This window comes from Oncorhynchus clarkii, chromosome 27 (assembly GCF_045791955.1).
Source record: "Oncorhynchus clarkii lewisi isolate Uvic-CL-2024 chromosome 27, UVic_Ocla_1.0, whole genome shotgun sequence".
Taxonomy (NCBI): domain Eukaryota; kingdom Metazoa; phylum Chordata; class Actinopteri; order Salmoniformes; family Salmonidae; genus Oncorhynchus; species Oncorhynchus clarkii.
This window is the reverse complement of record NC_092173.1, coordinates 40,135,852-40,280,030: the sequence shown is the minus strand read 5'-3', so window position 1 is coordinate 40,280,030 and position 144,179 is coordinate 40,135,852. Positions and strand designations below refer to the sequence as shown.

The following is a 144,179-nucleotide window of genomic DNA, read 5'->3' as shown; positions in this document are numbered from 1 at the left end:
TATATATAGTCATCTAGATAACTAGGTTGTTATGGTAACCCTGTTCTACTATATATATAGTCATCTAGATAACTAGGGTTTTAACGTTATGGTAACCCTGTTCTACTATATATATAGTCATCTAGATAACTAGGGTTTTAACGTTATGGTAACCCTGTTCTACTATATATATAGTCATCTAGATAACTAGGGTTTTAACGTTATGGTAACCCTGTTCTACTATATATAGTCATCTAGATAACTAGGGTGTTATGGTAACCCTGTTCTACTATATATAGTCATCTAGATAACTAGGTTGTTATGGTAACCCTGTTCTACTATATATAGTCATCTAGATAACTAGGGTTTTAACGTTATGGTAACCCTGTTCTACTATATATATAGTCATCTAGATAACTAGGGTTTTAACGTTATGGTAACCCTGTTCTACTATATATATAGTCATCTAGATAACTAGGGTTTTAACGTTATGGTAACCCTGTTCTACTATATATATAGTCATCTAGATAACTAGGGTTTTAACGTTATGGTAACCCTGTTCTACTATATATAGTCATCTAGATAACTAGGTTGTTATGGTAACCCTGTTCTACTCTATATAGTCATCTAGATAACTAGGGTGTTATGGTAACCCTGTTCTACTATATATAGTCATCTAGATAACTAGGGTTTTAACGTTATGGTAACCCTGTTCTACTATATATATAGTCATCTAGATAACTAGGGTGTTATGGTAACCCTGTTCTACTATATATAGTCATCTAGATAACTAGGTTGTTATGGTAACCCTGTTCTACTATATATAGTCATCTAGATAACTAGGGTTTTAACGTTATGGTAACCCTGTTCTACTATATATAGTCATCTAGATAACTAGGGTTTTAACGTTATGGTAACCCTGTTCTACTATATATAGTCATCTAGGTAACTAGGGTTTTAACATTATGGTAACCCTGTTCTACTAGATAAAGTCATCTAGATAACTAGGTTGTTATGGTAACCCTGTTCTACTATATATAGTCATCTAGATAACTAGGTTGTTATGGTAACCCTGTTATACTATATATAGTCATCTAGATAACTAGGGTTTTAACGTTATGGTAACCCTGTTCTACTATATATAGTCATCTAGATAACTAGGTTGTTATGGTAACCCTGTTCTACTATATATAGTCATCTAGATAACTAGGGTTTTAACGTTATGGTAACCCTGTTCTACTATATATAGTCATCTAGATAACTAGGTTGTTATGGTAACCCTGTTCTACTATATATAGTCATCTAGATAACTAGGGTTTTAACGTTATGGTAACCCTGTTCTACTATATATATAGTCATCTAGATAACTAGGGTTTTAACGTTATGGTAACCCTGTTCTACTATATATAGTCATCTAGATAACTAGGTTGTTATGGTAATCCTGTTCTACTATATATAGTCATCTAGATAACTAGGGTGTTATGGTAACCCTGTTCTACTAGATAAAGTCATCTAGATAACAAGGTTGTTATGGTAACCCTGTTCTACTATATATAGTCATCTAGATAACTAGGGTTTTAACGTTATGGTAACCCTGTTCTACTATATATATAGTCATCTAGATAACTAGGGTTTTAACGTTATGGTAACCCTGTTCTACTATATATAGTCATCTAGATAACTAGGTTGTTATGGTAATCCTGTTCTACTATATATAGTCATCTAGATAACTAGGTTGTTATGGTAACCCTGTTATACTATATATAGTCATCTAGATAACTAGGTTGTTATGGTAACCCTGTTCTACTATATATATAGTCATCTAGATAACTAGGGTTTTAACGTTATGGTAACCCTGTTCTACTATATATATAGTCATCTAGATAACTAGGGTTTTAACGTTATGGTAACCCTGTTCTACTATATATATAGTCATCTAGATAACTAGGGTTTTAACGTTATGGTAACCCTGTTCTACTATATATAGTCATCTAGATAACTAGGGTGTTATGGTAACCCTGTTCTACTATATATAGTCATCTAGATAACTAGGTTGTTATGGTAACCCTGTTCTACTATATATAGTCATCTAGATAACTAGGGTTTTAACGTTATGGTAACCCTGTTCTACTATATATATAGTCATCTAGATAACTAGGGTTTTAACGTTATGGTAACCCTGTTCTACTATATATATAGTCATCTAGATAACTAGGGTTTTAACGTTATGGTAACCCTGTTCTACTATATATATAGTCATCTAGATAACTAGGGTTTTAACGTTATGGTAACCCTGTTCTACTATATATAGTCATCTAGATAACTAGGTTGTTATGGTAACCCTGTTCTACTCTATATAGTCATCTAGATAACTAGGGTGTTATGGTAACCCTGTTCTACTATATATAGTCATCTAGATAACTAGGGTTTTAACGTTATGGTAACCCTGTTCTACTATATATATAGTCATCTAGATAACTAGGGTGTTATGGTAACCCTGTTCTACTATATATAGTCATCTAGATAACTAGGTTGTTATGGTAACCCTGTTCTACTATATATAGTCATCTAGATAACTAGGGTTTTAACGTTATGGTAACCCTGTTCTACTATATATAGTCATCTAGATAACTAGGGTTTTAACGTTATGGTAACCCTGTTCTACTATATATAGTCATCTAGGTAACTAGGGTTTTAACATTATGGTAACCCTGTTCTACTAGATAAAGTCATCTAGATAACTAGGTTGTTATGGTAACCCTGTTCTACTATATATAGTCATCTAGATAACTAGGTTGTTATGGTAACCCTGTTATACTATATATAGTCATCTAGATAACTAGGGTTTTAACGTTATGGTAACCCTGTTCTACTATATATAGTCATCTAGATAACTAGGTTGTTATGGTAACCCTGTTCTACTATATATAGTCATCTAGATAACTAGGGTTTTAACGTTATGGTAACCCTGTTCTACTATATATAGTCATCTAGATAACTAGGTTGTTATGGTAACCCTGTTCTACTATATATAGTCATCTAGATAACTAGGGTTTTAACGTTATGGTAACCCTGTTCTACTATATATATAGTCATCTAGATAACTAGGGTTTTAACGTTATGGTAACCCTGTTCTACTATATATAGTCATCTAGATAACTAGGTTGTTATGGTAATCCTGTTCTACTATATATAGTCATCTAGATAACTAGGTTGTTATGGTAACCCTGTTCTACTATATATAGTCATCTAGATAACTAGGGTTTTAACGTTATGGTAACCCTGTTCTACTATATATAGTCATCTAGATAACTAGGTTGTTATGGTAATCCTGTTCTACTATATATAGTCATCTAGATAACTAGGTTGTTATGGTAACCCTGTTCTACTATATATAGTCATCTAGATAACTAGGTTGTTATGGTAACCCTGTTCTACTATATATAGTCATCTAGATAACTAGGTTGTTATGGTCACCCTGTTCTACTATATATAGTCATCTAGATAACTAGGGTGTTATGGTAACCCTGTTCTACTAGATAAAGTCATCTAGATAACTAGGTTGTTATGGTAACCCTGTTCTACTATATATAGTCATCTAGATAACTAGGGTTTTAACGTTATGGTAACCCTGTTCTACTATATATATAGTCATCTAGATAACTAGGGTTTTAACGTTATGGTAACCCTGTTCTACTATATATAGTCATCTAGATAACTAGGTTGTTATGGTAACCCTGTTCTACTATATATAGTCATCTAGATAACTAGGTTGTTATGGTAACCCTGTTCTACTATATATAGTCATCTAGATAACTAGGGTTTTAACGTTATGGTAACCCTGTTCTACTATATATAGTCATCTAGATAACTAGGGTTTTAACGTTATGGTAACCCTGTTCTACTATATATAGTCATCTAGATAACTAGGGTTTTAACGTTATGGTAACCCTGTTCTACTATATATAGTCATCTAGATAACTAGGGTGTTATGGTAACCCTGTTCTACTATATATATAGTCATCTAGATAACTAGGGTTTTAACGTTATGGTAACCCTGTTCTACTATATATAGTCATCTAGATAACTAGGGTTTTAACGTTATGGTAATCCTGTTCTACTATATATAGTCATCTAGATAACTAGGTTGTTATGGTAACCCTGTTCTACTATATATATAGTCATCTAGATAACTAGGGTTTTAACGTTATGGTAACCCTGTTCTACTATATATAGTCATCTAGATAACTAGGGTTTTAACGTTATGGTAACCCTGTTCTACTATATATATAGTCATCTAGATAACTAGGTTGTTATGGTAACCCTGTTCTACTATATATATAGTCATCTAGATAACTAGGGTGTTATGGTAACCCTGTTCTACTATATATATAGTCATCTAGATAACTAGGGTTTTAACGTTATGGTAACCCTGTTCTACTATATATAGTCATCTAGATAACTGGGTTGTTATGGTAACCCTGTTCTACTATATATAGTAATCTAGATTACTAGGGTTTTAACGTTATGGTAACACTGTTCTACTATATATAGTCATCTAGATAACTAGGTTGTTATGGTAACCCTGTTCTACTATATATAGTCATCTAGATAACTAGGTTGTTATGGTAACCCTGTTCTACTATATATAGTCATCTAGATAACTAGGTTGTTATGGTAACCCTGTTCTACTATATATAGTCATCTAGATAACTAGGTTGTTATGGTAATCCTGTTCTACTATATATAGTCATCTAGATAACTAGGTTGTTATGGTAACACTGTTCTACTATATATAGTCATATAGATAACTAGGTTGTTATGGTAACCCTGTTCTACTATATATAGTCATCTAGATAACTAGGTTGTTATGGTAATCCTGTTCTACTATATATAGTCATCTAGATAACTAGGTTGTTATGGTAACCCTGTTCTACTATATATAGTCATCTAGATAACTAGGTTGTTATGGTAACCCTGTTCTACTATATATAGTCATCTAGATAACTAGGTTGTTATGGTAATCCTGTTCTACTATATATAGTCATCTAGATAACTAGGTTGTTATGGTAACCCTGTTCTACTGTGTATTGTAACCCTGTTCTACTATATATAGTCATCTAGATAACTAGGGTTTTAACGTTATGGTAATCCTGTTCTACTATATATATAGTCATCTAGATAACTAGGGTTTTAACATTATGGTAATCCTGTTCTACTATATATAGTCATCTAGATAACTAGGGTTTTAACGTTATGGTAACCCTGTTCTACTATATATAGTCATCTAGATAACTAGGGTTTTAACGTTATGGTAACCCTGTTCTACTATATATAGTCATCTAGATAACTAGGTTGTTATGGTAACCCTGTTCTACTATATATAGTCATCTAGATAACTAGGGTTTTAACGTTATGGTAACCCTGTTCTACTATATATAGTCATCTAGATAACTAGGTTGTTATGGTAACCCTGTTCTACTATATATAGTCATCTAGATAACTAGGGTTTTAACGTTATGGTAACCCTGTTCTACTATATATAGTCATCTAGATAACTAGGGTTTTAACGTTATGGTCACCCTGTTCTACTATATATAGTCATCTAGATAACTAGGGTGTTATGGTAACCCTGTTCTACTATATATAGTCATCTAGATAACTAGGTTGTTATGGTAACCCTGTTCTACTATATATAGTCATCTAGATAACTAGGTTGTTATGGTAACCCTGTTCTACTATATATAGTCATCTAGATAACTAGGTTGTTATTTTTGGTCAATAATCCATCAGTAACACGAGTAAGTGTTTGTGTATGTTTGAGATGAAGGAAGTGAGGAATAGAGAGATATCAGAGAGAGAGAGAGAATAGAGAGAGATAGCAGTATGTAGAGAAAGACGGACTTCCCGTCAGATCATATCATAGATGAAACACAGTGAAGGTGATCCACCTCTCCATTCCCGGTCTGTATAGCTCCTGGGAGAAAGTGTGAGAAACATAGATGGAGAACAGAGAGATAGATAGAGAGGGAGAGAAGGGGGGGGGGCAAGGTAAAGATGAGGAGAGATGAAAAGATTATATAAGATCCTTAAGTGCTTCAGACACTCGCACACATCCAATGCTGTGGTGACAGCTGAGGCCGACTGCAGAATACCTAATGCAGACATTACAAAGAGAGAGAGAGGGGGAGGGAAGGGAGACGGGGAAGAGAGAGAGGGGGAGGGAAGGGAGACGGGGAAGAGAGAGAGGGGGAGGGAAGGGAGACGAGGAAGAGAGAGGGGGGGAGGGAAGGGAGACGGGGAAGAGAGAGAGGCATAAAACTGCGGTGGGCAGCAGGAACAGGAGAAGAAAGGAGAGGGAGAGAGAAGTAAGTGGAAAAAGAGATACAGCGTCATTAAAATCACTCTCTCTCTCACTCTCTCACTCGCTCATTCTCATATTTCAATTGGACCATGAAATAGAAAAAGATTCTAATCTTAGATAGATGACTCAAATGCTTTATATTCATACATAAATATTCGTACATACACACTTCAGCATGTGCACATACACACAGCTAAAAGGGCACTGCAACTCATCACACTCAGTAGAGATGACTCGCCCATAAAATATTAACCTCTACAGCCACTCTCCCTGAGAGAGAGAGAGAGAGAGAGAGAAAGAGAGAGAGAGAGAGAGAGAAAAGGGTAGGAGAGAGAGGGTGGGGAGAGAGAGAGAGAGAGAGAGAGAGAGAGAGAGAAAATCGAGAGAGATGGTTTATAAAAAGGAAGACATACACTACCGTTCAACAGTTTGGGGTCACTTAGAAATGTCCTTGTTTTTGAAAGAAAAGCACTTTTTTTGTCAATTAAAATAACATAAAATAGATCAGAAATACAGTGTAGACATTGTTAATGTTGAAAATGACTGTTGTAGTTGGAAACGACTGATTTTTAATGGAATATCTACATAGGCGTACAGAGACCCATTATCAGCAACCATCACTCCTGTGTTCCAATGGCACGTTGTGTTAACTAATCCAAGTTTAGCATTTTAAAAGGCTAATTTACCATTAGAAAACCCTTTTGAAATTATGTTAGCACAGCTGAAAATCGTTGTCCTGATTAAAGAAGCAATAAAACTGGCCTTCTTTAGACTAGTATCTGGGGCATCAGCATTTGTGGGTTCGATTACAGGTTCAAAATGGCTAGAACAAAGATCTTTCTTCTGAAACTCGTTAGTCTTATTCTTGTTCTGAGAAATTAAGGCTATTCCATGCGAGAAATTGCCATGAAACTGAAGATCTCGTACAACGCTGTATACTACTACTTTCACAGAACAGCGCAAACTGGCTCTAACCAGAATAGAAAGAGGAGTGGGAGGCCCCGGTGCACAACTGAGCAAGAGGACAAGTACATTAGAGTGTCTAGTTTGAGAAACAGACGCCTCACAAGTCCTCAACTGGCAGCTTCATGAAATAGTACCCGCAAAACACTAGTCTCAAAGTCAACAGGGAATAGGCGACTCCAGGATGCTGGCCTTCTCTCATCTTTCTCACTCTCTGCCTAGAAGGCCAGCATCCCGGAGTCGCATCTTCACTGTTGATGTAGAGACTGTTGTTTTGCGGTTACTATTTAATGAAGCTGCCAGTTCAGGACTTGTGAGGCGTCTGTTTGTCAAACTAGAGTGGAGGGGAGACTACTAATCATCTAAACAGGGAGGGAGTGAGGCTAGATACAAATTACACTCAGAGTCAATGAGAAGCAGAGAGATAGAAAGATGAGAGACTGAGGGAGGGTAACTCAGGTTTTAACTCCTCCTGAGCCCGACAGAGTGACTGAGACAGAGAGAGAGAGAGTGAGAGAGAGAGAGGGAGAGGGAGAGAGAGAGAGAGAGAGAGAGAGAGAGAGAGATGATGCAGAAAAGCAGATGAGACAGGAAGTAGATTGTTGTGTTATTCAGTGCTTTACACTCACCTAACCTAGTATGAACAGAAGTAATAAACAGCTGGGTAAAGTAAAGTTGAATTATTTGTTAGTTGTGCTGTGATCCCGCTGCTACCTCATGGAGTCAGGAGAGCTGACTGAAGGGTCATGGAGTCAGGAGAGCTGACTGGAGAGCAATGGAGTCAGGAGAGCTGACTGAAGAGTAATGGAGTCAGGAGAGCTGACTGAAGGGTCATGGAGTCAGGAGAGCTGACTGAAGAGTAATGGAGTCAGGAGAGCTGACTGAAGAGTAATGGAGTCAGGAGAGCTGACTGAAGAGTAATGGAGTCAGGAGAGCTGACTGAAGAGTAATAGAGTCGGGAGAGCTGACTGAAGTGTCATGGCGTCAGGAGAGCTGACTGAAGGGTCATGGCGTCAGGAGAGCTCACTGAAGGGTCATGGCGTCAGGAGAGCTGACTGAAGGATCAGTGGGCCTCAGGTAGCATGAGGAATGTTGAACATAGAATCCCAAAACACCAGGGAAGAAAATGTACATGGATCAAACATGTATTTCAATGAACTTCACAGTGTTTGTGTGCATTTGTGTGCGTGCCCAATAGATGTCCAGTCTTTTAGACCATAGATATCCAGTCTTCTAGACCATAGACGTCCAGTCTTCTAGATCATAGATGTCCAGTCTTTTAGACAATAGATGTCCAGTCTTCTAGATCATCGATGTCCAGTCTTCTAGACCATAGATGTCCAGTCTTTTAGACCATAGATATCCAGTCTTCTAGATCATAGATGTCCAGTCTTCTAGATCATAGACGTCCAGTCTTCTAGATCATAGATGTCCAGTCTTCTAGATCATAGATGTCCAGTCTTCTAGACCATAGATGTCCAGTCTTCTAGACCATAGAGGTCCAGTCTTCTAGACCATAGAGGTCCAGTCTTCTAGATCATAGATGTCGTCTTCTAGATCAGAGATGTCCAGTCTTCTAGATCATAGATGTCCAGTCTTCTAGACCACAGATGTCCAGTCTTCTAGACCACAGATGTCCAGTCTTCTAGATCATAGATGTCCAGTTTTCTAGATCATAGATGTCCAGTCTTTTAGACAATAGAGGTCCAGTCTTCTAGATCATAGATGTCCAGTCTTCTAGATCATAGATGTCCAGTCTTTTAGACAATAGAGGTCCAGTCTTCTAGAATATCTATATTGTTTGGAGAGGATTAAAAACATTTTTGTATGCCTGAGCAATGACTCCAAACACATACTGATACTTATGAACAAACACACAATCGTTCAGCAATTGAATACCCCGGGAACATGTTAAGGCATACAATGGTAACATGGCATGCAATATTCTGCTTTTGTTCTGTGCAATATTATATTTCTCAGCTGTCTGTGTCTGAGCCAAGAGGAAATGTAAATTGTATATACCAGTAGGTTCTGGGAAAAGGGTGGGAGAAACGATCTGGTAGGGAGATTTGAACAAGGTGACAATGTCTGTGTGAGCCAGGAGAACATTTTCTGGTAGCTTCTGGGAAAATGGTTGGAATGTCCCAGGAACAAACAGAGATTGATTTGCACAATTCTTATTGTTTTTTAAATGGTGTCTTTCACTCCTTTGTGACTGTATAATATATAATATATCCTGAAAACAGCCATGAGTTGTAATTACTGCTTCAGCTCACATGAGTTGAACTGTTGATTACTGCTTCAGCTTATATTTTGGTAATTATACTGTATGTCTAATAAGACTATTGTCTTACTTTCAGACCTGGATTCATATATATGTATATTTAATATTTATGTATATGTATATTTAATATTTATGTATATGTATATTTAATACTTATGTATATGTATATTTAATACTTATGTATATGTATATTTAATACTTATGTATATGTATATTTAATATTTATGTATATGTATATTTAATACTTATGCATATGTATATTTAATATTTATGTATATGTATATTTAATACTTATGTATATGTATATTTAATACTTATGTATATGTATATTTAATATTTATGTATATGTATATTTAATATTTATTTATATGTATATTTAATATTTATGTATATGTATATTTAATATTTATGTATATGTATATTTAATACTTATGTATATGTATATTTAATATTTATGTATATGTATATATAATACTTATGTATATTTAATACTTATGTATATGTATATTTAATATTTATGTATATGTATATTTAATATTTATGTATATGTATATTTAATATTTATGTATATGTATATTTAATACTTATAATTTGTGTATTTGAGTTTTTCTTATAATGTGGTGCCAAATCAAATTCCTCTATTAGAAGTATTTGAAAGTATAAATAGCCTACTATACTCATTTTCAAATACATTAATCTCAAATCACCCAAACAGACCTGTGTTCAAATACATTATCTCAAATAACCCAATCAGACCTGTGTTCAAATACATTATCTCAAATAACCCAACAGACCTAGGTCAACAGACCTCAAACACATTATCTCAAATAACCCAATCAGACCTGTGTTCAAATACATTATCTCAAATAATCCCATGTATTTGATCCCAGGTCTGTTTGTGTGCAATTGCATCGTCTGTGGATCTAGTTCAGTAAATGTTCATATTTCGATATTTGTTTCCTGACCTTGAAAGCAGTCAATGGACAAGGAGCGACTGCAATCCACACTTTGATTTTTGTTAAACTAGCCAATGCAAACATTTAGCAACATTAGCATTTGGGGATCAAGTCAATCTCAAAGACTCTTCCTAGAACTGGCCACCCAGCCAAAGTGAGCAATCGATTTCAACAAAGTACTGAGTAAAGGTTCTGAATACTTATGGAAATATGATTTATTTTAAATACATTTTTTTTAAATTCTAAAAACCTGTTTTTGTTTTGCGATTATAGGGTATTGTGTGTAGATTGATGAAGACATTTTTTTATTAGTACATTTTAGAATAAGGCTGTAACTTAACAAAATGTGGATAAAAGTCAAGAGATCAGAATACTTTCACTGGAACTGAATATTTTCATGTTCAAACTATGGTATTAATGAGACAATTGTCAACATCAAGGGATGCATGGATGAAAATCTTTGTCAGTCAAGCCCCTAAATGTCTTTGAATATCGGTTTCCAACAATGAATTTCTTCATGCTGCAACTCATCTGACTGCAACAGTGACACTTTTGGTAAATATTTTTCTAAACCCTCATTGAACTCCATGGTGCTTTCATGAGTTGTACAAGTTTCAACTGATCCTTACATGAGTTGTCTTGTTGTTTCTTAATGATCCCCAGCCTATTGCACCAACGTATTGCTAGTTACTATTCTAAAACTGATTAGAGCTCTACGTTAAACAATAATAAACTTAGCCGATTGCCTTGCGGTACACCACACTCAAATGAATTTGCATGAGAGAGACTTCCATTAACGAAAACCTTCTGTGTTCTATTAGAAACTTAACTCTCAATCCATGATAAGACAGAGGATGTAAATCCACCTACGTTTTTTCAGCAATATGTTAAGATCAATGACATCAAAAGCTGCACTGAGGTCTAACAAAACATCTCCCACAATCTTCTTACTATCATTTTTTTTTACTAGCAATTTACTAGCAATTCCAACAACAACTGCTGCTCCCCAGGCGCTGATGACGTAGATGTTGATTAAGGCAGCCTCCCACACCTCTCTGATTCAGAGGGGTTGGGTTAAATGTGGAAGACCCATTTTGGTTGAATGAATTCTGTTGTAAAACTGACTAGGTGTCCCCCTTCCCCAGATGATGACGATTGTGATCAGGTTGTGACATGCCAGGGAGTCAAAGATCGCTCTCTTGACGACACAGGTTTATGTTTGCCTGTGTTTATGCTACAATAAAGTTATTGTAATTGTTATAACTATTAATCATAAGTGAATTATCATATTAATTCATATTGTATTATTTTTTTATATATTATTGGTCATGTTGCTATATTTTCAACATAGTGACAGCTAGTAATGGTCGGTATTTGATTCTTCGAGAGGAGTCTATGTGGTTCCGATTCTGACTCCGGTTCTGACTCTGGTTCTGACTCCGGTTCTGACTCCAGCTCTGATTCCAGCTCTGACTCCAGCTCTGACTCCAGCTCTGACTCTGGTTCTGACTCCAACTCTGACTCTGGTTGTGACTGGTTCTGACTCTGGTTTTGACTCTGGTTGTGACTCTGGTTCTGACTCTGGTTCTGACTCCAACTCTGACTCTGGTTGTGACTGGTTCTGACTCTGGTTCTGACTCCGGTTCTGACTCCAACTCTGACTCTGGTTGTGACTCTGGTTCTGACTCCAACTCTGACTCTGGTTCTGACTCCAACTCTGACTCTGGTTCTGACTCCAACTCTGACTCTGGTTGTGACTCTGGTTCTGACTCCAACTCTGACTCTGGTTCTGACTCCAACTCTGACTCTGGTTCTGACTTGTTCTGACTATGGTTCTGACTCCAGCTATGTGTCCTGCTGTGGGGGAAGTCTCTGCAACAGAAACAGGATTGGCTATATGGGGACCTGCTTCTGTGTTGTCAAAAGTGTAAACACATTTTCACTCCCAGGCCCACTAGAGTACTGTGGGATCTGTTACTTGATGGTGTTGGTAGTGAACAGAAACTCTTCTGGAAATGTTGCAATGGATTTATTAAACTTGTTAATGAATTTGTTAATAAAGCCAATTTACTGTGTGTGTGTGTGTGTGTGTGTGTGTGTGTGTGTGTGTGTGTGTGTGTGTGTGTGTGTGTGTGTGTGTGTGTGTGTGTGTGTGTGTGTGTGTGTGTGTGTGTGTGTGCGTGCGTGTGTGCGTGCGTGCGTGTGCGCGCGTGTGTGACATATCATTATCTAATAATAGCTGTGTCAGTCATAGCTGTGTTACTTATCAAATGTACAATTGTTAAGGCTTCTAGGAGTAGTGGGTGGAGGAGTCAGGCGCAGAGAGCAGGTTTAGTTCCGAACGTGGATCTTTATTCCAAAGACAGTGAAAACGGACATGCCAAACAGAAGGGCGCATGAAATAACCCGTCCAAACAAACAGGACTAAACTGTCCGGAAAAATAGAATCCACAAATAATCCAACACCATGAACAGAAAACAATCCCGCACAGTAGCCGGCGGGCCTAGTGCCCTTAAATAGCCCACAAACTAAGCTAAAGTCAAAACAGGTGTCACCAATCAGACCAAACTAACAGAAACAAAAAAGGGAATCGATGGCAGCTAGAAGGCCGGCGACGACGTCCACCGAGCGCCGCCCGAACAGGAAGAGGCACCATCTTCGGCGGGATTCGTGACAACAATAGGTTTTGTGTGATCTTGTTGGGATGTATTGTGAAATCTAAACAGGCTGCAAAGTATAGAAACAACTTGGCTGACTTGCTTAAACAAATGTGGTTTCTACTGACAATTGAGATGTACAAACTATGGCGCAAGGGGACGACGAGCAGATAAGAGGAAATCAGTCATTTCAAAAGTGCTGAACAAACAGTTATATTGACTACGTCCGTCCTAGCTTGCTCATTAATGTCTTAATTGAAATTACAGATTGTCTCTTATCTGCTCGTCGTCCCCTCGTGCCATAGTTTGTACATCTCAATTGTCAGTAGAAACCACATTTGTGGTTAACCCTAAACTCACTAGAAATATAATTTGACCTTTTGGGGACCAACAAAATGTCCCCAGTTGGTCCAAATTTTTTGGGGTTTACAATTCTGACGTCAGAATAGATGTACAAGAGTAGTTAAACACGTCCACACACGCTGATATTTATTTAATAGGTGTACATGTACAGTGCTTTCAGAAAGTATTCACACCCCTTGATTTATTCCACGTAATTTTGTGTTACAGCCTGAATTAAAAATGGATTAAATCTTTTTTTTTAAATACCCCATAATGACAAAGTGAACACATGTTTTTAGAAATGTTTGCAAATGTATTGAAAATTAAACACAGAACTGTTTCATTTACATAAAAAGCACATTTGGGAGCAATTACAGCTGTACGTTTTTCTGGGTAAGTCTCTAAGAGCTTTCCACAACTGGATACTGCAACATTTGCCCATTATTCTTTAAAATAAAAATCTTCAAGCTCTATCAAATTGATTGTTGATCATTGATAAACAACCATTTTCAGGTCTTGCCATAGATTTCCAAGTAGATTTAAGTCAAAACTGTAAATAGGCCACTAATGAACATTCAATGTCTTCTTCATAAGCAATTAGAGTATAGATTTGCCCTTGTGTTTTAGGTTATTGTCCTGCTGAAAGGTGGAATTAATCTCCCAGTGTCTGGTGTAAAGCAGACTGAACCAGGTTTTCATCTAGGATTTTGCCTGTGCTTACGTAGCTCCATTCCATTTCTTTTTTTATCCTGAAAAACTCCTCAGTCCGATTACAAACGATTATGAGCATACGCACAACATGATGCAGCCGCCATTATGCTTGCAAATATAGAGAGTGGATTTTCCCAAAAAGAGAACACTTTGTATTCAGGACCAAAAGTTAAATTGCTTTTCCACATTTTGCCACACCTTAGTTTTCTCCTATCACAGCCATTAAACTCTATAACTGTTTTAAAGTCACCATTGGCTTCATGGTGAAATCCTTGAGCGGTTTCCTTTCTCTCTGGCAACTGAGTTAGGGAAGACGCTTGCATCTTTGTAGTGACTGAGTGTATTGATACACCATCCAAAGTGTGGTGAATAACTTCAACATGCTCAAAGGGATATTCGATGTCTGCTTATTTAAAAAAAAAAAAATTTTTACCATCTACCAATAGATCCACTTCTTTGGGAGGCAATGGAAAACCTCTCTGGTCTTTGTGGTTGAATTTGTGTTTGAAATTCATTGCTCGACTGAGGGACCTTACAGATAATCAATCGCATGTGTAGGGTAATCAATCATTCCAAAATCAGTCCATGCAACAGATTATGTGACTTGTTAAGCAAATGTTTACTTCTGAACTTATTTAGGCTTGACATAACAAAGGGCTTGAATACTTATTGACTCAGCTTTTCATTTTTATTCATTTGTAAACATTTCTAAAAACATCATTCCACTTTGATATTATGTGTAGGCCAATGACAAAACATCGCAATTGAATTCATTTTAAATCCAACACAACAAAATGTGGATAAAGTCAAGGGGTGTGAATACTTTCTGGAGGCCCTGTAAATGACGATGAGTGGTGAGATCATTCGATCTCTCTTAAGACAGGTTTAAATCTAACGAGAAACCTGTCACTGCAAATTACCCATACTTAGAGCTTCACTGTGTGTGTGTGTCTTGCTTATTTGAGCTTTCATGTGAGATTGCATCAGCCCAGCCTCCTCCCCTCCACATCCTCTCTATTCCAGAATAATATCAAGAGGAAAACCAAGAGCACAGAGGTACACCCTTAAGTAGGGGATCACACACTGTTCACAAAAGATAAAGCACTCTAACACAGTCCTACTGTCTCTGTCTCTGTCTCACACACGCGCGCACGCACACGCACACACACACACAGAGGCTTACAGGCTCCTGGAGACAGGGCTCAGGAAGTGTGTAAGTTCTGAGTGTGTATGCTTTCTCTCTGTGGCTGTTTTATACTCTGACATTTAACGCTTCAACTATTCATTTCAGATCATCTCAATGTTACTGCAGCTCTGTGGCAGTAGCGCCGTGTGTGTGTGTGTGTGTATATGCATGCAAATATGTATCAGTGTGTAAATGTAACTTTGTGTGTGTCAGGATGACCGTAGATGTCCAGTCTTTTAGACCATAGGATGTCTGTATGTAGTATGTAGAGGGTAAAAACACACTCAATGTCTGAACAATGACTCGTACTGAAACACAATGTATTCCAGAAATTCAATTTGAACCTGTTTGTGACTTGGCCAGTGAGTTAAGAACAAATTCTTATTTACAATGACAGCCTACCAGGGAACAGTGGGTTTACTGCATTGTTCAGGGGACGGCCGACAGGGGAACAGTGGGTTTACTGCATTGTTCAGGGGACGGCCGACAGGGGAACAGTGGGTTTACTGCATTGTTTTGTATAAGAGCTTTTTATTTTGTCAGCTCTGGGATTTGATCCAGCAACCATTTTTGGTTACTGGCCCAACGCTCTAACCACTAGGCTACCTGCCACCCCCTCTAACCACTAGGCTACCTGCCACCCCCTCTAAACAATAGGCTACCTGCCAACCCCTCTACCCACTAGGCTACCTGCCACCCCCTCTAAACACTAGGCTACCTGCCACCCCCTCTAAACACTAGGCTACCTGCCACCCCAAATGTCAAGACGCCCAAATATATGCTTGTCAGGCAATATTCAGCTTTTATTATGTGTCATATGATATTTCTCAGCTTGAGTGTGAAACTTTTATATCATCGTTTTCTACTGAAGGTACTGTAAGGTTATATATCTCATTAAGTGGGAGAAAATATCTGATAAGTAGACTTTAACAGTAATTTTGCGTGACCCAGAAGGAAAGGTACATCTGACATAGCAGCATGTTCTAGGAAAATGGAACAAACATATATCATATTGCAGGTCACGTTGCCATCTTGTTTTTCGATCTTTTGAGGTTGTAGAGTACAATCTGTTCTTAAAACAGAGTTGTACTGTTCATCAGTGCTTCAGCTCAGAATGAAACACACCGTTACAGTCTTACTGTTCTTTCTGCTGCTCCGCTGGTAATATATTACACACCTTTGATTTTGCTAGTTATTTGTTAAATAAGACTATTGGGTTACTTTGTTTGAATGTTTCTTGTAGCCGTCTCTTTTTCAGAAGCTCATGGTCTGCGGTGCATCACCTGTAAAGATCCAGCAGACCCCACCTGCTCAGAACCAATCCTGGAGACCTGCAGTGCATCACCTGTAAAGATCCAGCAGATCCCACCTGCTCAGAACCAACCCTGGAGACCTGCAGTGCATCACCTGTAAAGATCCAGCAGATCCCACCTGCTCAGAACCAACCCTGGAGACCTGCAGTGCATCACCTGTAAAGATCCAGCAGATCCCACCTGCTCAGAACCAACCCTGGAGACCTGCGGTGCATCACCTGTAAAGATCCAGCAGATCCCACCTGCTCAGAACCAATCCTGGAGACCTGCAGTGCATCACCTGTAAATATCCAGCAGATCCCACCTGCTCAGAATCAACCCTGGAGACCTGCGGTGCATCACCTGTAAAGATCCAGCAGATCCCACCTGCTCAGAACCAACCCTGGAGACCTGCAGTGCATCACCTGTAAAGATCCAGCAGATCCCACCTGCTCAGAACCAACCCTGGAGACCTGCAGTGCATCACCTGTAAAGATCCAGCAGATCCCACCTGCTCAGAACCAACCCTGGAGACCTGCAGTGCATCACCTGTAAAGATCCAGCAGATCCCACCTGCTCAGAACCAACCCTGGAGACCTGCAGTGTTCCACAAACACCAGCAGTTCTCTGCAATCGTCCGGTAATATGAAAACCTCTCGGACTGCAATTGACTACTTTCATTCATCATTTACATTGTACATTTGAATGAACATACAATGTAGTATTATTATTGTCATATGTTTAGTTAAAACTCTCAAAATCTGTGACTGGAATTGTTTTCATTAATTATGTTCGCAGTTTATTTATTTGATTTATTAGGATCCTCGTCATTACCGATGCCATGGTGACAGCTAGTCTTACTAGGTCCGACACATAACAAAAAATACACTACAGAAAGAAAAGAGACTTTAAAATGTACAGTACATTTAAAAACATGATCATGTCGTGTGTGTTCGTGTGCATGTATCGGTTACACATACTGTACATGTCAGTAAATGCACACAACAAACAGGTCACATGGGGGAGAGGCATTGTGTGCTGTGTGTTGCTTTATGTGTTTTTTGAAACCAGGTTTGCTGTTCACTTGCGCTATATGAGATGGAAGGGAGTTCCATGCACCCGTGGCTCTGTATAATACTGTACGTTTCCTTGAATTTGTTCTGGACCTGGGAACTGTGAAAAGACCCCTGGTGGCATGTCTGGTGGGGTAAGTGTATTCTGGACCTGGGAACTGTGAAAAGACCCCTGGTGGCATGTCTGGTGGGGTAAGTGTGTTCTGGACCTGGGGACTGTGAAAAGACCCCTGGTGGCATGTCTGGTGGGGTAAGTGTGTTCTGGACCTGGGAACTGTGAAAAGACCCCTGGTGGCATGTCTGGTGGGGTAAGTGTATTCTGGACCTGGGAACTGTGAAAAGACCCCTGGTGTCATGTCTGGTTTGGGTAAGTGTGTTTCGGACCTGGGGACTGTGAAAAGACCCCTGGTGGCATGTCTGGTGGGGTAAGTGTGTTCTGGACCTGGGAACTGTGAAAAGACCCCTGGTGGCATGTCTGGTGGGGTAAGTGTATTCTGGACCTGGGAACTGTGAAAAGACCCCTGGTGGCATGTCTGGTGGGGTAAGTGTGTTCTGGACCTGGGAACTGTGAAAAGACCCCTGGTGGCATGTCTGGTGGGGTAAGTGTGTTCTGGACCTGGGGACTGTGAAAAGACCCCTGGTGTCATGTCTGGTGGGGTAAGTGTGTTCCGGACCTGGGGACTGTGAAAAGACCCCTGGTGGCATGTCTGGTGGGGTAAGTGTGTGTGTCAGTGCTGTGTGTAAGTTGACTATGCAAACAATTTGGAATTTCCGACACATTGTTTCTTTTAAAAACAAGAATTGACGCAGTCAGTCTTTCCTCAACTCTCAGCCAAGAGAGACTGGCTTGCATAGTATTTATATCAGCCCTCTGATTACAATGAAGAGCAAGAGGTGCCACTCTGTGCTGCAGCTTAACTAGGTCTCTCCTTGCAGCACTGGACCACACGACTGGACAATAATCAAGATAAGATAAAACTAGAGCCTGCAGGACTGGACCACATGACTGGACAATAATCAAGATTAGATACAACTAGAGCCTGCAGAACTGGACCACACGACTGGACAATAATCATGATAAGATAAAACTAGAGCCTGCAGGACTGGACCACATGACTGGACAATAATCAAGATTAGATAAAACTAGAGCCTGCAGGACTGGACCACACGACTGGACAATAATCATGATAAGATAAAACTAGAGCCTGCAGGACTGGACCACATGACTGGACAATAATCAAGATTAGATAAAACTAGAGCCTGCAGGACTGGACCACATGACTGGACAATAATCAAGATTAGATACAACTAGAGCCTGCAGGACTGGACCACATGACTGGACAATAATCAAGATTAGATACAACTAGAGCCTGCAGGACTGGACCACACGACTGGACAATAATCAAGATAAGATAAAACTAGAGCCTGCAGGACTGGACCACATGACTGGACAATAATCAAGATTAGATACAACTAGAGCCTGCAGGACTGGACCACATGACTGGACAATAATCAAGATAAGATAAAACTAGAGCCTGCAGGACTGGACCACATGACTGGACAATAATCAAGATAAGATAAAACTAGAGCCTGCAGGACTGGACCACATGACTGGACAATAATCAAGATAAGATAAAACTAGAGCCTGCAGGACTGGACCACATGACTGGACAATAATCATGATAAGATAAAACTAGAGCCTGCAGGACTGGACCACATGACTGGACAATAATCAAGATGAGATAAAACTAGAGCCTGCAGGACTGGACCACATGACTGGACAATAATCATGATAAGATAAAACTAGAGCCTGCAGGACTGGACCACATGACTGGACAATAATCAAGATGAGATAAAACTAGAACCTGCAGAACTTGCTTTGTGGACTGTGGTGTCAAAAAAAGCAGAGCATCTCTTTATTACGGACAGACCTCTCCCCTTCAGTTATGATGCCCAATTTCTGTAATAAGTGGGTATTTTAAGTACTATCTGATTAAAACATGATTATGATTCATTTGATTTTTTTTTTACCTTTCAGGTTCAAACTCAAGTATCACTGAGAGGATCGTGAAGGGATGCATGGACGACAGTCGTTGTCAGTCAAGCCCCAAAATGTCTTTGAATATCAGTTTCCACAAATTCACTTCTTCATGCTGCAACAGTGACACTTTCTCTGGTAAATGTTCTTCTGTACTTTGAACTTCATTGTTCATTGTTGAATTAGATGTATTTAATGATCCTTACATGACTTATCCTGTTGTTTATTCAGGCGACCCCCACAATGGACTTCAGTGTGTTTCTTGCACTGAACCAGAAGATGACGTTTGTGTTCAGCTTGTGACCTGTCAGGGAGATCAAGATCACTGTCTTAACGACACAGGTACAGTACGTGCACAGCATTTGTGTTTGCCTGTATTCATGCTTTACTTTTAGTCCATGTAATTATTACTTACAATTATAATCAATCTTAAGTTTATTTGAATTATCTGTGTATTATTCATATTTTCTTATTTTTGATAATATTTTTAATGTTGCAATATTGTCTCCATAGTGACAGCAAGTAATGGTCGGTCTGTGACTCTCCGAGGCGGTGTCTCCGGGAATCTGTGTGACTCCGGTTCTAACTCTGGTTCTGTGTCCTACTGTGAGGGAAGTCTCTGTGACAGAAACAGTGCTATGAACATGGACAATGCTATGAATGACAACCAGTCTGTAGCACTTACAGTCCTCACTCTGCTTGTTGGGCTAACAACCACAGCACTTCTAATGACAACAGGATGCATTAGTTGGATAGTATTATATTGCAGTCTTGGTGGAAAAATCTAAACAATTGGACTAAAAAGTAGGGTAGTTGTATAGGCACATCTATGGACACAATGTGTAAATCAGCACTTGAATTTCATTTTAAAAAAAAGGTGATATATAAAAAAACATGTGTGTCTTGTTTATTTGAGCTTTGAAGTGAGATTGCATCAGTCCAGCCTCCTCCCCTGTGGCTGAAGCGTCGTGTGTGCGCATCTGAGAGAGAGCGAGAGAGAGAGAGAGAAAGAAATAGTTCTGATAGAATGATCTATGAAGAGCTGCTATGTATAGATGGCCCAACTTCCCTCCAATTGAGTGAGTGTACATGTGTCTGTTTGGGGCTTCTGTATGTTTATTGTATTTAACCAGGCAAGTGAGTTAAGAACAAATTCATATTTATAATGCCGGCCTACCAAAAGGCAAAAGGCCTCCTACGGGGACGGGGGCTGGGATTAAAAAAAATAAAAACAATATAAATAAGAACACACATTTCTGTACTGAGTCTTCATATCGGGGTGGCAGGTAGCCTAGTGGTTAGAGCGTTGGACAAATAACCGAAAGGTTGCAAGATCAAATCCCTGAGCTGACAAGGTTGTTGTTCTGCCCCTGAACAAGGCAGTTAACCCACTGTTCCTAGGCTGGCATTGAAAATAAAAATTTGTTCTTAACTGACTTGCCTAGTTAAAGAAAGGTTAGAAAAAAAATAATTGAATGTGTGTCTGGGCCTTCTGTGTTTGTATGCAATCAATCTGTCTCTGTACTGAGTCTTCATATTGAATGTGTACATGTGAGAAAGAAAGGAGAAGGCTGAGTGGTCTTTGACAGGGTTTTTTCTCCTGCACACAACATATTTTTTTGTCTTAAATTCGTTAGCCTGAATGGTTAACAGTACTACTCCTAGTAGGAGTGGGAACTATGGATGAGATTATTCAATGAAGTGTTTGTTGTCATTCAACGAGAGACTACTAGTTTTCATTCACATTTTTTCACTTGAGAATTACTGCACCAAACATCTTAGTTAGATGTACAATTACGCGACAAAGACCTCCTCAGCAAAAACATCAAAATGTATTACAGATTTCTTGATTTTATACATTTTTCTTAGATTAATTCGTCCTATTTTTTGAAGAAGTGTTCCTTGGAATGTTGTAGGCTACAGTAGCTCAAGAGGAACAAACAACAATTATATTGACCTGGACACACAGTGCCTTCAGAAAGTATTCAGACCCCTTGACTTTTTCCACATTTTGTTACTTTACAGCCTTATTCTAAAATTGTATAATAAAAAAATACAAAAATCCATCAATGTGCACACAACACCCCATAACAACAAAGAAAAGAAATAGTACAAGATAAAAACCATTTTTGCTTATTCAGACCCTTTTCTCTGTACTTTGTTGAAGCACCTTTGGCAGTGATTACAGCATCAAGTCTTCTTGGGTATGATGCAACAAGCTTGGCACACCTGTATTTGTGGAGTTTCTCCCATTCTTCTCTGCAGATCCTCTCAAGCTCTGTCAGGATGGATGGGGAGTGTTGCCGCACAGCTATTTTCAGGTCTCTCCAGAGATGTTTGATCGGGTCCAAGTCTGGGCTTTGGCTGGGCCACTCAAGGACATTCAGAGACAATCCTACGTTGTTTTGGCTGTGTGATTAGGGTTGTTGTACTTCACCCCAGTCGGAGGTCCTGAGCACTCTGGAGCAGGTTGTCATCAAGGATCTCTGTACTTTGCTCCTTTCTTCTTTGCCTCGATCCTGACTAGTGTCCCAGTCCCTGCCGCTAAAAAACATCCCCACAGCATGATGCTGCCACCACCTTGCTTCATCGTAGGGATGGTGCCAGGTTTCCTCTAGATGTGACGCTTGACATTTAGGCCAAAGAATCTTGTTCCTCATGGTCTGAGAATCTTTAGGTACCTTTTGGAAAACTCCAAGCGGGCTGCCATGTGCTTTTTACTGAGGAGTGGCCACTCTACCATAAACACCTGATTGGTGGAGTGTTGCAGAAATGGTTTTCCTTCTGGAAGGTTCTCCCATCTCCACAGAGAAACTGTAAAGCTCTGTAAGAGTTACCATCGGGTTCTTGGTAACCTCCCTGACCAATGACCTTCTCCCCTGATTGCTCAGTTTGGCCTGGCAGCCAGATCTAGGAAGAGTCTTGGTGGTTCCAAATTTCCACTGTGTTCTTGGGGACCTTCAATGCTGCAGAAATGTTTTGGTACCATTCTCCAGATCAGTGCCTCAACACAATCCTGTCTTGAGCTTGGTTTTTGCTCTGACATGCACTTTCAACTGGGGGACCTTATATAGACAGGTGTGTGCCTTTATAAATCTATCAATTGAATTTACCACAGGTGGACTCCAATCAAGTTGTAGAAACATCAAGGATGATCAATGGAAAAAGGATGCACCTGAGCTCAATTTTGAGTCACATAGTAAAGGGTCTGAATACTTAGGTAAATAAGGTATTTCTGTTTATTACTTTTAATATGTTTGCTCAAATTTCTAAAAACTGTTTTTGGTTTGTCAGTATGGGATATTGTGTGTAGATTGCTGAGGATTTTTATTTATTTAATACATTTTGCAATAAGGCTGTAACGTAACAAAATGTGGAAAAAGTCAACGGGGTCTGAATACTTTCCAAAGGCACTGTATGTATGTGGAAGCAGACTTAACAAATGTAGTGTGGCACTCCAAGGGGACACTCAGAATGACGCATCAGCACTCTACTTCCTGGTTAACACTGAGGACCTGTTACCATGGATACACTGATTGAAGGTCACCGTGGGTGACTGCATGAGAAAGAGCACACACACGCACAAACCCTAGCGGTTACAGTGTTGTGCCAGTTACCAAAAGGTTGCATGTTCGAATCTCCGAGCCCAAAAAAGTGAAAAATCTGTCGATGTGCCCTTGAGCAAATCACTTAACACTAACTGCTCTGAGATAGACCCTGGCCGTGACCCTAGTCTCCGAGGGTATCTTAGGGAGAGAGGATAAGGTAAAACCAAATATCCAATTCACACTTGTGTATTAATACACACTTGATGAGAGGTGCCACTAGAGGGACCTGTTGGACTGCTGCTTCAAACCTGTGACATGCTTTTACAGAGGTTAAAAAATATCTTTCAAATCAAAATGTTATTTGTCGCATGCACCAAATATGAAGTGTATACTTACTGTGAAGTGCTTGCTTACGAGCCCTTCCCAATGATGCAGAGTTTAAAATAGTAACACAAGAGGAATAAAATACACTAGAATGGAGCTGTATACAGGGAGCACCAGATCAATGTGGAGCTATATACAGGGAGTACCAGTACCAGATCAATCTGAAGCTATATACATGGAGTACCAGTACCAGATCAATGTGGAGCTATATACAGGGAGTACCAGTAACAGATCAATGTGGACCTATATACATGGAGTACCAGTACCAGATCAATCTGAAGCTATATACAGGAAGTACCAGTACCAGATCAATGTGGAGCTATATACAGGAAGTACCAGTACCAGATCAATGTGGAGCTATATACAGGGTGTACCAGTACCATATCAATGTGGAGCTATTTACAGGGTGTACCAGTACCAGATCAATGTCAAGCTATATACAGGGAGTCCCAGATCAATATAGAGCTATATACAGTGAGTACCAGTCTGAGGTCCTGAGTGCTCTGGAGCAGGTTTTCATCAAGGATCTCTCTGTACTTTGCTCCGTTCATCTTTTCCTCCATCCTGACTAGTCTCCAGTCCATGCCTCTGAAAATCATTCCCACAGCATGATGCTGCCACCACCATGCTTCACCGTAGGGATGGTGCCTGGTTTCCACCAGACGTGACGCTTGGCATTCAGGCCAAAGAGTTCAATCTTGGTTTCATCAGACCAGAGAATCTTGTTCCTCATGGTCAGAGTACTTTAGGTGCCTTTTGGCAAACTCCAAGCTTGCTGTCATGTCCCTTTTTCTGAGAAGTGGCTTCCGTCTGGCCACTCCACCATAAAGGCCTGTTTGGTGGAGTGCTGCAGAGAATTTTGTTCTTCTGGAATTTTGTTCTCCAGAGGAACTCTGGAGCTCTGTCATTGTGACTATTGGGTTCTTGGTCACCTCCCCGACCAAGGCCCTTCTCCCCTTATTTCTCAGTTTGAACGAGTCTTGGTGGTTCCAAACTTCTTCCATTTAAGAATGATGGAGGACACTGTGTTCTTGGGGACCTTCAATGCTGCAGAAATGTTTTGGTACCCCTTTCCCCAGATCTGTGCCTCGACAAAATCCTGTCTCAGAGCTCTAAGGACAATTCCTTTGACCTCATGACTTGGTTTTTGCTCTGATATACACTGTCAACTGGGGGACCTCATATAGACAGGTGTGTGTCTTTCCAAATCATGTCCAATTATTTGAAGTTATCACAGGTGAAATCCAATCAAGTTGTAGAAACATCTCAAGGATGATCAATGGAGACAGGATGCACCTGAGCTCAATTTAGAGTCTCATAGCAAAGGATCTGAATACTTATTTACCTAAGGTATTTCTGTTTATTACCTTTAATACAATTGCAAACATTTCTAAACACCTGTTTCTGCTTTGTCATTATGGGGTATTGTGTGTAGATTGACGAAGATAAAAAGGTATTTAATTCATTTTAGAATAAGGCTGTAATGTAACAAAATGTGGAAAAAGTTAAGGGGTCTGAATACTTTCTGAATGCACTGTATAGTATTGTGGATGTACATAGAGCCAGTGCAAGATGGGGTCAGTGCAGATAGTTCATTCTTTTTCTATTTAGCAATCTTATAGCTTGAGGGGTAGAAGCTGTCTCAGAGCCTGTTGGTGTGAAAGTCGATGCTCTGGTACCGTTTACCGAACTGTAGCAGAGTGAACAGTCTGTGGCCTGGGTGGCTTCAGACTTTGCAATTTTTTTCAGACCTTCCTCTGACATCGCCTAATACAAAGTTTCTGGATGGTAGGGAGCTCGGCCGCAGTGATGTACAAGGCCATCCGCAACTAACCCCTGTAGCTCTTTGTGATCGAGGGCGGTGCATTTGCCATACCAAGCGGGGACGCAGTCAGTCAAGATGCTCTCGATGGTGCAGCTGTAGATATGTTGAAGGATCCGAGGGCCCATGACAAATCTTTTCAGCCTCCTGAGAGGGAAGAGGGCCTGCCCTCTTCACGACTGTACGGGTGTGTGTGAACCGTGTTAAGTTCTTAGTGATGTGGACACCAAGGAACTAGAAGAACTCGACCCGCTTCACTCCAGCCCCGTAGATGTGAACGGGGGCGTGCTCTCTTTCTCCTGTAGTCCACGATCAGCTCCTTGGTCTTATTGACGTTGAGGGAGAGACTGAGGGAGTTAATAACTTCCCGTTGGACTGGTGTTTCAACCCCATGACTTGCTGTTACACAGAGGTTAATAAATGTCCTGGAGCCAAAGTGAAATGTAGCCAAGGCCTATCATTTAGATACACAGTCTAGATCATAATCACTTCTTGAATTTTGGCAACGGGATACTGCATTTTCCCTTATGCTCACTTACGGTGAGTAGCAAAAACATTGAAGAACCTTAAACTCAGTGATGATGAATGCTACATGAGGAATTTCCAGATGAACCTCTAAAGCTGGTGTTGGTATTTGGTATTTATTAGGAATCTCAATGATCGCTGTAAAAGCATCAGCTACTCTTCCTGGGGTCCACATGAAACATGACCCATAACATAATAAATAGCACAGAACATTATTAGTCAAGAGCTGAAATACATACATTTAAAATGACACACATAGTTCACATTATCAGTAAATTCACACAATATCTATGTCTTATACATTATGTCTTATACAAATTACAATACAAGATATATAAAATGGCTGTGTCTCTGGGTTGGGGGACCCTTCATTAACAACGGTGGCTGTTAGCTAGATACTGTAGCCTACCGTTTCCTCAAAGTATTGAGTGCCGAACCCATATTAGCAATTCCCTTTAGGATCATCACTGATCACCATAATGGATCCCTGCTGCGCCACCCTGCTTAATGGAATCCATTACCATGAGAAGAAAAGGGAAAAAATTGAATGGAAACAACAAAACAAAGTCCCGAACGCTTGACCTGGAAGAAGACACAACAGAATTAAAGATCCCTATAAGGGAACCCCCCCAAGACACTACCATGTCAATTCTGTCCTACCTGCCCAATAATAGGATTCTATTATGAGAAACTAGACACGGAACCCTTTTTTGATGCAGAATCAATAAGGGGTGGAAAAGAGGACAGGAGGAGAGAATAAAGATTTTAGGGACCATCTGTTGAGCTCACGATGTGGTGTGTGTGTGTGAGAGAGTGTGAAAGAGTGAGAGAGATGTAGTATCCTTTGTTTGTGTGTGTATATATATGCTGTCTCTCCTCTTTAATGAGCAGTCAGGAAATTAATAATTAGCACACATGTGCACCTGGCGCTGTCCTTCTCCTCAGGGTGTATCACTCACTCCCCCACTGTAATTATTCTGGTGTACACAAACACAAACAGTAGCTAGCGCACACGCTGGGTGAGTCCCTGTCACAACACAGCTGACTGCTAATCTAGTCTACTTAACACTGCTACTGACTCCTGCAGGTACACAGCAGCCATTTAGTACTTACAATAGGTTACAGTCACAGGAGAAAAATGAGAACCATGAACTGAAAACCCCAGTCCCTCTGAAAATAATGAAAAAGCATCAGCAAGGTTTGGACTTTATTAAGTCAGTCCAAAGTAAACTCAGATCCAGAATCAGCAGAGGAGATTATCTGACTAACATGTTGTGATCCACACGTTGCCTCCCCAGGAAGCTTTTTAAAAGCCATTTTAGACCAATGGACTACTATTACTGGGAGTCCTGTCCAAAAACACACGCAGTTGGGGAAGAATTGAGTTACTCTGCTAAAAAGAGTTTAACTGTATGTTCAAAAGAATGAATCAAAACAATTTTTTTTGACTGTGTCTTGAAACTTCAATTCAGACAAGGTTCAATATTTCATGTTTGACCCCATTTAGAATTCTGGCCAGGTTAGATAATGTTTCCACAGGAAGAATCTCAAATTAAATGATTCTCGACAGGACGTGTTGTTTGGAAAGAAAATACATTGCTGTAGTTTCACTTTAGTGCACTAGAGGGCAGTGGTTTTACATGGGACAAGGGTCCATTAATATAGAGGGCAGTGGTTTTACACGGGACAAGGGTCCATGAATATAGAGGGCAGTGGTTTTACATGGGACAAGGGTCCATTAATATAGAGGGCAGTGGTTTTACACGGGACAAGGGTCCATGCATATAGAGGGCAGTGGTTTTACATGGGACAAGGCTCCATGAATATAGAGGGCAGTGGTTTTACATGGGACAAGGGTCCATTAATATAGAGGGCAGTGTTTTTACATGGGACAAGGGTCCATTAATATAGAGGGCAGTGTTTTTACATGGGACAAGGGTCCATTAATATAGAGGGCAGTGTTTTTACATGGGACAAGGCTCCATGCATATAGAGGGCAGTGGTTTTACATGGGACAAGGGTCCATGCATATAGAGGGCAGTGTTTTTACATGGGACAAGGCTCCATGCATATAGAGGGCAGTGGTTTTACATGGGACAAGGCTCCATGAATATAGAGGGCAGTGGTTTTACACGGGACAAGGGTCCATGAATATAGAGGGCAGTGGTTTTACACGGGACAAGGCTCCATGAATATAGAGGGCAGTGGTTTACATGGGACAAGGCTCCATGCATATAGAGGGCAGAGGTTTACATGGGACAAGGCTCCATGCATATAGAGGGCAGTGGTTTTACATGGGACAAGGGTCCATGCATATAGAGGGCAGTGGTTTTACATGGGACAAGGCTCCATGCATATAGAGGGCAGTGGTTTTACATGGGACAAGGCTCCATGAATATAGAGGGCAGTGTTTTTACATGGGACAAGGCTCCATGAATATAGAGGGCAGTGGTTTTAAATGGGACAAGGGTCCATGAATATAGAGGGCAGTGGTTTTACATGGGACAAGGCTCCATGCATATAGAGGGCAGTGGTTTTACATGGGACAAGGCTCCATGCATATAGAGGGCAGTGGTTTTACATGGGACAAGGCTCCATGCATATAGAGGGCAGTGGTTTTACATGGGACAAGGGTCCATGCATATAGAGGGCAGTGGTTTTACATGGGACAAGGCTCCATGAATATAGAGGGCAGTGGTTTTAAATGGGACAAGGGTCCATGAATATAGTGATTTTATCTCTGGCAATGATTCAGTTTATCAATCCCACTCCATCTATTTATCTCTGTAGTCTCTCGCTCTCCATCCATCTTTCACAGAGAGAGAGAGAGAGGAGACTGAGACAGAACACCATAGAGAGGAATGTGGGGGGGTCAGTTTCTCAGCAGGAGAGTAACAAAGCCTCAAATGACTGCAGATGTACTTCTCTCTCAGGGAACTGTGGCGGGAAGGAAACCACAAACAAACAACCACTTCAGATTTGGATAGAGATCTTTCCTATGACATGTTACAAAGTGCTCTGCAGAAACCTAGAACTAGAGCCCCCAGAGGAGTCAATGGGAGGGAAGGACTCCTTTGTATGGCAGAAACTCAGAGAGGAACCAGATCAAACAACCTATGATTCACAGTGATGACTGTCAGTACCAGGGGCCGGGTGACATTGGTGTTGAATCACATTTATTTTCTATGAGGAAATGAACTGAAGTGAGCAGCTGGTTCTGTGTCATATCTAATTAGAATCATGACCATCATTTAAATGGAAACAGAGCTTGGGAATTTTTACAGACAGTCAACATTGTAATGTCCCTTTATACGTCATCAGCAAACCACAGGCACACACACACACACACACACACACACACGAGCAACAATCCAACGTTTATCCATAAAAGCCCAATTTCAAAGGTTAAGTTAAGGCATTAGTTCCAAATGGATAAGGTAAGGGTTCATGTTTGGGACAGGGTTAAAACCCCCAAAATCAAATACGAGTGCCTAGCACTGAGATTGAACAGCTGATCCTCAGAACCGGCTTACACCCATCACCTACACATATTTACAACACCCTAGCAAGCCGCAAGACAACTTGATGTTAAGAGCGCTCACTGTTGCTCCTAGTGGCTGGTTTCTACGTCATCTCCCGACTTCCTGGATACCTGGACGGATGTCGAATTTGACCTTGGACCTTGAGCAACCTGGCTGTTCACTCATCAAATGCACCCCGTGCCTCCCTTTCAGGTATGCACACACACACAGAAACATTTTAACCTCAGGTCATGTCTTTATCCAGACAGAGGGCAGTGGGTTTGTTTTGTCCCTTTGTGTTTTATCGGTGTTAGAGTGGCTGGTGGTCTGTGCCAGGGATAAAGCACACTCTCTGAGAGGAATGTCAAGCGGTCGTGACAGATGAAGACTATCAGAGTACATTCCCCTGGGTCCAGACCAACACACACACACACACCCACACACACACACACACACACACACACACACACACACACACCCTCCAATGCAATAACACCTATATGACAGTATTATAGTGATGAATCAAGTACAGAAAAGAGTGTACCTGAACAACGGTCAAATCAATTTGAGTAACGTCATTGTGTATTCAACGCAGTTTTACGTCATCAAGCAACAAATCAACCTGCCTCTAGCAACTTACCCTGAAAATTAGTAGCCAACACTGCAACTAACTCTTATTCCTGCCTCTAGGCAAAAATATACCCCCTACTCCAAATGAGTTCTGCTTTAATCCTATCATAAGAGTAAAACCAAACGTTCCAATTTTCTCTACTCCAAAATTTTAACGTATCATGTACATATTTATTATAACATTTCGATGGGCACAACTATAACGTAATTGTCTCTTCGTTATTATTTATAATTCATTAGATTTAGGGAACTGTCTCTTTTAGGATTCAGCATTTTAAAAATCGACTCCATTCCCAATACGTTATTCCAGAGGGCCATTTAGGCAAGACAGCGTATTCCAACGATATCGCCCCTCTATTATTTAGCATGGATTGGTCTTTCAATTTAACCTAAACAATCTATTAAGAAAAAATGCAATTCATCCCTTCCTTCTATCAATTTGAACCAAACAATTAAAACGTTATTAAACGCTATTAAAACGTTCAGTTTATATCTTATACAAACACTAGCGGCCGTGTTTCCAGGCAAACCATAGAAATAGTTGAATTACAATTAAAAACTCCGGCTTTAGTCCGAGCATTTACCGGGAACTCAGGTCTCAAGCTTAGAAGGCAGCTATTTAACCACCATCACTATTGGAATGAAGGAGCCTCCCCGCCAACAACCCTGTTATTATCATTGTCTGTAGTCGCAAACTCCGGCACCGAGACAATTCCCAGAAAATAGTCCTAATTTAAAGTCCAAGCTTTTCCCCAGCGAGGGGGGGGGGGGGTGTCTCTCTCAAAACCCTGCTGTTTCCCTTGACTACCTACACCTTTCTTTTGACTGTCTATGCACTTCTCTTGACTTTCTCCCTTTCTCTACCTCTATTCACTCTCTCAATAAGTTTGCTAAATCCTGTCCTAGTTCGGTTAAATCTTTCCTGACTTTCCCTAGAGTAGCAATAATTATTAGATTCCTGTCTGTCCGCTCTCTCTCTCTGCTCTCTATCTACAGCCCACTGTAAAACTACCTCTGCCCCCTGTCCTGGGTTTCCCCTCTTCCATTTACAGCCACCCAATCCTTTTTCTGTCTCATCTTCTTCTATGTGTGTGTTATTTTCTACCGCTATCCAATTACTATAGTTATGTTCTACAGTATATTTTTACAATCTAGGTGTATATATTTCTATGATCTATGTATGTGCTGTTTACCGTTACCTAGTTACTATAGTTGCACTCCTGCCTAACTATGTGTGTGTCTCTTTAATGCTTACAATCTACGTGTATGGAATTCTATATGCGTTTCTCCTTTCTAGAAACGTTATCTATAGCGTTGACTGTTGATCGGACATTAGATCTCACTTGCACAACTATAAGCTATTACCCAGGGGCTATACATTCCTAGTTAACCTCGGGTTGTTTTAGAGGGCTTTTAAAGTACCCAAATATCTTGTATCTCACTCCGCTACATTAGGTTTCCCTCTCCTCCTTTTTTGGATATTATTTCAGTATTGAATAGGTGAAGTTATCCTGTTCGCATAGAATTACCTTCCTTTCTCACCAAGCCTAGTTTATATCCTCACCTGTTTTAATATATCTACTGCTACTTTTCATAGTCAGACTACTTCCCATATACAGATAGACTACTTAGGTTAGGACTTTATTTAGGTATGTCTTTTGAATTGATGGCTATCCTATTTGTACAAAATGACCGTCCTATCTAACAACACCTACTATATCCCACCCTTAATAACCCTTTGGCTTGCAAGGCAAGGATCTATTAATATATTTTATTTATGGTAGTGCACCTTACCTCAGGTCATTTCGGACCTGCCACGTTATCGATATTGGTTTACAAGTAACCCCTTGTATATTGGTCATGCAAAACCCCGTAAATCTGTTTGGAATAGCGAAGCTCCTATTATTGATAAATTCTAAACATTTTAGAACATCAAACCAAAGATAACTGAAATCATTCCCCCCAAATTCGAGAATAAAGACTACGGACCTTGTCGCAGACTGGGAAAAGCAATGTTGGGGTGTATACCGGCCTGTTAAGGAGCCCCAATGTCAGGGGACAGGACTTTGTTTTACGGGACCACAGCCCACCCGTGCACGGTTCTCGGCTTGTTACCTTCAGATGACAGGGACAGATATTTAGATCCGGCTTCGAAGGACCAATTGTTAGAGGAATTTAATTCCTATATGTTCATTAACCAATTCAATTGTAACAAAGCAAAACACTTTGTCCGTTTCTAAGAATTTGTAAAGTTCTTATTTGCATAAAATAGACAAAGATCAGTCAGAAAATTACTCAGTAGCGTTTATTCCCGAGAGCTCTGAACATAAAACCATGTACATTGGTTTATATACACCTCACATTTTGTCATAAATGTCCCTCCTCCTCTGAGATACAAAATAGTTCACAAGCCTTCTCACATTGTCTGCCACCTGTTAAACAATCTACAACAAGCCCAAGGTCTCTCCCCTCCCTGGGTAGGGACAGAATGTCCTGTAAGGAACACAGTATTCCGGCCGGTCTGAAGAAAGCTCCATTCGTTTCTAACAAGGAAGAGAAAGTCCTTGTTCTAATTCTTGACTAAAACTACACACCTTATATTCAGTATTATGATTATAATAAGATTCATAGATTCATATAGTAACAGAGTAGTATTCTGTTTAGTTATAATTCTAAGCTAAATGTATATGTATATATAATTTAGTCATTATTCATAAAAATCCCATAACAAACGTCCCAACAGCAAGTAGGAAAAGAGTTTCCAGGCTGGGCAGGGCCTGGAAACTAACCATTATACTCTCTCCAACTCAGCACACAAACCAAACAACAAAGGCAACCAATACTGGGCCTATCAAACTCAAACATAAAAAATATGCAAACCAAACACGTACAGAATTTAACACTACCTCCACGTTCTCCCAAACTGTAAAGGCAGATTTCCTCTTCGTCTGAAGAGGAGTAAGGATCGGACCAAGACGCGGCGTGGTAAGTGTTCATGACGATTTATTAAAAGCGAACTGAACACTGAAATACAAAACAATAAACGATGTGATGAAACCCGAAACAGTACCGTGTGGCGACAAACACTCACACGGAAACAAACACCCACCAACCAACAGTGAAACCCAGGCTACCTAAGTATGATTCTCAATCAGCGACAACCAATGACACCTGCCTCTGATTGAGAACCATACTAGTCTGAACACAAAAACCAACATAGAAAGACAAACATAGACCCACCCCAACTCACGCCCTGACCATACTAAAACAAAGAATAAAATAACAGAACTATGGTCAGAACGTGACACAAACCAATACATTCAAAGATCCCGGATGAGCTCCCACTTGTCACAAACCGGCTCAAAGCCCGTAACAAAAAGGGAGACAAGGTGGAGATAAGGAGTAACAAAATATATATTTATTAAATAAAGTAAACTAAATACAATATACAATGGTGTGTGTAATCAGTAATCAGTAGTGTAAGTGAGTGTTTTGCATGCATGAATGTGATAATGCAGGGTGTTGAAAGGTGCCAAAGCAAACAACCAAAGGCCTCCATGATACACAACAAAATCTGTAACGGTGTCTGCATGGAGAGAGTCTCCCTCATGAATGGGAAAGTGGTGTATTTATCCTGGGACACACCGGGCCCAGGTGTTTCCCATGTAGCTGACGACCCTCCCAACTCCGCCCACCGGCATCCTAATAAGGAAACAAGAACAAAGAGAGAATACGGCAGACAGAGTGGGCGGGTCGTCACACCCGTAATAACAATGCACAGGACGAGACCCGTAATAACAATGCACGGGACGAGACCCGTAATAACAATGCACGGGAAGAGACCCGTAATAACAATGCACGGGACGAGACCCGTAATAACAATACACAGGAAGAGACCCGTAATAACAATACACAGGAAGAGACCCGTGATAACAATGCACGGGAAGAGACCCGTAATAACAAGACACAGGAAGAGACCCGTAATAACAATGCACAGGAAGAGACCCGTAATAACAATACACAGGAAGAGACCCGTAATAACAATGCACAGGAAGAGACCCGTAATAACAATACACGGGAAGAGACCCGTAATAACAATGCACGGGAAGAGACCCGTAATAACAATACACAGGAAGAGACCCGTAATAACAATACACAGGAAGAGACCCGTAATAACAATGCACAGGAAGAGACCCGTAATAACAATACACGGAAAGAGACCCGTAATAACAATGCACGGGACGAGACCCGTAATAACAATACACGGGAAGAGACCCGTAATAACAATGCACTGGAAGAGACCCGTAATAACAATGCACAGGAAGAGACCCGTAATAACAATGCACGGGAAGAGACCCGTAATAACAATGCACGGGAAGAGACCCATAATAACAATACACGGGACGAGACCCGTAATAACAATGCACGGGAAGAGACCCGTAATAACAATACACGGGAAGAGACCCGTAATAACAATGCACAGGAAGAGAACCGTAATAACAATACACAGGAAGAGACCCGTAATAACAATGCACAGGAAGAGACCCGTAATAACAATACACAGGAAGAGACCCGTAATAACAATGCACAGGAAGATACCCGTAATAACAATGCACAGGAAGAGACCCGTAATAACAATACACGGGAAGAGACCCGTAATAACAATGCACGGGAAGAGACCCGTAATAACAATACACAGGAAGAGACCCGTAATAACAATGCACGGGAAGAGACCCGTAATAACAATGCACAGGAAGAGACCCGTAATAACAATGCACAGGAAGGGACCCGTAATAACAATGCACGGGACGAGACCCGTAATAACAATGCACAGGAAGAGACCCGTAATAACAATACACGGGACGAGACCCATAATAACAATGCACAGGAAGAGACCCGTAATAACAATACACAGGAAGAGACCCGTAATAACAATGCACGGGACGAGACCCGTAATAACAATGCACAGGAAGAGACACGTAATAACAATACACGGGACGAGACCCATAATAACAATGCACAAAACATGCAGCTCGAAAGTCAAAACAACAACACATGTACTCACAGGACCAACGGACATTGAAACAATTAAACCAACCAAGACAATGGGGAGCAGAGGGCACATATATACAATTACTAATCAGGGGAAATGGGAACCAGGAGTGCTTAATTAGACAGTTCAGTCAAGCCTAGAAGGTTGGTGAAGTAGAACCGCACGGAATGAGCAGCAGTACAGGGGAATCCATGACACAAAAATAAAAAAAATACCATTGGAAGTTATTCAAACTGAGCCAAATACTGCTACAAAACAACATATGTCATGTGGGAACAATTAGAACGAGATAATCGGTTCAGTTTCAAAATAAAAAGTCTAACACATACACAAACCAAGGTTGTTCCATTTTAATTCTTGTCAGTTCAATAGATTGGAACATGGAATTTCTCCATAGAGAAATGGATTCACAGAATTGATTGGAAATTACATTCCCCAGCTAACAAACACATAACTCCTATCTGTTGCCCAACTATCTACTAGCTACTGTATCTCTCCCTTAGTCTGAGATCAAAGGTAGTCTGAAAGAAAATTGAAAACCTCCAGCTGTTAGGTAAATCAGCTTGACCTTAACAAACTCCAGCTGTTAGGTAAATCAGCTTGACCTCAACAACCTCCAGCTGTTAGGTAAATCAGCTTGACCTCAACAACCTCCAGCTGTTAGGTAAATCAGCTTGACCTCAACAACCCAAGGTACCCAAGCAATGCAGGTGTAGAAGCACGGTGGCTAGGAAAAACTCCCTAGAAAGGCCAAAACCTAGGTAGAAACCTAGAGAAGAACCAGGCTATGAGGGGTGGCCAGTCCTCTTCTGGCTGTGCCGGGTGGAGATTATAACAGAACATGGCCAAGATGTTCAAATGTTCATAAATGACCAGCATGGTCAAATAATAATAATCACAGTAGTTGTCGAGGGTGCAGCAAGTCAGCACCTCAGGAGTAAATGTCAGTTGGCTTTTCATAGCCGATCATTAAGAGTATCTCTACCACTCCTGCTGTCTCTAGAGAGTTGAAAACAGCAGGTCTGGGACAGGTAGCACGTCGGTGAACAGGTCAGGATTCCATAGCCGCATGCAGAACAGTTGAAACTGGAGCAGCAGCACGGCCAGGTGGACTGGGGACAGCAAGGAGTCATCATGCCAGGTCCTGTGGCATGGTCCTAGGGCTCAGGTCCTCCGAGAGAAAGAGAGAAAGAGAGAATTAGAGAGAGCATACTTAAATTCACACAGGACAACGGATAAGACAGGAGAAGTACTCCAGATATAACAAACTGACCCTAGTCCCCCGACACATAAACTACTGCAGCATAAATACTGGAGGCTGAGACAGGATGGGTCAGGAGACACTGTGGCCCCATCCGATGATGGGTCATGATAGGACTGTGCCAGCTGAGGAGGGTACAGAGGTGGCACTGCCAACATGGGAGAGAAATGTGTGTGTTTGCATGCGTGTATTAGTATGTGTGTTTGTGTGTGACAGTATGACAGCATCTAGCACACAGCTTCCTTTGGGATGGATTTTAAGTATGTGACACCTGCATTGTCAAACATCTCAATCCAAAATCATTGTTCCCCCTTTTTGCTCCACTCTTCTGGGAAGGCTTTCCACTAGATGATGGAACATTGCTGCTATAACAGCCTCCACTTTTCTGGGAAGGCTTTCCACTAGATGTTGGAACATTGCTGCTATAACAGCCTCCACTCTTCTGGGAAGGCTTTCCACTAGATGTTGGAACATTGCTGCTATAACAGCCTCCACTCTTCTGGGAAGGCTTTCCACTAGATGATGGAACATTGCTGCTATAACAGCCACTCTTCTGGGAAGGCTTTCCGCTAGATGATGGAACATTGCTGCTTGGACTTGCTTCCATTCAGCCACAGGAGCATTATTGAGGTTGGGCAGTGATATTGGGGGATTAGGCATGGCTCACAGTCAGCCTTCCAATTGATCCCAAAGGCATGTTGATCTTAGGCATGCGTGTGGCTGCTCAGCCATGGAAACCCATTTCCTAAAGCTCCCGACTAACAGTTTTTGTGTTGACGTTGCTTCCATAGGCAGTTTGGAACTCTGTGGTGAGTGTTGCAACTGAAGACAGATGATTTTTATGCCCTACACGCTTCAGAACTCTACAGTCCTGTTCTGTGAGCTTGTGTGGCCTACCACTTCGTGGCTGAGCCTTTGTCGGTCCTAGATGTTTATACTTCACAATAACAGCACTTACGGTTGACCGGGGCAGCTCGAGCAGGGTAAAAATTTGACGAACTGACTTGTTGGAAAAGTGGCATCCTATGATGGTGCCATGTTGAAAGTCACTGAGCTCTTCCGTAAGGCAGTTATAATGTTTGTCTACGGAGATTGCATGGCTGTGTGCTTGATTTTATAGACCTGTCAGCGAAGGGTGTGGCTGAAATAGCCAAACCACTAATTTGAAGGTGTGTTCACATACTTGTGTATATATAGTGTATATATAATCTTTTGTTGCAGAAAGGCATTCTTCATTTTTATTTTTACCCCTTTTTCTCTTCAAGTTGTAGTTACTGTCTTGTCCCATACGGACTCGGTAGAAGCGAAGGTCAAGGGCCATGTGTCCTCCGAAACATGACCCTGCCAAGCCGCACTGCTTATTGACACACTGCTCGCTTAACACGGAGGCCAGCCGTACCAATGTGTCGGAGGAAACACCGTACACCTGGCAACCGTGTCAGCATGCATGAACCCTGCACGCCACAGGATTCGCTAGCTCGCGATGGGACAAGAACATCCCTGCCGGCCAAACCCTCCCCTAACCCGGACGACGCTGGGTCAATTGTGCACTGTCTCATGGGGTCTCCCCGGTTGCGGACAGCTGTGACACAGCCCGGTCTGTAGTGACGCTTCAAGCACTACGATGCAGTGCCTTAGACCGCTGCGCCACTTGGGAGGCCCTAGAAACGGCTTCTTGTACATGTAAACTTTCTGATGCCTTAATTGCAAACTTATATGGGATTTGTAAATATGAATAAAACATGTATCATAAACTGACCCAATGGGCACACGCTGGTTGAATCAACATTGTTTCCAGGTCCTTTCAATGAAATTGAACCAATGTGGAACAGACATTGAATTGATGTCTGTGTCCAGTGGGTAAGGAGAAAGCCCTGAGCTATTTAGATCTGTGATTGGCTGAGATAATGGAGGAGGCTACTTTCAGGAGGACAATGCCCCGCTTTTACATGTGAATTCTTAAAGAGATGGGTGGGGTTAAGGTTTAAAAGGGTGTGAATGATGCTGAATGGGCATAAACAAAGAAGAGCTAGAGACGCCAGAGAGACTCCAGAAAGTTTAAAAATAATTAAAGGGCATTTCCTCCCACTTGTCTACAAAGTGGGATAACAAGTTGATCAAATGTCAAAGAAGCACAAACTTTCCCATGTTTCCCCCAACTGCAGCCATTCTGGAAAATGTGTTATAAACAAACCTTCCTGAATTCGATCACACATATTCCCGGAGGAAATCAAACAAAACAAGCAAACAGTCGAGGAGGACTAACCACAATAAGTAATGCAATATGCTCACAATGACTCCAACTATTTTAAAAGGCTACAGGATGTGGATTCATATGCATGCTATTATTATGGGATATATTTAATGTGAAATCCATCAAATTGTTATCTACGCAATCTCCTGTAAAATTCTACTAAACCACTTTGCACAGACGCTAATTCAACCTAGCATGATGCTGCCACCACCATGCTTCATCATAGGGATGGTGCCAGTTTCCATTTTTCAGGCCATAGCGTTCAATCTTAGTTTCATCAGACCAGAGAATATTTTTTCTCATGGTCTGAGAGTCTTTAGGTGCCTTTTGGCAAACTCCAAGCTGGCTTTCATGTGCCTTTTACTGAGGAGGGGCTTCCGTCTGGCCACTTTAACATAAAGGCCTGATTGGTGGAGTGTTGCAGAAATGGTTGTCCTTCTGGAAGTTTCTCCCATCTCCACAGAGAAACTCTAGAGCTCTGTAAGAGTGACCATTGGGTTCTTGGTCACCTGCCTGACCAAGGCCCTTCTCTCCCGATTGCTCATTTTGGCCGGGCGGCCAGATCTAGAATGAGTCCTGGTGGTTCCAAACTTCTTCCATATAAGAATGATGGAGGCCACTGTGTTTTTGGGGACCTTCAATGCTGCAAAATGCCAGAAATGCCAGAAATGACACAATTCTGTCTCAGACTTCTACGGACAATTCCTTTGACCTCATAGCTTGGATTTTGTTATTATTATTATTGGTTATTACAAAAAACATTATGTGGAATTGTGACCAAGTGATTGTTGATAACATCCTCAATCAATTTTTCTGTTAATTCTCTGCTTCCTGTCTCAAAATCATCCAGACACTCATTCATATTCTGTTTCTGAGTGTGTGTGTGTGTGTATGTGTGTGTGTGTGTGTGTGTGTGTGTGTGTGTGTGTGTGCGTGCGTGCGTGCGTGCGTGCGTGCGTGTGTGTGTGTGTGTCTGTCTCCCCATGTGTGCACTTACCTAATGCTTGATCACACGTTATATTGCACCTTATGTCACTTATATTGTCTTCATCCTCAATGATGACAAGAATGAGCAAGAAACAGCAATATCAGCATTATTCCTACACTATACAGTAAATAAAACAGACAACATGTCATGAAAACCATCATGTTCTAGGTTATTACATTCTCTATTACCCCAGAAGAACACTACCGCTCTTCCTATTGTCTATGTCAGGGCTCTCCAGCACTGTTCCTGCAGAACTACCATCCTGGAGTTATAACCTACAGGATGATAGCTCTGCAGGAACAGTGTTGGAGTTATAACCTACAGGATGATAGCTCTGCAGGAACAGTGTTGGAGTTATAACCTACAGGATGGTAGCTCTGCAGGAACAGTGTTGGAGTTATAACCTACAGGATGATAGCTCTGCAGGAACAGTGTTGGAGTTATAACCTACAGGATGATAGCTCTGCAGGAACAGTGTTGGAGTTATAACCTACAGGATGATAGCTCTGCAGGAACAGTGTTGGAGTTATAACCTACAGGATGATAGCTCTGCAGGAACAGTGTTGGAGTTATAACCTACAGGATGGTAGCTCTGCAGGAACAGTGTTGGAGTTATAACCTACAGGATGGTAGCTCTGCAGGAACAGTGTTGGAGTTATAACCTACAGGATGATAGCTCTGCAGGAACAGTGTTGGAGTTATAACCTACAGGATGATAGCTCTGCAGGAACAGTGTTGGAGTTATAACCTACAGGATGGTAGCTCTGCAGGAACAGTGTTGGAGTTATAACCTACAGGATGGTAGCTCTGCAGGAACAGTGTTGGAGTTATAACCTACAGGATGATAGCTCTGCAGGAACAGTGTTGGAGTTATAATATTATTTAGTTAATCAACCAGCTGATTATTAGAATCAGGTGTGCTAGATTAGCATTGGAGTGAAAGCGTACGGGATGGTAGCTCCCCAGGAACTAGGTTGGAGAGCAGTATCGAAGTCCCCCCCCCCAAAAAAAGCCATATTGCAACCTATGTGTTGTGATAATAGTGTTGTTTCTCTATAATCTGTTAATTCATATGCCTCGACACTGTGATATATAGGCCCAAGGCCGAGACAATAAGAAGACACAGTGGCAGAATAAATTCAACCACACCTTTGTTTCATCAAAACCAGAGAGCAAAAACTGTCAGGTAAGGTCCACAAAAAATATTGCATGTAACAAACAGTTACATGACCTACAGCCAAACAAGGTAATGTTTCCAACATTTTTGGACTACTTAACAATTATTGATGTAGAACCACGGAGAGTCGCTAGCCTAACTCCCTTTCATGGGAAATGATGCGCCAGACCAGCTAGTTAACATTAGCATATTACGTCTAGCTTCATGTTGAACTTCCATCCTCTCAGGCCAGGGGCACAATGTATGAATAGCCACCGGAGGACAACGAAACAACGAGATGCAACAAAACATTTTCGTTGGTAAATGTCGTTTGGCTTCTGATGTGATTGGTCTGAAGCCAAATCCAAACTGACTTACCTTGACACCTTTTTTTGGTGCGTCAGAACCATTGACAGTTGAGCTCACCCAGTTTAGCTCAACGGTGGTTGGCTACTATTTTATATTATTTGGGGAGAAATGTATGTTTAAAAACAATATATATTGGTCAATTTTAGGGGGAAGCCTGGCTTTCCTTGGCATCCATGAATACACGTCACTGGTTGGAGACCCCTGCCCTGTCTCAATGCCTCGTCTTCTATTTCCCACTGTTTTCTGCTCTCTGCTTTGGCCCAGAAACCCCATCTCTCTGTTTTCTCCTCTCTGATTTGGCCCAGAAACCCCATCTCTCTGTTTTCTCCTCTCTGCTTTGGCCCAGAAACCCCATCTCTCCGTGTTCTCCTCTCTGCTTTGGCCCAGAAACCCCATCTCTCCGTGTTCTCCTCTCTACTTTGGAACAGAAACCCCATGTCTGTTTTCTCCTCTCTGCTTTGGCCCAGAAATCCCATTTCTCCGTTTTCTCCTCCCTTCTCCATGACAGGAGGAGCTTAGTGTTTATTAAATCCCTCACTCTGAGTGACAGCTGAGCCTCTTCTCTGATGCTCAAGTGTGTGTGTGTGAGTGTGTGTGTGAGTGTGAGTGAGTGTGTGTATGTGAGTGTGTGTGTGTGTGAGTGTGTGTGTGTGTGAGTGTGTGAGTGTGAGTGTGTGTGTGTGTGTGTGCATTTGTGAATGTTTCTCATCACTGCTTGTCCCCGCCTCTTAGCAGAAAGATCCAGAAAATGATAAAAGGATGTTGGGAGTGAACTTCTTAAAAGGACGCAGTGACCTTATTAAAAAGCACTTAAAAATACAGCTTTTTATCCTGCGTCTTTTGAAGAGACACACCTTCATAGATTTGCTACAGTGGTTGGGGCTACGGTTTGTATTAAGCCTTGTTTCACCATCTAAACAGTCTGAGAACATGGCCATCTCATTCAAAGCAAGAGCCTGGGTGAGAGTAACAGGTGAGAGGAGAGGGGTTGACTGAGCCTATGCATACAACTACAGAGTAATCTAGGAATTTGTAGTTATTTATAAAATGGATCCATAAATTGTGTAATTTGTCAGTGACCTATCCCTTTAAGGGAGTAGGGAAATTGTTGAGGGGGGGCGATTATAGCGTCAAAAAGGTATTGGAGCAGGGCTTTCTACAGACAGGATTTCAATTTGATCAGTCTTTTGTTGCCGTGAATTTTCCCAAACCACTGGAAATGTAGATGAGCCTGGTGATTTACATAAATTCACTGAAAACCCACACTAACATACTGTTACATTGATGATATTGCACTTTTCATGTAGCCTTACATTTGGCCAACTAACAGCCTAACATTATGGACTAAACTTGCAAATTATTTTGCTGTGACAATGTATATAAAAAAAGGCAATCGTGAAAATGTGACATAAACTCACCTTCCTGCATTCAGTCACATACACAGAGTGTACAAAACATTAGAAAACACTTTCCATGACATACACTGACCCGGTGAGTCAAGGTGAAAGCTATGATCCCTTATTGATGTCACTTGTTATATCCACTTCAATCAGTGTAGATGAAGGAGGAGGAGAAGGATGTTTAAAGACTTGAGACAATTGAGACATGGATTGTGTATGAGGGTGAATGGGCAAGACAAAATATTGAAGTGCTTTTGAAGAGGGTATGGTAGTAGGTGCCAGGCGCACCGGTTTGTGTCAAGAACTGCAACGCTGCTGGGTTTTTCCTGCTCAATAGTTTCCCTTGTGTAATGACTAATGCAAAGCGTGACCACAGATCCCTCGCAATGACTCCAAACTATTTCAAAAGCCCACATGATGTGGATTCATATGTATGCTATTATTGTGTAATACATTTCATCTAAAATGCAACAAATTGTTATGATGAAATAATGGAACATTTAATCTATGCAATCCCATGGATTTAAATATCAGAACTCAATGTTTTATCATGTGTACTGGAGTGAGAGGGTGGGTGTGTGAAGGCCGGTATAATCCTGCTCGTTTGCGACATCTACTGGCCAGGAGAGAGGATGGCCCAGAATGGGTAAGGGCCTAATACACACGCACCTGTATATAATTAACTTGGAGGTTTGGCTGTTGCTGTTTTAACCTGGCTTTGGCTGGATTAGAGTTTTGGGTCTGGAGCAGCAAGAGCTGACATGCAGAGCCCTCCTAACACTGGGAGGGTTATTGAACCCAACTGGACAGGAACCAGTAAGGACAAGCCTTTTGATTTTTTGTTTTCTTTTTTTCCCTAGATACCGAGTTGTCAGGTGGCAGAGAGGGACCGGAAGACCGTTGTAAAAAGGCTCAAAGACAGCTAGGTTTTGGGGTAATTGTTACCCAGCGCTGTGGCACATTCTGTTGTCTCTTTTATTCTGAGTCGTTTCCCTGGATGGCCATGTTGGTCTACGCTTGTGTTACTTCACACTCTCCTCAGTTAATGGCCAGCCGGATCCGCGCTGACCGCTACAGATGCAATCTACCACACTGGAATGTTTTCACTCACACAGGCATATGATGTCAGTAGGCTATTTGAAAATAAAGATGATTCTTTCGTTAGCACACTAGGAGTACTTGTGACCAATTGATTGTTGAAAACATCCTCAATAAATTGTTCTGCTTATTCTCTGCTTCCCGGGAAACGAATAAATACGCATTTTGATGTCATAGATTTAGCCCGTGGTAACTTGTGGAATATCCACCTGCTTAAATGCAGTTTTAACCAATTAGCATTCAGGATTAGACCCATTGTATAATTGATAATAAAGAACAATAACTACAAAAACATTGTGGAATTGTAACCAATTGATTACATCCTTAATCAATTATTCTGCTTGTTCTCGGCTTCCTGTCTCAAAATCATCCAGACATAAAGTCATATTCTGTTTCTGACCGTGTGTGTGTGTGTGTGGGTCTGTCTCCCCATGTGTGCACTTACCTCGTGCTTTATCACACGTTTTATTGCACCTTATGTCACTTATATTGTCTTCATCCTCAATGATGACAAGAATGAGCAAGAAACAGCAATATCAGCCTTATTCCTTCACAATACAGAAAACTGACAACATATCATGAAAACCATAATTTCCTAGGTTATTACAATCTCTATTACCCAAGAAGAACACTCCCTCTCTTTCCTATTCTCTATGTCAATTACTCTTCGTATATTTCCCTCTGTTTGTTTCCTCTCTGCTTTGGCCCAGAAACCCCGTGTCTCATTTCCTCCTCTCTGCTTTGGCCCAGAAATGCCTGTCTCCATTTTCTCCTCTCTGCTCTGGCCCAGAAAACCCATGTTGTTTTCTCCTCTCTGATTTGACCCAAAAACCCCATGTCTCTGCTTTCTCCTCTCTGATTTGGCCCAGAAACCCCTTGTCTCCATTTTCTCCTCTCTGCTTTGGCCCAGAAACCCCATGTCTCCGTTTTCTCCTCTCTGCTTTGGCCCAGAAACCCCATCTCTCCGTTTTCTCCTCTCTGCTTTGGCCCAGAAACCCCTTGTCTCTGTTTTCTCCTCTCTGCTTTGGCCCAGAAACCCCATCTCTCCGTTTTCTCCTCTCTGCTTTGGCCCAGAAACCCCATCTCTCCGTTTTCTCCTCTCTGCTTTGGCCCAGAAACCCCTTGTCTCCGTTTTCTCCTCTCTGCTTTGGCTCAGAAACCCCATCTCTCCATTTTCTCCTCTCTGCTTTGGCCCAGAAACCCCTTGTCTCCATTTTCTCCTCTCTGCTTTGGCCCAGAAATCCCATTTCTCAGTTTTCTCCTCTGCTCCATGACAGGAGGAGCTTAGTGTTTAAACCCCTCACTCTGAGTGACAGCTGAGCCTCTCCTCTGCTTTTCTGGTGTGTGTGTGTGTGTGTGTGTGTGTGTGTGTGTGTGTGTGTGTGTGTGTGTGTGTGTGTGTGTGTGTGTGTGTGTGTGTGTGTGTGTGTGTGTGTGTGAGAATGTTTCTCATCACTGCTCGCCATGCCTGATAGCAGAATAATTCCTGAAAGATTCAGAAAAGGATAAAAGGATGTTGAGAGTGAACTAAAAGGACATGGTGACCTTGAAAAGTCCTGCGTCTTTTGAAGAGACACACCTCCATATAGTTGCTACAGTGGTTGGGTATACAGGTTTTGTATTTCAGGCTAAACAGCCTGAGAACATAGTCATCTCATTAAAACAAATGGTCTGGTTTAGAGCTTCAGGGGAGAGGAGAGGGATTGACTGAGCCAACACTCCACGGTTAAGTTTAGGCATTAATTTCTAGTGGTTAAAGTAAGGTGTATGGTTTGGGAAACACATCTAAATGAATGTCAAGCACTGGGATTGAACCCACAATCCTTGGAGACCCTAGTGGATGGTATTGACGGCACCTCCTGACGTCTTGGACAAACGTCTAACACTGGAGAGAGAGAGAGTCTCTCTGGCAGAAATAGTTAGAAAATAACAGAATGAGAGTGTGAGAGAGACAGAAAGCCGGGGGAGAAGAGAATACAGTCTACATCTTATGGACGGTATGTTGTAAGACTGGCTCTGATGATCAAATTCCTAACTTGAGATGGACAATTCGCATTTTCATTAAATCATATCGGGATATTTGAACAACATGTTTTGAGTTGTTCTGCAGATCTCAAGTTAAGACTTGGCCCAGAGTGAGCTGTGTTTGGAGTTTTTGGACTGACATCAGCACAGACCTGGGATAAGATTATACTCCCCATATCATAACTTTAATCATTAGTTAGAGAAAAACAAAGTTGACCTTAGACCAGTGTCTGGGGCCTACGTCATGTGAATCATAAAACATCACCCAAAGTAACATAAAATATAGTTACATTTCAAACATAAGAGTCCTAATTCTCCTTAATGCCCTAAATGACCAACAGTGGAGTGCTCATTTCCTCTGTCAGTTCACTCCATATGTTTCCAAATTCTCTTCCTTCCTCTCCCGTCAACACCCTCAGCCAGGTGACTCTAAGAATACCCCTCCTTCTTCTCAGACTCACGTCTAGACTTTCACCCAGGTGACTGAGAATACTCTTCCTTCTTCTCAGACTCAAGTCTAGACTTTCACCCAGGTGACTGAGAATACTCTTCCTTCCTCTCAGACTCACGTCTAAACTCTCACCCAGGTGACTGAGAATACTCTTCCTTCCTCTCAGACTCACGTCTAAACTCTCACCCAGGTGACTGAGAATACTCTTCCTTCCTCTCAGACTCACGTCTAAACTCTCACCCAGGTGACTGAGAATACTCTTCCTTCCTCTCAGACTCACGTCTAAACTCTCACCCAGGTGACTGAGAATACTCTTCCTTCCTCTCAGACTCACGTCTAAACTCTCACCCAGGTGACTGAGAATACTCTTCCTTCCTCTCAGACTCACATCTAGACTCTCACCCAGATGACCCTGAGAATACTCTTCCTTCCTCTCAGACTCACGTCTAGACCCTCACCCAGATCACCCATATCACCCCGAGACCTCACTTGTTTACTAAGTTAATCGGTGTGGCATGACCCTTTAGTGAACTCTGGGGATGGTCATATACTATATGGATCATTAGGCCTTTAATCTCTATATACTATACCTCTCTAAAGTAAGATAACTTACAGAACTGTATTAAAATGTTCATTGCATGGATCATTTAGCCATTTGATTTAGAATTGTAGACCCCTTTCATGTATAAACATATATATGTATATGCAAAGAGGGGCGGCAGGGTAACCTAGTGGTTAGAGCGTTGGACTAGTAACTGGAAGGTTGCAAGTTCAAACCCCCAAGCTGACAAGGTACAAATCTGTCGTTCTGCCCCTGAACAGGCAGTTAACCCACTGTTCCTAGGCCGTCATTGAAAATAAGAATTTGTTCTTAACTGACTTGCCTAGTTAAATAAAGGTAAAAAAAGATATATATACCTCTAGCTTAAACTGGCAGATTGTTTGTTATGTTATGCATCAGATTTTTAACTGGGTATTAGTTAGTGGGTTCTACAAACATGAACTGTTGCTACAAAATCACCAATGCTTCCTGTCTCTCTGTCATGTTGTCTACTCACAATGTGTTTCCATATCTAATCATTTCACGAAAACACAACAGAGCTGATCAGTGTTATCAAGAAGTGGACATGTTTTCAAGTACACACAGCAGGGAATGTTACAGGCATTGGTATGGCTCAAACTGGTCTTCTGCAGTATAACCTGTCTCTGTCACACTGAAAGGAACGTAGGATGACATCATCAGTCTGATAAGGTCTGTATGCATCAATGGCTCATCATAGTATGAGGGTCATCTCCTGTATGGGTTTGGGTTAGTCTGTATGCATCAGAGGGTCATAGTATGAGGGTCACCTCCTTTATGAGAAAGAGTCTATGAATGAGGACATGGCCACAGAGGAACAGCTGAGGAACACAGGGTCATTCCATATGCGTTGCTATACAGGAGAGACTGATGGGGTCATTCCACGCTTGTGATTACATGTTTTGCTATGCAGGAGAGAATGATGGGTGATCACTTTCCTTTATTGAGGAAAAATGTATTACTATAATCAAGTTTCCATCCAACCTTTTAATGCGAGTAAAGTATGTTGGATAAAAAGGCCTGATGGAGTGTTTTAATAAATAAACGCAACATAAAACAAGAGACACGAACAACGCACAAACTAAACACTGGAACAGAAACAATAACACCTGGGGAAGGAACCAGAGTGACAGATAAAGAGAAGGTAATCAGGGAAGTGATGGAGTTCAGGGGAGTCTGATGACAGGTGCGCGTAACGATGGTGACAGGTGCGCGTAACGATGGTGACAGGTGCGCGTAACGATGGTGACAGGTGCGTGTAATGATGGTGACAGGTGCGTGTAATGATGGTGACAGGTGTGTGAAACGATGGTGACAGGTGCACGTAACGATGGTGACAGGTGTGTGAAATGATGGTGACAGGTGTGTGAAACGATGGTGACAGGTGCACGTAACGATGGTGACAGGTGTGCGCCATAATGAGCAGCCTGGTGACCTAGAGACCGGAGAGGGAACACAGGTGACAGTACCCCCTCCCCGACGTGCGGCTCCGGCCGCAGGACACTGACCAAAAGATGATCCCGGGGATCAGGAGCAGACACCCCTGCTGATGCACGGGAACCTGTCGCCGGCTGGGACAAGGGAACCTGACAGATGGCTGAGGCACGTGATCCTCTGACGAGCCAGTGGAAGCAGGGGAGCCTGGTGATCTGGTGAAGGCATGAAAGACCGAAGAGACTGCTGAGGCAGGGGAGCCTGATGACCTGGTGAAGGCATGAAAGCCCGAAGAGACGGCTGAGGCAGGGGAGCCTGGTGACCTGGTGAAGGCATGAAAGCCCGAAGAGACTGCAGAGGCAGGGGAGCCTGATGACCTGGTGAAGGCATGAAAGCCTGAAGAGACGGCTGAGTCAGGGGAGCCTGGTGATCTGGTGAAGGCATGAAAGCCCGAAGAGCCTGCTGAGGCAGGGGAGCCTGGTGACCTGGTGAAGGCATGAAAGCCTGTAGTGGCTCCCGGACCCGAAGTCATTCCACCTGACACACACACACACACTGATGCTTCCCTTAGGTGAGGCGTTATTCTGTAATGATGTGCGCTGAGAGTCAGGAAGCAAGTTCAGGGAGTGAGTGTTTTAATAAATAAACAACATAAAACAAGAAACATGAACAACGCACAAACTAAACACTGGAACAGAAACAATAATGTCTGGGGAAGGAACCAAGGGAGTGACATACATGGTGCGCAGGTGTGCGCCATAACGAGCAGCCTGGTGACCTAGAGACTGGAGAGGAAGCACAAGTGACAAGAACATTCCAAATGTCGACAAAACAAAATAAACTAAACAAAGGTGGGATCTTTTTGTGTGAAATGAATTAGCGAGAAATCTCTTTGGAAAAATTGCTTTTATGCGCAAATATTCATATAATAACCATAACATCGAAGTAAACTTGGAGTTACGGGATGTCATGATGTGTGGTCCTCCCACTACAACTCGTTGGGAAAGCATGCAGTTTATAGCACTTTGTGACATCGGCTTTATAAATACATTTGGATTTGATTTGAAATTAGGCTACAGATAAGATATGACGGACTTCCACTCTGCTGGCCATACAGGACTAATAAAGGTACATTTTTTGTCATGAATTATGTTTGAAATGATGATTCATCATTTGTTGCTGTGGTAACTGCAGCACCGGTACTTCGTGCCTATGTATATAATGCAACAACTTTGACCAATTTAACTTTTTGTTCCGGTACATTGGAATTGAACTTCAAAAGGTAACTTTTTCAGCACTGCGTCATCACACACAGACATTTTATCTGAAACAAGTCAATTTGATGGAAACAACATCTCTGGTGGGTAAATGCTCATATTGTTTTTATGCAGATTGTAGAATATTCACATGAAAATCTGTTTGCCAATTGGATAGAAACCTAGTTTATGAAGGTGATATGTGGTTGTCTCACATAGATATCTGTAAGCTCTGGATAAGAGTGTCTGCTACTGTAAATAACTAACATGAAAATCTGTTTGCCAATTGGATGGAATCTAGTTTATGAAGGTGATATGTGGTTGTCTCACCTAGATATCTGTAAGCTCTGGATAAGAGCGTCTGCTACTGTAAATAACTAACATGAAGATCTGTCCATTGGATGGAAACCTAGTTTATGAAGGTGATGTGTGATTGTCTCACCTAGATATGGATGGAAACCTGGTTTATGAAGGTGATATGTGATTGTCTCACCTAGATATGGATGGAAACCACATATCACCTTAATAAACTAGGTTTCCATCCATATCTAGGTGAGACAACCACATATCACCTTCATAAACTAGGTTTCCATCCATATCTAGGTGAGACAACCACATATCACCTTCATAAACTAGGTCTCCATCCATATCTAGGTGAGACAACCACATATCACCTTAATAAACTAGGTTTCCATCCATATCTAGGTGAGACAACCACATATCACCTTCATAAACTAGGTCTCCATCCATATCTAGGTGAGACAACCACATATCACCTTCATAAACTAGGTTTCCATCCATATCTAGGTGAGACAATCACATATCACCTTAATAAACTAGGTTTCCATCCATATCTAGGTGAGACAACCACATATCACCTTAATAAACTAGGTTTCCATCCATATCTAGGTGAGACAACCACATATCACCTTAATAAACTAGGTTTCCATCCATATCTAGGTGAGACAACCACATATCACCTTAATAAACTAGGTTTCCATCCATATCTAGGTGAGACAATCACATATCACCTTCATAAACTAGGTTTCCATCCATATCTAGGTGAGACAACCACATATCACCTTAATAAACTAGGTTTCCATCCATATCTAGGTGAGACAACCACATATCACCTTAATAAACTAGGTTTCCATCCATATCTAGGTGAGACAACCACATATCACCTTAATAAACTAGGTTTCCATCCATATCTAGGTGAGACAACCACATATCACCTTAATAAACTAGGTTTCCATCCATATCTAGGTGAGACAACCACATATCACCTTCATAAACTAGGTCTCCATCCATATCTAGGTGAGACAACCACATATCACCTTAATAAACTAGGTTTCCATCCATATCTAGGTGAGACAATCACATATCACCTTAATAAACTAGGTTTCCATCCATATCTAGGTGAGACAACCACATATCACCTTCATAAACTAGGTCTCCATCCATATCTAGGTGAGACAACCACATATCACCTTAATAAACTAGGTTTCCATCCATATCTAGGTGAGACAATCACATATCACCTTAATAAACTAGGTTTCCATCCATATCTAGGTGAGACAATCACATATCACCTTCATAAACTAGGTCTCCATCCATATCTAGGTGAGACAACCACATATCACCTTCATAAACTAGGTTTCCATCCAATTGGCAACATATTTTCATGCGGAATATTCAAACATCTGCAAAAAGAAAGTAATACACATTTTTCCACCAGTGATACGTTTCCCCCAGAAGGACTTGTTGCCGATAAAAGTCAGAGCACACAACGTGCACTTTTTCATTTAATTTTCATGTACTGAATAACAATGTAATGTTCAATGTGTTTCTACTTAGTTTTGTCCAAAACTGTTGAGTTAAATAGCATTGCACCACTCTGGTCTTGGTACGTGAACCCTAGCCAACGGCTCCAAGATACAGTGCTGGTAGGATGTGTGGGTAGGTTGGTCTACATGGCGAGATTATTATGGAAAATCATATTTTTATTTGTTAAACGGCAGTCAAGCATCGATCATCATGTCACCAGAATAAGACCTTTAACATTTATTGGAAAGGAACGTCAAGCTCATACAGTGCACTTTCAGCACCCTGTGAACTTCATCATAACTTATTTCATCTGTAGCCTAATAAACTGCATGGAGGACCACACACCATGTCATCAAGTGACTCCAAGTTTACTTTGATAATGATGGTTATCAGAGCCGGTCCTGACCTCCCTGGGGCCCTAAGACAAATTCAGCTAAGGGGCCCTCCTACCTGACCTGTAAGCCATGTAAACCATTTACCATTGTCACACAGTCACACCTGCCACCCCAGTGCTCCTACTACAATCCTCCACACAGTCACACCTGCCACCGCAGTGCTCCTACTACAATCCTCCACACAGTCACACCTGCCACCCCAGTGCTCCTACTACAATCCTCCACACAGTCACACCTGCCACCGCAGTGCTCCCACTACAATCCTCCACACAGTCACACCTGACACCCCAGTGCTCCTACTACAATCCTCCACACAGTCACACCTGCCACCCCAGTGCTCCTACTACAATCCTCCACACAGTCACACCTGCCACCGCAGTGCTCCTACTACAATCCTCCACACAGTCACATCTGCCACCACAGTGCTCCTACTACAATCCTCCACACAGTCACACCTGCCACCCCAGTGCTCCCACTACAATCCTCCACACAGTCACACCTGCCACCCCAGTGCTCCCACTACAATCCTCCACACAGTCACACCTGACACCCCAGTGCTCCCACTACAATCCTCCACACAGTCACACCTGCCACCCCAGTGCTCCTACTACAATCCTCCACACAGTCACACCTGCCACCCCAGTGCTCCTACTACAATCCTCCACACAGTCGCACCTGCCACCCCAGTGCTCCTACTACAATCCTCCACACAGTCACACCTGCCACCGCAGTGCTCCTACTACAATCCTCCAAACAGTCACACCTGCCACCGCAGTGCTCCCACTACAATCCTCCACACAGTCACACCTGCCACCGCAGTGCTCCCACTACAATCCTCCACACAGTCACACCTGCCACCCAGTGCTCCCACTACAATCCTCCACACAGTCACACCTGCCACCCCAGTGCTCCCACTACAATCCTCCACACAGTCACACCTGCCACCCCAGTGCTCCTACTACAATCCTCCACACAGTCACACCTGCCACCGCAGTGCTCCTACTACAATCCTCCACACAGTCACACCTGCCACCCCAGTGCTCCTACTACAATCCTCCACACAGTCACACCTGCCACCCCAGTGCTCCCACTACAATCCTCCACACAGTCACACCTGACACCCCAGTGCTCCTACTACAATCCTCCACACAGTCACACCTGCCACCCCAGTGCTCCTACTACAATCCTCCACACAGTCACACCTGCCACCGCAGTGCTCCTACTACAATCCTCCACACAGTCACATCTGCCACCACAGTGCTCCTACTACAATCCTCCACACAGTCACACCTGCCACCCCAGTGCTCCCACTACAATCCTCCACACAGTCACACCTGCCACCCCAGTGCTCCTACTACAATCCTCCACACAGTCACACCTGCCACCCCAGTGCTCCCACTACAATCCTCCACACAGTCACACCTGACACCCCAGTGCTCCCACTACAATCCTCCACACAGTCACACCTGCCACCCCAGTGCTCCTACTACAATCCTCCACACAGTCACACCTGCCACCCCAGTGCTCCTACTACAATCCTCCACACAGTCACACCTGCCACCCCAGTGCTCCTACTACAATCCTCCACACAGTCACACCTGCCACCGCAGTGCTCCTACTACAATCCTCCACACAGTCACACCTGCCACTGCAGTGCTCCCACTACAATCCTCCACACAGTCACACCTGCCACCGCAGTGCTCCCACTACAATCCTCCACACAGTCACACCTGCCACCCCAGTGCTCCTACTACAATCCTCCACACAGTCACACCTGCCACCCCAGTGCTCCTACTACAATCCTCCACACAGTCACACCTGACACCCCAGTGCTCCTACTACAATCCTCCACACAGTCACACCTGACACCCCAGTGCTCCTACTAAAATCCTCCACACAGTCACACCTGACACCCCAGTGCTCCTACTACAATCCTCCACACAGTCACACCTGCCACCCAGTGCTCCTACTACAATCCTCCACACAGTCACACCTGCCACCCCAGTGCTGCTACTACAATCCTCCACACAGTCACACCTGACACCCCAGTGCTCCTACTACAATCCTCCACACAGTCACACCTGCCACCCCAGTGCTCCTACTACAATCCTCCACACAGTCACACCTGTCACCCCAGTGCTCCTACTACAATCCTCCACACAGTCACACCTGCCACCCCAGTGCTCCTACTACAATCCTCCACACAGTCACACCTGCCACCCCAGTGCTCCTACTACAATCCTCCACACAGTCACACCTGCCACCCCAGTGCTCCCACTACAATCCTCCACACAGTCACACCTGCCACCCCAGTGCTCCTACTACAATCCTCCACACAGTCACACCTGACACCCCAGTGCTCCCACTACAATCCTCCACACAGTCACACCTGACACCCCAGTGCTCCCACTACAATCCTCCACACAGTCACACCTGCCACCCCAGTGCTCCCACTACAATCCTCCACACAGTCACACCTGACACCCCAGTGCGCCCACTACAATCCTCCACACAGTCACACCTGCCACCCCAGTGCTCCTACTACAATCCTCCACACAGTCACACCTGCCACCCCAGTGCTCCCACTACAATCCTCCACACAGTCACACCTGCCACCGCAGTGCTCCTACTACAATCCTCCACACAGTCACACCTGCCACCCCAGTGCTCCTACTACAATCCTCCACACAGTCACACCTGACACCCCAGTGCTCCTACTACAATCCTCCACACAGTCACACCTGACACCCCAGTGCTCCCACTACAATCCTCCACACAGTCACACCTGCCACCCCAGTGCTCCCACTACAATCCTCCACACAGTCACACCTGCCACCCCAGTGCTCCTACTACAATCCTCCACACAGTCACACCTGCCACCGCAGTGCTCCTACTACAATCCTCCACACAGTCACACCTGCCACCCCAGTGCTCCTACTACAATCCTCCACACAGTCACACCTGCCACCGCAGTGCTCCTACTACAATCCTCCACACAGTCACACCTGCCACCGCAGTGCTCCTACTACAATCCTCCACACAGTCACACCTGCCACCCCAGTGCTCCTACTACAATCCTCCACACAGTCACACCTGCCACCGCAGTGCTCTTACTACAATCCTCCACACAGTCACACCTGCCACCGCAGTGCTCCTACTACAATCCTCCACACAGTCACACCTGCCACCCCAGTGCTCCTACTACAATCCTCCACACAGTCACACCTGCCACCGCAGTGCTCCTACTACAATCCTCCACACAGTCACACCTGACACCCCAGTGCTCCTACTACAATCCTCCACACAGTCACACCTGCCACCCCAGTGCGCCCACTACAATCCTCCACACAGTCACACCTGACACCCCAGTGCTCCCACTACAATCCTCCACACAGTCACACCTGCCACCCCAGTGCTCCTACTACAATCCTCCACACAGTCACACCTGCCACCCCAGTGCTCCTACTACAATCCTCCACACAGTCACACCTGCCACCCCAGTGCGCCCACTACAATCCTCCCTCCTTTAAAACAGTTTGCTCCATCTGTCGGTCTGAGAACAAGAACAAAATTAGGTATAAACAAACAATATTTATTGAATATAATATTTTCTGTAGAATCTTAAGATAAGTTAATATTAACATGAACTTAAATAAGAAATTGTAGAAAATATAAAATATAAAAATACAATAATAACATATAACACTGAGCATTGGCTCTGCTGCCTGGTAATTAGTCCAGTCCTCACAATATTATACAAATAGCTTTGTCTATACAATGTAAACATAAGCCTATAGTGTTATGGTGAGTGAATGAGGACCCAAAAGCGAACTAACTTAAACAGAGCTTCTTTAATAACCAAACATAGGTAGGCTCAGATAGACCGGCAGATTCCGACAGGACAGGACAAGGTTACAGCAAACATGACGATAGTCTGGCTCAGGCATGAAACACAACAAACAAGAATCCGACAAGGACAGGAACAGAAACAGAGAGAGATATAGGGACCTAATCAGAGGGAAAAAGGGAACAGGTGGGAAACGGGGTGAATGGGTAGTTAGAGGAGACAAGGAACAGCTGGGGGAAAGCGGGGGAGAAAAGGTAACCTAACAACGACCAGCAGAGGGAGACAGGGTGAAGGGAAAGGACAGAGACAAGACACAACATGACAGTACATGACAGTACCCCCCCACTCACCGAGCGCCTCCTGGCGCACTCGAGGAGGAAACCTGGCGGCAACGGAGGAAATCCTCGATCAGCGCACGGTCCAGCACGTCCCGAGAGGGAACCCAACTCCTCTCCTCAGGACCGTACCCCTCCCAATCTACGAGGTACTGGTGACCACGGCCCCGAGGACGCATGTCCAAAATTCTACGGACCCTGTAGATGGGTGCGCCCTCGACAAGGATGGGGGGGGGGGGGGGGGGGCCAAGACGAGCGGGGGCGCGAAGGACGGGCTTGATGCAGGAGACATGGAAGACCGGGTGGACGCGACGAAGGTATCGCGGAAGAAGAAGTCGAACTGCGACAGGATTAATGACCCGAGAAATACGGAACGGACCAATGAACCGCGGGGTCAACTTGCGAGAAGCCGTCTTAAGGGGAAGGTTCTGAGTGGAGAGCCAAACTCTCTGACCGCGACAATATCTAGGACTCTTAGTTCTACGCTTATTAGCAGCCCTCACAGTCTGCGTCCTATAACGGCAAAGTGCAGACCTGACCCTCTTCCAGGTGCGCTCGCAACGTTGGACAAAAGCCTGAGCGGAGGGGACGCTGGACTCGGCGAACTGAGATGAGAACAGCGGAGGCTGGTACCCGAGGCTACTCTGAAAAGGAGATAGCCCGGTCGCAGACGAAGGAAGCGAGTTGTGGGCGTATTCTGCCCAGGGGAGCTGTTCTGACCAAGACGCAGGGTTACGAAAAGAAAGACTGCGTAAGATGCGACCAATAGTCTGATTGGCCCGTTCTGCTTGACCGTTAGACTGGGGGTGAAAGCCGGAAGAGAGACTGACGGAAGCCCCAATCAAACGGCAAAACTCCCTCCAAAATTGAGACGTGAATTGCGGACCTCTGTCCGAAACGACGTCTGACGGAAGGCCATGAATTCTGAAAACATTCTCGATGATGATTTGTGCCGTCTCTTTAGCAGAAGGAAGCTTAGCAAGGGGAATGAAATGAGCCGCCTTAGAGAACCTATCGACAACCGTAAGAATAACAGTCTTCCCCGCTGACGAAGGCAGTCCGGTGACAAAATCTAAGGCGATGTGAGACCACGGTCGAGAGGGAATAGGAAGCGGCCTGAGACGGCCGGCAGGAGGAGAGTTACCGGACTTAGTCTGCGCGCAGACCGAACAAGCAGCCACGAAACGACGCGTGTCATGCTCCCGGGTGGGCCACCAAAAACGCTGGCGAATGGAAGCAAGCGTACCCCGAACGCCAGGGTGGCCGGCTAACTTGGCAGAGTGAGCCCACTGAAGAACGGCCAGACGAGTAGGAACGGGAACGAAAAGAAGGTTCCTAGGACAAGCGCGCGGCGACGGAGTGTGAGTGAGCGCTTGTTTTACCTGCCTCTCAATTCCCCAGACAGTCAACCCGACAACACGCCCCTCAGGGAGAATCCCCTCGGGGTCAGTGGAGGCTACTGAAGAACTGAAGAGACGAGACAAAGCATCAGGCTTGGTGTTCTTAGAGCCCGGACGATAAGAAATCACGAACTCGAAACGAGCGAAAAACAGCGCCCAACGCGCCTGACGCGCATTAAGTCGTTTGGCAGAACGGATGTACTCAAGGTTCCTATGGTCAGTCCAAACGACAAAAGGAACGGTCGCCCCCTCCAACCACTGTCGCCATTCGCCTAGGGCTAACCGGATGGCGAGCAGTTCGCGGTTACCCACATCATAGTTACGTTCCGACGGCGACAGGCGATGAGAAAAATACGCGCATGGGTGGACCTTGTCGTCAGAGAGGGAGCGCTGAGAAAGGATGGCTCCCACGCCCACCTCTGACGCGTCAACCTCGACAACGAACTGTCTAGAGACGTCAGGTGTAACAAGGATAGGAGCGGATGTAAAACGATTCTTGAGGAGATCAAAAGCTCCCTGGGCGGAAACGGACCACTTAAAGCACGTCTTGACAGAAGTAAGGGCTGTGAGAGGAGCTGCCACCTGACCGAAATTACGGATGAAACGACGATAGAAGTTCGCGAAGCCGAGAAAGCGCTGCAGCTCGACGCGTGACTTAGGGACGGGCCAATCAATGACAGCTTGGACCTTAGCGGGATCCATCTTAATGCCTTCAGCGGAAATAACAGAACCGAGAAATGTGACGGAGGAGGCATGAAAAGTGCACTTCTCAGCCTTCACAAAAAGACAATTCTCTAAAAGGCGCTGGAGGACACGTCGAACGTGCTGAACATGAATCTGGAGTGACGGTGAAAAAATCAGGATATCGTCAAGGTAAACGAAAACAAAGATGTTCAGCATGTCTCTCAGGACATCATTGACTAATGCCTGAAAGACAGCTGGAGCGTTAGCGAGGCCGAAAGGAAGAACCCGGTATTCAAAGTGCCCTAACGGAGTGTTAAACGCCGTCTTCCACTCGTCCCCCTCCCTGATGCGCACGAGATGGTAAGCGTTACGAAGGTCCAACTTAGTGAAAAACCTGGCTCCCTGCAGGATCTCGAAGGCTGAAGACATAAGAGGAAGCGGATAACGATTCTTCACTGTTATGTCATTCAGCCCTCGATAATCTATGCAGGGGCGCAGAGACCCGTCCTTCTTCTTGACAAAAAAAACCCCCGCTCCGGCGGGAGAGGAGGAGGGGACTATGGTACCGGCGTCAAGAGCTACAGACAAATAATCTTCGAGAGCCTTACGTTCGGGAGCCGACAGAGAGTATAGTCTACCCCGGGGGGGGGTGGTTCCCGGAAGGAGATCAATACTACAATCATACGACCGGTGTGGAGGAAGAGAGGTGGCCCTGGACCGACTGAACACCGTGCGCAGATCGTGATATTCCTCCGGCACCCCTGTCAAATCACCAGGCTCCTCCTGTGAAGAAGAGACAGAGGAAACAGGAGGGATAGCAGACATTAAACATTTCACATGACAAGAGACGTTCCAGGAGAGGATAGAATTACTAGACCAATTAATGGAAGGATTATGACAAACTAGCCAGGGATGGCCCAAAACAACAGGTGTAAAAGGTGAACGAAAAATTAAAAAAGAAATGGTTTCACTATGATTACCAGAAACAGTGAGGGTTAAAGGTAGCGTCTCACGCTGAATCCTGGGGAGAGGACTACCATCCAGAGCGAACAAGGCCGTGGGCTCCTTTAACTGTCTGAGAGGAATGTCATGTTCCCGAGCCCAGGTCTCGTCCATAAAACAGCCCTCCGCCCCAGAGTCTATTAAGGCACTGCAGGAAGCTGACGAACCGGTCCAGCGTAGATGGACCGACAAGGTAGTGCAGGATCTTGAAGGAGAGACAGGAGTAGTAGCGGGGAAAGCGGGGGAGAAAAGGTAACCTAACAACGACCAGCAGAGGGAGACAGGGTGAAGGGAAAGGACAGAGACAAGACACAACATGACAGTACATGACATATAGTCTATGGCTGCAGCTATATGTCTTTAAATAGTCAAATAAACCCTATAGAGCTGTGTGATTAAGGTAGGTTCCCTCTACAGCCTGGGCATTTTCAGCATCAGCATGGGCACCAGTCTATCTGGACTGTCTGGAGGAAATTGAAAAAGTATGTCACATAGTTAGTTAAGCCATTTCATTAGTTAAGCTAGTTAAGCCACAGTCATTTACACAAATTCACTTCTGCCATACAATCTTAAGTGTGTAAACATTTGAATGTTTGAATTAAAATCTTACCATCAAAATACTCCTCTACTGCACTTTATTGAGGCAAAATCATCACAATGATGTCATCACAGGACATGTGTTTCCCTACATCATGATTTATGCTCATGATGGCCAGACCATTCAAACGCTCATGATGGCCAGACCATTCAAACGCTCATGATGGCCAGACCACTCAAACGCTCATGATGGCCAGACCACTCAAACGCTCATGATGGCCAGACCACTCAAACGCTCATGATGGCCAGACCATTCAAACGCTCATGATGGCCAGACCATTCAAACGCTCATGATGGCCAGACCACTCAAACGCTCATGATGGCCAGACCACTCAAACGCTCATGATGGCCAGACCACTCAAATGCTCATGATGGCCAGACCACTCAAACGCTCATGATGGCCAGACCATTCAAACGCTCATGATGGCCAGACCACTCAAACGCTCATGATGGCCAGACCACTCAAACGCTCATGATGGCCAGACCACTCAAACGCTCATGATGGCCAGACCACTCAAACGCTCATGATGGTCAGACCACTCAAACGCTCATGATGGCCAGACCACTCAAATGCTCATGATGGCCAGACCACTCAAACGCTCATGATGGCCAGACCACTCAAACGCTCATGATGGCCAGACCATTCAAACGCTCATGATGGCCAGACCACTCAAACGCTCATGATGGCCAGACCACTCAAACGCTCATGATGGCCAGACCACTCAAACGCTCATGATGGCCAGACCACTCAAACGCTCATGATGGCCAGACCATTCAAACGCTCATGATGGCCAGACCACTCAAACGCTCATGATGGCCAGACCATTCAAACGCTCATGATGGCCAGACCACTCAAACGCTCATGATGGCCAGACCACTCAAACGCTCATGATGGCCAGACCACTCAAACGCTCATGATGGCCAGACCATTCAAACGCTCATGATGGCCAGACCACTCAAACGCTCATGATGGCCAGACCACTCAAACGCTCATGATGGCCAGACCACTCAAACGCTCATGATGGCCAGACCACTCAAACGCTCATGATGGCCAGACCACTCAAACGCTCATAATGGCCAGACCATTCAAACGTTCCTGTGACATGGAAGACCTCAGGTAGCTTTTGATGTGCTTTCATTTTGAAAAGCTCCTCTCTGACGATGCTACTGTTACGGGTAGAGTGACTGCAATTCTTAGGGTTGGATAGAGTTCCTCCAGGGTTTTTTTCCTAACAGAGAAAGGAAAGCAGGTCAAAGGCAGTCATCTTATCTGATAGCAGATCAGGTTCATTCTAAATCTCCTGTGTCAGATCCATTCCACTGATGTCACAGTCATCTATGAAGGTTAAGAGTGTTTTCAACTTCCATGCAGTGAGCCTTTAAAGATTCACTGGACATCTGAGAGGCAGTGTTGATGTTCAGCGGCACACTATATTTGGTTTTCACCTGGTTGAGGGTTTGAAATCTCTCATCCCTGGATGTCAAAGCAGAGTTGACCACAATGTTAAAGGGTTTTCAGTGCATCAGTCAGTGGTTCATCAGGAGCCTCAGCTGAAATGCCTCTTGCTGTTTCTCAGCCTCTTCTCTTTCAGAACAGCCTCCATTTTCATTTCTTCACAAATGCTTTTGGCTGTTGTCTGGGCCTCAGAGTATCCAGTTTCCCAGTATGTAGTGAGGGAGGACTTTGCATTTGAGATTAAATTCACTGCAATATCCAACTGCATTGAGGCGGATTGGAGGAGCTCGTTAACCTCGTTGGTCATTGTCAGTATCTCACACCATACGACACAGCAAACCAAGAAGCAGTGGGACCCAACTTCCTCTGCAAGTGCTTTTGCCTCCATTTTGGCCACTGGATCGTTGATCGTCTGTCTGCCTTCCAGTAATGCCTCCCGAACCTCAGAAGCCTGATACCTGATTGCATGAACACTTTGGAGCCTACTCTCCCAGTGTCACTCCATGACCTCACGGTTATGTTCACGTGTTTCTTCAGAACAATCCATCTTTGTGTGTCAGCTGAAAAGAAGGTGAAGAGCTTTTGCACATTCCCAAAAAACCCAACTGCATCTTTTGAAGATTTGGCAGCATCTGCAATGACAAGGTTTAAAGTATGTGCTCCAGATGAGGCGAACACGGCTCTGGGATGTTTTATCAGTAGTCTGGCTTTACTCCTTGGTGCTTGCCCTTCATGTTGGTCCCATTATCATAAACTTGCCCTCTGCAATCTTCAAATGGAATCTTCAGCTTGTTCAGCTTATCTAAGATGACAGTGGACAGATTCAAGGCTGTTGTAACCTCAACATTCACAAAGCAGAGGAAGTGCTCCTTGATCTCTGGCTTCCCCTTTAAAGCCACGCTTCTCAGAATAACGGACATTTGCTCCTGGTGACTAATGTCAGGTGTACAGCCCAAGATAATGGAGAAGTACTTTGAGTCTCTTACTTGAGTCACTATTGCATCCAGAATCTTGTCACTAACAATCTGTATCAGCTCATTCTGTGTGAGCTTCCCAGGGTAATGAGCATGTGTCTCTCCCTCTTTACTTTTGCTGAGATGATTTTTCATAACGGGGTCAAATTTTTCCAGTAATTCAACCTCTTTTAGGAAGTTTTCATTATCTGGTTGGAAGAGTTTGTCTGATGAACCCCTGAATGCTAGGTTTCTTTCAGCCAGAGACTCAGCGATACTAATTAAACGTGTAAGGACATCCCACCATCTCTTTCTTTCAGCCAGAGACTCAGTGATACTAATTAAACGTGTAAGGACATCACACCATCTCTTTCTTTCAGCCAGAGACTCAGTGATACTAATTAAACGTGTAAGGACATCCCACCATCTCTTTCTTTCAGCCTCCAAATTGTCATTTGCATCTGCAAATTGTCATTTGCATCAAGAGACTGTCCCCGACTTAGGCGCAGACCAAGTTCTCTCCACTTAAACATATTGTGTGTGTGTTCAGGACTACCCTCATGGTGTTTCAGAATGGTGTTGATATTTGACCAGTCATTCACACATTCCTTTATTCTTTTGTAGTCTTTTGTAGAAAAGAGCTTAGAGCTAAAACGATACACAGCGTTGTTTTTAATTGAGTATGAAAGCCAGCTCCTGGTAATCTTTTCCCCATTTGACAGCTGTCTCTGTAATAAGCCTGAATGGAAACCTCTTCTAGACTTGTTTTTAGGGTAAGAAAAATCCAGTCCTAGTTTGAATGAACCTCTGCGCACTAACTCAGTCCTTATAAAGTCTGTTAAGACTGGGGATCAATCACCCGGGTCATTTGGTCGAGCAGCAACTGTTCTATTAGGGTCTGAGCTGCTTGTATCTGATGTTGACTGTACATCTCTGGTTGTGCTAGTACTGGCTAAGGCTGCCTGTACTTCATCTGGGTCTGTGTTAGTATTTGCTGAAGCCAGCTGTATTTGGTATGTGTTAGTACCTGCTAAAGACAGCTGTATTGAGTATGTGTTAGTATTTGCTGAAGCCAGCTGTATTGGGTCTGTGTTAGTACCTGCTAAAGACAGCTGTATTGAGTATGTGTTAGTATTTGCTGAAGCCAGCTGTATTGGGTCTGTGTTAGTATTTGCTGAAGCCAGCTGTATTTGGTATGTGTTAGTATTTGCTGAAGCCAGCTGTATTGGGTATGTGTTAGTATTTGCTGAAGCCAGCTGTATTGGGTATGTGTTAGTATTTGCTGAAGCCGTCTGTACTTGGTCTGTGTTAGAACCTGCTGAGGCTGGATGTGGATTGCTATTGAGAAAGGCCGCCGTAGGCAGAAATCACATTTGATTTGATTTGATTTGGCTCTCATGTGCTCACTGCCCACAAAATTAGGTGGAAACTGAGCTGCACTGCCTGACCTCCTGCCAAATGCATGACCATACTAGAGACACATATTTCCCTCAGATTACACAGATCCATTTGAAAACAAACCCGGTTTTGATAAACTCCCATATCTACTGGGTGAAATACCACAGTGTGCCATCACAGCAGCAAGATTTGTGACCTGTTGCCATAAGAAAAGGTCAACCAGTGAAGAACACACACCATTGTAAATACAACCCATATTTATGTCTATTTATTTTCCCTTAACCATTTGCACATCGTTACAACACTGTATATATAAACAACGACATTTGTAATGTTTTTATTCCTTTTGCACTTCTGTGAGTGTAATGTTTACTGTTTATTTCACTTTATCTTATTATCTACTTGCTTTGGCAATGTAAACATATGTTTCCCATGTCAATAAAGTCCCTTGAATTGAATTGACTAGATAATCATTGTCTTGTTTTAAAATGATGTGCTCCTATGAGGAGTGCCATCACGCCTATATATTGTCTGGACTGGTCCCAACAGTGGTTGCTGCTGGAAAGTGGCAGTTTCATTTCGTGCGCATGCATGTTCACGAGCGACACGGTTATCTTTTCCGAGCTACTGTTTATAAACACCGTTGCCCGTTGGCATTTATCAAACGTAATAAATAGTTGTATTTCACTCTCACCTTTGTCAGAACAAAGTCACAGAACACCGCCCTGGAAGTGGCTGGCAAGCAAGACACAGACAGACCAAGAGATGCACTGGCCAGCTAGGTTAGCAAGACAGACAGACTAGAGAGAGAGAGAGAGAGAGAGAGAGAGAGAGAGAGAGACAGACTAGAGAGACAGAGAGAGATAGAGAGAGAGAGAGAGAGAGAGAGAGACTAGAGAGGGAGAGAGAGAGAGAGAGAGGAGAGAGAGAGAGAGAGAGCATACTTAAATTCACACAGGACACAGGATAAGACAGGAGAAATACTCCAGATATAACAGACTGACCCTAGCCCCCCGACACATAAACTACTGCAGCATAAATACTGGAGGCTGATACAGGAGGGGTCGGGAGACACTGTGGCCCCGTTCGACGATACTCCCAGACAGGGCCAAACAGGCATGATATAACCCCACCAACTTTGCCAAAGCACAGCCCCCACACCACTAGAGGGATATCTTCAACCACCAACTTACCATCCTGAGACAAGGCTGAGTATAGCCCACGAAGATCTCCGCCACGGCACAACCCAAGGGGGGGGGGGGGGGGGGGGGGGGTTGGGCGCCAACCCAGACAGGAAGACCACGTCAGTGACTCAACCCACTCAAGTGACGCACCCCTCCTACGGACGGCATGGAAGAGCACCAGTAAGCCAGTGACTCAGCCCCTGTAACAGGGTTAGAGGCAGAGAATCCCAGTGGAGAGAGGGGAACCGGCCAGGCAGAGACAGCAAGGGCGAATCGTTGCTCCAGTGCCTTTCAGTTCACCTTCACACTCCTTGGCCAGACTACACTCAATCATAGGACCTACTGAAGAGATGAGTCTTCAATAAAGACTTAAATGTTGACACTGAGTCTGTGTCTCTCACATGGGTAGGCAGACCATTCAATAAAAATGGAGCTCTGTGGCCTCCTGGGTGGCGCAGTGGTTAAGGGCGCCACCAGAGACTCTGGGTTCACGCCCAGGCTCTGTTGTAACCGGTAACCGTGTCGTAAACAGCCTTCAGCTGTTTGCTTAGAAACTATAGGGACAATAAGGAGGCCTGCATATGTAGCAGGACCAAATTGGATGGCAGGACCAAATTGGAAAGATAGGAACAAGCCCATGTAATGCTTTGTAGGTTAGCAGTAGAACCTTGAACCTTGAAATCAGCCCAGGAAGTGTAGAAAGGCTAGCACTGGAGTAATATGATCAACTTTTTGGTTCTAGCAGCTGTGTTTAGCACTAACTTTAGCAATGACCTACTCTCCGGGTAGCTGGAGAGTAGGTCATTGCAGAAGTCTAACCTAGAAGTGACAAAAGCATGGATACATTTTTCTGCATCATTTTTGGACAGAAAGTTTTGGATTTTTGCAATGTTACGTAGATGGAATCTAAGCTGTTCTTGAAACAGTCTTGATATGTTCGTCAAAAGAGAGATCAGGGTCCAGAGTAACGCAGATGTCCTTCACAGTTTTATTTGAGACGACTGTACAACCATCAAGATTAATTGTCATATTTAACAGAAGATCTCTTTGTTTCTTGGGACCTAGAACAAGCATCTCTGTTTTTTCGGTGTTTAAAAGTAGAACATTTTCAGCCATCCACTTCCTTATGTCTGAAACACAGGCTTCCAGCGAGGGAAATTTTGGGGCTTCACCATGTTTCATCGAAATGTACAGCTGTGTGTCATCCACATAGCAGTGAAAGTTAACATTATGTTTCCGAATGACATCACCAAGAGGGAAAATGTATATTGAAAACAATAGTGGTCCCAAAACGGAACCTTGAGGAACACCAAGATTTACAGTTGATTTGTCAGAGGACAAACCATCCACAGAGACAAACTAATATCTTTCCGACAGATAAGATCTAAACCAGGCCAGAACTTGTCCGTGTAGAGCAATTTGGGTTTCCAATCTCTCCAAAATAATGTGGTGATCGATGGTATCAAAAGCAGCACTAAGGTCTAGGAGCACGAGGACAGATCCAGAGCCTCGGTCTGATGCCATTAAAAGGTCATTTATCACCTTCACAAGTGTCTCAGTGCTATGATGGGGTCTAAAACCAGACTGAAGCGTTTCGTATACATTGTTTGTCTTCAGGAAGGCTGTGAGACGCAGCGCAACAGCTTTTTCTACATTTTTTTGAGAGGAATCTCAAATCTCCCGATTCGATATAGGTCGATAGTTTTTAAAATATTTTCTGGGTCAAGGTTTGGCTTTTTCAAGAGAGGCTTTATTACTGCCACTTTTAGTGAGTTTGGTACACATCCTGTGGATAGAGAGCCATTTATTATGTTTAACAAATGAGGGCCAAGCAAAGGAAGCAGCTCTTTCAGTAGAGAACATACGTTTACTTGATTGCTGTTCCCGCAATTCACTCTTCACTCTCATAGTGTTTTTTTCTCCTTTTTTGACCAGAAGCATATTTCTGCTTAGTGCTCTCATTGAAGTTGTAAACATTGACACCCGCTTTAACACGAGGGGGATGCGGGCCCATTGCGTAATTTGCGGGGCCCTACGCAATCTGATGGTTATTATATCAATAATTGCACCTAAAGGCGTTTCCACCACCATTTCTCGCACAATTAATTTGACCAAACCAAAAAGATCCCACCATGTCGAACGAACAAATTATTTGTTGCCATTTATGAAATTGTACCGAAACTACATGTTTCCATCACAGCTGTAATTTGTATACCTTATGACTTTATTCACATAAAAACTCTGGATAGGAAACATGGTTGTAGATGTAGACTAAGTTCGAGTCAATGAAGGTCATTGCATAACACACTTTTAGCCCGCCTTCCCACCCCCGAACCAAGGTTCGTTGCAACTTGCAAGTTATTGAGAAAGGGGAGTTTGATCAACGAATAATGGAAGGAGTAACCATTATCATATCAGTGACTGACCGACCTGCGGTACAGGCAGCCTATTCGCTCATGGCGCAATCCGCTCGCCCCAGCTATTTAGGAGCGACTTGTGGCGCGCTCCTCATCTACTCGCAGCTCGAGCTTCGTTGACAGGCTCACTTCTAAACGCTGCCTTAAAGAGAGGTAACGTATCAGTAACCGCTAAGTGGGAACTTCACTGGGATACTTCAATGACAGGTCACACGTTTACTCGCCGGTCATTTGACTTTCCGTTGATTTATCCTACATTTCTCGCGGAAGCGTCCGTTCAATAGATCTAGAATAGAAATACAACCGTATTGGACTCTGGCTTGGGGGTGTTGTAGGCTCGTGGAGTTAACAGGTAGACGAGATAAGCTTGTGTTCACGTTCTTTGCCTGCAAGGGAAGAGCGAGGCGGAAATCTACAGACAGGCAGCGAGAAAGGAAGAGGAGATGCGGCACGTGCAGTAGCTAATGGGGATCCTAATAAACTAATCTAAACAGGTAGCCTACATTCTCACCAACATCAATTTCCAGGTCGTATTCCCTCCGCGCATCTGATTGACTTTGATTGACGTTTGATTGGTTGATGTAATGCCCATATACATCATCGATCGAAAATTTTCAGAGATACCTGGTAAGTTGGGTTACACGTGCCAAATCTATTCTAACTATTGCTTTTTTGATGCTTGTTTTGTGTGTGGGACAAGTGACGTTCATCGGTTGATCATGTCTTCCCACTGAGTTTTCTTTACTCTTGTTTGATGTGCAACAGTTAGGAAATGAACTCAGTCGCCTAAGCGCATTCGGCTTCTTTCCCTTCTTGGTCATTCAGTGTCTCTCGCCAGATACGATCATGTGTTTATTGATGTCATAATTGTAGACAGATTTTTTTGCTCACCAAATAGATGTTTTAATATGACTAGTTTCCCCCTCGGACATGCTTCGCACAGACTAGAATGTGTTTGTGATGGATCTTTAAAATAAATTGTGAACATATTTTCATTCCAGCTCTGTCATTTCTATATATAAAATACCGTTTGAATTGTTGTGTTGGGGACAGTCATGGACATATGTGTTCGTCTCCATTGAAATGATTCCCTGTAGGGGTTGGGTTCAGACTACATGGGTTTTTATAGTGTTTAGCCATTATTCAAAGGATTCATTTTAGTAATTGAAACTTTTCATCCCCTGGACATTTTGATGGTAAATAATGTCTTCCTGGAGCCTTAACTTCAGGGAATATGCTTAAACTACTGTGTGTTTTGTGGTTACAGTGAAACATGACTTTCATTTTGAAGGGGTTTGTGAGGTCTCATTGCAATGTTTCAAATTCATCAGAGTAACAGACAACAACCATAAATACAGCCTGTGAGCCCCCACGCGTCACACACAAACAGAGGTGTGTGCGAAACAGTGTGTGTGGTGCGTGCGTGCTTCTGTGTGTAAGACATAGTCCTACTAAAAGTACTGCCTACAAGTCACTCCTACAGTAGGAGGCCCCACTGTCTCACTCCTACAGTAGGAGGCCCCACTGTCTCACTCCTACAGTAGGAGGCCCCACTGTCTCACTCCTACATGCTAAATGCCATCTCTCTTCTAACATCTCTCCCTCTTTCCCCCCACCTCGCTTGCATATGTCAGAAGTCATTCTATCCTAGTGCTTAGACTTGACGTGCCTGGCAGGATTATGGCTCTCTCTCACACACACACACACACACACTCATGGAGCACCCCCCATATCGAGACCCCGAACCACCCCCCCCTCAACATACACCTCGTGGTGTGACATTGTGAAAGCACACATGGCTGCTGTCGTCACCAAATGTAATCCCTGTGTGTGTGTGTGTGTGTGTGTGAAAACAGTTTTATGTGCTGTGCAGTATGCAGGCTAGAGTAACAGTAAGCTCTGATTAGTAGGTCAAACATAACGCTGATCTTCCTTGCTTTCTCTGCCTCTTTCTCTGCCTCTCTGTCTCTGCCCCTGCCTCTCTCTCTCTCTCTCTCTGCCTCTCTCTCTCGCTCTACCACTTCTCTTTTCAGAATACCCAGTGATCCTCATCCCTCCATATTTCTCTATCGGTGTCTGTCGATCTGTCTGTCTGGTCTGTGTATTCTCAGCCTATGGAATGCATTTCTTCCAGGTAATATATAACTGCATTGACATGCCACTCCTGGCAGTCAATCATTGAACTGGAGCCAACTGGGAGGATGGAATAGGAATAAATGCATAAGTGTTCACATGACGCCTGAGGAGATGGCACAGTTAGCATCTGAATTAGTTACAGCTTAAGCAGAGTGTCTGGGCTTCTCGGCTCCCTTGTTGTAAAGGGCCAGTTATCTGTCCTCCTAATGCGCCTGACATTCGGTGTCTAATAGACCCAGGTTACAGGTGTAGAACAGTAATGGAGGGTGTTGTTCTGTCTTCGCATTCAGCCATTCTAAAGCCGTACTCCAAGTAGACATCAGGCACCTACCTACCTGTGTGTGGTGTTGATGTGGTTGAAAGGGAGGCAGAGAGACTTTGTCCCCTGGATGGGTTCTCTCATCTCAGCCAGCTAACAGCAGGAGCCTCCCTTCTGCAGACTCAGGTCACTGAACCAGCTTGTGTGTGTGTGTGTGTGTGTGTGCGTGTGTGTGTGTGTGTGACAAGCGGGGATCAATGATTAATTGCCTGTTAAGGAAGAGTTTACTACTTGCTACATGCACTTTGCTGAGGAGTTGAACTATAACTTGGTGAGAGGCAGAGCTGATCTTTGCTGAGGAGTTGAACTATAACTTGGTGAGAGGCAGAGCTGGTCTTTGCTGAGGAGTTGAACTGTAACCTGGTGAGAGACAGAGCTGATCTTTGCTGAGGAGTTGAACTATAACTTGGTGAGAGGCAGAGCTGGTCTTTGCTGAGGAGTTGAACTATAACCTGGTGAGAGGCAGAGCTGATCTTTGCTGAGGAGTTGAACTATAACTTGGTGAGAGGCAGAGCTGGTCTTTGCTGAGAAGTTGAACTATAACCTGGTGAGAGGCAGAGCTGATCTTTGCTGAGGAGTTGAACTATAACCTGTTGAGAGGCAGAGCTGGTCTTTGCTGAGGAGTTGAACTATAACCTGGTGAGAGGCAGAGCTGATCTTTGCTGAGGAGTTGAACTATAACCTGGTGAGAGGCAGAGCTGATCTTTGCTGAGGAGTTGAACTATAACCTGGTGAGAGGCAGAGCTGGTCTTTGCTGAGGAGTTGAACTATAACTTGGTGAGAGGCAGAGCTGATCTTTGCTGAGGAGTTGAACTATAACCTGTTGAGAGGCAGAGCTGGTCTTTGCTGAGGAGTTGAACTATAACTTGGTGAGAGGCAGAGCTGGTCTTTGCTGAGGAGTTGAACTATAACTTGGTGAGAGGCAGAGCTGGTCTTTGCTGAGGAGTTGAACTATAACCTGTTGAGAGGCAGAGCTGGTCTTTGCTGAGGAGTTGAACTATAACTTGGTGAGAGGCAGAGCTGGTCTTTGCTGAGGAGTTGAACTATAACCTGGTGAGAGGCAGAGCTGGTCTTTGCTGAGGAGTTGAACTATAACCTGGTGAGAGGCAGAGCTGATCTTTGCTGAGGAGTTGAACTATAACCTGGTGAGAGGCAGAGCTGATCTTTGCTGAGGAGTTGAACTATAACTTGGTGAGAGGCAGAGCTGGTCTTTGCTGAGGAGTTGAACTATAACCTGGTGAGAGGCAGAGCTGATCTTTGCTGAGGAGTTGAACTATAACTTGGTGAGAGGCAGAGCTGGTCTTTGCTGAGAAGTTGAACTATAACCTGGTGAGAGGCAGAGCTGATCTTTGCTGAGGAGTTGAACTATAACCTGTTGAGAGGCAGAGCTGGTCTTTGCTGAGGAGTTGAACTATAACCTGGTGAGAGGCAGAGCTGATCTTTGCTGAGGAGTTGAACTATAACCTGGTGAGAGGCAGAGCTGGTCTTTGCTGAGGAGTTGAACTATAACCTGTTGAGAGGCAGAGCTGGTCTTTGCTGAGGAGTTGAACTATAACCTGGTGAGAGGCAGAGCTGGTCTTTGCTGAGGAGTTGAACTATAACTTGGTGAGAGGCAGAGCTGGTCTTTGCTGAGGAGTTGAACTATAACTTGGTGAGAGGCAGAGCTGATCTTTGCTGAGGAGTTGAACTATAACCTGTTGAGAGGCAGAGCTGGTCTTTTCTGAGGAGTTGAACTATAACTTGGTGAGAGGCAGAGCTGGTCTTTGCTGAGGAGTTGAACTATAACTTGGTGAGAGGCAGAGCTGATCTTTGCTGAGTAGTTGAACTATAACCTGGTGAGAGGCAGAGCTGGTCTTTGCTGAGGAGTTGAACTATAACTTGGTGAGAGGCAGAGCTGGTCTTTGCTGAGGAGTTGAACTATAACCTGTTGAGAGGCAGAGCTGGTCTTTGCTGAGGAGTTGAACTATAACTTGGTGAGAGGCAGAGCTGGTCTTTGCTGAGGAGTTGAACTATAACCTGTTGAGAGGCAGAGCTGGTCTTTGCTGAGGAGTTGAACTATAACTTGGTGAGAGGCAGAGCTGATCTTTGCTGAGGAGTTGAACTATAACCTGGTGAGAGGCAGAGCTGGTCTTTGCTGAGGAGTTGAACTATAACTTGGTGAGAGGCAGAGCTGGTCTTTGCTGAGGAGTTGAACTATAACCTGGTGAGAGGCAGAGCTGATCTTTGCTGAGGAGTTGAACTATAACCTGGTGAGAGGCAGAGCTGATCTTTGCTGAGGAGTTGAACTATAACTTGGTGAGAGGCAGAGCTGGTCTTTGCTGAGGAGTTGAACTATAACTTGGTGAGAGGCAGAGCTGGTCTTTGCTGAGGAGTTGAACTATAACTTGGTGAGAGGCAGAGCTGATCTTTGCTGAGGAGTTGAACTATAACCTGGTGAGAGGCAGAGCTGATCTTTGCTGAGGAGTTGAACTATAACTTGGTGAGAGGCAGCGCTGATCTTTGCTGAGGAGTTGAACTATAACCTGGTGAGAGGCAGAGCTGATCTTTGCTGAGGAGTTGAACTATAACTTGGTGAGAGGCAGAGCTGATCTTTGCTGAGGAGTTGAACTATAACTTGGTGAGAGGCAGAGCTGATCTTTGCTGAGGAGTTGAACTATAACTTGGTGAGAGGCAGAGCTGGTCTTTGCTGAGGAGTTGAACTATAACTTGGTGAGCGGCAGAGCTGATCTTTGCTGAGGAGTTGAACTATAACCTGTTGAGAGGCAGAGCTGGTCTTTTCTGAGGAGTTGAACTATAACTTGGTGAGAGGCAGAGCTGGTCTTTAATGAGGAGTTGAACTATAACTTGGTGAGAGGCAGAGCTGGTCTTTGCTGAGGAGTTGAACTATAACTTGGTGAGAGGCAGAGCTGGTCTTTGCTGAGGAGTTGAACTATAACCTGTTGAGAGGCAGAGCTGGTCTTTGCTGAGGAGTTGAACTATAACTTGGTGAGAGGCAGAGCTGGTCTTTGCTGAGGAGTTGAACTATAACCTGGTGAGAGGCAGAGCTGATCTTTGCTGAGGAGTTGAACTATAACCTGGTGAGAGGCAGAGCTGGTCTTTGCTGAGGAGTTGAACTATAACCTGGTGAGAGGCAGAGCTGATCTTTGCTGAGGAGTTGAACTATAACCTGGTGAGAGGCAGAGCTGATCTTTGCTGAGGAGTTGAACTATAACTTGGTGAGAGGCAGAGCTGATCTTTGCTGAGGAGTTGAACTATAACCTGGTGAGAGGCAGAGCTGGTCTTTGCTGAGGAGTTGAACTATAACCTGGTGAGAGGCAGAGCTGATCTTTGCTGAGGAGTTGAACTATAACCTGGTGAGAGGCAGAGCTGGTCTTTGCTGAGGAGTTGAACTATAACTTGGTGAGAGGCAGAGCTGGTCTTTGCTGAGGAGTTGAACTATAACCTGGTGAGAGGCAGAGCTGATTTTTGCTGAGGAGTTGAACTATAACTTGGTGAGAGGCAGAGCTGGTCTTTGCTGAGGAGTTGAACTATAACTTGGTGAGAGGCAGAGCTGATCTTTGCTGAGGAGTTGAACTATAACCTGGTGAGAGGCAGAGCTGATCTTTGCTGAGGAGTTGAACTATAACTTGGTGAGAGGCAGAGCTGGTCTTTGCTGAGGAGTTGAACTATAACTTGGTGAGAGGCAGAGCTGGTCTTTGCTGAGGAGTTGAACTATAACTTGGTGAGAGGCAGAGCTGATCTTTGCTGAGGAGTTGAACTATAACCTGGTGAGAGGCAGAGCTGATCTTTGCTGAGGAGTTGAACTATAACTTGGTGAGAGGCAGAGCTGATCTTTGCTGAGGAGTTGAACTATAACCTGGTGAGAGGCAGAGCTGATCTTTGCTGAGGAGTTGAACTATAACCTGTTGAGAGGCAGAGCTGGTCTTTTCTGAGGAGTTGAACTATAACTTGGTGAGAGGCAGAGCTGGTCTTTGCTGAGGAGTTGAACTATAACTTGGTGAGAGGCAGAGCTGGTCTTTGCTGAGGAGTTGAACTATAACTTGGTGAGAGGCAGAGCTGGTCTTTGCTGAGGAGTTGAACTATAACTTGGTGAGAGGCAGAGCTGGTCTTTGCTGAGGAGTTGAACTATAACCTGGTGAGAGGCAGAGCTGATCTTTGCTGAGGAGTTGAACTATAACCTGGTGAGAGGCAGAGCTGGTCTTTGCTGAGGAGTTGAACTATAACCTGGTGAGAGGCAGAGCTGATCTTTGCTGAGGAGTTGAACTATAACCTGGTGAGAGGCAGAGCTGATCTTTGCTGAGGAGTTGAACTATAACTTGGTGAGAGGCAGAGCTGATCTTTGCTGAGGAGTTGAACTATAACCTGGTGAGAGGCAGAGCTGGTCTTTGCTGAGGAGTTGAACTATAACCTGGTGAGAGGCAGAGCTGATCTTTGCTGAGGAGTTGAACTATAACCTGGTGAGAGGCAGAGCTGGTCTTTGCTGAGGAGTTGAACTATAACTTGGTGAGAGGCAGAGCTGGTCTTTGCTGAGGAGTTGAACTATAACCTGGTGAGAGGCAGAGCTGATCTTTGCTGAGGAGTTGAACTATAACCTGGTGAGAGGCAGAGCTGGTCTTTGCTGAGGAGTTGAACTATAACCTGGTGAGAGGCAGAGCTGGTCTTTGCTGAGGAGTTGAACTATAACTTGGTGAGAGGCAGAGCTGGTCTTTGCTGAGGAGTTGAACTATAACCTGGTGAGAGGCAGAGCTGATCTTTGCTGAGGAGTTGAACTATAACCTGGTGAGAGGCAGAGCTGGTCTTTGCTGAGGAGTTGAACTATAACTTGGTGAGAGGCAGAGCTGATCTTTGCTGAGGAGTTGAACTATAACCTGGTGAGAGGCAGAGCTGGTCTTTGCTGAGGAGTTGAACTATAACTTGGTGAGAGGCAGAGCTGATCTTTGCTGAGGAGTTGAACTATAACCTGTTGAGAGGCAGAGCTGGTCTTTGCTGAGGAGTTGAACTATAACTTGGTGAGAGGCAGAGCTGATCTTTGCTGAGGAGTTGAACTATAACCTGGTGAGAGGCAGAGCTGGTCTTTGCTGAGGAGTTGAACTATAACTTGGTGAGAGGCAGAGCTGATCTTTGCTGAGGAGTTGAACTATAACTTGGTGAGAGGCAGAGCTGGTCTTTGCTGAGGAGTTGAACTATAACCTGGTGAGAGGCAGAGCTGATCTTTGCTGAGGAGTTGAACTATGACTTGGTGAGAGGCAGAGCTGGTCTTTGCTGAGAAGTTGAACTATAACCTGGTGAGAGGCAGAGCTGATCTTTGCTGAGGAGTTGAACTATAACCTGTTGAGAGGCAGAGCTGGTCTTTGCTGAGGAGTTGAACTATAACCTGGTGAGAGGCAGAGCTGATCTTTGCTGAGGAGTTGAACTATAACCTGGTGAGAGGCAGAGCTGGTCTTTGCTGAGGAGTTGAACTATAACCTGTTGAGAGGCAGAGCTGGTCTTTGCTGAGGAGTTGAACTATAACCTGGTGAGAGGCAGAGCTGGTCTTTGCTGAGGAGTTGAACTATAACTTGGTGAGAGGCAGAGCTGATCTTTGCTGAGGAGTTGAACTATAACCTGGTGAGAGGCAGAGCTGATCTTTGCTGAGGAGTTGAACTATAACTTGGTGAGAGGCAGCGCTGATCTTTGCTGAGGAGTTGAACTATAACCTGGTGAGAGGCAGAGCTGATCTTTGCTGAGGAGTTGAACTATAACTTGGTGAGAGGCAGAGCTGATCTTTGCTGAGGAGTTGAACTATAACTTGGTGAGAGGCAGAGCTGGTCTTTGCTGAGGAGTTGAACTATAACTTGGTGAGAGGCAGAGCTGATCTTTGCTGAGGAGTTGAACTATAACTTGGTGAGAGGCAGAGCTGGTCTTTGCTGAGGAGTTGAACTATAACTTGGTGAGAGGCAGAGCTGATCTTTGCTGAGGAGTTGAACTATAACCTGGTGAGAGGCAGAGCTGGTCTTTGCTGAGGAGTTGAACTATAACTTGGTGAGAGGCAGAGCTGATCTTTGCTGAGGAGTTGAACTATAACCTGTTGAGAGGCAGAGCTGGTCTTTGCTGAGGAGTTGAACTATAACTTGGTGAGAGGCAGAGCTGATCTTTGCTGAGGAGTTGAACTATAACCTGGTGAGAGGCAGAGCTGGTCTTTGCTGAGGAGTTGAACTATAACTTGGTGAGAGGCAGAGCTGGTCTTTGCTGAGGAGTTGAACTATAACTTGGTGAGAGGCAGAGCTGATCTTTGCTGAGGAGTTGAACTATAACCTGGTGAGAGGCAGAGCTGGTCTTTGCTGAGGAGTTGAACTATAACCTGGTGAGAGGCAGAGCTGGTCTTTGCTGAGGAGTTGAACTATAACCTGGTGAGAGGCAGAGCTGGTCTTTGCTGAGGAGTTGAACTATAACCTGGTGAGAGGCAGAGCTGGTCTTTGCTGAGGAGTTGAATTTTAACTTGGTGAGAGGCAGAGCTGGTCTTTGCTGAGGAGTTGAACTATAACTTGGTGAGAGGCAGAGCTGGTCTTTGCTGGTTCTGGAGTCTTGTATTCTTTCTGCTGCACATTAAAAGGTAGTGTAGTATATACAGTATATTCATCTGGACCATTTTGTCGCCTCTCTCTTACCGTCTTTCTCTTAGAATTTAGCTACTTATCTCTCTTTTTTTCTCTCTCGTTCTCTCTATTCATCTCTCTTTCTCTTCATCTTTTCCCTTCCACTTCTCTCTCTTTATCGTGGTGTTGGGGAGGGTTGTCCATTATTCTCTCTTTATGTAGTGTCTTGTGTCTTGTTGTGATGTGTGTTTTGTCCTATATTTTTATTTTTAAACCCAGGCCCCGTCCCCTCAGGAGTCCTTTTGGTAGGCCGTCATTGTAAATAAGAATTTGTTCTAAAGTGACTTGCCTAGTTAAAATAAAAATCATGGTGTTGGGGTGGGGACGGGACGGTTGATCTTCATCTTGGGGGGGGGGGGGGGGGGGGGGGGGGGGGGGGGGCGTTGACCTTTATCGTGGTGTTGGGGGGGACCTTTATCGTGGTGTTGGGGGGGTGACCTTTATCGTGGTGTTGGGGGGTGACCTTTATCGTGGTGTTGGGGGGGGTGTGTGACCTTTTATTTTTACAGCTGAGTTGTTGCCACATCTTTCTATGAGATATCATGTTTACTTGGTTTATATTCTTCAAGGAGATTTATTTCAGAGTTAAAACCTTCCTTGTCTCCCCTCAGGTGAGTCGTTACAGCCAGCAGCTGAAGGAGTGTTGAGCATGGTGGAGACCGTCCCCCCTAAATCGGCTAAGAAGCCCCGCTGGACCTCTCTGGAGATCGGCCTGCTCACCATCGTGTCCCTCCTCTTCGTCGTCATATTGGCCCTCATCGTCCTCTTCGCCACACAGAGGACTGATAGTGGTGAGTGGAGAAACTCATAGAACAATCACTGTCTATCAATCAATCAATGAATCTATTAATCAGTTAGACAGTCAAATCAGATGTAGTTAAAACGTTATGTAAAGAGCATTTAGCCATCTCAACAGATGTGCTATTGAAAAAAAAAAATCTGTTTACTATTCATATGGTTGCAATCTTGTGCGCTTGTATAACGTACTTTCTGTCAGCGACGACCCTAAAACATACTGTTATGTCAAATGTCATGGCACATTTTAACATGTGGCTTTTAGACTTCGGAGGGGCAATATGCATTGCAATTTTAACTTTTATATTAATGATATCTAACGTTACTCATTTTGATTCTTGAAGAATATAACTTTTGTTAGCCTAGGTCAACTCTTGTACCCCATTTAGAACACAAAATCTAAGATTTTTTTCTATGTTTGTAAACATTTTAAGTTGTAAACAAACATTGGTAGCCTAGTGGTTAGAGCGTTGGCCCTGTAACCGAAAGGTTGCTGGGTCGAATCCCCGAGCTGACAAGGTAAAAATCTGTTGTTCTGAACAAGGCAGTTAACCCACTGTTCCCCAGGCGATGAAGACATGGATGACGATTATGGCAGCCCCCCCGGGGGCACCTCTCTGATTCAGAGGGGTTGGGTTAAAAGCAGAAGACACATTTAGTTGTATCCGCCTTTCCCTTAAAACATGGTTAAAACTATACTTTTGACATCATGGATGGTCAGACCTTGCATCCATAGATCTGTCAATGAATTTGAAAGTGGTTACATTTCTCCAGCCCCATCCCACAGCTTTTTACCAAAACACTGTAGCAGGTAGTCTGCTTTGTTATTGTTCAAACTGCTGATTACCCTCTTTAAAGTTTGTCAGCTCAAGGGGAGCGTTAAAGCCTGTAGTGGCCTGAATACTGAAACCCACTGAGGTGCAGGGTTTTCAACAGGTTGCTAGGGATGGCCCGAATACTGAAACCCACTGGGGTGCAGGGTTTTCAACAGGTTGCTAGGGATGGCCTGAATACTGAAACCCATGAAGGTGCAGGGTTTTCAACAGGTTGCTAGGGATGACCTGAATACTGAAACCCATTAAGGTGCAGGGTTTTCAACAGGTTGCTAGGGATGGCCTGTAGTGGCCTGAATACTAAAACCCATTAAGGTGCAGGGTTTTCAACAGGTTGCTAGGGATGGCCTGTAGTGGCCTGAATACTGAAACCCACTAAGGTGCAGGGTTTTCAACAGGTTGCTAGGGATGGCCTGTAGTGGCCTGAATACTGAAACCCACTAAGGTGCAGGGTTTTCAACAGGTTGCTAGGGATGGCCTGTAGTGGCCTGAATACTGAAACCCATTAAGGTACAGGGTTTTCAACAGGTTGCTAGGGATGGCCTGTAGTGGCCTGAATACTGAAACCCACTAAGGTGCAGGGTTTTCAACAGGTTGCTAGGGATGGCCTGTAGTGGCCTGAATACTGAAACCCACTAAGGTGCAGGGTTTTCAACAGGTTGCTAGGGATGGCCTGTAGTGGCCTGAATACTGAAACCCACTAAGGTGCAGGGTTTTCAACAGGTTGCTAGGGATGGCCAGTAGTGGCCTGAATACTGAAACCCATTAAGGTGCAGGGTTTTCAACAGGTTGCTAGGGATGGCCTGAATACTGAAACCCACTAAGGTGCAGGGTTTTCAACAGGTTGCTAGGGATGGCCTGAATACTGAAACCCATTAAGGTGCAGGGTTTTCAACAGGTTGCTAGGGATGGCCTGAATACTGAAACCCATTAAAGTGCAGGGTTTTCAACAGGTTGCTAGGGATGGCCTGAATACCGAAACCCACTAAGGTGCAGGGTTTTCAACAGGTTGCTAGGGATGGCCTGAATACTGAAACCCATTAAGGTGCAGGGTTTTCAACAGGTTGCTAGGGATGGCCTGAATACTGAAACCCATTAAGGTGCAGGGTTTTCAACAGGTTGCTAGGGATGACCTGAATACTGAAACCCATTAAGGTGCAGGGTTTTCAACAGGTTGCTAGGGACGGCCTGAATACTGAAACCCACTAAGGTGCAGGGTTTTCAACAGGTTGCTAGGGATGGCCTGAATACTGAAAACCACTAAGGTGCAGGGTTTTCAACAGGTTGCTAGGGATGGCCTGAATACTGAAACCCACTAAGGTGCAGGTTTTTCAACAGGTTGCTAGGGATGGTCTGAATACTGAAACCCACTAAGGTGCAGGGTTTTCAACAGGTTGCTAGGGATGGCCAGTGGTGGCCTGAATACTGAAACCCACTAAGGTGCAGGGTTTTCAACAGGTTGCTAGGGATGACCTGAATACTGAAACCCACTAAGGTGCAGGGTTTTCAACAGGTTGCTAGGGATGGCCAGTAGTGGCCTGAATACTGAAACCCACTAAGGTGCAGGGTTTTCAACAGGTTGCTAGGGATGGCCTGTAGTGGCCTGAATACTGAAACCCACTAAGGTGCAGGGTTTTCAACAGGTTGCTAGGGATGGCCTGTAGTGGCCTGAATACTGAAACCCACTAAGGTGCAGGGTTTTCAACAGGTTGCTAGGGATGGCCTGTAGTGGCCTGAATACTGAAACCCACTAAGGTGCAGGGTTTTCAACAGGTTGCTAGGGATGGCCAGTAGTGGCCTGAATACTGAAACCCATTAAGGTGCAGGGTTTTCAACAGGTTGCTAGGGATGGCCAGTAGTGGCCTGAATACTGAAACCCACTAAGGTGCAGGGTTTTCAACAGATTGCTAGGGATGGCCAGTAGTGGCCTGAATACTGAAACCCATTAAGGTGCAGGGTTTTCAACAGGTTGCTAGGGATGGCCAGTAGTGGCCTGAATACTGAAACCCATTAAGGTGCAGGGTTTTCAACAGATTGCTAGGGATGGCCAGTAGTGGCCTGAATACTGAAACCCATTAAGGTGCAGGGTTTTCAACAGGTTGCTAGGGATGGCCAGTAGTGGCCTGAATACTGAAACCCATTAAGGTGCAGGGTTTTCAACAGATTGCTAGGGATGGCCTGTAGTGGCCTGAATACTGAAACCCATTAAGGTGCAGGGTTTTCAACAGGTTGCTAGGGATGGCCAGTAGTGGCCTGAATACTGAAACCCACTAAGGTGCAGGGTTTTCAACAGGTTGCTAGGGATGACCTGAATACTGAAACCCACTAAGGTGCAGGGTTTTCAACAGGTTGCTAGGAATGGCCAGTAGTGGCCTGAATACTGAAACCCATTAAGGTGCAGGGTTTTCAACAGGTTGCTAGGGATGACCTGAATACTGAAACCCATTAAGGTGCAGGGTTTTCAACAGGTTGCTAGGGACGGCCTGAATACTGAAACCCACTAAGGTGCAGGGTTTTCAACAGGTTGCTAGGGATGGCCTGAATACTGAAAACCACTAAGGTGCAGGGTTTTCAACAGGTTGCTAGGGATGGCCTGAATACTGAAACCCACTAAGGTGCAGGTTTTTCAACAGGTTGCTAGGGATGGTCTGAATACTGAAACCCACTAAGGTGCAGGGTTTTCAACAGGTTGCTAGGGATGGCCAGTGGTGGCCTGAATACTGAAACCCACTAAGGTGCAGGGTTTTCAACAGGTTGCTAGGGATGACCTGAATACTGAAACCCACTAAGGTGCAGGGTTTTCAACAGGTTGCTAGGGATGGCCAGTAGTGGCCTGAATACTGAAACCCACTAAGGTGCAGGGTTTTCAACAGGTTGCTAGGGATGGCCTGTAGTGGCCTGAATACTGAAATCCACTAAGGTGCAGGGTTTTCAACAGGTTGCTAGGGATGGCCTGTAGTGGCCTGAATACTGAAACCCACTAAGGTGCAGGGTTTTCAACAGGTTGCTAGGGATGGCCTGTAGTGGCCTGAATACTGAAACCCACTAAGGTGCAGGGTTTTCAACAGGTTGCTAGGGATGGCCAGTAGTGGCCTGAATACTGAAACCCATTAAGGTGCAGGGTTTTCAACAGGTTGCTAGGGATGGCCAGTAGTGGCCTGAATACTGAAACCCATTAAGGTGCAGGGTTTTCAACAGATTGCTAGGGATGGCCAGTAGTGGCCTGAATACTGAAACCCATTAAGGTGCAGGGTTTTCAACAGGTTGCTAGGGATGGCCAGTAGTGGCCTGAATACTGAAACCCATTAAGGTGCAGGGTTTTCAACAGATTGCTAGGGATGGCCAGTAGTGGCCTGAATACTGAAACCCATTAAGGTGCAGGGTTTTCAACAGGTTGCTAGGGATGGCCAGTAGTGGCCTGAATACTGAAACCCATTAAGGTGCAGGGTTTTCAACAGATTGCTAGGGATGGCCTGTAGTGGCCTGAATACTGAAACCCATTAAGGTGCAGGGTTTTCAACAGGTTGCTAGGGATGGCCAGTAGTGGCCTGAATACTGAAACCCACTAAGGTGCAGGGTTTTCAACAGGTTGCTAGGGATGACCTGAATACTGAAACCCACTAAGGTGCAGGGTTTTCAACAGGTTGCTAGGGGTGGCCTGTAGTGGCCTGAATACTGAAACCCACTAAGGTGCAGGGTTTTCAACAGGTTGCTAGGGATGGCCTGTAGTGGCCTGAATACTGAAACCCACTAAGGTGCAGGGTTTTCAACAGGTTGCTAGGGATGGCCTGTAGTGGCCTGAATACTGAAACCCATTAAGGTGCAGGGTTTTCAACAGGTTGCTAGGGATGGCCTGTAGTGGCCTGAATACTGAAACCCACTAAGGTGCAGGGTTTTCAACAGGTTGCTAGGGATGGCCTGTAGTGGCCTGAATACTGAAACCCACTAAGGTGCAGGGTTTTCAACAGGTTGCTAGGGATGGCCTGTAGTGGCCTGAATACTGAAACCCACTAAGGTGCAGGGTTTTCAACAGGTTGCTAGGGATGGCCAGTAGTGGCCTGAATACTGAAACCCACTGCATCTGTGCTAGAGACGTCACTACAGAAGCTGGTTAGATTCCAGGATGTATCACAACCGACCGTGATTGGGAGTCCCGTAGGGCGGCACCCAATTGGCCCAGCGTCGTTAGGGTTTAGCCGGGGTAGACCGTCATTGTAAATAAGAATTTGATCTTAACTGACTTGCCTAGTTAAAGGTTAAAGGTTAAACAACATGTAAATAAATGTGAAGCTTGTTGATCTAATGGCCATTGGAGATGGAGCCTTCCTTGTCCTTTACAGGCCAATTAACACTGTGTGATAGGAGCTATGAATGGGGCTTTGGGAATAAAATAGAACTAAGTCAATGTTCACACTGGTTTAGTTACAGACACGGAGATGTCGTGTTTACTAATCCATGACAATGGATAACTTAACATGGGCAGTACGTGACTGTCGATAAGCTTATTCCAAATGTGACCGTGTGCAACAGGTGAGTAATGATTGATAGTGAGAGATAACTGATTGGTTCTGAAAGGCACCACTTTCTTGTTTTCAGATAGAGGGATTAAGATATCCCATCAGTCATAGTAGTTGTCAGAAGTAGAACAATATCTGACCAGCAGTACTGTTTCCTTCAGTAGAGTTCAACTACTATTTATTTAGCCTTTTATTTTATCAGGGAATCATACTGAGACCAAGGTCTATTTTACAGATGAGCCCTAAATTACATAAATGACAGAAAATACACACATCAATAAAAATGCAAGCAGAAAGAAAAACACAGTCCTAAACTACCACATTCATCAGTAATAAGGTCCTCAGTCAGCTGTCTGAATTGACCCTAGAGGCACCAGAACATCACACTCATCAGTAATAAGGTCCTCAGTCAGCTGTCTGAATTGACCCTAGAGACACCAGAACATCACATTCATCAGTAATAAGGTCCTCAATCAGCTGTCTGAATTGACCCTAGAGGCACCAGAACATCACACTCATCAGTAATAAAGTCCTCAATCAGCTGTCTGAATTGACCCTAGAGACACCAGAACATCACACTCATCAGTAATAAGGTCCTCAATCAGCTGTCTGAATTGACCTAGAGACACCAGAACATCACATTCATCAGTAATAAGGTCCTCAGTCAGCTGTCTGAATTGACCCTAGAGGCACCAGAACATCACACTCATCAGTAATAAGGTCCTCAATCAGCTGTCTGAATTGACCCTAGAGACACCAGAACATCACACTCATCAGTAATAAGGTCCTCAATCAGCTGTCTGAATTGACCCAGAGGCACCAGAACATCACACTCATCAGTAATAAGGTCCTCAATCAGCTGTCTGAATTGACCCTAGAGGCACCAGAACATCACATTCATCAGTAATAAGGTCCTCAATCAGCTGTCTGAATTTACCCTAGAGACACCAGAACATCACACTCATCAGTAATAAGGTCCTCAATCAGCTGTCTGAATTGACCTAGAGACACCAGAACATCACATTCATCAGTAATAAGGTCCTCAGTCAGCTGTCTGAATTGACCCTAGAGGCACCAGAACATCACACTCATCAGTAATAAGGTCCTCAATCAGCTGTCTGAATTGACCCTAGAGACACCAGAACATCACACTCATCAGTAATAAGGTCCTCAATCAGCTGTCTGAATTGACCCTAGAGACACCAGAACATCACACTCATCAGTAATAAGGTCCTCAATCAGCTGTCTGAATTGACCCTAGAGGCACCAGAACATCACACTCATCAGTAATAAGGTCCTCAATCAGCTGTCTGAATTGACCCTAGAGACACCAGAACATCACACTCATCAGTAATAAGGTCCTCAATCAGCTGTCTGAATTGACCCTAGAGGCACCAGAACATCACACTCATCAGTAATAAGGTCCTCAGTCAGCTGTCTGAATTGACCCTATAGAGGCACCAGAACATCACACTCATCAGTAATAATGTCCTCAGTCAGCTGTCTGAATTGACCCTAGAGGCACCAGAACATCACACTCATCAGTAATAAGGTCCTCAATCAGCTGTCTGAATTGACCCTAGAGGCACCAGAACATCACACTCATCAGTAATAAGGTCCTCAGTCAGCTGTCTGAATTGACCCTAGAGACACCAGAACATCACACTCATCAGTAATAAGGTCCTCAGTCAGCTGTCTGAATTGACCCTAGAGGCACCAGAACATCACATTTAAGAACATGTTGAAGATTATTCCACAAATAAGGTGCAAGAGAACCTAAAAGCTGATTTGCCTAACTCGGTAGAGACCAAAACTAATTTCCAGAGGTAACCATCCCTGAGACCATGGGTGGTGACTCGTATGTCTCAAGTTTAGTAAAGACATTACGAACAGTGGGACTTTTTGTAAAAGGGCTTTATGAATGAAAACATAGCACTGTATCAACCTACGTGACATCAAAGAGGGCCAACCAGCTTTCTAGTAGAGAATGCAGGGATGAATACTCAAAATGTAGCCTGTAATAAGTCACAGTGCGCTATGACAAACGGCATCTAATGGCTTTAATGAAGTGGCAGCTGTGTTCACGTAGATGATGCCGACAGAGTCAAGAACCAATAGGAACATCGACTGAATAATCTGCGTTCTACTATTTAGCAAGAGGCAGGACCTGTTTCTATAGAATAAGTCTATGTTTTTTTTTATTCGGATTCTTTACTAACTCGTCAATATTAGTGGTTAATTTGTAAATCGGGAGGTGCTGGTGTTGTGCCGAAGATCTTCCCCCTGCCAGAATCCCCCTCCCCTCACGTGAACGCGCACGCACTCAATTCTTCATTGCTGTGACTTGCTTGCTAGTTGAGACTTCTGCTCTTCACTCTGTTGTCAGTTCACATTTCACTGATCTTTGTAGCAGAAAGCAGGTTTATTTGTGTCCTTCAAGGCAGCTGTCAATGATCACGTTAGGCTGCGTTTCATTTTATATGGCGGTTTGATCGTGGGAGAGGCACTAGTAACGGCTGCAGTTTCATTTTATATGGCGGTTTGATCGTGGGAGAGGCACTAGTAACGGCTGCAGTTTCATTTTACATGGCGGTTTGATCGTGGGAGAGGCACTAGTAACGGCTGCAGTTTTCTGTTTGGCTATTTGTTTTGAAGTGTATAAGTCCTTAAATAAATCTCTTTGCCAAAATTCATCAAGTAGTTGTTCTGAAACGGGGGGGAGGGGAGATCTTCGGCACAACACCGGAGCAAAGCAGTCCAAAACGTAGAGGTGCCGGACCGTGGTCAATATGCTTTTTAAGAGACAGCGTCTCCATCTATCCAGATATTTGTAAGCACTGACACGATCAACACCCGAAGCACATATGTTTAAATCATCAAAGTTATTTTTATGCGCTCTAGAGAACAACATATACTTAGTTTTACCTGCATTCAATACTAATTTCAGGTCAAGTTTTTCTGTAATACAATGAAGGCAGACTGTAGTTCAGATAGAGCCTAGTCAATAGTGGGGGCAATAGCAAGAGTATCATCGACATAGTAGTGCAGGTTACTGTTTTTTACAGACAAGTCGATATATACAGTGCCTTGCGAAAGTATTCGGCCCCCTTGAACTTTGCGACCTTTTGCCACATTTCAGGCTTCAAACATAAAGATATAAAACTGTATTTTTTTGTGAAGAATCAACAACAAGTGGGACACAATCATGAAGTGGAACGACATTTATTGGATATTTCAAACTTTTTTAACAAATCAAAAACTGAAAAATTGGGCGTGCAAAATTATTCAGCCCCCTTAAGTTAATACTTTGTAGCGCCACCTTTTGCTGCGATTACAGCTGTAAGTCGCTTGGGGTATGTCTATCAGTTTTGCACATCGAGAGACTGAATTTTTTTCCCATTCCTCCTTGCAAAACAGCTCGAGCTCAGTGAGGTTGGATGGAGAGCATTTGTGAACAGCAGTTTTCAGTTCTTTCCACAGATTCTCGATTGGATTCAGGTCTGGACTTTGACTTGGCCATTCTAACACCTGGATATGTTTATTTTTGAACCATTCCATTGTAGATTTTGCTTTATGTTTTGGATCATTGTCTTGTTGGAAGACAAATCTCCGTCCCAGTCTCAGGTCTTTTGCAGACTCCATCAGGTTTTCTTCCAGAATGGTCCTGTATTTGGCTCCATCCATCTTCCCATCAATTTTAACCATCTTCCCTGTCCCTGCTGAAGAAAAGCAGGCCCAAACCATGATGCTGCCAACACCATGTTTGACAGTGGGGATGGTGTGTTCAGCTGTGTTGCTTTTACGCCAAACATAACGTTTTGCATTGTTGCCAAAAAGTTACATTTTGGTTTCATCTGACCAGAGCACCTTCTTCCACATGTTTGGTGTGTCTCCCAGGTGGCTTGTGGCAAACTTTAAACAACACTTTTTATGGATATCTTTAAGAAATGGCTTTCTTCTTGCCACTCTTCCATAAAGGCCAGATTTGTGCAATATACGACTGATTGTTGTCTTATGGACAGAGTCTCCCACCTCAGCTGTAGATCTCTGCAGTTCATCCAGAGTGATCATGGGCCTCTTGGCTGCATCTCTGATCAGTCTTCTCCTTGTATGAGCTGAAAGTTTAGAGGGATGGCCAGGTCTTGGTAGATTTGCAGTGGTCTGATACTCCTTCCATTTCAATATTATCGCTTGCACAGTGCTCCTTGGGATGTTTAAAGTTTGGGAAATCAGTATCTCGACCCTGCCTGGTGTGTTCCTTGTTCTTCATGATGCTCTCTACGCTTTTAACGGACCTCTGAGACTATCACAGTGCAGGTGCATTTATACGGAGACTTGATTACATACAGGTGGATTGTATTTATCATCATTAGTCATTTAGGTCAACATTGGATCATTCAGAGATCCTCACTGAACTTCTGAGTTTGCTGCACTGAAAGTAAAGGGGCTGAATAATTTTGCACGCCCAATTTTTCAGTTTTTGATTTGTTAAAAAAGTTTGAAATATCCAATAAATGTCATTCCACTTCATGATTGTGTCCCACTTGTTGTTGATTCTTCACAAAAAAATACAGTTTTATATCTTTATGTTTGAAGCCTGAAATGTGGCAAAAGGTCGCAAAGTTCAAGGGGGCCGAATACTTTCGCAAGGCACTGTGTATATATATATATATATATATATATACATAATATATTAGTACCAGTCAAAAGTTTGAACGCCTATTTATTCAAGGGTTTTTATTTGTTTTACTATTTTCTACATTGTAGAATAACAGTGAAGACATCAAAACCATGAAATAACACATATGGAATCATGTAGTAAACAAGAAAGTGTTCAACAAATCAAAATATATTTTTTGATTCTTCAAAGTAGCCACCTTTTACCTTGACAGCTTTGCACACTCTTGGAATTCTCTAAACTAGCTTCACCTGGAATTATTTTCCAACCGTCTTGAAGGAGTTCCCACATATACTAAGCACTTTTTGACTGCTTTTCCTTCACTCTGCAGTCCAACTCATCCCAAACCATCTCAATTGGGTTGAGGTCAGGTGATTGTGGAGGCCAGGTCATCCTTCTTGACCATTGGCGACTCAGACCTCCTTCTCGTGACTATTTGCACTTGGACTGGATAGGCTACAATGATAAGCAGAATATTAGCACTGTGTGTGCGCAGCAGCGATGGGTTCTGTTCTCTAGCAGTGGAAAAGACGCTCCACACCTGGCACATGCAGCATACATCAGCTGGTGAGCAAGCAATGAGTGTTGACAGGCAGGCTTGTCTGAAACCACCAGTCACCAGCCTGCTCTTTAGCTTTGCCTGATTTAAGAAACACAAACTGCTTAATGAAATGTAAAACAACACTAGTGTGGAGTTTAGTAGTAAACAACAGTCTAGTTATTTGTCTCTCTCTCTCTCTCTCCCCTTGAGGACAGATAAATAGGCTGTCTTTGAATTTGTTGTCTCTCTCCGACCTCTCACTTTCCCCCCTGCATCCCATAGCCAGGTTCTGACAAGTCTCAGATTAACCGAAAATTACAGACGTTACCTTCTTACTGAAGTATGTCGAGAATTGTCTGTTATTTTGCTTCAAAACGTTCCTGTAGATTTAAAACCATGATTTGGTCAACACCAGTAAAAGCATATGGAGCGTTGATGCCTGCTATGAAAGTATCAGCCTTGTCACTGTTTAACTGTCAGCTGCTGTGTGAGTGAGCCACTCTCACTCCCTCTCCCCATTGTGCTCACAGAGGAGGGAGAGATGCATTATGAGAAGAAACAAGCGTATGACCTTTGCTCAAATGCAATTGTGGGGAAAAATACAGTTTTCAAAGCAACTACTGTTGTTCTAGTTACAGAGAGCTTTCTGTGAGTGCCACTTCACAACCGGAGTAGGCTGTAGCCTAGTGTGGTTTTGATGCATCCGCAGAGTGGGGCAGAGCATGCCATTTTGCAGTGAGTAGGTAACCTAGGACTATTGTTGGAAAGTCTTTGTGGACATAAGCCTACATTTGACTGATTTTTAGATGAATCAATTAGCCATCGTGGCTATATAGCAACAATATCATATTTGGAGTTAGCAATCTAGCTAATTGTTTTGAGTTCCCACTTCCTCAGGTAGTGTATAATATAGCCTACAGGCCAATATGCACGAAGATGGCGGCAAATTCTCTGAAGAGCAAAAAACAAATTCGGATAATTCTGGATCCTATTTTGACAGGTTGCACATCAATATAAATCAGCAATTCCTGGATATGTTAGATGAAATAGCTTACTTTTTTAATCATAGGCTACCATCTTAGTTTCATAGGCTACCATCTTAGTTTCATAGGCTACCATCTTGATTTCATATGCTACCATCTTGATTTCATAGGCTACCATCTTGATTTCATAGGCTACCATCTTGATTTCATAGGCTACCATCTTGATTTCATAGGCTACCATCTTGATTTCATAGGCTACCATCTTGATTTCATAGGCTACCATCTTGATTTCATAGGCTACCATCTTGATTTCATAGGCTACCATCCTGATTTCATAGGCTACCATCTTGATTTCATAGGCTACCATCTTAGTTTCATTGGTTACCATCTTAGTTTCATTGGTTACCATCTTAGTTGTCCTACACGTCTCTGGAAGAAAATTGTAGCTGTCCATTAACTTTTTTTTTGTTATATTTATTGTTATTCATTGATATATAAAAGTATTATATTTTGCGCTAATTTCCCTAATGTGGACATTTTTTGTATTTATTATACTGAACAAAAATATAAACGCAACAATTTCAAAGATTTTACTGCGTTACAGTTCATAAGAAAATCAGTCAATTGAAATAAGTTTTAGGCCCTCATCTACCGATTCACATGACTGGGCAGGGGTGCACAGAGGAGGGCATAGGTCCACCCACTTGGCAGCCAGGCCCACCCACTAGGGAGCAATCAGAATTTGTTTTTCCCCGCAAAAGGGCTTTATTGAAGAGCGAAATAATCCTCAGTACTGATATGGAGGTCCTGAGCTGGCGTGTTTACACATGGTCTGCGTTTGTGAGGCCGATTTGGACGTACTGCCAAATTCTCTAAAACCACTTTGGAGGCAGTTTATGGTAGAGAAATTAACATTACATTTTCTGGCAACAGCTCTGGTGGACATTCCTGCAGTCAGCATATCAATTGCACACTCCCTCAACTTGAGGCATCTGTGCCAATGCGTTGTGTGACAACTGCACATTTTATTATCCTCAGCACAAGGTGCACCTGTGTAATTATTATGCTGTTTAATCAGCTTTTTGATATGCCACACCTGTCGGGTGGATGGATTATCTTGGCAAAGGAGAAATGCTGACTAACTGGGATGTAAACAAAATCTGAGAGAAATAAGCTTTTTGTGCATATGGAACATTTTGGGGATTTTTTTTATTTCAGCTCATGAAACATGAGACCAACACTTTACATGTTATGTTTATATTTGTTCAGGATATATTTTGCAAGCTCTCATTTTCACCACAAAACTGAGTGGTATTACACATCCTTTTTTATTTTTTTATTTTTTTAACTTCAGAGTGGTGATATTAATGTAAACCGTTATCGTCCCCACGATGACCCTAAATTGTTTTCTTTAAACAAATTCATATCTTTGGTTAAGTACTGTTGATTTTTCGTACGCGACTCTCCATGGCAGCGCTGTTGTCATTTTCAAACCCAAATGGCAAAAGGGAACATCCGCTCATTATAAAAGTAGTTGGCCACAAATAGTCGGATTTGACAGTCAAGCTATCAGTCAAATGAGAGCCAACACCTGTCCCTATTTAGAACTACCAGTGGAGAGATGATTTGTTGACATTTTCCCATCTCAAAAGTGTTGCGTTTCTTTTTTCGTATTGACCATATGCTGTAAAAATTGTCCCAGAAGGAGACGACCACTACAGGTGGTGTAGTGTGTATATATTTAGTATACCCAAGCTCTTTGTGGTTTGTCTGTTTTTAAAAGAGTAGCAGCAGCAAATTGTCCCTGCTCCATTGATTTAAATACAATATCAATGTGTGTGATTCATTTGCATGTGTAAAGGACATCACACTGCTTGCTTAGCGAGGAGCACTTCCTCTCAAACTCATCCAATACCTGGCGTGAACTCAGGACCTCTGCCTCAAAAACACACGTGACCGCCCTCCTCAAGCCTCTTAGCCGATCGCCCCAGCTCGAAAGCTAACTAATGAGGCGAGGAGTACAGGAAGTCATCTGACAGGAAGTCATCTGACAGGAAGTCATCTGAACACAAGTGAGACAACTGTATGTGTAGTCCATTTTTATGTCACGTTTTCAAATTATAACAACCTATTTCAGTATATTGATTATGAATTTGGTGTTTTGACACTGGGCTATAAATTCGAGTTATGTTTTATGAAAATAAATCATTTTAACAGGGTTCTAGTTAACCATGAAAGTGCCATTGGGTCAAAATGTCGTCATTTTTGAAAACCTTTTATTTTATCCTTCTGAAATTGCAGGACTTTTAAGGAACTAGTTACCACAAACAAAACACTATTTACCAAGTCTGTTAGTGTGGAGGAATGAAAGATTATCTCTCTGTATAATAGTGGTGTGGGGCCGAGTTGAAAGTATGGACTCCACAGTAAACCAAATTTGGCACAGAGGTAGATGCTGTACAGGGCTGTGAAAAAGTATTTGCCCACTTTCAAATTTTTTCTACTTTTGCTTATTTTTGATACTGAATGTTATCAGATCTTCAACACAAAACCTAATATTAGATAAAGAGAACCTGAGTGAACAAATATCACAACAACGACATACATATTTCATAAACAAAGTTATGCAACACCCAATGTCCCTGTGATTTTTTTTCTTCTTTTCTCCCCCTTACGCTCAATCACTGGTTGTGCCACCTTTAGCTGGAATGACTCCAACCAAACACTTCCTGTAGTTGTTGATCAGTCTCTCATGTCGCTGTGGATAAACTTTTTGCCCACTTTTCCATGCAGAACTTTTTCGTTTTTTTTCAAGCATGAACTGCTCGTTTCAAGTCCTGCCACAACATCTCAATTGGGATTAGGTCTGGACTTTGACTAGGCCATTCCAAAACATCAAATGTGTTGCTTTTTAGTCATGTAGACTTGATTGTGTGTTTTGGATTATTGTATTGCTGCGCTTCAGCTCACAGACAGATGGCCTGATATTCTCCTATAGAATTGGCAAGTTGGCAAGTTGTCCAGGTCCTGAGGCAGAAAAGCATCCCCAAACCATCACACTGCCACCACCACGCTGACCCCAAACCATCACACTGCCACCACCACGCTGACCCCAAACCATCACACTGCCACCACCACGCTGACCCCAAACCATCACACTGCCACCACCACGCTGACCCCAAACCATCACACTGCCACCACCACGCTGACCCCAAACCATCACACTGCCACCACCACGCTGACCCCAAACCATCACACTGCCACCACCACGCTGACCCCAAACCATCACACTACCACCACCACGCTGACCCCAAACCATCACACTGCCACCACCACGCTGACCCCAAACCATCACACTGCCACCACCACGCTGACCCCAAACCATCACACTGCCACCACCACGCTGACCCCAAACCATCACACTACCACCACCACGCTGACCCCAAACCATCACACTACCACCACCACGCTGACCCCAAACCATCACACTATCACCACCACGCTGACCCCAAACCATCACACTACCACCACCACGCTGACCCCAAACCATCACACTGCCACCACCACGCTGACCCCAAACCATCACACTACCACCACCACGCTGACCCCAAACCATCACACTGCCACCACCACGCTGACCCCAAACCATCACACTGCCACCACCACGCTGACCCCAAACCGTCACACTGCCACCACCACGCTGACCCCAAACCGTCACACTGCCACCACCACGCTGACCCCAAACCGTCACACTGCCACCACCACGCTGACCCCAAACCGTCACACTGCCACCACCACGCTGACCCCAAACCGTCACACTGCCACCACCACGCTGACCCCAAACCGTCACACTGCCACCACCACGCTGACCCCAAACCGTCACACTGCCACCACCACGCTGACCCCAAACCGTCACACTGCCACCACCACGCTGACCCCAAACCGTCACACTGCCACCACCACGCTGACCCCAAACCGTCACACTGCCACCACCACGCTGACCCCAAACCGTCACACTGCCACCACCACGCTGACCCCAAACCGTCACACTGCCACCACCACGCTGACCCCAAACCGTCACACTGCCACCACCACGCTGACCCCAAACCGTCACACTGCCACCACCACGCTGACCCCAAACCGTCACACTGCCACCACCACGCTGACCCCAAACCGTCACACTGCCACCACCACGCTGACCCCAAACCGTCACACTGCCACCACCACGCTGACCCCAAACCGTCACACTGCCACCACCACGCTGACCCCAAACCGTCACACTGCCACCACCACGCTGACCCCAAACCGTCACACTGCCACCACCACGCTGACCCCAAACCGTCACACTGCCACCACCACGCTGACCCCAAACCGTCACACTGCCACCACCACGCTGACCCCAAACCGTCACACTGCCACCACCACGCTGACCCCAAACCGTCACACTGCCACCACCACGCTGACCCCAAACCGTCACACTGCCACCACCACGCTGACCCCAAACCGTCACACTGCCACCACCACGCTGACCCCAAACCGTCACACTGCCACCACCACGCTGACCCCAAACCGTCACACTGCCACCACCACGCTGACCCCAAACCGTCACACTGCCACCACCACGCTGACCCCAAACCGTCACACTGCCACCACCACGCTGACCCCAAACCGTCACACTGCCACCACCACGCTGACCCCAAACCGTCACACTGCCACCACCACGCTGACCCCAAACCGTCACACTGCCACCACCACGCTGACCCCAAACCGTCACACTGCCACCACCACGCTGACCCCAAACTGTCACACTGCCACCACCACGCTGACCCCAAACCGTCACACTGCCACCACCACGCTGACCCCAAACCGTCACACTGCCACCACCACGCTGACCCCAAACCGTCACACTGCCACCACCACGCTGACCCCAAACCGTCACACTGCCACCACCACGCTGACCCCAAACCGTCACACTGCCACCACCACGCTGACCCCAAACCGTCACACTGCCACCACCACGCTGACCCCAAACCGTCACACTGCCACCACCATGCTTGACTGTTGGTATAAGGTTCTTACTGTGGAATGCAGTGTTTGGTTTTGGCCAGGCATAATGGCACTCATTTCGTCCAAATAGTTATACTTTGACTGATCTGTCCATAGAACATTCTTCCAAGAGTCTTGACGACCATCCAGGAGCTTCAAGGTGCTTTTTGGCAAACTTGAGTCAACTTTTTGGAGGACATGGGTCCCATTATGTCTGGTGAAAACCAAACACTGCCACAGTAAGAACCTCATACCAACAGTCAAGCGTGGTGGTGGTAGAGCACGGATTTTGCAACGTCAGGATAGTGGGTTCAATTCCTGGGACTAACCATACTTAAAATGGATGCAGTCACTTCTATAAGCCATAAGGCGCTTTGGACAAAAGCATCTGCTAAATGGCATATATTATTACTAGGTGCCCATCCTCCCCAATTAAGGTGCCACCAGCCACCCATGGTAGAGATTGGTGTTGCCTTTTTTTAACTTCTTGGTGATTTTGGATATATAATTTTATCGATTATATACTTTAAAAAAAAACTGTATTACAAAAGTTGTTTGAAATGTTTTGGCAAAGTTTACAGGTACATTTTTTGATATTTTGTAGTTGGAACCGGTTGGAACCGGTGCTTTTCTGGATCAAACGCGCCAAATAAATTTTAGATATATATGGAGGGAATTAATCAAACAAAATGACCATTTGTGATGTTTATGGGACATATTGGAGTACCAACAAAAGAAGCTCGTCAAAGGTGATGATTTATATTTTTATTTCTATGTTTTGTGTCGCGCCTGCAGGGTTTGAAATATGTTTTCTCTCTTTGTTTACAGGGGTGCTATCCTCAGATAATAGCATCGTTTGCTTTCGGCGAAAAGCCTTTTTGAAATCTGACATGTTGGCTGGATTCACAACACGTGTAGCTTTAATTTGGTGTCTTACATGTGTGATTTCATGAAAGTTTGATTCTTATAGTAATTTATTTGAATTTGGCGCTCTGCATTTTCCCTGGCTTTTGGCCAGGTGGGACACTAGCATCCCACATATCCCAGAGAGGTTAAGCAAAAAACATGGTAAAAAGCCACTGAACGAGCCCCAAAACATGCTTTGAGTTTATTGGTTTTGATTATAGTCCAGTAATCTTGCCCAGCCAACTATAGCGGATCCATTTTGTAAACAGTCACAGCAGGCAGGATGCAAACAGGGAGCTAGTTTACCACGAGAGTCTCCGCGCCGCTCTGTGTGCGTCACTGTGTGTGTTCTGCCTCCATTGTGGTGCGATTTCTAGCGCCACCTGCTGAATGTTTGTTCTACTACACCTCGTTAACTGCATGCATTCTATGGTACTTCTGTGCTCCATTGGGATCAGGTGACCACATTTCATCACAGGAACATGTACTCCGGGGTATCTCTAGCCGTCCTTGTTGTTTCTGCCTGCCAAAGCATTGTCTGTAAGTCTAACACGTTGTCTGTGTGTTCATCTTGCTATATCAGAAGTTCTTTTCCACAGAGGATGTTGTTGTTGTTTGGGTTTTATGTCTGTTGATTTGCTGAGTAGCAGCTTGCCTAATAAATCAGACTGTGATACCAATTCTTGGGATTCAGTCTGAAACAACAAAGCACTGCAAAACTGTGGAAAGTTTCCTTTTTCAGGACAGAATGTTGAATATAATTTACATTTTGAACTTACTCTACCGGTTGTCTGTGTAAGTTGGTCCTTCAGTTGGTTAAAATTTGAAACGAAATGTCCACAGGAACGTATTATTTACCAAACTTAGAGCGAGGAACTGGAGTTGACATTTCTATGACCTGACACATGCTCAAAACCATGTAAACGCCTGCAATACTGCGGGTGGTATGCATCGCCTGCAATACTGCGGGTGGTATGCATCGCCTGCGTGTATCATCGTCTTGTGCATGAGCAAACAAATCTTCATTGCCACACACGGAGCCCTGAGTTTTGAAGTCGGTTTAATTATGCTTTCCTGTGGATATTTTGTCTCAAATTATAACCCACTGAAGGACAAACCCCACAAACAATCGGCAGAATGAGTTCAAATGTAATTTAAGTCAACCTTCGTAACAGACAAGGGACATTCGTTTTTTGTTCTATGTAATTGTGCTGTAACTTTGCATAGCCACAGCGGGACGATCTGGCAGATAGAATCACTTGCTAAATGTGATCTCTTCATGTCTTACGCAAGCATACAGGTCTATGTGATCTCTTCATGTCTTACGCAAGCATACAGGTCTATGTGATCTCTTCATGTCTTACGCAAGCATACAGGTCTATGTGATCTCTTCATGTCTTACGCAAGCATACAGGTCTATGTGATCTCTTCATGTCTTACGCAAGCATACAGGTCTATGTGATCTCTCCATGCCTTATGCAAGCATACAGGTCTATGTGATCTCTTCATGTCTTACGCAAGCATACAGGTCTATGTGATCTCTTCATGCCTTATGCAAGCATACAGGTCTATGTGATCTCTTCATGCCTTATGCAAGCATACAGGTCTATGTGATCTCTTCATGTCTTACGCAAACATACAGGTCTATGTGATCTCTTCATGCCTTATGCAAGCATACAGGTCTATGTGATCTCCATGCCTTACGCAAGCATACAGGTCTATGTGATCTCTTCATGCCTTATGCAAGCATACAGGTCTATGTGATCTCCATGCCTTACGCAAGCATACAGGTCTATGTGATATTCATGCCTTATGCAAGCATACAGGTCTATGTGATATTCATGCCTTATGCAAGCATACAGGTCTATTTGGGCAGTGTTTGAATTTAGAACATTGTTCATTTCAATATGCTTATTGGATACAGCTTTTACCTAAGCATTCTACTATACGTTATGTTGCACCATGGGTAATGTCTGAACTATATGTTCATTGTATTATTCTGTATTCTTTGAAGTTTCACACCATTTCATTAAACTGGAGGTTTGGAGAAAGCCTAATCCTGACTCTTGTCATGGTTTTTGAATGGAGTTTAGCTGTCTGTCTAATTACGGTTGAACACAGCCTGAGGAGGACAGTACAGTGTGTGTGGGGTGATCATTTTGTGATAATCAAAACTGAAATTAGCCACAGAAGGCTGATCCAACAGTGCAGCGTTTGCATTGGGTTAATGTTAGGGACGTCCCTAGGAGTCGATAGCGCTAACACACAGGCAGCCCAATTCAGATTTTTTTTTTTTTTTTACACTTATTGGTCTTTTGACAAATCACTGCAGATTTTTCCACATCAGATCTTTTTCAGAGCTGATCAGATTGGTCAAAGAGCAATTAGTGAGAAAAAAAAATCAGTATTGGGCTGCTTGTGTAAACGCAGCTAATGAGTTTGACAGAAAACAGCCTGAAATTGTAATTATTTTCCCCAAGTCTGCTTTGGAGCACATCCACCATTTCATTCATGTTTAAAACATCTACTTAACTGTTACTTTTTTTTATTGAACATCACTATCAACATTAGCGTATTAGCAGAGAAAAGGAGCGATGTTTTCCCCCTGGCACTACACCGCTGACTCAAATGACCAGAGCTTGATAATGAGTTGGTTATTTGAATCAGCTGTGTAGTGGTAGGGCAAAAACCAAAACGTTCACCAAGAAACCTGTTCTATTGTAATCCCTTCATTACAGCACAGGAAACCAAAGCACTGTTCATGATTTCCCTCCTGGTTATTTCCTAGAAGGGGGATCAACAAGGATTTATACGTAGATTATGCCAAACATTCATTACAAATAAACCATGAAGTGCTCTCCGGAGCCAAATGTTCATTCAGCCATTTAACCAAGTCAAACATTTTTCATTCAGTTCCGTTCACTTAGATGTGCATCTACTTCCTGTAGTACCGTGAGGTTTGTGACCGTGTGATCCATCTTCAATTTATCGAGATGTAATATACATTTAGAGTGCTTAAAGTGTTAAAATGTTATGTATATTTTTTTAAAACAACCAAATCTCTATTATTGATGTAAGTGTCATGTTATAGAAGTGTCCGGAAACTTAATTTAAAACATTTTCCATTTCCGTGCAGTACGGGGGCTCTGAGAAAACATATAAACACCTCGTCCTTTTAGAAACGGAGACGCTCTCAGTATAGTGATGCAGACCTTAAGATGTTATACACAGGAAATTGTCATTCTGCACTTTATCCGCAGCATTATATTCCTGTTTGTGCGACCCAAGCTTTCCGCTATCCAGCAGTTCCATTCTCCGTGTAGCCTGCTGCTAGAATGGACAGAGAGGTATCGCTCGAGTCTCTTGACAACCAAGTGAAATCGCAAAAAAAGGTGTTTGGACGCTTCTAAAACATGCCATTACATCAAAAATAGAGATCTGGTTGTAAAAAAACAATGATCCTTTTAAGTTGGCAGAAATGAATAAACTTGTTTGGTTTATATATTTTTTCTCCCTTTTTTTAGACGGTGTCTGCACCACGGCGGACTGCACTCAGGCAGGTAAATATCCATACATACATGCATACATACACACACACACACACACATACACAGGTAGAATATGAGCTGTGTTTGTCTGTGTGCAGCGTCTCGTCTGATAGAGAACATGGATGCCAATGTGGACCCGTGTGACAACTTCTACCAGTACGCCTGTGGAGGCTGGTTGAAGAAGAACATCATCCCAGAGACCAGCTCCCGATACAGCACCTTCGACATCCTACAAGACGAACTGGAGGTGGTCCTGAAAGGTTTGAAAGTCTTGTAGCATGGCGCAGTTTGGATTCAGTGAGTTTTCCAGGGAGGTGTGAGGACTGGGTTTGGATCTGTTGGTCAGGGAGGTAGGAGTGAGAGGGGGCTGGGTGTGGATCTGTTGGCCAGGGAGGTAGGAGTGAGAGGGGGCTGGGTGTGGATCTGTTGGCCAGGGAGGTAGGAGTGAGAGGGGGCTGGGTGTGGATCTGTTGGCCAGGGAGGTAGGAGTGAGAGGGGCCTGGGTGTGGATCTGTTGGCCAGGGAGGTAGGAGGGAGAGGGGCCTGGGTGTGGATCTGTTGGTCAGGGAGGTAGGAGTGAGAGGGGCCTGGGTGTGGATCTGTTGGCCAGGGAGGTAGGAGTGAGAGGGGGCTGGGTGTGGATATGTTGGCCAGGGAGGTAGGAGTGAGAGGGGGCTGGGTGTGGATCTGTTGGCCAGGGAGGTAGGAGTGAGAGGGGGCTGGGTGTGCATCTGTTGGCCAGGGAGGTAGGAGTGAGAGGGGGCTGGGTGTGGATCTGTTGGCCAGGGAGGTAGGAGTGAGAGGGGGCTGGGTGTGGATCTGTTGGCCAGGGAGGTAGGAGTGAGAGGGGGCTGGGTGTGGATCTGTTGGCCAGGGAGGTAGGAGTGAGAGGGGGCTGGGTGTGGATCTGTTGGCCAGGGAGGTAGGAGTGAGAGGGGGCTGGGTGTGGATCTGTTGGCCAGGGAGGTAGGAGTGAGAGGGGGCTGGGTGTGGATCTGTTGGTCAGGGAGGTAGGAGTGAGAGGGGGCTGGGTGTGGATCTGTTGGTCAGGGAGGTAGGAGTGAGAGGGGGCTGGGTGTGGATCTGTTGGCCAGGGAGGTAGGAGTGAGAGGGGGCTGGGTGTGGATCTGTTGGTCAGGGAGGTAGGAGTGAGAGGGGGCTGGGTGTGGATCTGTTGGCCAGGGAGGTAGGGGTGGTGGCTGGGGTTTGTGTGGTTGGAGGATTTGCTGGGGTTACAGCAGCTTGTCCTTCAGGGAAAAACAGGGTCTCTAGGAATAGTCACTGTGGTTAATGGTGTCATCTATCTGCAGCATTTACTGCCAACACAGGAACATGTTTTTATTTTTTAAAGTGCATAGAGGACAAAGTGTCATCTGATGAAATCCCGACCTTAGAATAGTTGGAGGCGTTAACACCATCTGGTTAGCACCATCTTGACAGTAGATTGACAGGAAGGCTTCCCTTACACCTGAAGGATTGGGTGGTGGTGGCTCGGTGGTCTGTCTGATTACATTGGATAAATGTATGTCCCTGCACATGTGCCAAGTCAAATTGTAAACTCAGCAAAAAAAGAAACGTCCCTTTTTCAGGACCCTGTATTTCAAAGTTAAGTTGTAAAAATCAAAACTTTACGTCTTCATTGTAAAGGGTTTAAACACTGTTTCCCATGCTTCTTCAATGAACCATAAACAACTAATGAACATGCACCTGTGGAACGGTCGTTAAGACACTAACAGCTTACAGACGGTAGGCAATTATGGTCACAGTTATGAAAACTTAGGACACTAAAGAGGCCTTTCTATGGACTCTGAAAAACGAAAGAAAGATTCCCAGGGTCCCTGCTCATCTGTGTGAAATAAATTGCAATGTCTGTACTTTGAGACACCTAAGACAGCGCTACAGGAGGGACAGCTGATTGTCCTCACAGTGGCAGACCACGTGTAACAACACCTGCACAGAATTTGTACATTTGAACCTCACTCCGCAATAGGCTGAGAGAGGCTGGACTGAGGACTTGCAGGCCTGTGTTAAGGCAGGTCCTCACCAGACATCACCGGCAACAACGTCGTCTATGGGCACAAACCCACCATCGCTGGACCAGACAGGACTGGCAAAAAGTGCTCTTCACTGACGAGTCACGGTTTTGTCTCACCAAGGGTGATTGTCGGATTTGCGTTTATCGTCGAAGGAATGAGCGTTACACCGAGGCCTGTACTCTGGAGCGGGATCAATTTGGAGGTGGAGGGTCCGTCATGTTCTGGGGTGGTGTGTCACCGCATCATCGGACTGCCTGCAATGGCAACAAGCTCAATCTCAATACTCTGCGTTACAGGGAAGACTCTGATACCCTTCCTGCAGGCTCATCCTGACATGGCCCTCCAGCATGATAATGCCACCAGCCGTACTGCTTATTCTGTGCATGATTTCCTGCAAGGCAAAAATGTCATTGTTCTGCCATGGCCAGCTGAAGAGCAATCCCATTGAGCATGTGTGGGACCTGTTGGATCGGAGGGTGAGGGTCATTTCCCCCCCAGAAATGTCTGTGAACTTCCACGTGTCTTAGTGGAAGAGTGGGTTAACATCTCACAGCAAGAACTGGCAAATCTGATGCAGTCCATGAGGAGGAGATGCACTGCAGTACTTAATGCAGCTGGTGGCCACACCAGATACTGACTGTTACTTTTGATTTTGACCCCCCCCCCCTTTGTTCAGGGACACATTATTCAATATCTGCTAGTCGGATGTCTGTGGAACTTGCTCCGTTTATGTCTCAGTTGTTGAATCTTGTCACGTTCATACAAAAATAAACTTAGTTGACAGTGAGAGGACGTTTATTTTTTTGTTGATTTAATTTGTCACAATCGCCGACTGCAACACCGTGAAATTCTTACTTCCAAGCCCTTAACCAACAATGAATATTTATTTTTATTTTTGAAGACAATATTAGCAAAAAAAGTATAATAAACTAAAGTAAGAAAATAAGTAGCACAATTAATATAATAAAGAAGCTATATACAGGGGGTCGGTAACTTAAAGGTCACTGGTTCGAATCCCAAGCCCAAACATCTGATGTGCCCTTGAGCAAGGCACTTAACCACAATTGCTCCTCTAAGTCTCTCTGGATAAGATTGTCTTCTAAATGTAAACATGTGCGGAGTTACAGGTTAGTCGAGGTAAATGTAGGGCTAAAATTACTGCATAGGGAATAAACAGCGGGTGGCAGCAGCGTAAAAAAAAGGGGGTTGATGCAAATAGTCTGGGTAGCCACTCAATTAACTGTTTAGCAGTCTAATGGCTTGGAGATGGAAGCTGTTACCGAGCCTTTTGTACCTAGACTTGGCGCTCAAGTACTGCTTGCCGTGAGGTAGCAGAGTGAACAGTCTATGACCAGGGTGGCTGGAATCTTTGATAATTTTTCACTACCCTCTGTAGCGCCTTGTGGTCGGCTTCTGAGCAGTTGCCATACCAACCAGTCAGGATGCTCTCGATGGTGCAGCTGTAGACCTTTTGAGGAACCTTGTCAAAGCTCCTGAATAGGCGTTGTCGTGCCCTCTTCACAACTGTCTTGGTGTGTTTGGACCATGATAGTTTGTTGGTGATGTGGACGCCAAGGAACTTGAAGCTCTCAATCTGTTCCACTACAGCTCTGTCGATGAGAATGGGGGCGTGCTTGGTCCTCTTCCTGCAGTCCACAATCATCTCTTTTTTTATCTTGATCACGTTGAGGGAGAGGTTGTTATCCTGGCACCACACGGCCAGGTCTCTGACCTCCTCCCTATAGGCGGTCTCATCGTTGTCGCTGATCATGCCTAACACTGTTGTGTCATTGGCAAACTTAATGATGGTGTTGGTGTTGTGCCTGGCCATGCAGTCATGAGTGTACAGAGAGGAGTACAGGAGAGGATTGAGCACGCACCCCTGAGGGGTCCCCGTGTTGAGGATCAGCATGGCGGATGTGTTGTTACCTATCCTTACCACTTGGGGGCGGCCCATCAGGAAGTCCAGGATCCAGTTGCAGAAGGTGTTTAGTCCCAGGGTCCTTAGCTTAGTGATAAGCTTTGAGGGCACTATGGTGTTGAACGCTGAAGTTCTGAAGTTTACATGCACTTAGGTTGGAGTCATTAACTCGTTTTTCAACCACTCCACAAATTTCTTGTTAACAAACTATAGTTTTGGCTAGTCGGTTAAGACATCTACTTTGTGCATGACACAAGTCATTTTTCCAACAATTGTTTATAGACAGATTATTTCACTTAGAACTTAGAACTTTTCACTTAGAACTCAGAAAATAAATTGTAGACCTCCACAAGTCTGGTTCATCCTTGGGAGCAATTTCTAAACGCCTGAAGGTACCACGTCCATCTGTACAAACAATAGTACGCAAGTATAAACACCATGGGACCACGCAGCCATCATACCGCTCAGGAAGGAGACGCTTTCTGTCTCCTAGAGATGAATGTACATTGGTGCAAAAGTGCAAATCAATCCTAGAACAACAGCAAAGGACCTTGTGAAAATGCTGGAGGAAACGGGTACAAAAGTATCTATATCCACAGTAAAACGAGTCCTATATCGACATAACATGAGACCGCTCCGCAAGGAGCAAGCCACTGCTCCAAAACCTCCATAAAAAAGCCAGACTACGGTTTGCAACTGCACATGGGGACAAAGATCATACTTTTTGTCCTCTGATCTGATGAAACAAAAATAGAACTGTTTGGCCATAATGACCATCCTTATGTTTGGAGGAAAAAGGGGGAGACTTACAAGCGAAGAACACCATCCCAACCGTGAAGCACGTGGGTGGCAGCATCATGTTGTGGGTGTGCTTTGCTGCAGGAGGGACTGGTGCACTTCACAGAATAGAAGGCATCATGAGGATGGAAAATTATGTGGATATATTGAAGCAACAACTCAAGACATCAGTCAGGAAGTTAAAGCTTGGTCCCAAATTGGTCTTCCAAATGGACAATGACCCCAAGCATACTTCCAAAGTTGTGTCAACATGGCTTAAGGACAACACAGTCAAGTTATTGGAGTGGTCATCACAAAGCCCTGACCCCAATCCTATAGAAAATGTGTGGAACTGTGCAGAACTGAAAAGTGCATGTGAGCAAGGAGGCCTACAAACCTGACTCAGTTACACCAGCTCTGTCAGGAGGAATGGGACCAAATTCACCCAACTTATTGTGGGAAGCTTGTGGAAGGCTACCCAAAACGTTTGACCCAAGTTGAGCAATTTAAGGCAATGCTACCAAATACTAATTGAGTGTATGTAAACTTCTGACCCACTGGGTATGTGATGAAGGAAATAAAAGCTGAAATAAGTAATTCACTCTGCTATTATTCTGACATTTCACATTCTGAAAATAAAGTGGTCATCCTAACTGACTTAAGACAGGGCATTTTTTACTAAGATTAAATGTCAGGAATTGTGAAAAACTGAGTTTAAATGTATTTGGATAAGGTGTATGTACACTTCCCACTTCAACTGTAGGTGTTCCTTTTGTCCAGGTGTGCAAGGGCAGTGTGGAGTGCAATAGAGATTGCATCATCTGTTGGGACAGTATGCAAATTGGAGAGGTTATAGGTTTTCTGGGATAAGGGTGTTGATGTGAGCCATGACCAGCCTTTCAATGCACTTCATGGCTACAGACGTGAGTGCTACGGGTCGGTAGTCATTATTTAACTAGGCAAGTCAGTTAAGCACATTCTTATTTACAATTACGGCCTACCGGGGAACAGTGGGTTAATGGCAGAGGGGGTTACCCTCTGTTAAAGATCCCCCTACAGTGTAGAAAATGATTTTCTTCATCTAAAATTAGTCTGGAATAATGGTAGACAGGTGTATGCAGATGGGTGGAAATATGAGACTCTCAGCCCTCTCTTTTAGCTTATTTTACTGTCTTCCTGTTCCACTTCATTGCCCTCCTCTCCTCTTCTCATCTCCCTCTGTTATGCTCTCCACCTCTTCTCCTCTTCTCATCTCCCTCTGTTATGCTCTCCACCTCTTCTCCTCCTTTCCATCTTTTGACGTTTCAAGTATCTGTGATGAACTTGTATGGCTTTTTAAAGCGTACTGTAAATCAGCGGTAGAGTACTCTTGGGGGATTCTAATTTGTCTGAGAGCAATGGGCATGATTGTCCACTGCCAAAGCCTGATTTACCAAAAAAAAAAAAACGTGTCTGTTTTTGATTCTCAGGTTTATGTCTCTGATTTGAATTACAGTAATCAGTCTCCACACTTTCTCTATCAGACGTCATTATCACCCGAACAATACTGTCAGAAGAAAAGCTCACCCTGGTACCAGACGGGTAATAACAGTCAAGACAAAATTCACAGGAACAAACTGTATGAAAAGATAAGAGGGGCAAAATGTGGTTGTGTTTTGTCATTGTTCCTGATGGTCTAATCTTCTGCTGTCGCACACTGAATCCTCACGTGATGAAATGCGCTTTGTGCCCAATGGAAGAATGTTGCATTTGAAATCCTGACGGGACAGAGATGTGGGATGCTGTATGTGTGCTGCCATGCCTGTCTGTGGAGAGTCCTGTCACATCCTGTAGTAACCTCAGGACCATGGAGCCTGACTGACAAGTGTTCTGCCTGGTCAGCATATCCTGTATCTGTTTACAGCTGCCTGCGGCCTGTCCAGGCCAGGGGCGCTGCTCTGGCCTGGACAGCTGTTAACATCAGGTGTAAACAGCAGTAAATAACGTGTGTGTGTTTGTACTGAATGTTTTGTATAGGCCTAAGTGTGTGCGAGAGTTTGTGGCTGCTCATAAATGCCTCACATTGTTCTCCACTGCAATAGAAAGTCATAAAGGAACCCTAAAGCCGCCCACATACTAGGTTTGGTCTCCTCGGCAATGGCGACACGAACATCCGTGACTCACTCACTCACTCACTCACTCACTCACTCACTCACTCACTCCCTTAAAAGACCTTCAGCTTAAAAAATAATGAGTGTCAGTATTACTGTTTCTCTCTCGAGACGCTGCAGCAACAACAGGCAGTACACACTTCCTCAAAATAGTGAAAATTAATCTAAAGGTAAATTAAAAAAAAAATAAAAAATATTGTTGATTTAATTTAGACGTTTCTGCTGAGGAGATCCATTTAAAACTAAGATGTTTGGTCCAGTATTTCTCAAGATAAAGAATGTGCATGTAAAAACTACTCCTCTCTCATTTAATGGCGGCAAACCCGTCCACAGTTCCCACTCCTACTACTGACCCGTTCAGTACGGGGACATCGGTTCGGGTCTGCATGGTGAACCCGAAACGAATACATCAAAAAATGACCATCACTGGGCCTGTAGGCTAAGCCTACAGTATGCCTCTTGAGTAAATCTGAGCTGAAAGAATATTTCTGTTTAAACAACTAGAGGCCTTCATGTTAAATTTTATATCCATTGTGTGCACAAACAGCGGGGGAAACAAATCACACCAAAACGAACTACAACAACAACCTCTTGTCATTAATATATGCACAAACTGTTTTGACGGGCTTAATGAGGCACTACTCTTGGCTCTTAACCACAGCTGTGTGTGGGTAGGACATTTTTCCACCTCTCTCTCTTTGTTTCAGGTATGGTATACTCTGCAATAATTTGCCCAATTGACCGTGAGCTTTTTAATTGTACCTTGTTTGTGCTGGAGGGGGAGGGAGAAATAGGAAGGAGGGAGGGAGAGACACTGGTTCAAGTCCAAAAGAGAGAGATGTAGAAATATGGGGATGAACTTTAGAGAAAGGGAAGTGAGGAAATGGGAGGTGACATGGTTGTTATCTCTGTGGGAAGGGCCCAATGAGCTGTCAGTGACATCACAATGTTTAAAAACATTGTCTGATATGGCGATTGCATGAACTTTATAAAAAAAATCAAAGGTCATTCACTTTTGACTGCAGTCAACTGCAAGTTTCTGCAATTGCTCTTCACCAACTTCATCCTGCAGCCCTCACCTGCATTGTGGGAGGCTCTATCGTCAACCAGACTTTGTTTTTTTTTGTTTTTTTTGACCCATGCGAACATGACCAAAGAAATATCTGAAACAAGAACCAGCTTTGCCTTGATTCATGTATACAGGAGATATATACTACCATTCAAAAGTTTGGGGTCATTTTGAAATGTCCTTGTTTTTTTTTTTATGAAAAGGAACATTTTTGTCCAATTTAAAATAACATCAAATTGATCAGAAATACAGTGTAGACATTGTTAATGACTATTGTAGCTGGAAACGGCAGATTATTTTTTTAAATATTTTTTTTAATGGAATATCTACATAGGCGTACAGAGGCCCATTCATCAGCAACCATCACTCCTGTGTTCCAATGACACGTTGTTAGCTAATCCAAGTTTAGCATTTTAAAAGGCTAATTGATCATTAGAAAACCCATTTGCAATTATGTTAGCACAGCTGAAAACTGTTCTGATTTAAAGAAGGAATAAAACTGGCCTTTAGACTTCTTGAGTATCTGGAGCATCGGCATTTGTGGGTTCAATTACAGGCTTAAAATGGCCAGAAACAAACCTTTTTTCTGAAACTCGTCAGTCTATTCTTGTTCTGAGAACTTAAGGCTATTCCATGTGAGAAATTGCCAAGAAACTGAAGATCTCGTACAACGCTGTGTACTACTCCCTTCACAGAACAATGCAAACTGTCTCTAACCAGAATAGAAAGAGGAGTGGGAGGCCACGGTGCACAACTGAGCAAGAGGACAAGTACATTAGTGTCTAGTTTGAGAAACAGACGCCTCACAAGTCCTCAACTGGCAGCTTCATTAAATAGTACCCGCAAAACACCAGTCTCAACGTCAAAAGTGAAGAGGCGACTCCGGGATGCTGGCCTTCTAGGCAGAGTTCCTCTGTCCAGTCTCAACGTCAACAGTGCAGAGGTGATTCCGGGATGCTGGTCTTCTAGGCAGAGTTCCTCTGTCCAGTCTCAACGTCAACAGTGAAGAGGCGACTCCGGGATGCTGGCCTTCTAGGCAGAGTTCCTCTGTCCAGTCTCAACGTCAACAGTGCAGAGGTGATTCCGGGATGCTGGTCTTCTAGGCAGAGTTCCTCTGTCCAGTCTCAACGTCAACAGTGAAGAGGCGACTCCGGGATGCTGGTCTTCTAGGCAGAGTTCCTCTGTCCAGTCTCAACGTCAACAGTGCAGAGGTGATTCCGGGATGCTGGTCTTCTAGGCAGAGTTCCTCTGTCCAGTCTCAACGTCAACAGTGCAGAGGTGATTCCGGGATGCTGGTCTTCTAGTCAGAGTTCCTCTGTCCAGTCTCAACGTCAACAGTGAAGAGGTGACTCCGGGATGCTGGTCTTCTAGGCAGAGTTCCTCTGTCCAGTCTCAACGTCAACAGTGAAGAGGCGACTCCGGGATGCTGGTCTTCTAGGCAGAGTTCCTCTGTCCAGTGTCTGTGTTCTTTTGCCCATCTTAATCTTTTCTTTTTATTGGCCAGTCTGAGATGTGGCTTTTTCTTTGCGACTCTGCCTAGAAGGCCAGTGGCTAGTTGTAAAATCTGTCATGATTGATTGTATTGTTACAGGCTCACTATGTGGTTGCGAAAGTCCCATTTTGGGGAGAGATGGCAGTTTTTCTCTCCATAACATTTTAGAAGTTGTCCCTTTTTTTCAGGTTTAGAAGAAGTGGCTGCTAAATTCTAACTCCCATTTGTGTTAGCAAGGCTAGCATACAGAAATGAGTGGTGGTAGTCTGTTGTTTTTAACTGTAATGCAGTAGACTGGTGACAATGACATATGTATTCGGATTCGACATCCATACAAGCATTATACTCATATAGTATGAAATACACATTGTAAACAATATCATATATATATATATATAGGCACATTTTGCTGGGGGGCAATTAAGAGATTTGGGATCTTTGCCCACGCATTACCATGGCACTTCAATTTGTTTAGGTTGAGTTCGATTGACCTTTTTACCGCATGTTGGTTAGACAGAATGTCTGTAAGTCAGACATCTTATGACAGAACAGAGGGTCAGAGGGCACCAAGTCAGAAGTCAAGTCCAACAAATCGGTGCTCCAAGTTCAGCTTGTCAGCAATACTGCAGTTGTTTCCTGGGTCTGTAGAGCATATACATGGAGGATTTGCTCTGCGGAGACACTAAACTAAACACTTCCTGTTTAGTTCCTTTTTATCAGGATGGGCCCTGATGTTGGTGCCAGATAAGGTCACATTATTTAAGTGTGTGTGTGTGTGTGTCTCACGAGCATCATGTGGTCTTTAATCCATATGTGTGTGTGTGAGTACACACACACACACACACACACACACACACACACCAGTCAGTTGTTAATCCAATCATACACACATGATCTGTGCCCTTTGGCAGGAAGCTCCCTATGAAGGGTTCCTAACCCAGAGCTTCATTAAGATTAAATGAGCAGATAAATAGTGTGCACACTAGGCAATGAGACAGCAGGGGTTCTGCCCTAACCAGAAGAGGGGGTGATGGGAATCTGGGTAGAGGGGAAGAAGGAAAGAGGAAGATTGAGATGACAGCTGTTACTGTAAAAATGAAAAAAGAGAGGGCAGAGAGCTGTTACTGTAAGGATGAAAAAAGAGAGCGGGCAGAGAGCTTTTACTGTCAGAATGAAGGGGGGGGGGCAGATGAAAGGTAGAAACACAGGGGGTGATACAAAAAGGTAGAGAGAGAAATAAAAGAACATTATTTGACCTAACTCTGTTTCTTCCTACTATTACCACTGCTAGTGCATGTGGGAAGGACCTCCGATTTTAAAGCATTGTTTTTTACCCTGCTTGTTCTTTGTTCTGTGATGTTTCTCAATGTTTGTTATGTGGTGAAAAGCAGCGGTGCCAGCAGACAGACGGCTCCTTGGCCTGGGGTCTGGCTGAGTTCTGTCTGGCCTGGGGAGACCTGTTGCGGTCTCTCTGAGGGGGGGAATTGTATTGTCCTCCAAAACACAGATTCTATGCTCCATGTATCTCACAACACTTGCAGCTGAACTGATCCCCCCCCCCCCCTCATTATAGATGTTTTGGAGAAAAGCGTGGAGGGGGAGGCCAGTGCCCTCACTAAAGCCAAGACCCTCTACAGATCCTGCACCAATGAGAGTGAGTCTGCTGGTCTGTTTTGTTGGGGTCAATGACATTTTAAGTTAAGACATTTCAGTCAAATGAGTTGTCTACCTTTTTAAACTGTGAGTTAACCTTGGTCACTTCCTGTGTTTGTTTTCTTTTCTCCCACCAGGTCAGATTGAGAAAAGGGGCGGAGCTCCTTTACTAGACATGCTCCCTAATGTATTTGAATGGCCAATGGCAACAGACCACTGGGAGAGTGTCTATGGTAAACTACACTACTCTTCTAGCACTGTGTTTCCTACACCCATTTTTGTTTACCTATCCACAATCCAATCCAATTCAATTGTCCTCTGTCCTCTCCTCCTCTCTCCTCTCCTACTTAGGTGACACATGGAAGTTGGAGGATGCCATTGCCAGACTAAATGAAAAATACGGAACTCATGTCTTGGTTAATTTTTTTATCGGCACTGATGACAAAGACTCCAATTCACACATCATTCATGTAGGTGGCCGTCACATGCACAGAGAGACACCTATACTCCGTCACATGCACAGAGAGACGCCTGTACTCCGTCACGTGCGCAGAGAGACGCCTGTACTCCGTCACGTGCGCAGAGAGACGCCTGTACTCCGTCACGTGCGCAGAGAGACGCCTGTACTCCGTCACGTGCGCAGAGAGACGCCTGTACTCCGTCACGTGCGCAGAGAGACGCCTGTACTCCGTCACGTGCGCAGAGAGACGCCTGTACTCCGTCACGTGCGCAGAGAGACGCCTGTACTCCGTCACGTGCGCAGAGAGACGCCTGTACTCCGTCACGTGCGCAGAGAGACGCCTGTACTCCGTCACGTGCGCAGAGAGACGCCTGTACTCCGTCACGTGCGCAGAGAGACGCCTGTACTCCGTCACATGCGCCCTTTAACCCTCTTGGGTAGGGATTTAGTGTACCTATTTGCTCAAACTACTAAATCTTTTGTATACCTTTTTATATCTAACAGTGTGAGGTATTCACACACTAAACTCTCTGAACCTCCTACATTAGCAGTACGTGCTCTCATTGGTCACATAACCTCTGTTTTTACAGAAACACACACAGATCCGTCTGCATGTATTTACCAGGCATTGTTATTTAGATTTGTTTAACTGGGCAAGTTGATTTAAGAACAAATTCTTATTTTACAATGACTGCCTACACCGGCCAAACGCTAAGCAGGACGACGCTTGGCCAATTGTGCGCCGCCCTATGGGAATGCCCTATTATGTGTCTACGAATGAGCCACTGCTCCCCATTAAAGTATCCTGTTCAGTTTAACAGTCATACCAACTATTAACGATGCAGTTTCTGACCTAATGAGTAATATGGATAGGCTGTATGGTCCGGGTGTTTAGTGAGTGTATTGGCTTTCTCCTGCTGTTGGCTGCTTGTGTCCTGATATATATATTTTCTCTCTCTCTCCTCTCTCCTCTCTCTCTCTTGCCAGTTTGACCAGCAAACCAGCCTTGGCCTCTTATCCAGAGATCACTATAGCTGTACTGGGTCCTATGCAGAGGTAGGCATGTACCCGCTAAGCACATACGCACATTATTTCTCTGTCTGGAGTTGTGGCGGAAATGAGTTCTCTGTACAGGTATGTCTGGGTTTCCTGTTGTTCTGATCACTGGTCCATCCACCCAGAACACACAACGACCCACATCAGCATAGACTTCAAGCCCTCAGCATCAGTTTAGGATAAGATCGGTATCTCTCATTATAGTTACAGTGATGTGAATACAGTATCTCATTATAGTTACAGTGATGTGAATACAGTATCTCTCATTATAGTTAGTGATGTGAATACAGTAGCTCTGTAGTTACAGTGATGTGAATACAGTATCTCTGTAGTTACAGTGATGTGAATACAGTATCTCTGTAGTTACAGTGATGTGAATACAGTATCTCTGTAGTTACAGTGATGTGAATACAGTATCTCTGTAGTTACAGTGATGTGAATACAGTATCTCTCATTGTAGTTACAGTGATGTGAATACAGTATCTCTCATTATAGTTACAGTGACGTGAATACAGTATCTCTCATTATAGTTAGTGATGTGAATACAGTAGCTCTCATTATAGTTAGTGATGTGAATACAGTAGCTCTGTAGTTACAGTGATGTGAATACAGTATCTCTCATTATAGTTACAGTGATGTGAATACAGTATCTCTCATTCTTCCTTAGCTACCCAACTACTTATGACTGCTTTTCCTTTCTGTTGATACTACAATACGTGTTTTTAAGGCGTGTTTCTGTGTGTGTCCTCCCAGCCATGTAGAGCATACAAACAGTTCATGATAGACTTAGCCAAGCTTATCCGCACCGACCGCAGCCTGGTGGTCAACGAGACCCAGATCAGAGAGGAGGTCACCAGGGTCATTGAGCTGGAGAAGGACATCGCCAATGTAAGTTCGACTCCGCTGTTCTAGGAAACACCTGCTTTACTCACGAGCTGCTGTTGTGTTGTAACAAATGACTGTGAAGATGAGTGAGAGATAATGGTGGTCCTCTAGATCAGTGGGCGGGCAACTCCAGTCCTCGAGGGCCTGATTGGGTGTCACCTTTTTCTATCCCTAGCAAACACAGCTGATTTATATTGTATATACTACCGTTCAGAAGTTTGGTGTCACTTAGACATTTCCTTGTTTTTGAAAGAAAAGCACTTTTTTTTTGTCAATTAAAATAACATCAAATTGATCAGAAATACAGTGTAGACATTGTTAATGACTATTGTAGCTGGAAACGGCTGATAAAAAAAAAATTAAGACTATCTACAGAGGCCCATTATCAGCAACCAGCTAATTGATCATTTGAAAACGCGTTTGCAATCATGTTAGCACAGCTGAAATCTGTTGATTTTAAAGGCCACTATTTTTGGTTACTACATGATTCCATATGTGTTATTTCATAGTTTTCATGTCTTCACTATTATTCTACAATGTAGAAAATAGTAAAAATAAATAAAAACCATTGAATGAGTAGGTGCTCTAAAACTTTTGACCTGTGGTATACACATCTACAGTTGAAGTCGGAAGTTTACATACACTGAGGTTGGGGTCATTAAATCTCGTTTACATACTGAGGTTGGAGTCATTAAAACTAGTTTTTCAACCACTCCACTCATTTCTTGTTAACAAACTATATTTTTGGCAAGTCGGTTAGGACATCTACTTTGTGCAAGTCATTTTACCAACAACTGTTTAGACAGATTATTTCACTTCTAATTCACTGTATCACAATTCCAGTGGGTCAGACGTTTACATACACTAAGTTGACTGTGGCTTTAAACAGCTTGGAAAATTCCAGAAAATGTCATGGCTTTAGAAGCTTCTGATGGGCTATTTGACATCATTTGAGTCAATTGGAGGTGTACCTGTGGACTTATTTCAAGGCCTACCTTCAAACTCAGTGCCTCTTTGCTTGACATCGTGGGAAAATCAAAAGAAATCAGCCCAGAACTCAGAAAATAAATTGTAGACCTCTACAAGTCTGCTTCATCCTTGGGAGCAATTTCCAAATACCTGAAGGTACCACGTTCATCTGTACAAACAATAGTACGCAAGTATAAACACCATGGGACCACGCAGCAGTCATACTGCTCAGAAAGGAGACAGAACGCAGTCTCCTAGAGATGAACGTACATTGGTGCAAAAGTGCAAATCAATCCTAGAACAACAGCAAAGGACCTTGTGAAAATGCTGGAGGAAACGGGTACAAAAGTATCTATATCCACAGTAAAACGAGTCCTATATCGACATAACCTGTAAGGCCGCTCAGCAAGGAAGAAGCCACTGCTCCAAAACCGCCATAAAAAAGCCAGACTACGGTTTGCAACTGCACATGGGGACAAGGATCATACTTTTTGTCCACTGATCTGATGAAACAAAAATAGAACTGTTTGGCCATAATGACCATTGTTATGTTTGTAGGAAAAAGGGAGAGGCTTGCAAGCCGAAGAACACCATCCCAACCGTGAAGCACGTGGGTGGCAGCATCATGTTGTGGGTGTGCTTTGCTGCAGTAGGAATTGGTGTACTTCACAGAATAGAAGGCATCATGAGAATGGAAAATTATGTGGATATATTGAAGCAACATCTCAAGACATCAGTCAGGAAGTTAAAGCTTGGTCACAAATTGGTCTTCCAAATGGACAATGACCCCAAGCATACTTCCAAAGTTGTGTCAACATGGCTTAAGGACAACACAGTCAAGGTATTGGAGTGGCCATCACAAAGCCCTGACCCACTGGGTATGTGATGATGGAAATAAAAGCTGAAATAAATCATTCTGTCTGCTATTATTCTGACATTTCACAGTGGTGCTCCTAACTGACCTAAGACAGGGAATTTCTACTAGGATTAAATGTCAGGAATTGTGAATCTGAGTTTAAATGTATTTGGATAAGGTGTATGTTAACTTCTGACTTCAACTATACATACATACATACATACATACATACATACATACATACATACATACATACGTTAGTGTTTACTCCTGTCCTTCCTCATCCTCTCCCATCTATTTCTGATGTCCATCCGGGTTTTGTATTTGCCATATCTTTCAAACTGCTCTTTCACAAACGTTCTTAATCAATATACATTTTACAGCTCTGGTTCTTACCAGTTGGTGTGGTAACCAGGTGCTGCTGGTTCTTACCAGTTGGTGTGGTAACCAGGTGCTGCTGGTTCTTACCAGTTGGTGTGGTAACCAGGTGCTGCTGGTTCTTACCAGTTGGTGTGGTACCCAGGTGCTGCTGGTTCTTACCAGTTGGTGTGGTACCCAGGTGCTGCTGGTTCTTACCAGTTGGTGTGGTACCCAAGCCCTGAGCCCATGTGCTCTTTCTAAACAGATTTGTAACAGGTCCCATTGCTCAGTGCTACACTGCTGCCTTTGACAATAGAACCATCATTTTCTGGTACTGCCATTTACAGTGTAGGGAACCCTTGGCCTCAAAATGCTGTTTGTTGGAGGTCTGTCTGGACCTACACTGCTGTGTGTTTATTGACAGACAGGCATTTATGATGTGTCCAACAGTGCCTGTTGTTGATTAACATACGGTTTATCAACAGGCCACTGATACTCCAGAGGACCGTAACAACCCAGTTCTCCTCTACAACAACATGGAGCTGGGTGTTCTCAATGCGAACTTCAGCCTGGAGGTCGACACACAAGTAAGAGACTGTGTGTGGATGTGCGCGTGCTATGCGTGAGTTTTCTGCTCTGTTAACTATGTCTGATGATGAACCCCTCCTCTCAGGTGTTTGACTGGAGTTACTTCACCAGGAAGATCATGGGGACGGTCGGCATCACTGTGCCTGACACGGAGAGTGTCATCAACTACGCACCAAACTACTTCAGACGACTCAACCCTGTCCTGGCCAAGTACACCAAGAGGTGAGCACATTGACTCAGCCTTGTCCTGGCCAAGTACACCAAGAGGTGAGCACATTGACTCAGCCTTGTCCTAGCCAATTACACTGAGGTAAGAACGTTGAAAAAGACACAGAATTGTGAAGTGATGATAAGCATCAGTTATTCAAACATTCTAGTCTAGTGCATTGTAGCTAGTTGCTGGTGTAGTACATCCATGTTGTTGTTTCCAGAGACCTGCAGAACTACATGGTGTGGCGTTTTGTCATGAACATGGTGGTGGGTTTGAGCAGACAGTACAGAGACACCAGGAAAGCCTTCCGCAAGGTACAGACGCGCCATCTCCTCCTTTTACTCTCCCCTCCGCCTTTCTCTCTACGCCGTCTTCTCTTCCTACATCTCACTATCTCTCTGTGTGTGTGATGTCATCAGTGTGAGCCATGCTGCGTTGTCCCCCTGCAGGCGTTGTACGGTACCACGTCGGAGGCGGCAGTGTGGCGGCAGTGTGCCATCTACGTCAACAACAATATGGACAACGCTGTTGGAAGGCTGTACGTAGAGGAGGCCTTCTCAGGGGAGAGCAAAGAACTGGTGAGGTTAACGAGGTAGTGGGGGGGGGGAGTGTGTGTGTACCCCAGCCCTGTATGTTTTACTTACGATACAGCAGTAGTGAGGTAGTGAATCTTTGTGTGTGCTGAGCAGTGGATATTACTCATCTGTTCTGGTGCTGAGCTCCTCACACACTGTCCACTGTAACACCTGGAGCCCCTGTCCACTGTAACACCTGGAGCCCCTGTAACACCTGGAGCCCCTGTAACACCTGGAGCCCCTGTAACACCTGGAGCCCCTGTAACACCTGGAGCCCCTGTAACACCTGGAGCCCCTGTAACACCTGGAGCCCCTGTCCACTGTAACACCTGGAGCCCCTGGCCACATGTGGCCTGTCACATGAGTGTGTGTTTTAAATACCACCTGTGTGTGTAGAGGTATCTGATTGCATGGCTGCTCTTTTTAAATGTGTGCCACACTGCCTATTTCCCCTCTTCTGTGTCTTAACTGTCCTGTATGTCCGAATGATTCGCTGTGTGTGTGTGTGTGTTTACATGCATAAGCCTGTTCTGATCACCTGTTGGCTGACACAATAAGGTCTCATACCATTGAGTTAACTCTTACACAAATCATAATCTAAACACGCATATTAGCAATCAAACGTTGAGTCAGCCCCCTCATACATACCCAGCTATTTTAAACTCACGATGACAACCATAACATTTCAATGCTCACGCTAAAGCATTTCTTTCTTTAACATTCTGAAAGGAGACATCTATCACGTTCTGTTTCAGAGGAACCTGGTCTGAGATCCACTGGTGAAATTATCAGTACATGCTGATCTGCGTGTGTGTGTGTGTGTGTTAGATGGAAGAGATGATCTCTGTGATCCGCGAGGTGTTCATCAGTAACTTAGACCACCTAAGATGGATGGATGTCGAGACCAAGAAGGCTGCTGAGGAGAAGGTGAGACTCACCTGCCGATGATTTCCACCTGTCGACCTCGAGCTGATCTTTTTACCTGTCTCTGTATTACCTGTCTGTCTCTCTTCTACCTGTCTCTCCTCTGTCTCTTGTCTCTTCTACCTGTCTCTTCTAACTGTCTCTTCTCTGTCTTGTTTTACCGGTCTCTCTTCTGCCTGTCTGTCTCTCTTCTGCCTGTCTGTCTCTCTTCTGCCTGTCTGTCTCTCTTCTGCCTGTCTGCCTCTGTTTTACCGGTCTCTCTTCTACCTGTCTGTCTCTTCTACTCTGTGTCATTATCACCCTCAAACTCTCCAATACTCTATAGGCACAAGCTATCCGAGAGCGGATTGGCTACTCCAACAACATCAAGAATGACACCTACCTGAATAACGAGTATAGAAATGTGAGTGTTGAAAGATCATAATGCATTTCATCAGTGGATGTGATACAGTGGACACAGGGTTCAAACTATCATATTTGACACCAATGTGTTTGTGTGTTGGTGTTAGTTGAGCTACAGTGCAGAGGAGTACTTTGAGAATATCCTCCAGAACCTGGACTACGTACAGAAGAAACGTCTGAGGAAGCTACGGGTCAAAGTCAACAAAGAAGAGTAAGATCCTCCCTTTCCAAAACCCATTGTCAGCGCTGGCTAAGATAGCAGCCACGGCGCTAAGATTAGACTAGTTATTAACTTCTGTTGGAAAATTAATGGAAGAGTTCATAATTAATGTGAAACATCTTCCCATCTCATCACCAGATGGGTAACGGGAGCAGCCATTGTCAATGCTTTCTACTCTTCAAGCAAAAACCAAATAGGTAACAGAATCCTCTCTACCGTCTCCTCCCGTCGCCTCTACCGTCTCCTCCCGTCGCCTCTACCGTCTCCTCCCGTCGCCTCTACCGTCTCCTCCCGTCGCCTCTACCGTCTCCTCCCGTCGCCTCTACCGTCTCCTCCCGTCACCTCTACCGTCTCCTCCCGTCGCCTCTACCGTCTCCTCCCGTCGCCTCTACCGTCTCCTCCCGTCGCCTCTACCGTCTCCTCCCGTCGCCTCTACCGTCTCCTCCCGTCGCCTCTACCGTCTCCTCCCGTCGCCTCTACCGTCTCCTCCCGTCGCCTCTACCGTCTCCTCCCGTCGCCTCTACCGTCGCCTCTACCGTCGCCTCTACCGTCGCCTCTACCGTCGCCTCTACCGTCGCCTCCCGTCGCCTCTACCGTCTCCTCTACCGTCTCCTCCCGTCGCCTCTACCGTCTCCTCCCGTCGCCTCTACCGTCTCCTCCCGTCGCCTCTACTGTCACATCACGTCTACTTGCTTCTCCCATCACCTCTACTGTCACATCACCTCTACTGTCTCCTCCCATCACCTCTACTGTCTCCTTCTACTGTCACATCACTTCTACTGTCTCCTCCCATCACCTCTACTGTCACATCACCTCTACTGTCTCCTTCTACTGTCACATTACTTCTACTGTCCCATCATCTCTACTGTCACGTCACTTCTACTGCCTCCTCCCATCACCACCTCTACTGTCACCTCTACTGTCTCTCCCATCTCTGTCACCTCTACTGTCTCCTCCCGTCACCTCTACTGTCTCCTCTACTGTCACATCACCTCTACTGTCTCCTTCCATCACCTCTACTGTCACATCACCTCTACCGGCTCCTCCCATCATTTCTACTGTCATGTCACCTCCACTGTCTCCTCCCGTCACCTACTGTCTCCTCCCGTCACCTCTACTGTCTCCTCACATAATTTCTGATATGCTCTCAGTGTTTCCAGCAGGCATCCTCCAGCCTCCGTTCTTTGGTAAAGGCCAGACCAAGTCTCTGAATTTTGGAGGTATCGGCATGGTGATCGGACATGAGATCACTCACGGGTTTGATGACAACGGTAAGAGACTGTGCACATACAATTAGCTTCATAAGAATTGACAGTCCAATTTGAAAGTGTCGTTTTATGACGTGTGTACTAGCTGGTCAGCTGTCCGTAACAGTTTGTTTGTCCGGTTGCCAGGTCGTAACTACAATAAAGATGGTGACCTGAAGGAATGGTGGACGCCAAGCTCCACCCAGAACTTTGTGAATCTGTCCAAGTGCATTGTGGACCAGTATGGAAGCTTCTCCTGGGACCTGGCCAACGGACTGAATGTATGTTGTCCTCTCCTGTCCCTTTTCTCTGCATCGGTTTCCTCTTTTCTCCTCTCTTTCCCAGGAAATGTGCACTGGGTTCACATCAAATTGTATTTGTCACATGCGCCGAATACAACCTTACCATGAAATGCTTACTTACAAGCCCTTAACCAACAATGCAGTTCATGAAGTAGAGTTAAGACACCTTTTAACTTGAGATTATTTAGTAAAAATTAACACACAATAAAATAACAATAACGAGGCCATATACAGGGGGTACCGGTACAGAGTCAATGTGGAGGCTATATACAGGGGGTACCGGTAGAGAGTCAATGTGGAGGATATATACAGGGGGTACCGGTACAGAGTCAATGTGGAGGCTATATACAGGGGGTACCGGTACAGAGTCAATGTGGAGGCTATATACAGGGGGTACCGGTACCGAGTCAATCTGGAGGCTATATACAGGGGGTACCGGTACAGAGTCAATGTGGCGGCTATATACAGGGGGTACCGGTACAGTCAATGTGGAGGCTATATACAGGGGGTACAGAGTCAATGTGGAGGCTATATACAGGGGGTACCGGTACAGAGTCAATGTGGAGGCTATATACAGGGGGTACCGGTACAGTCAATGTGGAGGCTATATACAGGGGGTACCGGTACAGAGTCAATGTGGAGGCTATATACAGGGGGTACCGGTACAGAGTCAATGTGGAGGCTATATACAGGGGGTACCGGTACAGAGTCAATGTGGAGGATATATACAGGGGGTAACTGTACAGAGTCAATGTGGAGGATATATACAGGGGGTACCGGTACAGAGTCAATGTGGAGGATATATACAGGGGGTACCGGTACAGAGTCAATGTGGAGCCTATATACAGGGGGTACCGGTACAGAGTCAATGTGGAGCCTATATACAGGGGGTACTGGTACAGAGTCAATGTGGAGGCTATATACAGGGGGTAACTGTACAGAGTCAATGTGGAGGATATATACAGAGGGTAACTGTACAATGTGGAGGATATATACAGGGGTTACCGGTACAGAGTCAATGTGGAGGCTATATACAGGGGGTATCGGTACAGAGTCAATGTGGAGGCTATATAGAGGGGGTACCGGTACAGAGTCAATGTGGGGTGGCGCCTGTGTGTCAATGCACATAATCTGGGTGGTCATAGTCACTTCACCCCTACCTACATGTACAAATGACCTCAACTAGCCTGTACCCCTGCACACTGACTCAGTACCGGTACCCCCTGTATATGGCCTCCGCATTGACTCTGTACAGTTACCCCCTGTATATGGCCTCCACATTGACTCTGTACAGTTACCCCCTGTATATATCCTCCACATTGACTCTGTACAGTTACCCCCTGTATATAGCCTCCACATTGACTCTGTACCGTAATACCCTGTATATAGCCTCCACATTGACTCTGTACCGGTACCCCCTGTATATAGCCTCCACATTGACTCTGTACAGTTACCCCCTGTATATAGCCTCCACATTGACTCTGTACAGTTACCCCCTGTATATAGCCTCCACATTGACTCTGTACCGGTACCCCCTGTATATAGCCTCCACATTGACTCTGTACTGTTACCCCCTGTATATAGTCTCCACATTGACTCTGTACCGGTACTCCCTGTATTTAGTCTCCACATTGACACTGTACTTGTACCCCCTGTATATAGCCTCCGCATTGACTCTGTACAGTTACCCCCTGTATATAGCCTCCACATTGACTCTGTACAGTTACCCCCTGTATATAGTCTCCACATTGACTCTGTACCGGTACTCCCTGTATTTAGTCTCCACATTGACACTGTACTGGTACCCCCTGTATATAGCCTCCACATTGACTCTGTACCGTAATACCCTGTATATAGTCTCCACATTGACTCTGTACAGTTACCCCCTGTATATAGCCTCCACATTGACTCTGTACCGTAATACCCTGTATATAGCCTCATGTTATTGTATTATTTTTTTACTGTAGTTTATTTGGTAAATATTTTCTTAACCAACAGTGCAGTTCAAGAGTTAAGGGCTTGTAAGTAAGCATTTCACTTGTTGTATGCGGCGCATGTGACAAAGTTTGATTTGATACCCCAAAGACATGCATTTTTTTTAGAGGGTATGAGTTTTGCCATGCTCCCATAAAATTGCAGAACTATGTAAAAAAAATTACAGCACGTTCTGTAACGGTTTACCCGATATGGATGAAAATAGCCTCAAATTAAAGCTGACAGTCTGCATTTAGTCATTGTATCATTTAAAATCCAAAGTGCTGGAGTACAGAGCCAAAACAACAACAAATGTTTCAGACTGTATTGATCTGGATGTTTTTGTTTTCTGTAAGCAGCTCAATGGAAATAACACTCTGGGAGAGAACATTGCAGACAACGGCGGGATTCGCCAGTCGTACCAGGTAGGAATGCAGAAAGACAAAGATTTTACACAAGGGGAAAAAAACACAATCTGTGGAAAACAAATCAAGGAGTTTGAATACTTTCTGAAGGCACTGTAGATGGGTACTTCAATAGCCTTTAATACTTTACATTAGATAGACAGGTACTTTAATACTTTACATTAGATAGACAGGTACTTCAATAGCCTTTAATACTTTACATTAGATAGACAGGTACTTCAATACTTTACATTAGATAGACAGGTACTTTAATAGCCTTTAATACTTTACATTAGATAGACAGGTACTTCAATACTTTACATTAGATAGACAGGTACTTCAATAGCCTTTAATACTCTACATTAGATAGACAGGTACTTCAATACTTTACATTAGATAGACAGGTACTTCAATAGCCTTTAATACTTTACATTAGATAGACAGGTACTTTAATACTTTACATTAGATAGACAGGTACTTCAATACTTTACATTAGATAGACAGGTACTTTAATAGCCTTTAATACTTTACATTAGATAGACAGGTACTTCAATAGCCTTTAGTACTTTGCATTAGATAGACAGGTACTTTAATACTTTACATTAGATAGACAGGTACTTCAATACTTTACATTAGATAGACAGGTACTTTAATAGCCTTTAATACTTTACATTAGATAGACAGGTACTTCAATAGCCTTTAGTACTTTACATTAGATAGACAGGTACTTTAGTACTTTACATTAGATAGACAGGTACTTTAATACTTTACATTAGATAGACAGGTACTTCAATACTTTACATTAGATAGACAGGTACTTTAATAGCCTTTAATACTTTACATTAGATAGACAGGTACTTCAATAGCCTTTAGTACTTTACATTAGATAGACAGGTACTTTAATACTTTACATTAGATAGACAGGTACTTCAATACTTTACATTAGATAGACAGGTACTTTAATAGCCTTTAATACTTTACATTAGATAGACAGGTACTTCAATAGCATTTAATACTTTACATTAGATAGACAGGTACTTCAATAGCCTTTAGTACTTTACATTAGATAGACAGGTACTTCAATAGCCTTTAGTACTTTACATTAGATAGACAGGTACTTTAATACTTTACATTAGATAGACAGGTACTTTAGTACTTTACATTAGATAGACAGGTACTCTAATACTTTACATTAGATAGACAGGTACTCTAATACTTTACATTAGATAGACAGGTACTCTAATACTTTACATTAGATAGACAGGTACTCTAATACTTTGCATTAGATAGACAGGTACTTTAATACTTTACATTAGATAGACAGGTACTTTAATACTTTACATTAGATAGACAGGTACTTTAATACTTTACATTAGATAGACAGGTACTTTAATACTTTACATTAGATAGACAGGTACTCTAATACTTTACATTAGATAGACAGGTACTTTAATACTTTACATTAGATAGACAGGTACTTTAGTACTTTACATTAGATAGACAGGTACTTCAATAGGCTTTAATACTTTACATTAGATATACAGGTACTCTAATACTTTACATTAGATAGACAGGTACTTTAATACTTTACATTAGATAGACAGGTACTTTAATACTTTACATTAGATAGACAGGTACTCTAATACTTTACATTAGATAGACAGGTACTCTAATACTTTACATTAGATAGACAGGTACTCTAATACTTTACATTAGATAGACAGGTACTCTAATACTTTACATTAGATAGACAGGTACTTCAATACTTTACATTAGATAGACAGGTACTTTAATAGCCTTTAGTACTTTACGTTAGATAGACAGGTACTTCAATAGCCTTTAGTACTTTACATTAGATAGACAGGTACTTTAATACTTTACATTAGATAGACAGGTACTTTAGTACTTTACATTAGATAGACAGGTACTTCAATAGGCTTTAATACTTTACATTAGATAGACAGGTACTCTAATACTTTACATTAGATAGACAGGTACTTTAATACTTTACATTAGATAGACAGGTACTTTAATACTTTACATTAGATAGACATGTACTCTAATACTTTACATTAGATAGACAGGTACTCTAATACTTTACATTAGATAGACAGGTACTCTAATACTTTACATTAGATAGACAGGTACTTTAATACTTTACATTAGATAGACAGGTACTTTAATACTTTACATTAGATAGACCGGTGCTTTAATACTTTACATTAGATAGACAGGTACTTCAATAGGCTTTAATACTTTACATTAGATAGACAGGTACTTCAATAGCCTTTAATACTTTACATTAGATAGACAGGTACTTCAATAGGCTTTAATACTTTACATTAGATAGACAGGTACTTCAATAGCCTTTAATACTTTACATTAGATAGACAGGTACTTCAATAGCCTTTAGTACTTTAAATTAGATAGACAGGTACTTCAATAGCCTTTAGTACTTTACATTAGATAGACAGGTACTTCAATACTTTACATTAGATAGACAGGTACTTTAATAGCATTTAATACTTTACATTAGATAGACAGGTACTTCAATAGCCTTTAGTACTTTACATTAGATATACAGGTACTTCAATAGCCTTTAGTACTTTACATTAGATAGACAGGTACTTTAATACTTTACATTAGATAGACAGGTACTTTAGTACTTTACATTAGATAGACAGGTACTTCAATAGGCTTTAATACTTTACATTAGATAGACAGGTACTCTAATACTTTACATTAGATAGACAGGTACTTTAATACTTTACATTAGATAGACAGGTACTCTAATACTTTACATTAGATAGACAGGTACTCTAATACTTTACATTAGATAGACAGGTACTCTAATACTTTACATTAGATAGACAGGTACTCTAATACTTTACATTAGATAGACAGGTACTTTAGTACTTTACATTAGATAGACAGGTACTTCAATAGGCTTTAATACTTTACATTAGATAGACAGGTACTCTAATACTTTACATTAGATAGACAGGTACTTTAATACTTTACATTAGATAGACAGGTACTCTAATACTTTACATTAGATAGACAGGTACTTTAATACTTTACATTAGATAGACAGGTACTTTAATACTTTACATTAGATAGACAGGTACTTTAATACTTTACATTAGATAGACAGGTACTTTAATACTTTACATTAGATAGACAGGTACTCTAATACTTTACATTAGATAGACAGGTACTTTAGTACTTTACATTAGATAGACAGGTACTTCAATAGGCTTTACTACTTTACATTAGATATACAGGTACTCTAATACTTTACATTAGATAGACAGGTACTTTAATACTTTACATTAGATAGACAGGTACTCTAATACTTTACATTAGATAGACAGGTACTCTAATACTTTACATTAGATAGACAGGTACTTCAATACTTTACATTAGATAGACAGGTACTTTAATAGCCTTTAGTACTTTACATTAGATAGACAGGTACTTCAATAGCCTTTAGTACTTTACATTAGATATACAGGTACTCTAATACTTTACATTAGATAGACAGGTACTTTAGTACTTTACATTAGATAGACAGGTACTTCAATAGGCTTTAATACTTTACATTAGATATACAGGTACTCTAATACTTTACATTAGATAGACAGGTACTTTAATACTTTACATTAGATAGACAGGTACTTTAATACTTTACATTAGATAGACAGGTACTCTAATTCTTTACATTAGATAGACAGGTACTCTAATACTTTACATTAGATAGACAGGTACTCTAATACTTTACATTAGATAGACAGGTACTCTAATACTTTACATTAGATAGACAGGTACTTCAATACTTTACATTAGATAGACAGGTACTTTAATAGCCTTTAGTACTTTACATTAGATAGACAGGTACTTCAATAGGCTTTAATACTTTACATTAGATAGACAGGTACTTCAATAGCCTTTAATACTTTACATTAGATAGACAGGTACTTCAATAGCCTTTAATACTTTACATTAGATAGACAGGTACTTCAATACTTTACATTAGATAGACAGGTACTTTAATACTTTACATTAGATAGACAGGTACTTCAATACTTTACATTAGATAGACAGGTACTTTAATACTTTACATTAGATAGACAGGTACTCTAATACTTTACATTAGATAGACAGGTACTTCAATAGGCTTTAATACTTTACATTAGATAGACAGGTACTTTAATACTTTACATTAGATAGACAGGTACTCTAATACTTTACATTAGATAGACAGTTACTCTAATACTTTACATTAGATAGACAGGTACTTTATTGGACTTTAATACTTTAAGATACTTTATTAGATTTTACTTTATGATAGATGCACACTGTCAACAGTTTTTATTCAACACTATTATAAAACATCAAATGTGCTTCTCCCTACTTCCACTGCAGCTGCACTGAATCAGTAACCAAGTGTATCGATGCCCTGCATTTATATTATTATTAGCAACTCGTTGTCTATTTTATATCAAGGAATATTTCACTTTCGCTGGTCATAGGAACAACATGAATTTGTGCATGAAGCTGATGCGGTTTGACTTGAGTTTCACCATCAGGTGTAAGACGGTGCCCCCTCTCTCTCTGGTCAGTCTCACCGTAGGACAGGAAGGATAGAACAGGGACCATGAGAGGCAGACCCTCTGCTGCTCTCTCCCTCCGCTGAGACTAATGTCGTATTCAAAACGAAAAAAAAGAAAACGAGATCCGAGTGCGGAATTTTTTTTCTTCTCCAATGGCCATCCAACTCGGAAACGTGGGTGTCTTTCTAGAGCTACGACTTTCCGATCAGAAGATCACTGACGTCATGATCTGACCTCGAAAGCATTATGACCTTGACACTTACTGCTTACCAACAGACACCGGGAGACATATCCACCTTTCAGCAGGACAATAACGGTATACTGTATACCGGGGTATTTGGAAATACTCACAGGATGCTTTTTTCAATACCATCAAAACTATTTTGAAGCTTTTCAATACATTTTTATATTTGTAGCTACTTTTTAAGGAAATACTTGCAGTCAACTTGTGCAATATGTTAGCATTTACAGCAGATTTCATTTATTTTACGTGATGAATCTTGCAGTAGTTCCCCAGAACATTTGTAAATAGCACAATGGGAGAAAGTGGGAGCCGTGGGGTCCAGCTGTGCATTGACAGGGGTCGCATTTATATTGCTATATATATCTTTTTCCCTCAAGAATGATCAGGGATGTGCAACTATAGTTTTCCTTCACAGAAAATACATCATTATTGCAACACATTCCTCAGAAAAAGGCTTCATTTTCATCAGATGACAACAGAAGTGCTATTTGTCTGGCGGGAACGCAAATAAATGAGCTTACAATGAAAAGGTGAGTGTCGCAGTGGTCTAAGGCACTGCATCTCAGTGCAAGAGGCATCACTACAGTCCCTGGTTCGATTCCAGGCTGTATCACATCCAGCCGTGATTGGGAATCCCATAGGGCGGCGCACAATTGGCCCAGCTTTGTCCGGGTTTGGCCGAGGTAGGCCGTCATTGTAAAGAATTTGTTCTTAATTGACTTGCCTAGTTAAATAAAACAATTTTAAATTCAGCGATGCATGGCCATCATATTTCTAATAGAAAGAATGTAGCCAGCTTCATTTCCTAATGTTTTGCTTATTGGTAATCTTGCATTTTACTGGAGAAAGGTAGGCTGGCTACAGCGAGAAAAGTAAACAAGAAAAGTAGCTCCACTTCAGTCAGTGCTGTCTGCTGATAGAATGATGGAGAACAGTAGCTCCACATCAGTGATAGAGCTGTCTGCTGATAGAATGATGGAGAACAGTAGCTCCACATCAGTCAGTGCTGTCTGCTGATAGAATGATGGACAACAGTAGCTCCACATCAGTCAGAGAGCTGTCTGCTGATAGAATGATGGACAACAGTAGCTCCACATCAGTCAGAGAGCTGTCTGCTGATAGAATGATGGACAACAGTAGCTCCACATCAGTCAGTGCTGTCTGCTGATAGAATGATGGACAACAGTAGCTCCACATCAGTCAGTGCTGTCTGCTGATAGAATGATGGACAACAGTAGCTCCACATCAGTCAGAGAGCTGTCTGCTGATAGAATGATGGAGAACAGTAGCTCCACATCAGTGATAGAGCTGTCTGCTGATAGAATGATGGACAACAGTAGCTCCACATCAGTCAGTGCTGTCTGCTGATAGAATGATGGACAACAGTAGCTCCACATCAGTCAGAGAGCTGTCTGCTGATAGAATGATGGACAACAGTAGCTCCACATCAGTCAGAGAGCTGTCTGCTGATAGAATGATGGACAACAGTAGCTCCACATCAGGCAGTGCTGTCTGCTGATAGAATGATGGAGAACAGTAGCTCCACATCAGTCAGTGCTGTCTGCTGATAGAATGATGGAGAACAGTAGCTCCACATCAGTCAGTGCTGTCTGCTGATAAAATGCCCATTTGTGAATTCTCATCCAAGTGGAGAAGTGCAACTGAATAACTAAATGCGAACTAAAGAACTAAATCATTTTTAATCTGCGTTTACAAAACGTAGCAAGAAATTGAAAATGCATAAGAAATATTTATCCTGCGTGAAAAAATGCACAATTCTGCATTTAATGTGACCCCTAAGTTTATCTTGCTAGTTATCTAGTGGCTGAATTAATAAGGTGACAGGACATCATATAGTGTTGGCTTTCTGCCGTGTTTGAGAAGGTAAAGCCCTTTGGATGAGTTATCTGTACAGCTGCCACTGCTATCTTTTGATTTCTCCTATCTGTTCTCGGCTGGACTGCTCTTCCCCCCTCCTCTTTGAGCAGAGCAGGCAGACCCAGCGAGTCCAGGCTCCACACAGGCACAGCATGTACACATGCTGCTCCAGAGCCAGTACTGTTCTTCCTTCAGAAAAGCAAAACATTTACAAGTGAATGTCTACCGTTCACATTCACTTATAAATGTCCTAACTCACCAAAGATTATATTCGGTAGCTCCTACCTATACATGTATAACTTTATGAGCTGGATTGCCTGTCTTGGCAATTTGTTTATTTTTGTTTGCACTTGTTAGCATAGTTAGCTATTACTTGTTCTGATAATAGACGCCCAGTGAACTTTTTTGTGGGTGGTTTTACGTCCCCTTGTGGACTACGCCGGCAATACTCTAAATCCCAGGATAAGAGCAGGACGGCATGAAGATTTTAACATCTTCATAGCACCCAACCCTACCTAAAACACAAGGCCAAATATACACTGGAGTTGCTAACCAAGATTCCTGAGTTAGTTTTGAATTAAATCAGCTTAAATCTATGGCAAGACTTAAATGCCTGTCTAGCAATGATCAACAACCAACTTGAGAGCTTGAAGAATAAATGTGCAAATATTGTACAATCCAGGTGTTCAAAGCTTTGAGATTTACCCAGAAAGACTCCCAGCTGTAATCGCTGCCAAAGATGATTCTATCAAGAATTGACTCTGGTTTGAATCATGTATTTAATCCAGATATATTCGTTTTATTTTTCATTTTTTTTGTTCGAATTTGTCTTCCACTTTGACTTCACAGGGTATTTTGTGTAGATCGTTGACCAAAAAATACTATTTTAATCCCACTTTGCAACACAACAAACTTTTGAAAAAGTTGAGTGTGAATGCTTTCTGAAGGCAATGTATTTATTGTAAAGTATTAAAGGCTAATAAAGTACCTATGTGTCTTTCCTGAAGGCAAAGTGGCGTTGTTGATTTCAGGCCTATTGTACCCAGTAATACTGTATGTGCGGAAGCTCAGAGAGGATGAGTGTAAAATAAGTCTCTGTTATATACTCAGATTGAAGTGGGGTTGTAATGATTTCAGGCCAGAGAGAGGATGGAATGATTTCAGGCCAGAGAGAGGATGGAATGATTTCAGGCCAGAGAGAGGATGGAATGATTTCAGGCCAGAGAGAGGATGTAAGTGGTGGTGTTATGATTTCAGGCCTACCTTAACTATGTGGAGAAGAATGGTAATGAGCCTCTCCTGCCTGGAATAAACCTCAACCATCAACAACTCTTCTTTCTCAACTTCGCTCAGGTCAGACTGGATGGATAAGTGCATGGATGGATGGATAAGTGCATGGATGGATGGATAAGTGCATGGATGGATGGATAAGTGCATGGATGGATGGATAAGTGCATGGATGGATGGATAAGTGCATGGATGGATGGATGGATAAGTGCATGGATGGATGGATGGATAAGTGCATGGATGGATGGATGGATAAGTGCATGGATGGATGGTTAAGGGGAATAATGGATGTCACTCCCTATCACACTCCTGTCTCTTCCTCCAGGTGTGGTGTGGAACACATCGGCCACAACAAGCTGTCAACTCCATCAAAGTAGATGTACACAGTCCAGGGAAGTTCAGGTACGATCTCTCATTCCTCTCCTGTATCACTCAATGCCACTTCCTCTTCCACTAACCCCATCTCTCCTCATATTAACTCTTGGTGGCCCTCCGTGTCTCTGGTTTACCTTATTTAATTTGAATGAGTGTGATTTAGACCTGGGACACCAGGTGTGGGGATTGCCTTGTCATTCTGGCCACTGATTACCATTTCCTGTTTCCTGTTCAGGGTCCTGGGGTCCCTCCAGAACTTCCCTGAGTTTGCCAAGGCCTTCAACTGTCCCAAGAACAGCTACATGGTGCCGGACAGTATCTGCCGAGTCTGGTGATACTGTAGTCTTGACACTAGCCTACCCTGAGGCTGGTAGGGGGTGAGAGGTGGGCTTGTGTCCTCTTTCCCTTCCTAACCACCTCACCTTTCCCCTGTTAGAGCACTAGTCTGGAACAGGGGTATGTTCTATGTTCCCTGCAGGGTGGACCAGGACTGCTACACTGACTGTACAGAACAAACAGATTCAATGGACTACAGAGTGCTGTTCATAGCCAGCTCCCAGACTCTTCACCAGATCAGCAGGGTCACTGCTTTCCACGGGATACAGTCACGTCAATTCAATCTTTTTTTTGTGTGTTTGAAAATGTACTTTTCAATTCTACTTTTTTCCCCCGCTGCATTTCAATCATGACAAATAATTATTTTTGTATACAAAATGTGAGACTAATTTGAGCATCTTGAACAACAGACAAATATCCACTTATTCTAAACTGCAGCTCTGTTTGTCCAAAATGCTATTTGTTTTACACTATGAGGTGGGCCTCAATATAAACCAAAAATATACTGTATAATCAATACATTATAGATGAATATACATTGACAGTAATCAATAGTCACACTTGGGGGGATTGTATTTGATTGTATATTTAAGAAAATCACATTTTATTTTACTGAATATACACCAATGAGTATAACAAGAATTTCATAAATGTTTTTTCTGTATATGTTAATGTTTCTAAATGGATGCCAACTATGTCTATAAGCACCAAACATTTAAGTTGTTGCCTTGGAATCAGTTGGGCGACTTAGCTGGTCAGGAATTGACATACATCAAACATATTGCGATTTTTATTTTACAGCAAGAATGTGACCTTGATTCAAACTGCTCTGTCCAGCAGAGGAGGCTGGTGGGAGGAGCTATAGAAGGACGGTCTCATTACAGTGGCTGGAATGGAACCAATGGAATGGTACCAAACAAATGGAACCAATGGAATGGTACCAAACAAATGGAACCAATGGAATGGTACCAAACAAATGGAACCAATGGAATGGTACCAAACAAATGGAACCAATGGAATGGTACCAAACAAATGGAACCAACGCGTTTCACTCCGTTTCTTTGAATTCCATTCCAACCGTTACAATGAGCCCGTCCTCTTATAGGTACTTCCACCAGCCTCCTCTGGTGTTCAGTATGTGTGTGTTTTTGTCTTTTTGATGTGTGTTTTTTTTATCCGGATGTAACCACTACATTTTTCAACAAACTGATGAAGCCTTGCATGAACCATGGTGCTACTGCTGTTTTGTGTGTGTGTGTGTGTGTGGGGGGGGGGGGGGCTGAGGAAGTCAGGTTTGTAGCTGGACCCCCTCCCCCCCCACACACTGTTTACGCCAAAGATTTTTAAGTCTGAAATATTTTCCTGACTTAAAAATGTGCCACAAATAACCTCTTCTTTCTCCCTCTCTTTATATTCATTTTCACACACAGACACGGCAAACAAAACCTGTTGTCCTTGTTGATTTTCAGCATTATCACGGTGTCTTTAAGGTACAGAAGTAACTAAGTGTTAAGTTGTTTGTCTCTTTTATTCCTTTCTGGGAGAAGCAGATTTAATATTTGCGCCTGTTAAGATGTTTGGTAAGTCCTGGTTTGAAACACACTATCCTTTTAGATCCTCCATGTAAAGGGAAATGAGGTTCAGTCCACAATGTGTCATGGGACTCAAAACATACCATTTCTCAAAAATGCCACCCGTTTATGTTGCCATGTTTTCTGTGTGTATGTTTTCCCTCCTACACATACACACAACCATCTCACCTGTAGAAGGATAGACGGATATACCTCAGTTGCCTGTATTTACATACTTTGTAATAAAAAAAATCCTTAAAGAGAATGTGGTATGTTTCAGACGTATTCTTTGTGTGGTATAGAGTACATGATAGAGATATGGAGGGAGAGGGTGTGTCATTGTGCCTCCAGGGTCTATCTGAGATGACAACCAGTGGATGGATGTGTGCAGCCAGGCAACAGTTTTCCTTGGCTTTTTCCTAATTGCTGAGACAACCCAGCTCTGTGAGATCCAACACTGATCTTTTCTATATGTCAATGTGCTACTACCTCATGTGTTTGGTTGAGGAGGTCCTATATGATTTAAAGCAGAGCTACTTCTTCCTTCCCTGGGGCGGGCTGGCTCTCATCCACCTCTTCTGGTTGGTTTTGAGCTGGCAAACCAGGTGTGTGTACAGAGCCCTTAGCCAATCAGTGACAATAGTTCAGAAACCAAACATGTCAGGAAGGGACAAACAGAATCCAGCAGGACTGTGACTGTCAAGAAGTCATTCCTCAACTGAACACACAAACTGTTATACCATCCCATTTTGCCAACAGTCACAATAAGATCGATGTGTTATACCATTGACATAAGTCATTGGTTTTGGCTTGATTGTGACATAAGTTGATCATTTAAGTCCCAGGGAGAGTAATGACTCTAGGACGGTGTCTCTCCACAACTCAAGTTGTTCCCCATTGACAGACACTAGGTGAGTGTTTTCAGGGTGTTTTGGCTGCGTTGATGGACCTGGGTCATGTGTGCAACGTCTGAGCAGGGGACATCAACCAATGGTTGCATGACATGTCATCGACTGACAGATTGCTGTAACTTTCTGATGTGGTTAGCGGCAGTTACAATACCTATCCAGGCGTGGTAAGATCTGGCATGCGTCAGCAACACCTGGGCAGAGGAACGCGCCCTCCCTCCCCTGAGCCTGGTTGGTGGAGAGAGTATCTGCGGTATCTTAATGGCCGCCCCGGGGACATGTTAAATATACCCCACACTGTCCTGCACCTGATTAGAAGCACATTTGTTGGCACTCAGGAGACAGCCTGCAGAGAGAGATACTGACACATGAGAGGGAGAGGGGAGAGAGGGGGAGAGAGAGGCTTACAGAGAGGCTTACTGAGAGGGAGAGAGAGGCTTACTGAGAGGAGGGAGGGAGAGAGAAGCTTACTGAGAGAGGAGAGAGAGGCTTACTGAGAGAGGAGAGAGGCTTACTGAGAGAGGAGAGAGGCTTACTGAGAGGGGAGAGAGGCTTACTGAGAGGAGGGAGGGAGAGAGAAGCTTAGGCTTACTGAGAGGAGGGAGAGCTAGGCTTACTGAGAGGAGGGAGAGCGAGGCTTACTGAGAGGGAGAGCGGCTTACTGAGAGAGAGAGAGAGAAGCTTAGGCTTACTGAGAGGAGGGAGAGCTAGGCTTACTGAGAGGAGGGGGAGAGAGGCTTACTGAGAGGAGGGAGGGAGAGAGAAGCTTAGGCTTAATTAGAGGAGGGAGAGAGAGAGAGAGAAGCTTACTGAGAGAGAGAAGCTTACTGATAGAGAGAGAGGCTTACTGAGAGGAGGGAGGGAGAGAGAAGCTTACTGAGAGAGGAGAGAGAGGCTTACTGAGAGAGGAGAGAGGCTTACTGAGAGAGGAGAGAGGCTTACTGAGAGGGGAGAGAGGCTTACTGAGAGGAGGGAGGGAGAGAGAAGCTTAGGCTTACTGAGAGGAGGGAGAGCTAGGCTTACTGAGAGGAGGGAGAGCGAGGCTTACTGAGAGGGAGAGCGGCTTACTGAGAGAGAGGGAGAGAGAGAAGCTTAGGCTTACTGAGAGGAGGGAGAGCTAGGCTTACTGAGAGGGGGAGAGAGACTTACTGAGAGGAGGGAGGGAGAGAGAAGCTTAGGCTTACTGAGAGGAGGGAGAGAGAGAGAGAGAAGCTTACTGATAGAGAGGCTTACTGAGAGGGAGAGAGAGGCTTACTGAGAGGGAGAGAGAGAGGCTTACTGAGAGGGAGAGAGAGGCTTACTGAGAGGGAGAGAGAGGCTTACTGAGAGGGAGAGAGGCGCTTACTGAGAGTGAGAGAGAGGCTTACTGAAAGAGAGAGAGAAGCTTACTGTGAGGGAGAGAGAGAGGCTTACTGAGAGGGAGAGAAAGGCTTACTGAGAGAGAGAGAGAAGCTTACTGAGAGAGAGAGAGAAGCTTACTGAAAGAGAGAGAGAGAGGCTTACTGAGAGAGAGAGAGAGAGAGAGAGAGGCTTACTGAGAGAGAGAGAGAGAAGCTTACTGAGAGGGAGAGAGAGGCTTACAGAGAGAGAGAGAAGCTTACTGAGAGAGAGAGAGAGGCTTACTGAGGGACAGAGAGAGGCTTACTGAGACGGAGAGAGAGAGGCTTACTGAGAGAGAGAGAGAGAGAGAGAGAGGCTTACTGAGAGAGAGAGAGAGAGAAGCTTACTGAGAGGGAGAGAGAGGCTTACAGAGAGAGAGAGAAGCTTACTGAGAGAGAGAGAGAGGCTTACTGAGGGACAGAGAGAGGCTTACTGAGACGGAGAGAGGCTTACTGAGAGAGAGAGAAGCTTACTGAGAGAGAGAGAGGCTTACTGAGAGAGAGAGAGAGGTTTACTGAGAGGGAGAGAGAGGCTTACTGAGAGGGAGAGAAGCTTACTGAGATAGAGAGAGAAGCTTACTGAGAGAGAGAGAAGCTTACTGAGAGAGAGAAGCTTACTGAGAGAGAGAGAGAGGCTTACTGAGAGGGAGAGGGAGGCTTACTGAGAGGGAGAGAGAGAGGCTTACTGAGAGGGAGAGATAGAGGCTTACTGAGAGGGAGAGAGAGAGGCTTACTGAGAGGGAGAGAGAGAGGCTTACTGAGAGGGAGAGAGAGAGGCTTACTGAGAGGGAGAGAGAGAGGCTTACTGAGAGGGAGAGAGAGAGGCTTACTGAGAGGGAGAGAGAGAGGCTTACTGAGAGGGAGAGAGAGAGGCTTACTGAGAGGGGGAGAGAGAGGCTTACTGAGAGGGAGAGACAGAGGCTTACAGAGAGGGAGAGAGAGGCTTACTGAGAGGGAGAGAAAGGCTTACTGAGAGGGAGCGAGAGGCTTACTGAGAGGAGGGGGAGAGGCTTACTGAGAGAGAGAGATAGAGAGAGAGAGGCTTACTGAGAGGGAGAGAGAGGCTTACTGAGAGGGAGAGAGAGAGAGAGAGAGGGGCTTACTGAGAGGGAGAGAGAGGCTTACTGAGAGGGAGAGATAGGCTTACTGAGAGGGAGAGAGAGAGGGAGAGAGAGAGGGTTACTGAGAGGGAGAGAGAGGCTTACTGAGAGGGAGCAAGAGGCTTACTGAGAGGAGGGAGAGAGAGGGGGAGAGGCTTACTGAGAGGGAGAGAGAGGCTTACTGAGAGGAGGGAGAGAGAGGCTTACTGAGAGGAGGGAGAGAGAGGCTTACTGAGAGTAGGGAGAGAGAGGCTTACTGAGAGGAGAGAGAGAGAGGCTTACGGAGGGAGAGAGAGGCTTACTGAGAGGAGAGAGAGAGAGAGAGGCTTACTGAGGGAGAGAGGCTTACTGAGGGAGAGAGGCTTACTGAGAGGGAGAGAGAGGCTTACTGAGAGGGAGAGAGAGGCTTACTGAGAGGGAGAGAGAGGCTTACTGAGAGGGAGAGAGAGGCTTACTGAGAGAGAGAGAGGCGCTTACTGAGAGTGAGAGAGAGGCTTACTGAAAGAGAGAGAGAAGCTTACTGTGAGGGAGAGAGAGAGGCTTACTGAGAGGGAGAGAAAGGCTTACTGAGAGAGAGAGAGAAGCTTACTGAGAGAGAGAGAGAAGCTTACTGAGAGGGAGAGAGAGAGGCTTACTGAGAGGGAGAGAGAGGCTTACTGAGGGAGAGAGAGAGGCTTACTGAGGGACGGAGAGAGGCTTACTGAGAGAGAGAGAAGCTTACTGAGAGAGAGAGAGAGGCTTACTGAGAGAGAGAGAGAGGGTTACTGAGAGGGAGAGAGAGGCTTACTGAGAGGGAGAGAAGCTTACTGAGAGAGAGAAGCTTACTGAGAGAGAGAAGCTTACTGAGAGAGAGAGAAGCTTACTGAGAGAGAGAGAGAGGCTTACTGAGAGGGAGAGGGAGGCTTACTGAGAGGGAGAGAGAGAGGCTTACTGAGAGGGAGAGATAGAGGCTTACTGAGAGGGAGAGAGAGAGGCTTACTGAGAGGGAGAGAGAGAGGCTTACTGAGAGGGAGAGAGAGAGGCTTACTGAGAGGGAGAGAGAGAGGCTTACTGAGAGGGAGAGAGAGAGGCTTACTGAGAGGGAGAGAGAGAGGCTTACTGAGAGGGAGAGAGAGAGGCTTACTGAGAGGGAGAGAGAGAGGCTTACTGAGAGGGAGAGAGAGGCTTACTGAGAGGGAGAGAGAGAGGCTTACTGAGAGGGAGAGAGAGGCTTACTGAGAGGGAGAGAAAGGCTTACTGAGAGGGAGCGAGAGGCTTACTGAGAGGAGGGGGAGAGGCTTACTGAGAGGGAGAGAGAGAGATAGAGAGAGAGGCTTACTGAGAGGGAGAGAGAGGCTTACTGAGAGGGAGAGAGAGAGAGAGAGAGGGGCTTACTGAGAGGGAGAGAGAGGCTTACTGAGAGGGAGAGAGAGGCTTACTGAGAGGGAGAGAGAGAGGGAGAGAGAGAGGCTTACTGAGAGGGAGAGAGAGGCTTACTGAGAGGGAGCAAGAGGCTTACTGAGAGAAGGGAGAGAGAGGGGGAGAGGCTTACTGAGAGGGAGAGAGAGGCTTACTGAGAGGAGGGAGAGAGAGGCTTAATGAGAGGAGGGAGAGAGAGGCTTACTGAGAGTAGGGAGAGAGAGGCTTACTGAGAGGAGAGAGAGAGAGAGGCTTACGGAGGGAGAGAGAGGCTTACTGAGAGGAGAGAGGGAGAGAGGCTTACTGAGGGAGAGAGGCTTACTGAGAGGGAGAGAGAGAGGCTTACTGAGAGGGAGAGAGAGGCTTACTGAGAGAGAGAGAGAAGCTTACTGAGAGAGAGAGGCTTACTGACAGGGAGAGAGAGAGGCTTACTGAGAGGGAGAGAGAGGCTTACTGAGAGGGAGAGAGAGAGAGAGAGGCTTACTGAGAGGGAGAGAGAGAGGCTTACTGAGAGGGAGATCGAGAGGCTTACTGAGAGGGAGAGAGAGAGACTTACTGAGAGGGAGAGAGAGGCTTACTGAGAGGAGGGAGAGAGAGGGGGAGAGGCTTACTGAGAGGGAGAGAGAGGCTTACTGAGAGGAGGGAGAGAGAGGCTTACTGAGAGGAGGGAGAGAGAGGCTTACTGAGAGGAGCGAGAGAGAGGCTTACTGAGAGGAGAGAGAGAGAGAGAGGCTTACTGAGAGGGAGGGAGAGAGGCTTACTGAGGGAGAGAGAGAGGCTTACTGAGGGACAGAGAGAGGCATACTGAGGGACAGAGAGAGGCTTACTGAGAGAGAGAGAGAAGCTTACTGAGAGAGAGAGAGAGAAGCTTACTGAGAGAGAGAGAGAGAAGCTTACTGAGAGGGAGAGAGAGGCTTACTGAGAGGGAGAGAGAGGCTTACTGAGAGGGAGAGAGAGGCTTACTGAGAGAGAGACAGAAGCTTACTAAGAGAGAGAGGCTTACTGATAGGGAGAGAGAGAGGCTTACTGATAGGGAGAGAGAGGCTTACTGAGAGGGAGAGAGAGAGGCTTACTGAGAGGGAGAGAGAGGCTTACTGAGAGGGAGAGAGAGAGAGAGAGAGGGGCTTACTGAGAGGGAGAGAGAGGCTTACTGAGAGGGAGAGATAGGCTTACTGAGAGGGAGAGAGAGAGGGAGAGAGAGAGGGTTACTGAGAGGGAGAGAGAGGCTTACTGAGAGGGAGCAAGAGGCTTACTGAGAGGAGGGAGAGAGAGGGGGAGAGGCTTACTGAGAGGGAGAGAGAGGCTTACTGAGAGGAGGGAGAGAGAGGCTTACTGAGAGGAGGGAGAGAGAGGCTTACTGAGAGTAGGGAGAGAGAGGCTTACTGAGAGGAGAGAGAGAGAGGCTTACGGAGGGAGAGAGAGGCTTACTGAGAGGAGAGAGAGAGAGAGGCTTACTGAGGGAGAGAGGCTTACTGAGGGAGAGAGGCTTACTGAGAGGGAGAGAGAGGCTTACTGAGAGGGAGAGAGAGGCTTACTGAGAGGGAGAGAGAGGCTTACTGAGAGGGAGAGAGAGGCTTACTGAGAGAGAGAGAGGCGCTTACTGAGAGTGAGAGAGAGGCTTACTGAAAGAGAGAGAGAAGCTTACTGTGAGGGAGAGAGAGAGGCTTACTGAGAGGGAGAGAAAGGCTTACTGAGAGAGAGAGAGAAGCTTACTGAGAGAGAGAGAGAAGCTTACTGAGAGGGAGAGAGAGAGGCTTACTGAGAGGGAGAGAGAGGCTTACTGAGGGAGAGAGAGAGGCTTACTGAGGGACAGAGAGAGGCTTACTGAGACGGAGAGAGGCTTACTGAGAGAGAGAGAAGCTTACTGAGAGAGAGAGAGAGGCTTACTGAGAGAGAGAGAGAGGGTTACTGAGAGGGAGAGAGAGGCTTACTGAGAGGGAGAGAAGCTTACTGAGAGAGAGAAGCTTACTGAGAGAGAGAAGCTTACTGAGAGAGAGAGAAGCTTACTGAGAGAGAGAGAGAGGCTTACTGAGAGGGAGAGGGAGGCTTACTGAGAGGGAGAGAGAGAGGCTTACTGAGAGGGAGAGAGAGAGGCTTACTGAGAGGGAGAGAGAGAGGCTTACTGAGAGGGAGAGAGAGAGGCTTACTGAGAGGGAGAGAGAGAGGCTTACTGAGAGGGAGAGAGAGAGGCTTACTGAGAGGGAGAGAGAGAGGCTTACTGAGAGGGAGAGAGAGGCTTACTGAGAGGGAGAGAGAGAGGCTTACTGAGAGGGAGAGAGAGGCTTACTGAGAGGGAGAGAAAGGCTTACTGAGAGGGAGCGAGAGGCTTACTGAGAGGAGGGGGAGAGGCTTACTGAGAGGGAGAGAGAGAGATAGAGAGAGAGGCTTACTGAGAGGGAGAGAGAGGCTTACTGAGAGGGAGAGAGAGAGAGAGAGAGGGGCTTACTGAGAGGGAGAGAGAGGCTTACTGAGAGGGAGAGAGAGGCTTACTGAGAGGGAGAGAGAGAGGGAGAGAGAGAGGCTTACTGAGAGGGAGAGAGAGGCTTACTGAGAGGGAGCAAGAGGCTTACTGAGAGAAGGGAGAGAGAGGGGGAGAGGCTTACTGAGAGGGAGAGAGAGGCTTACTGAGAGGGAGAGAGAGGCTTAATGAGAGGAGGGAGAGAGAGGCTTACTGAGAGTAGGGAGAGAGAGGCTTACTGAGAGGAGAGAGAGAGAGAGGCTTACGGAGGGAGAGAGAGGCTTACTGAGAGGAGAGAGGGAGAGAGGCTTACTGAGAGGGAGAGAGAGAGGCTTACTGAGAGGGAGAGAGAGGCTTACTGAGAGAGAGAGAGAAGCTTACTGAGAGAGAGAGGCTTACTGACAGGGAGAGAGAGAGGCTTACTGAGAGGGAGAGAGAGGCTTACTGAGAGGGAGAGAGAGAGAGAGAGGCTTACTGAGAGGGAGAGAGAGAGGCTTACTGAGAGGAGAGAGAGAGAGAGAGGCTTTCTGAGAGGGAGGGAGAGAGGCTTACTGAGGGAGAGAGAGAGGCTTACTGAGGGACAGAGAGAGGCATACTGAGGGACAGAGAGAAGCTTACTGAGAGAGAGAGAGAAGCTTACTGAGAGAGAGAGAGAAGCTTACTGAGAGGGCGAGAGAGGCTTACTGAGAGGGAGAGAGAGAGGCTTACTGAGAGGGAGAGAGAGGCTTACTGAGAGAGAGAGAGAAGCTTACTGAGAGAGAGAGAGAAGCTTACTGAGAGGGAGAGAGAGAGGCTTACTGAGAGGGAGAGAGATGCTTACTGAGAGAGAGAGAGAAGCTTACTGAAAGAGAGAGAGAAGCTTACTGAGAGGGAGAGAGAGAGGCTTACTGAGAGAGAGAGAGAGAGAGAGAGGCTTACTGAGAGAGAGAGAGAGAGAGAGAAGCTTACTGAGGGAGAGAGAGGCTTACTGAGAGGGAGAGAGAGGCTTACAGAGAGAGAGAGAAGCTTACTGAGGGAGAGAGAGAGGCTTACTGAGGGACAGAGAGAGGCTTACTGAGACGGAGAGAGGCTTACTGAGAGAGAGAGAAGCTTACTGAGAGAGAGAGAGAGGCTTACTGAGAGAGAGAGAGAGGCTTACTGAGAGGGAGAGAGAGGCTTACTGAGAGGGAGAGAAGCTTACTGAGAGAGAGAAGCTTACTGAGAGAGAGAAGCTTACTGAGAGAGAGAGAAGCTTACTGAGAGAGAGAGAGAGAGGCTTACTGAGAGGGAGAGAGAGAGGCTTACTGAGAGGGAGAGAGAGAGGCTTACTGAGAGGGAGAGATAGAGGCTTATTGAGAGGGAGAGAGAGAGGCTTACTGAGAGGGGGAGAGAGAGGCTTACTGAGAGGGAGAGAGAGAGGCTTACTGAGAGGGAGAGAGAGAGGCTTACTGAGAGGGAGAGAGAGAGGCTTACTGAGAGGGAGAGAGAGAGGCTTACTGAGAGGGAGAGAGAGAGGCTTACTGAGAGGGAGAGAGAGAGGCTTACTGAGAGGGAGAGAGAGGCTTACTGAGAGGGAGAGAGAGAGGCTTACTGAGAGGGAGAGAGAGGCTTACTGAGAGGGAGAGAAAGGCTTACTGAGAGGGAGAGAGAGAGGGAGAGAGAGAGGCTTACTGAGATGGAGAGAGAGGCTTACTGAGAGGGAGCAAGAGGCTTACTGAGAGGAGGGAGAGAGAGGGGGAGAGGCTTACTGAGAGGGAGAGAGAGGCTTACTGAGAGGAGGGAGAGAGAGGCTTACTGAGAGGGAGAGAGAGAGGGAGAGAGAGAGGCTTACTGAGAGGGAGAGAGAGGCTTACTGAGAGGGAGAGAGAGGCTTACTGAGAGTAGGGAGAGAGAGGCTTACTGAGAGGAGAGAGAGAGAGAGGCTTACGGAGGGAGAGAGATGCTTACTGAGAGGAGAGAGAGAGAGGGGCTTACTGAGGGAGAGAGGCTTACTGAGAGGGAGAGAGAGAGGCTTACTGAGAGGGAGAGAGAGGCTTACTGAGAGAGAGAGAGAAGTTTACTGAGAGAGAGAGGCTTACTGACAGGGAGAGAGAGAGGCTTACTGAGAGGGAGAGAGAGGCTTACTGAGAGGGAGAGAGAGAGAGAGAGGCTTACTGAGAGGGAGAGAGAGAGGCTTACTGAGAGGGAGATCGAGAGGCTTACTGAGAGGGAGAGAGAGAGACTTACTGATAGGGAGAGAGAGGCTTACTGAGAGGGAGAGAGAGGCTTACTGAGCTTACTGAGAGGGGGAGAGAGAGGCTTACTGAGAGGCTTACTGAGAGGGAGAGAGAGAGAGAGAGGCTTACTGAGAGGGAGGGAGAGAGGCTTAGGGAGAGAGAGGCTTACTGAGAGGGAGAGAGAGGCTTACTGAGAGGAGGGAGAGAGAGGGGGAGAGGCTTACTGAGAGGGAGAGAGAGGCTTACTGAGAGGAGGGAGAGAGAGGCTTACTGAGAGGAGGGAGAGAGAGGCTTACTGAGAGGAGCGAGAGAGAGGCTTACTGAGAGGAGAGAGAGAGAGAGAGGCTTACTGAGAGGGAGGGAGAGAGGCTTACTGAGGGAGAGAGAGAGGCTTACTGAGAGAGAGGCTTACTGAGGGAGAGAGAGAGGCTTACTGAGGGACAGAGAGAGGCATACTGAGGGACAGAGAGAGGCTTACTGAGAGAGAGAGAAGCTTAATGAGAGAGAGAGAGAAGCTTACTGAGAGGGAGAGAGAGGCTTACTGAGAGGGAGAGAGAGAGGCTTACTGAGAGGGAGAGAGAGGCTTACTGAGAGAGAGAGAGAAGCTTACTAAGAGAGAGAGGCTTACTGATAGGGAGAGAGAGAGGCTTACTGAGAGGGAGAGAGAGGCTTACTGAGAGGGAGAGAGAGAGGCTTACTGAGAGGGAGAGAGAGAGGCTTACTGAGAGGGAGAGAGAGAGGCTTACTGAGAGGGAGAGAGGCTTACTGAGAGGGAGAGAGGTTTACTGAGAGGGAGAGCGGTTTACTGAGAGGAGGGAGAGAGAGGCTTACTGAGAGGGAGAGGGAGAGGCTTACTGAGAGAGAGAGAGAGGCTTACTGAGAGAGAGAGAGAGAGAGGCTTACTGAGAGAGAGAGAGAAGCTTACTGTGAGGGAGAGAGAGAGGCTTACTGAGAGGAGGGAGAGAGAGGCTTACTGAGAGAGAGAGAAGCTTACTGAGAGGGAGAGAGAGGCTTACTGAGAGAGAAGCTTACTGAGAGGGAGAGATAGAGGCTTACAGAGAGAGAGAGAGAGAGAGAAGCTTACTGAGAGGTAGAGAGAGAGGCTTACTGAGAGGGAGATCGAGAGGCTTACTGAGAGGGAGAGAGAGAGGCTTACTGAGAGGGAGAGAGAGGCTTACTGAGAGGGAGAGAGAGGCTTACTGAGAGGAGGGAGAGAGAGGGGGAGAGGCTTACTGAGAGGGAGAGAGAGGCTTACTGAGAGGAGGGAGAGAGAGGCTTACTGAGAGGAGGGAGAGAGAGGCTTACTGATAGGAGGGAGAGAGAGGCTTACTGAGAGGAGGGAGAGAGAGGCTTACTGAGAGAGAGAGAGAAGCTTACTGAGAGAGAGAGGCTTACTGATAGGGAGAGAGAGAGGCTTTCTGAGAAGGAGAGAGAGGCTTACTGAGAGGGAGAGAGAGATGCTTACTGAGAGGGAGAGAGAAATTCCAATTGGCTATACTAAAACTCTTTAACATCATACTTAGCTCTGGCATCTTCCCCAATATTTGGAACCAAGGACTGATCACCCCAATCCACAAAAGTGGAGACAAATTTGACCCCAATAACTACCGTGGAATATGTGTCAACAGTAACCTTGGGAAAATCCTCTGCATTATTATTAACAGCAGACTCGTACATTTCCTCAATGAAAACAATGTACTGAGCAAATGTCAAATTGGCTTTTTACCAAATTACCGTACAACAGACCATGTATTCACCCTGCACACCCTAATTGACAACCAAACAAACCAAAACAAAGGCAAAGTCTTCTCATACTTTGTTGATTTCAAAAAAGCCTTCGACTCAATCTGGCATGAGGGTCTGCTATACAAACCGATGGAAAGTGGTGTTGGGGGTAAAACATACGACATTTTAAATCCATTTACACAAACAACAAGTGTGCGGTTAAAATTGGCAAAAAACACACACATTTCTTCACACAGGGTCGTGGGGTTAGACAGGGATGCAGCTTAAGCCCCACCCTCTTCAACATATATATCAACGAATTGGCGCGGGCACTAGAAAAGTCTGCAGCACCCGGCCTCCCCCTGCTAGAATCCGAAGTCAAATGTCTGCTGTTTGCCGATGATCTGGTGCTTCTGTCACCAACCAAGGAGGGCCTACAGCAGCACCTAGATCTTATGCACAGATTCTGTCAGACCTGGGCCCTGACAGTAAATCTCAGTAAGACCAAAATAATGGTGTTCCAAAAAAGGTCCAGTCACCAGGACCACAAATACAAATTCAATCTAGACACTGTTGCCCTATAGCACACAAAAAACTATACATACCTTGGCCTAAACATCAGCGCCACAGGTAACTTCCACAAAGCTGTGAACGATCTGAGAGACAAGGCAAGAAGGGCATTCTATGCCATCAAAAGAAACATAAATTTCAACATACCAATTAGGATTTGGCTAAAAATACTTGAATCAGTCATAGAGCCCATTGCCCTTTATGGCTGTGAGGTCTGGGGTCCGCTCACCAACCAAGACTTCACAAAATGGGACAAACACCAAATTGAGACTCTGCACGCAGAATTCTGCAAAAATATCCTCCGTGTACAACGTAGAACACCAAATAATGCATGCAGAGCAGAATTAGGCCGATACCCACTAATTATCAAAATCCAGAAAAGAGCCGTTAAATTCTACAACCACCTAAAAGGAAGTGATTCACAAACCTTCCATAACAAAGCCATCACCTACAGAGAGATGAACCTGGAGAAGAGTCCCCTAAGCAAGCTGGTCCTGGGGCTCTGTTCACAAACACAAACACACCCTACAGAGCCCCAGGACAACAGCACAATTAGACCCAACCAAATCATGAGAAAACAAAAAGATAATTACTTGACACATTGGAAAGAATTAACAAAAAAACTGAGCAAACTAGAATGCTATTTGGCCCTAAACAGAGAGTACACAGCGGCAGAATACCTGACCACTGTGACTGACCCAAAATTAAGGAAAGCTTTGACTATGTACAGACTCAGTGAGCATAGCCTTGCTATTGAGAAAGGCCGCCGTAGGCAGACATGGCTCTCAAGAGAAGACAGGCTATGTGCTCACTGCCCACAAAATGAGGTGGAAACTGAGCTGCACTTCCTAACCTCCTGCCCAATGTATGACCATATTAGAGAGACATATTTCCCTCAGATTACACAGATCCACAAAGAATTCGAAAACAAATCCAAATTTGAAAAACTCCCATATCTACTGGGTGAAATTCCACAGTGTGCCATCACAGCAGCAAGATTTGTGACCTGTTGCCACGAGAAAAGGGCAACCAGTGAAGAACACACACCATTGTAAATACAACCCATATTTATGCTTATTTATTTTATCTTGTGTCCTTTAACCATTTGTACATTGTTAAAACACTGTATATATATATATAATATGACATTTGTAATGTCTTTACTGTTTTGAAACCTCTGTATGTGTAATGTTTACTGTTAATTTTTGTTGTTTTTCACTTTATATTTTCACTTTGTATGTTGTCTACCTCACTTGCTTTGGCAATGTTAACACATGTTTCCCATGCCAATAAAGCCCTTGAATTGAATTGAATTGAGAGAGAGGCTTACTGAGAGGGAGAGAGGTTTACTGAGAGGGAGAGAGGTTTACTGAGAGGGAGAGTTGTTTACTGAGAGGAGGGAGAGAGAGGCTTACTGAGAGGGAGAGAGAGAGGATTACTGAGAGAGAGAGAGAGGCTTACTGAGAGAGAGAGGCTTACTGAGAGAGAGAGAGAGAGGCTTACTGAGAGGGAGAGAGAGAGGCTTACTGAGAGGAGGGAGAGAGAGGCTTACTGAGAGGAGGGAGAGAGAGGCTTACT

The 144,179-nt window shown here is 44.1% G+C and overlaps 2 protein-coding genes across 9 annotated transcripts; both read left to right on the top strand.

Moving 5' to 3' along the window:
• The first annotated feature begins 8,342 nt into the window (after window positions 1–8,342).
• On the top strand, window positions 8,343–46,781 carry LOC139385793 (uncharacterized protein DDB_G0287625-like). The gene is made up of 4 exons (XM_071131040.1): window positions 8,343–8,383; window positions 12,002–12,072; window positions 33,987–35,255; window positions 46,714–46,781. The coding sequence occupies exons 1-4, from the start codon at window positions 8,343–8,345 to the stop codon at window positions 46,779–46,781; spliced, it is 1,449 nt and encodes a 482-aa protein (XP_070987141.1).
• Window positions 46,782–67,128: 20,347 nt separating this feature from the next.
• LOC139385589 (neprilysin-like) lies at window positions 67,129–131,133 on the top strand. 8 transcript variants are annotated; one of them, XR_011628969.1, is made up of 24 exons: window positions 67,129–67,249; window positions 76,798–76,977; window positions 98,010–98,045; window positions 98,132–98,293; window positions 109,052–109,132; window positions 109,269–109,364; window positions 109,483–109,601; window positions 110,579–110,647; window positions 111,401–111,535; window positions 114,203–114,304; window positions 114,391–114,527; window positions 114,737–114,830; window positions 114,966–115,094; window positions 115,920–116,018; window positions 116,341–116,418; window positions 116,525–116,628; window positions 116,776–116,834; window positions 117,789–117,908; window positions 118,032–118,165; window positions 120,520–120,585; window positions 128,557–128,652; window positions 128,912–128,988; window positions 129,197–130,123; window positions 130,416–131,133. XR_011628969.1 is itself a non-coding variant. In XM_071130785.1 (24 exons), the coding sequence occupies exons 1-23, from the start codon at window positions 67,681–67,683 to the stop codon at window positions 129,294–129,296; spliced, it is 2,316 nt and encodes a 771-aa protein (XP_070986886.1). In that variant the 5' UTR covers window positions 67,224–67,680; the 3' UTR covers window positions 129,297–129,345; window positions 129,440–131,128. The 8 variants fall into 8 exon arrangements, 5 of the variants coding, with proteins under 5 accessions (XP_070986889.1, XP_070986885.1, XP_070986886.1 ...); XR_011628968.1 differs by having other exon boundaries at window positions 67,224–67,723; XM_071130785.1 differs by having other exon boundaries at window positions 67,224–67,723; window positions 129,197–129,345; window positions 129,440–131,128.
• Window positions 131,134–144,179: the final 13,046 nt, after the last annotated feature.

Excerpts from the sequence above, each read along its gene's own strand:
- LOC139385793 (XM_071131040.1), top strand. The coding sequence starts at position 8,343 with ATGGCGTCAGGAGAGCTGACTGAAGGATCAGTGGGCCTCAG. Across the intron at positions 8,384-12,001 it reads GAAGGATCAGTGGGCCTCAG|CTCTGATTCCAGCTCTGACT; the intron begins GTAGCATGAGGA and ends TTCTGACTCCAG. Across the intron at positions 35,256-46,713 it reads CAATGCACAGGAAGAGACAC|ACTCACATCTAGACTCTCAC; the intron begins GTAATAACAATA and ends CCTTCCTCTCAG.
- LOC139385589 (XM_071130784.1), top strand. The coding sequence starts at position 67,681 with ATGCCCATATACATCATCGATCGAAAATTTTCAGAGATACCTG. Across the intron at positions 115,095-115,919 it reads CAGGGGAGAGCAAAGAACTG|ATGGAAGAGATGATCTCTGT; the intron begins GTGAGGTTAACG and ends TGTGTGTGTTAG. Across the intron at positions 118,166-120,519 it reads ACCTGGCCAACGGACTGAAT|CTCAATGGAAATAACACTCT; the intron begins GTATGTTGTCCT and ends TTCTGTAAGCAG.